Source organism: Diplotaxodon limnothrissa, linkage group LG23, assembly GCF_057381915.1.
Source record: "Diplotaxodon limnothrissa isolate DT_005_m linkage group LG23, D_limnothrissa_male_GT1.1, whole genome shotgun sequence".
In the NCBI taxonomy this organism is placed as follows: Eukaryota; Metazoa; Chordata; class Actinopteri; order Cichliformes; family Cichlidae; genus Diplotaxodon; species Diplotaxodon limnothrissa.
Genome location: NC_140617.1, coordinates 20978523 through 21122701, shown reverse-complemented (window position 1 = coordinate 21122701; position 144179 = coordinate 20978523). Strand labels below are relative to the sequence as shown.

General features: G+C 41.2%; 6 protein-coding genes across 8 annotated transcripts in view; 2 read left to right on the top strand and 4 right to left on the bottom strand.

Annotated features, from left to right (window-relative positions):
* LOC146607979 (protein NLRC3-like) overlaps positions 1-14876 on the bottom strand; it is a 16966-nt gene extending 2090 nt beyond the window's left edge. Inside the window, exons 1-7 of the mRNA XM_085348491.1 lie at positions 14740-14876; positions 14557-14655; positions 14312-14416; positions 12394-12472; positions 2443-2671; positions 537-2304; positions 270-443 (exon numbers count right to left, since the gene is read on the bottom strand). Coding sequence (XP_085204617.1) covers positions 270-443; positions 537-2304; positions 2443-2671; positions 12394-12472; positions 14312-14416; positions 14557-14655; positions 14740-14828 — 2543 coding nt within the window. The 5' untranslated portion in view covers positions 14829-14876. The remainder of the gene's footprint in view (positions 1-269; positions 444-536; positions 2305-2442; positions 2672-12393; positions 12473-14311; positions 14417-14556; positions 14656-14739) is intronic.
* Positions 14877-28983: 14107 nt separating this feature from the next.
* Positions 28984-42242, bottom strand: LOC146607978 (NLR family CARD domain-containing protein 3-like). Its single transcript, XM_085348477.1, has 11 exons — positions 42154-42242; positions 41971-42069; positions 41196-41297; positions 35896-35974; positions 35539-35752; positions 33592-35401; positions 33336-33509; positions 32812-32985; positions 32139-32294; positions 29692-29741; positions 28984-29516 (listed from the first exon to the last, which is right to left on the bottom strand). Exons 1-11 carry the CDS (start codon positions 42240-42242, stop codon positions 28984-28986), a joined length of 3480 nt encoding a protein of 1159 aa, XP_085204603.1.
* Positions 42243-47445: 5203 nt separating this feature from the next.
* On the top strand, positions 47446-52107 carry LOC146607977 (pro-opiomelanocortin-like). Its single transcript, XM_085348523.1, has 3 exons — positions 47446-47459; positions 51376-51496; positions 51598-52107. Exons 1-3 carry the CDS (start codon positions 47446-47448, stop codon positions 52105-52107), a joined length of 645 nt encoding a protein of 214 aa, XP_085204649.1.
* Positions 52108-53673: 1566 nt separating this feature from the next.
* Positions 53674-68517, bottom strand: LOC146607976 (protein EFR3 homolog B-like). Its single transcript, XM_085348499.1, has 22 exons — positions 68232-68517; positions 64530-64606; positions 64235-64362; positions 63774-63924; positions 63140-63261; positions 62629-62778; positions 62192-62287; positions 61692-61770; positions 60818-60953; positions 60588-60740; positions 60363-60474; positions 60191-60242; positions 58410-58582; positions 57785-57860; positions 57432-57593; positions 57146-57277; positions 56956-57023; positions 56102-56235; positions 54498-54589; positions 54375-54423; positions 54000-54106; positions 53674-53808 (listed from the first exon to the last, which is right to left on the bottom strand). The coding sequence occupies exons 1-22, from the start codon at positions 68515-68517 to the stop codon at positions 53674-53676; spliced, it is 2670 nt and encodes an 889-aa protein (XP_085204625.1).
* Positions 68518-72717: 4200 nt separating this feature from the next.
* Positions 72718-82395, bottom strand: iqcb1 (IQ motif containing B1). Its single transcript, XM_085348505.1, has 15 exons — positions 82268-82395; positions 79953-80089; positions 79691-79859; positions 79489-79606; positions 79330-79405; positions 79139-79238; positions 76884-77056; positions 75765-75874; positions 74963-75081; positions 74578-74644; positions 74360-74435; positions 73581-73732; positions 73361-73498; positions 73105-73261; positions 72718-72992 (listed from the first exon to the last, which is right to left on the bottom strand). Exons 2-15 carry the CDS (start codon positions 80074-80076, stop codon positions 72718-72720), a joined length of 1854 nt encoding a protein of 617 aa, XP_085204631.1. The 5' UTR covers positions 80077-80089; positions 82268-82395.
* Positions 82396-85035: 2640 nt separating this feature from the next.
* Positions 85036-138281, top strand: LOC146607974 (kalirin-like). 3 transcript variants are annotated; one of them, XM_085348449.1, is made up of 57 exons: positions 85036-85090; positions 94806-94880; positions 94992-95106; positions 96563-96755; positions 97607-97830; positions 98068-98392; positions 99050-99172; positions 99262-99453; positions 99565-99696; positions 99781-99915; positions 100009-100101; positions 100373-100495; positions 100573-100689; positions 100779-100853; positions 100942-101064; positions 101188-101240; positions 103141-103288; positions 103373-103569; positions 103663-103760; positions 105790-105953; positions 106045-106164; positions 106755-106834; positions 109558-109696; positions 109942-110076; positions 110648-110810; positions 110963-111078; positions 111508-111630; positions 112278-112460; positions 112829-112953; positions 113044-113110; positions 113216-113325; positions 113525-113594; positions 113683-113772; positions 115502-115594; positions 116763-116874; positions 117878-118068; positions 118178-118279; positions 118370-118524; positions 119253-119355; positions 121472-121633; positions 122683-122875; positions 128777-128833; positions 128929-129035; positions 130129-130260; positions 130348-130461; positions 131691-131761; positions 131845-131911; positions 132021-132124; positions 132206-132275; positions 133472-133558; positions 133927-134019; positions 135269-135319; positions 135849-135926; positions 136461-136646; positions 136728-136899; positions 137483-137628; positions 137717-138281. In XM_085348449.1, the coding sequence occupies exons 1-57, from the start codon at positions 85036-85038 to the stop codon at positions 137900-137902; spliced, it is 7113 nt and encodes a 2370-aa protein (XP_085204575.1). In that variant the 3' UTR covers positions 137903-138281. The 3 variants fall into 3 exon arrangements, with proteins under 3 accessions (XP_085204575.1, XP_085204576.1, XP_085204574.1); XM_085348450.1 differs by having other exon boundaries at positions 112817-112953; XM_085348448.1 differs by having other exon boundaries at positions 99565-99915.
* Positions 138282-144179: the final 5898 nt, after the last annotated feature.

Genomic DNA, 144179 nt, shown 5'->3' with positions numbered 1-144179 from the left:
AATATTTTAAGCCAAAGCAAAGTAGTGAAAATAAAATAATAAAACAAATGAAAATAAATTGTTATTATTATTATTATTATTATTATTATTATTATTATTAATAATAATAATAATAATAATAATAATAATAAAAACACTGAAGGTTCTACTTTACAGAAGTAATAATAATAAATACTTTGATAAATTCCAGTAGACACATTCCCTCATAGCCTGACTCAATGCAAACCAGATTTTAAATCACCATAATTAAAACATTTTAGAACCCTGACCGGAGTGTTTCCAGTTCACAATGTGGAGATTCCAGTCCTCGGCACAGCACTTCCACTCCTGAATCCTTCAAGTCATTGTTACTCAGGTCCAGATCTCTCAGACTAGAGGACTGGGAGCTGAGTATTGAGCAAAGAGCTTCACAGCTTCTCTCTGAGAGGTTGCAGCCACTAAGTCTGGTGAGACATCAAAAGAATCTTGAGATATTGTTTTTTCTTTGCTAGTGAATATATAGCAGTGTATTTAAAGCAAAAGAGTTTAAAACTTACAGAGCTTTTTCAGAAGCTTTGACAACGGGCAGCAGCCTCAGAAGAGCCTGCTCTGAAGCAGAGTATTTCTTCAGGTCAAATACATCCAGGTCATCAGATGACAGTAGGATAAAAACCAGAGCTGACCCTTGAGCAGGAGACAATTCATTCGTAGAGAGACTTCCTGAATTCAGGGACCTTTGGATCTCCTCCACTAGAGAACGATCATTCAGTTCATGTAAACAGTGGAACAGGTTAATCTTTTGCTCTGCAGACAGACTCTCACTGAGCTTCTTCTTGATGTAATTAATTGTTTCCTGATTTGTCTGGGGACTAATTCTTGTCTGTTTCAGTAGACCTTGTAGGAGATTCTGATTTGTCTGCACTGAAAGACCCAGGAGGAAACGCAGAAATAAATCCAGGTGTCCTGAAGTGCTTTGCAAGGCCTTGTTCACAGCGCACTGATAGAAGTGATTCTCTGTCTGGGTGTTTTTTTGTTGTTCTTCCAGCAGATTGACTCCAGAGTTGATGAAGGTCAGATGGACATGAAGAGCAGCCAGAAACTCCTGAACACTCAGATGGACAAAGCAGAACACCTTGTCCTGGTACAGTCCTCTCTCCTCTTTAAAGATCTGTGTGAACACTCCTGAGTACACTGAGGCTGTTCTGATATCGATGCCACACTCAGTCAGGTCTGATTCATAGAAGATCAGGTTGTCTTTCTGCAGCTGATCAATAGCTAGTTTTCCCAGAGACTCAATCATCTTCCTGCTCTCTGGACTCCAGTGTGGATCTGTCTCAACTCCTTCGTCATACTTGACCTTCTTCACTTTGGCCTGAACCACCAGGAAGTGGATGTACATCTCAGTCAGGGTCTTGGGCAGCTCTCCTCCCTCTATGGTTTTTAGAACATCCTCCAGAACTGTAGCAGTGATCCAGCAGAAGACTGGGATGTGGCACATGATGTGGAGGCTTCGTGATGTCTCGATGTGGGAGATTATTTTGCTAGCTAGTTTCTTATCACTGAATCTCTTCCTGAAGTACTCCTCCTTCTGTGGGTCAGTGAACCCTCTGACCTCTGTCACCATGTCAATACACTCAGCAGGGATCTGACTGGCTGCTGCAGGTCGTGTGGTTATCCAGAGGCGAGAAGAAGGAAGCAGTTTCCCCTTGATGAGGTTAATCAACAGCACATCCACTGAGGTGGACTTTTTAGGATCAGTTAGGATTCTAGTTTTGCGGAAGTCCAGAGGAAGTCGACACTCATCCAGACCATCAAAGATGAACACAACCTGGAAGTCTTCAAAGCTGGAGATTCCTGCTTGTTTGGTTTCAATAAAGAAGTGATGAACAAGTTCCACCAAGCTGAACTTTTTCTCTTTCAGCACATTCAGCTCTCTGAAAGTGAATGGAAATATGAACTGGATGTCCTGGTTGGCTTTGCCTTCAGCCCAGTCCAGAGTGAACTTCTGTGTTAAGACTGTTTTCCCAATGCCAGCCACTCCCTTTGTCAGCACTGTTCTTATTGGTTCATCTCTTCCAGGTGAGGCATTAAAGATGTCTTCTTGTGTGATTGATGTTTCTGGTCTGTCTGGTTTCCTGAATGCTGTTTCAATCTGTCTGACCTCATGTTCATTGACTTCTGCAGTCTCCCCCTCTGTGATGTAGAGCTCTGTGTAGATCTGATTCAGAAGGGTTGGGTTTCCTGCTTTAGCGATCCCCTCAAACACACACTGGACCTTCTTCTTTAAAGCACATTTAAGTTTATTCCGGCATATGCTGGGAATTTCTTAAAGAACACAGACAGGATATAGCCTTAAAATAAAAACATCAACAAGTTCTGCTTTCAGAAGTAGATATATAATATGAGATCGCAAAAGTAATGTTATTCTACTACCATTTTAAATATTTAGAGTAACCCTCTTACTGCTCTCCAGATGATCAGCCAGCTGCGCTTGCTTCATCATCCTCAAGAAGTGCAGAGTGAGCTTCACAAATGCTTCTCTGCTGCTGTTCATCTGCTTTTCATTCTCAGCCTTCAACAACTCTTCATCCTCCCCATGACTTTCTAAGCATTCTGGGTAATCTGGACCCAGAATGTTCAGAATCTTCTTCAGCTCATTCTTTACAAAATTAACAATGTTTTCCTCCAGCAGCTGGAATAGAATAGAATATGAATGATTCAATCAGTGTGAAATCATGAAGTGAAACATCAGATCAATGTTGGATACACTGGACTTCAGCCAGAATGTTTCCAATACAAATATCATATTTTGGTGTCTCTCAAACTTAAATTAATGCCTAAATAATGGGGTGTTGGTTTCATCATATACTACTCCATTCTAAGACAACAGGTTGCTAACTAAAACTATAATATAATTTGAACTATACAACATATAAAATGCAATCAGAATTTCCCTTCATGATCACTACTCTTTCTCGTAATTTGATTTTACATCCTAGTAGTAGGAAATCTCTTAAGTAATATTTTTAAAAATCAACAAATTAAAATACCCTCAAATGTTTCCATTTCCTTTCCTTTGCTGTTGAAAAATGCTGTGACTTTCAGAAGTCACACCAGTGAAATACTAATTGTCATGGTCCTGGGTCAGGGACCCAGCGTTTTGTGATTATGATTATGATTATTATTATTTTCTCATGTTCTAGTTTCATTCTGATTTTGTATTCTGTTAAACTGCCTGGGAACTTCCTGTTTTATTTTGTAGATCCATATGTGACATCACTGTGTTCAGCTTGCGTTTCCCTGTCATCATGTGAATTAGGATCAGCTATGCTTCCCTCCTGTGTGTCATTTCCTAATTACCTTGTGTGTGTATATATAGTGGGTGTCGGTCTGTGCTCAGTGTGTGTCATGTATTTTTGGTTTGTCATTAGTTTCCCCCAGTCTAGGTTTTTGCTCATCATTTTCTGTTTATGTCACTCTGTAAATAAACAGTCACTTGCATCACAGCCTTAGACTGCATTTTGGATCCTTTTCCACAAACACCACCCGGCAGCCGTGACAATACAAACCAACCTGAGTCTGGACCCAGCAGACTCAGGCTCTTTCACAGAGGAGAAAATTGCTCACACAGCTATGGGATTACTGCCGGGCAGTCATCCACGCCTCGGACACTCCAAAGAAACCCATTCAAGTCGTCTTCTTGGATGCCTTCCTGTCTTCCACTGTTTTTCCTCAGAACTTCCTGGATGTCAGGGAGCTGGTTTGTATTATTAAGGATTTAAGAGCGACCTTCAAGTTTGAACTGTTTGGCATGGATGGCCCAGGCAAAGAGGATTCTGTGGCCTTCCTAAAGACTCTTGCCACTTGGTATTCCCAGCACCAACGGGCAGTTTCCCCGTCGCTGGTCACTGCTACACCACCCGACACTTCATCCCGGAAAAGATGGTGCCCCCACCGTCATCATCACACAACTCCTCAACTCACTCCTGTGGCTTCAGTTGGGACTGCTGACCACAGACGGGCAGTGAAAAACATCACAGTGAGCAAATTGGACTCTGTGGTGCGTGTACAGGACACTGGTTGTGTTGTGTCAGCCGTGACAGTAATAACTTTTCCATAAGCTTTATTGGTGCCTGTGGCGGTTTCTGGTTTGTGGCTAGCTGCAGGGTGGGTGGGTTCAGGGTATAGTGTCATTGGAGGCTGTCTCACACACCTAACCCCATCATATAATCATGTCTCCCCTGTTTAAGATGTTGTCGGGACCTGAGAAGGGGGTTGTGTGTGCTACAGAAGCAGAGCAGCTGGAAAGCTGCACTCTGGAAAACTAGACAATGAAAGATGTTTAAAGCTGCGATGCTGCTGTCGTCAGGTCCTTCACTGCCACAGTGTCCTACAATCTTAAGTATGGTTGTGGACAAATCCATAACCAGACGTGAAGTCAAGCAATTAAAGCAACACAACTACATCTCAGAATATTCTGAGTAACTGCTGAATTTCACATTTCTCTAGCTCAGACATGTTGGGCTCTAAATAAATTCATTAAATTTCTTTTGTGAACTGAGGTGGAATAACTTTCCTGCACTAATGCCAGTGCTGTACAGTGTCGGGGAGTAACAGAATACATGTACCAGTGTCACATACAGTGGCTTGCAAAAGTATTCGGCCCCCTTGAACTTTTCCACATTTTGTCACATTACAGCCACAAACATGAATCAATTTTATTGGAATTCCACGTGAAAGACCAATACAAAGTGGTGTACACGTGAGAAGTGGAACGAAAATCAATACAATAAATAACTGCAAAGTGGGGTGTGCGTAATTATTCAGCCCCCTGAGTCAATACTTTGTAGAACCACCTTTTGCTGCAATTACAGCTGCCAGTCTTTTAGGGTATGTCTCTACCAGCTTTGCACATCTAGAGACTGAAATCCTTGCCCATTCTTCTTTGCAAAACAGCTCCAGCTCAGTCAGATTAGATGGACAGTGTTTGTGAACAGCAGTTTTCAGATCTTGCCACAGATTCTCGATTGGATTTAGATCTGGACTTTGATTGGGCCATTCTAACACATGGATGTGTTTTGTTTTAAACCTTTCCATTGTTGCCCTGGCTTTATGTTTAGGGTCGTTGTCCTGCTGGAAGGTGAACCTCCGCCCCAGTCTCAAGTCTTTTGCAGACTCCAAGAGGTTTTATTCCAAGATTGTCCTGTATTTGGCTCCATCCACCTTCCCATCAACTCTGACCAGCTTCCCTGTCCCTGCTGAAGAGAAGCACCCCCAGAGCATGATGCTGCCACCACCATATTTGACAGTGGGGATGGTGTGTTCAGAGTGATGTGCAGTGTTAGTTTTCCACCACACATAGCGTTTTGCATTTTGGCCAAAAAGTTCCATTTTGGTCTCATCTGACCTTCTTCCACATGTTTGCTGTGTCCCCCCCACATGGCTTGTGGCAAACTGCAAACAGGACTTCTTATGGTTTTCTGTTAACAATGGCTTTCTTCTTGCCACTCTTCCATAAAGGCAACTTTGTGCAGTGCACGACTAATAGTTGTCCTATGGACAGATTCCCCCACCTGAGCTGTAGATCTCTGCAGTTCGTCCAGAGTCACCATGGGCCTCTTGGCTGCATTTCTGATCAGCGCTCTCCTTTGACAGCCTTGTCTTGGTAGGTTTACAGTTGTGCCATACTCCTTCCATTTTTGAATGATCACTTGAACAGTGCTCCGTGGAATGTTCAAGGATTGGGAAATCTTTTTGTAGCCTAAGCCTGCTTTAAATTTCTCAATATCTTTATCCCTGACCTGTCTGGTGTGTTCTTTGGACTTCATGGTGTTGTTGCTCCCAATATTCTCTTAGACAATCTCTGAGGCCGTCACAGAGCAGCTGTATTTGTACTGACATTAGATTACACACGGGTGAACTCTATTTAGTCATTAGCACTCATCAGGCAATGTCTATGGGCAACTGACTGCACTCAGACAAAAGGGGGCTGAATAATTACACACACCCCACTTTGCAGTTATTTATTTGTAAAAAATGTTTGGAATCATGTATGATTTTCGTTCCACTTCTCACGTGTGCACCACTTTGTATTGGTCTTTCACGTGGAATTCCAATAAAATTGATTCATATTTGTGGCTGTAATGTGACAAAATATGGAAAAGTTCAAGGGGGCCGAATACTTTTGCAAGCCACTGTATTTAAAATGCAAAATATGAGTAACTGTATTCCGTTACAGTTACCATTTAAAAAGGTGGTATTCAGAATACAGTTACTTTGTCGAAATAAATGGATTACACAACGGTCTTTTCCTGTTTCATATCGTTAGCTTCATAGCATAAGTGCCTAAGTCATTGACTTAGTCAAATGACTTAGGCAATTATGCTATGAAGCTAACGATATGTTAGGCTATACATTCTTTATTTTGTGAGTGTTACAGGCATAGCCCTAAAGAATGGAGCCTCATGGGCAGTGTAGTCCGTGCTATAGGGAGAATGGACTGCCATACCGCTTACGTGTCTGTGAGCGCGAGGGAGGGAGAAAAAGGAGAGTCAAAAAGTACGAGTTGTCACCAACCAGAAACAGGAGATGGAAGCATATAAATACAATAATAACGACTGCAGTCAAAAAGATGGCCTAACGAGCCCAGTTGTAAGTAAGCTATTATATAGTCTAGTTGGAATTGATATGGCAAATAACCTTCAGTAAAAGTAATAAATCACACAGCAATAGTACATTCATGTAGTTGTGAAAAGCATGATACTATATGAAGTAATCCAAAGTATTCAGAATACGTTACTCTCATTGAGTAATGTAACGGAATACGTTACAAAATACATTTTGAGACATGTATTCTGTAATCTGTAGTGGAATACATTTTAAAAGTAACCTTCCCAACACTGGTGCTGGATTTTGCTAAAGTGAACAGAGACACCTTGCGTGTATAAGAACAAGGCATATAAAGTGTGCTGTGTTTTTAAAACCAGTGCCAAAAGTCTTCACTGGATTTTATCATAGTGCCCTCCAATCTGGCCACCAAAGACAAAAAGTGTCTGTACTCCTTTAAGTTGCTTGAAGACATTTCACCTCTCATCCAAGAAGCTCCTTCAGTTCTAGGGTCAAATGGTGAAGAGTCCCAGATTTAAGCCCTGTGGGAGAATCCCCTCAAGAGGGACAATGGACTCCCTAATTATCCTCTACCTAATCACATGAGTCAAGGTGTGAAAATGGGTGTAGTCACAATCAGCCAAAGTTTTGGGTGAGCTCATTGTGAAACCAGCCCCACCCTACCAAATGATTCCTGAGGTCAGATGGCCCAGGATGTGAGTGGGCGTTAAGGTGTATGGGAAGAGATCTCAAAACTGAATTATAGATGGCAGACAGTTGGTGTCGTATGCAACCGCCACTGTTCAAAGATGGTTTTTCACAGTGGACAAAGATGACTTCTTCCACTCCGCTTTCAAATCATCTGTCTACTCTGTCCAAAATGTGAACACTGGAAAGAGTTCACTCTTTCGAGGGCTTCAATCTGGGACTCTCCACCATTTGTGTCACGGTCCTGGGTCTCCTGACCCAGCGTTTTTAGTTCTTTGTGATTTTCGTATTATTGTACTTGTGTGTGACTTATTCTATGGCTTCTAGTTTTGATCCCTTGCCCTTCATGTCTCCCTGTGTGCCCCTCTGTGTATCTGTGAGCCCTCGTCTCTCCTTATGTTTTATTCCATGCTTCCCCTGCCCATTATGTCTAAGTTCTCCCCGTGCTCTCTTCCCCCTGTGTGCCCTCTATGTATTTATGAGCCCTCGTCCCCTTTCGTGTTTATTCCATGTCTCCCCTGCCTGTTACGTTGGTGTTCTACTCGTGCTCTCTCTCCTCCTGTACTTCCTGTTTCACCTCTCCCGTCAGTGTTCAGTTCACCCCGCCCTGTCTCGTTATGATTATCAGTGTCACCTGTGTTCCCCGTGTGTTCCCACTTCCCTCGTTAACCCTCTGTGTATTTCTGTCTGCGTCTCCCTCTGTTCAGTGTGACGTCGTCCCTCATGTTGTGTGGATCTCCCTGTGTCTCTGCGTATGTTAGTTTACTTTTCCCAGTTTAGTTTTGTATTTCCTATGTTCTGCCACTCCAGCATTAAAGCTGTGATTTTGAGTTCATCTCCGTGTCTGTGAGTTTTGCGTTTGGGTCCTCCTCCTGCCTGCCACACAGCCGCGCCTTGACAGTACGACGTCACCAGTTATGGACCCAGCAACTCACAACCCCTCCGCTGAGCTCCGGGAGGATTTGATCTATACGGTGGAGTACCACTGTCAGGAGTGGGAGGCGCTGCCAGGAGACGAACACCGGGAGGTCGTAGCCGCCCGTCTACAGCGGATGGTGTCCGGACTCCCGTGGCTGTTCGGCGCGCTGCACCCCCACATCCGGGACTTCCTTGTTTCCACCGTAGGCGTCCGCCCGGAGCTGCCTCTCCAGTGTGAGGGGTCGGAGGACGTTCAGCCCGGTCCGCTGGAGGATTCGCGGCCCGGCTCATCTCCTCCCCCCTCTCGGCGAAAACGGCGCTCACGCCGCCGCCGCCCTAACGTTTCTGAGCAAACTCCGGTGGTGAGTGACACTAACTGTTTCTTCCATGCCACTTCCAAGTCGGACCAACTCGGACAATATTCTGCTCTCCAACCTATATATTTAGAAACCGTTTGTGTGGATGCTCCTTCGGACCCAGGAGTTAAGACTGTTTCATCTGGAACTGTTTATTCTGGAGCTATGTTTATTCAGTCAGCTGCCCGTCCGCTTTCAGCTCAGTCCCCTGCTCAGCAGCCGTCTGTAGCTCAGTCTCCAGTGTCACCTGCTCAGCAGCCACCTGTAGCTCAGTGTCCTGTGTTTCCTGCTCAGAAGCCGCCTGTAGCCCAGACACCAACTCCACCACCACCATTTTCGCCCCAAGCTCTGTTAGCCGCCCGGCCCGAAGCTCTGTTAGCCGCCCGGCCCGAAGCTCTGTTAGCCGCCCGGCCCGAAGCTCTGTTAGCCGCCCGGCCCGAAGCTCTGTTAGCCGCCCGGCCCGAAGCTCTGTTAGCCGCCCGGCCCGAAGCTCAGTCGCCACCTCCACCACATTCAGCCTCGCTTCCCATAGCACAGTCACATCCACAGCCTGACTTACTACAAACCTTATTTCAATCCTTAGCCCAGTCAATAGCTCAGTTGGTAGAGGAATCATCAGCCTTATCGACAGCTCAGTTAGCTCCCTCGCAGCCCTTCACAGCTCAGTTAGCTCCCTCGCAGCCACCCTCAGTGCAGTCCCCAGTGCAGTCCCCAGTGCAGTCCCCAGTGCAGTCCCCAGTGCAGTCCCCAGTGCAGTCCCCAGTGCAGTCCCCTTTAGCACAGTCACCCACTCAACCACCAGCACCACAACCATCACTACCTCTAGTTCATTCCCCTGTGAAGTCATTAACTCCACCACCTACTCCACTCTCACCACCACCGTTACTACAGACATCAGTTCAGTCCCCTGTGCAGTCATTTACTTCTCCACCGTTAGCAGCTCAGGTCCCCGTGTGTCCAGCAGCTCAGGTCCCCGTGTGTCCAGCAGCTCAGGTCCCCGTGTGTCCAGCAGCTCAGGTCCCCGTGTGTCCAGCAGCTCAGGTCCCCGTGTGTCCAGCAGCTCAGGTCCCCGTGTGTCCAGCAGCTCAGGTCCCCGTGTGTCCAGCAGCTCAGCTCGCACCTGAACCTTTGGCCCAGTTCCCCGTAGCAGTGCGGTTTTTTAGCCAGCTTAACATTGAGCCCGGGGTCCCAAACCTCTCTGGCTCTACATCAACTCCTGCTGGAAGCTCGGATGAGCTCATCCAGGACTCCGTGGCTCCCACGCCGCCATCTACCTCATCCGCTGGGGGTTCCAGTGAGCCCGGCCAGCACCTCCTCGTCTCCGCTGGAGGGTCCGAGGGGCCCGTTCAGCCTCCCGTCTCCGCTGGAGGGTCCGAGGGGCCCGTTCAGCCTCCCGTCTCCGCTGGAGGGTCCGAGGGGCCCGTTCAGCCTCCTGTCTCCGCTGGAGGGTCCGAGGGGCCCGTTCAGCCTCCTGTCTCCGCTGGAGGGTCCGAGGGGCCCGTTCAGCCTCCTGTCTCCGCTGGAGGGTCCGAGGGGCCCGTTCAGCCTCCTGTCTCCGCTGGAGGGTCCGAGGGGCCCGTTCAGCCTCCTGTCTCCGCTGGAGGGTCCGAGGGGCCCGTTCAGCCTCCTGTCTCCGCTGGAGGGTCCGAGGGGCCCGTTCAGCCTCCTGTCTCCGCTGGAGGGTCCGAGGGGCCCGTTCAGCCTCCTGTCTCCGCTGGAGGGTCCGAGGGGCCCGTTCAGCCTCCTGTCTCCGCTGGAGGGTCCGAGGGGCCCGTTCAGCCTCCTGTCTCCGCTGGAGGGTCCGAGGGGCCCGTTCAGCCTCACGCCGCATCAGCTGGAGGGCCCGAGGGGCCCGTTCAGCCTCACGCCGCATCAGCTGGAGGGCCCGAGGAGCCTGTCCAGCCGCCATCTGCGACCGCCTCGTCATCACCTGGCCCGGCTACATCCGCCTGTGCTTCTGCTACGCCTGGCCCGGCCTCAGCCTCTGCAACCTCGCCTGGCCCGGCTTCAGCCTCTGCAACCTCGCCTGGCCCGGCTTCAGCCTCTGCAATCTCGCCTGGCCCGGCTTCAGCCTCTGCAATCTCGCCTGGCCCGGCTTCAGCCTCTGCAATCTCGCCTGGCCCGGCCTCAGCCTCTGCAACCTCGCCTGGCCCGGCCTCCGAGCCTTCGTCTGCCGCAGCCTCTTCAGAGCCTTCGTCTGCCGCAGCCTCTTCAGAGCCTTCGTCTGCCGCAGCCTCTTCAGAGCCTTCGTCTGCCGCAGCCTCTTCAGAGCCTTCGTCTGCCGCAGCCTCCTCTTCAGAGCCTTCGTCTGCCGCAGCCTCCTCTTCAGAGCCTTCGTCTGCCGCAGCCTCCTCTTCAGAGCCTTCGTCTGCCCCAGCATCCTCTTCAGCTGCTTCGTCTGGCCTTGCGCCCACCGGGCCATGGCCGGCACGCCTGGGACTGGAGGGCCGCCGCTGCCTTCCGCGCGGTCGGCCTCCTGAACTGCTCCGTCGTCTCCTTCGCCGCCGCCGCTGCCTTCCGCGCGGTCGGCCTCCTGAACTGCTCCGTCGTCTCCTTCGCCGCCGCCGTTGCCTTGCGCACGGCCGGCCTCCTGAACTGTTTCCGCGTCGCCGCCGTTGCCTTGCGCACGGCCGGCCTCCTGAACTGTTTCCGCGTCGCCGCCGTTGCCTTGCGCACGGCCGGCCTCCTGAACTGTTTCCGCGTCGCCGCCGTTGCCTTGCGCACGGTCGGCCTCCTGAACTGTTTCCGCGTCTCCGCCGTTGCCTTCCGCACGGTCGGCCCCCTGAACTGCTCTGTGTTTTGGGTTGTTTTCTTGGGCTCCGGTGTTTTCTGTGCTCTTTGTTTTCTGTTCCGAGCCCTCCGTCCTGGGCCCCCGCCGCCCGCCCTGGGTTGTTTTCTGTTTGGTTTTGTTTTTCTGTGTTTGGGCTGTCTGGAGCCAGCCCTTGAGGGGGGGGTACTGTCACGGTCCTGGGTCTCCTGACCCAGCGTTTTTAGTTCTTTGTGATTTTCGTATTATTGTACTTGTGTGTGACTTATTCTATGGCTTCTAGTTTTGATCCCTTGCCCTTCATGTCTCCCTGTGTGCCCCTCTGTGTATCTGTGAGCCCTCGTCTCTCCTTATGTTTTATTCCATGCTTCCCCTGCCCATTATGTCTAAGTTCTCCCCGTGCTCTCTTCCCCCTGTGTGCCCTCTATGTATTTATGAGCCCTCGTCCCCTTTCGTGTTTATTCCATGTCTCCCCTGCCTGTTACGTTGGTGTTCTACTCGTGCTCTCTCTCCTCCTGTACTTCCTGTTTCACCTCTCCCGTCAGTGTTCAGTTCACCCCGCCCTGTCTCGTTATGATTATCAGTGTCACCTGTGTTCCCCGTGTGTTCCCACTTCCCTCGTTAACCCTCTGTGTATTTCTGTCTGCGTCTCCCTCTGTTCAGTGTGACGTCGTCCCTCATGTTGTGTGGATCTCCCTGTGTCTCTGCGTATGTTAGTTTACTTTTCCCAGTTTAGTTTTGTATTTCCTATGTTCTGCCACTCCAGCATTAAAGCTGTGATTTTGAGTTCATCTCCGTGTCTGTGAGTTTTGCGTTTGGGTCCTCCTCCTGCCTGCCACACAGCCGCGCCTTGACAATTTGACCCTAGAACTGAAAAAGCTTCTCGGATGAGAAGTGAAACATCTTCAAGCAACTTAAAGAAATCCAGACACTTTTCTTTCCAAGCTCCTCAGACTACTATGACCTGGATGACTGAGAACCTTCACAGGCACATCCCCACATCCCATTCACCCACCAATCTGAGCCATGGTCTGAGTAACCCTCACACCCTGTACAGACCCTAAATATGGAGTCCAGATGTGCATGATTCTGCCAGTCAGACTGATCTCTGGCAACCTCTGAGCTTTCCTGGTCCACTCTGTGGAGGAATCATGAAGAATTAGTTTACATCAGGTCTGTTCATACAGAGTCAACCACAAGCTAAACGCTCATGAAGTGAGGTCTGAATGTGAGCAGTGAATCAGATGATTCCCTTTAGTCGTAAATTTTTACTAGTCCTGATAATGCCATTGATAATCAGCAGCTCAGCCTGCAGCTGTTTGAAAATGTTAGCTAAGCTTAGTTTTGTCCTGACAGCTTTCCATTAGTTTCAGCTAAAATAAAAGCCCTTCTCTATCTGTATGTATAACTGGTTTCACAGCTCACCTTCCAGTTCTCAGAAAATGTCTATGTTTGTAGTCAATTATTGTACCATTTCTTCTAAATATGTTCTAAACATGTTATAAATGTCTTGAAGAGGCATATTTCTGTCTAATGTATGTTTTCAACATACAACTTTGTCTCCTCGTGATCTAATTCCCTTTTACATTTGTTTTAGCTATTACTGTCAAACATTTTCCAATCACCCAAGATAAATCTGAATTTATCTTGGTGAGTTTGTGGTATTTTTAAGTTTTGTACATTTTTGAAATGTTTCCTTGTTGTTGTTGTTGTTGTTGTTATTGGTTTTATTTCCTCAGGCGATCTTTAAAGTGGTTAAAGTTATCTGGGTTCAATTTATTATCCTAGCTTATTTGTATTGTTTGTTTTAGTTTACTTTTCATTCCCTGTGTAAAGTCTGCATTTCTGTGTTCTGTATACTGTTACTTCCTGTTTTATTTTGGCAATCTGTCTTCTTTCAGATTTAGTTGTATGTTTCTTCCCAAGTGTCTCCAATATGGCCTCATCTTCTCTTATGTATTTAAACCTTTAAACCCTCGTTTGTTGTGCCCCCCCCCCCCCCCCCCCCAATCATGCTGTGTGTTCCTTTGGTTTCTGGTTTCCCTGTGACTCAGATTTTTTGCATTCCTGTTGCCAGCACTGTGTTGCTTTTGTATTTTGTTTGAAAGACGTCAGCATTAAAACTGTTTTTGAAGCTGGGTAACTTACTTGTGTGATCTGAGCAGAACCATCTGCAACTCAATGCAAAGACTAAATACTGGGGTGTGGACATGAGGAGGAACAGAAGAACCAATGAGAACTATTTCTATTGGGTCTGTGTGCAGTCATTGGAAGATGGCAAGTGCCATGTTCAGACTGACAATAAACTGGACTTCATTAAAAAAAAAAAAAAAAACACAGAAACACTCTTCATTCTATTTTCTGAGATTACTGAGGTCCTTTGACATTTGCTAGGTGATGCTCAGGATTTCTTATGAGTCTGTTGTGGTCAGTGCCAGTCTCTATTCTGCTGTGTGCTGGGGCTGTAGACGGGGGTTAGTGGATAGCAAAAGACAATAAACTAATCCATAAGGTCACTAATGTGGGTGTGGAGCTTGACTCTCTGGCAGGCATTTCACAAAGGATGACACAAATGGGAGTGATTGACAATCTTTCACATCCTTTCCATTTCATGTTGGAAAGCACATTCAGGAAAAAGCTCATTCCACCAGTGAATGCTACAGGAAATCATTCCTGTATGTGTCCATCAGACTTTATAACTCCTCATTATGACTTGTTTATATTGTACATAGTATTGTTGAACTTTGAAATATTAAATTGAATATTGTAGTTTGAACACCACCATCTTCTGCTACAGCATTGGTTCCTTACACTTTAACTGCTGTGTTTTTAAAACAAACTCCATCGCACACCACTTTAAACATGAATATAGAAATGTGTGTGAAACAGATCTGACCTGACATTAAACATGTCAGAGACTATTCAGTCAAACTGTTTAAATAAATAAAGTCAGTTCCAACATTTAGATACATATTACCTTTCTGCAGCCGAATGGTGTCCTTCCTTAAAACCTACAGGGATATACATTGACGAGTCACTTTTTAAGGACACACAGCTGGGTTCAGCTCCAGAAAAATCTGGTCTGCAATGGAGCCCGACAGAAAAAGAGAAAAAAAAAGTTAACAGTTTCTTCAATTGATTAATTATAGTTTAATTTAACTGAATTACAATTTGTCCCCTGGGATGTTTTTCAGTCCAATCTAAACAATGAGAAGCACTTACTCTGCATTATTTGATGCTGCTTTTTGAAAATCTAAAATATTCGCTTTTGACCAGTCACTCTTTAAGGACACACAGCTGGGTTCAGCTCCAGGTTGGTTCCTGTGAATAATGATGGAGCAGTGATGTGAGTGCTGAGCTGTGACATGGAGAAGAGTCATGGACAGTTAGAGATGGTCATCTCACCTCTGAGCTGTGGTCTGGCTCTCATGTTCCCCACACAGAGTGGTTTTAGAGGGAGGGACTCCCTCCTCTCTGTCCTCACACTGATCCATGCTGCTGAATTCACATCCACATCAGCTCACACACACTTTCTACCTTCACCTTCCGAGGAAACACAAATCATGCATGTGCACATCAACTGAAATCCTCCTTTCCATCATGTGTGCTGTCCAAATATCAGCTGCTTCTTTTCTGCTTCCTCTCAGTGTCAGCTGAATGCAGTCAGACAGCAGTGTGAGGCAGAGGAAGCTGCCATCAGCGGCTCTACTTCTACTATCAGTCCACTAGATGGAGCCATGAAGCACACACGATGCATTCACTGTCACACTGATTCACTCTGACTGGAAGCTTCAGCTCATTAATATTCAGTCAGGTCAACACATCTGAACATTTTCAAACATTTCAGCTGATCCATAATTCATAGAGGATCAGCAGAGTTAAAAGTGGGGAAGAACTTGGCATTTAAGAACATTTAAGCATTCAAACATAAATATTGAACACATTAACTGAGTTTGTAAGTAGGTGAAGTAACTGTGAAATGAGGAAGTACTGAAAAACATACTTCAAGACAGCACTAGAAACATACAGGAGAAAGTTACAGAATATAACATTTTAGTAACTGTTTCAAAATAAATTACTTAATACCTCTAATATCTTGACCATAGTATGAGTTCATATTCTGACTTTCTGTTCACACTCACACACAAGATGTCAGATGGATTGTTGGTCAGCTTCCTTTGTTCACACCTTCCCAATTCCAGATTTTTCTCTGTTAGTTTGAACTATGAAGCAAATTTTTTGCTGTTTCTGCAGGTAAAAAATGAAAGATTCCTTACTGTGTTACAGAGCTTCAGACTGAGGCAGTAATGTGATCCCAAGTTCAAGAAAATGAAGTGAAACTGTAAAAAGGAAAGAAAGACCCAGAAAGGAGCTGACACAGGACTTGTCCAAAAACTGAACTGATCTGTTTTTGATTATCTGGAAATGTCTGATCAGAGTTTTATTGTTTAAAATAAATAGATAAAACTAAAAAAACACAACTTTCCTGTTAATCAACTTAACCTCCAAAATGATCTGTTTATATTGTAATCTGACACTTTGAATTTACACTGGTGTCACTGCATATTAAAGAAAACACTGTAGTTTAATTTGAGCTGTTTCCTTAATCAAATTTTAAGAAGGAAATGTGTGCAGATACATTCGCTGACAATGTGTCATTTTGAGTGTAAGATTCAATTCATTGTTTTCAGCCAATTCAACACATCTGGACAACATTTTCAAACATGTCAGCAGACGCATGAGTCAAAGACGATTGTGGAACATGAGGCTGCTGTGGTTGGTGTTCAGTCCCTGGATCCTCCTCTAGTCTGCACGTTAAAGTATCACTGAACAAGAGTTACAGTTTTAAATAAAGTTTTGAATCCACTGTGTCCACAGATCAATGTCTTTACACTGATGATAGATGGAAGATGATAGCACTCATTTTAAAGAGTCTGCAGGGAGCAAGCTAATCTCTAAGTGGGATTTCAATGTTTTTAATCAACTGTAGATTAACCCTTTAAGACCTACCATAGAACCAAGTCCGCCAGAGCTTATAGTATATTTTTACGTGCTGTGGAGCCATTTTTTGGAGCATTTCAAGTTGCTATACATCAATACAACCATTATAGCCCAAACTTTAATAATATGTCTGCATTAGGTGCATAGTAATTACATAAATTGCAAAAAAGTGCAATAAACTACAAAAAAATAGAAAATCGTTTTTGATTTTTTAACATAAATTTCTAGTTAGAGAAATTTAAGAGGCTTATCCCTCAAAACTGTAAATACAAAAAAGTTGCACAAACTAGTTTCCCACCAAAGGAAATTTATTTTAAGTGTCTTCATAGTTTTATTTTTGAGATACACCAATTTTCATATACTGCAGGAAAAATGAAAAAATATATTATAGTGCAAATTTGCAAAATAACAGCATATGCATCAAAATAAACTATTTCCAGCAGTGCAATATGAGTCCTCAGCATCCCAGAAACGACACAGAAAGTCATAAAGTCAAACATAACTTTTAAAAACACAAATATAGGCTCATAAGGCCATGATGGTAAAAAACTACATTTCCGCAAAATGACGTCACTTCCGGTTCCGGGCAGGTCATGCCGGACATGCGATAGTTCGCGCTGATGGACGTAGGAAGTGTTACAAACAGCTGATCGGATCGGCAAAGCGTGTTTCTGGAATATTATGTTTTTGTTGCTGCAAGTGCTTTTTATGCAGTTTTTGCAAAGCTATATGTGGAAGGAAACTGTGACCTAGGACAAGCTGATGGCATAAGATGCAAGTACAACTTAAAACACCTGAGTTTCCTAATGTGTTCTCAGCTTGTTATAATTCTAGACAAAGGGGAGTAGCAATTTTAATACATAAAAATATTAATTTCACAGTACTCGATACAGTTATAGATCCAGAGGGCAGATTCTTAATCATTAAACTATCTATACGTGATAAAAAGCTATGTATTGCAAGTGTATATGGTCCAAATGTTGATGATCCCTCATTCTTTCACGGTTTTTTCAGTGCACTCTCTGAACACTTAGATGGCACACTTGTTCTTGGAGGTGACCTCAACCTTGGACTAAATGAAGACATGGATAGGCTCAATACAGCGGGAACTCAGCGTAATTGGCAGTCCACAAATATAATCAAACAGTATATGAGCGACTTTGGTCTTTGCGATGCATGGCGCTCCCTTCACCCCACCAGTAAGGAATATACTTTTTTCTCACATGTCCATCACTCCTACTCTCGTCTGGATTATTTTTTGGTCAGCAGCTCACTGCTGAACGACATTTCAGACACTGAGATTCACCCTATAGCTGTCAGCGATCATGGTCCTGTATCTTTAACACTAATGCACAAGAATAATACTACGCCAAGAAAAAACTGGAGATTTAATATATCACTACTTAAAGATGAAGACTTTATTAAATATTTTAAAAAAGAGTGGACTTCATATTTGAACTATAATGACACTCCCGAAACATCAGCTTCTGTTCTATGGGAAGCAGGGAAAGCTGTGATGAGAGGTAAAATAATTTCTTTCTCATCACATAAAAAGAAAAAAGAAAACAAAAATATTCAGGAATTAGAAAAAAACATCAAATCACTAGAAGAAGCCTACGCGTCCCACCAAGATCAGGAAACATTGAACAAAATACGCAAAACAAAACTAGAATTAAATGAGATAATTGATAAAAAAACAAAATTCTTAGTACAAAGACTACGCCTACAAAATTATGAACATGGTAATAAATCCGGTCAATTTCTAGCAAACCAGCTAAAAATAAATAAAGAAAAAACAACTATATGTGCTGTTCAAGATTCATCTGGGAACACAATATATGATCCGATACAAATAAACAACATTTTCAGGGATTTCTATAAAACGTTGTATTCACCACAAATAAACCCATCTAAAAAAGAAATTGATCAGTTTTTGGACAACATAACTCTTCAAAAATTATTGGACACTCAAGCAATGGCACTGGATTCACCACTGACACCAGGTGAACTCCAGGAAGCCCTGATAAGTATGCACAATAATAAGGCTCCAGGTCCAGATGGCTTTCCTGCAGAATTCTACAAAGAATTCTGGTCGATTCTAGCACCAGTTTTCTACAGAACGTTGTTGGAAATTAAAGAAAAGGGCAGACTTCCATCAAATATGAATTCTGCAAACATTAATCTCCTGCTAAAACCAGGCAAAGACCCTATATATCCCTCAAGCTATCGTCCAATATCCCTTATAAATGTAGACCTTAAAATAATCTGTAAAGCTCTCTCAAAGAGACTGGAGAAAATAACCCCCCTCTTAATTCATCCTGACCAAACTGGTTTCATAAAAGGTAAGCACTCATCAACAAATACACGTAGATTACTTAATTTGATAGACTACTCATACAGTAAAAACCTAGAAACTACAATATTCTCTTTAGACGCAGAAAAAGCATTCGACAGAGTTAACTGGAAATTTCTATTTGCAACTTTACACAAATTTGGTTTTGGATCCTCTTTCATAAACTGGTTAAAAATATTATATAATTCCCCAACAGCTTGTGTTAGAACAAATGACCAGACATCCTCCAGCTTCTGTCTCTTGAGGGGCACCAGGCAGGGATGCCCACTCTCCCCTTCACTATTTGCAATTTTTATTGAACCACTAGCAGCAGCAATTAGACAGAATTCAGTAATTAAGGGCATAAAATGCAAGAACGTGGAACATAAAATCAGCCTTTATGCGGATGATGTGTTACTCTTTCTCCAAAATTCACAAACCAATATCTCTGGGGTGATTGAATTGATAAACTCTTTTGCAAGAATATCAGATTACTCAATTAACTGGTCAAAATCTACAGTCCTAACGATTAATTGCTCCTTCCATAATTCCTCTTCTACACCACTGCAATCGGGAAATATAAAATATTTAGGTATTAATGTTTCTCCCAAGCTTGCAGATCTAACTAAATTAAACCATATCCCACTTTTAAAGAAGGTAGAAGATGATCTGGCTAGATGGAAATGTCTACCCATATCACTCATGGGAAGGGTTGCCGCTATAAAAATGATGGTCTTACCAAAAATAAATTATTTATTCTCAATGATCCCAACTAAACCGCCACAAGATTGGTTCAGATCTCTAGATTCATGTATGTCCAAATTCCTTTGGAAAAATAAACCCCCACGTATAAGCTTAAAAACACTACAAAAGACCAAGGATAAAGGAGGACTAGAACTGCCTAACTTTCAGCACTACTTCTTAGCCAACAGGCTTCAGTTTATCTCAGGATGGCTAAAACACACCCTCTTAGATGAACCTTGGCTAGATGTAGAACAAGCACTCTGCACTAATCTAGAGATCTCAGACCTACCATTTATCAGCTCAAACATCCAACGACATGAATGCTTTAAAAGCATCAACATCAGCTCTTCTCTGACAGCATGGTGGGAGTTTCTAAAATTGACGGCGTCTTCATTAATCCCATGCAAACGTACACCTATCTGGAACAACCCTGACATATTACAAAACAATAATATGATAAACTTTTCAGATTGGAGTGATAAAGGAATCAAATATTTAGAACATATACTAGAAGGAACAGAATTTATTTCATTTGACGGACTAGTTACACAATATGGGATCAACAAGAAAAGATTTTTAGAATATCAACAAATTAAATCCATAGTAAAAAAGAAATTTAAACCGGGTCAAGTTGAACTACAAACACCACCAAGTGTGGTTCAATTTCTTACTCTTAAACCCCCCAAATTACTATCCAAAATATACAGAATGCTTTCTAAAACAGATGAATCAATATCACTTCCTATTGCAAAATGGGAAGCGGATTTATCAGTTAACTTAGACCTAAACTTCTGGTCTCAGATTTGCTTAAAAACCTTTCATCTAATTAGAAATCCCAGTCTTCAATTAATTCAATACAAAATATTACATAGAGTGCACTATACAGGTCATCGGATGTTCAAGATGGGCTTTACGTCTACCAACAACTGCTCACAATGCCAAACCAATTCACCGGACAATTATATCCACGCTCTTTGGTTCTGTCCACCAGTTCAGAAGTTTTGGCGCGAGATATGTGAAGACTTATCGAAGTGTCTGAAATGTAACATTCCAACTTCCCCCTTAGTGTGTTTGTTGGGCAGCTTAGATAATGTCACTTCAGAAAAGAATATCGCCCATATGGTTTTCACTGCCCTATGCATAGCCAAGAAAACAGTCCTCATGAACTGGAAAAATAAAAATAATCTTAATTCTAACCAATATAGAAATTATCTATTAGATTACATTAGTCTTGATACAGCCTCTGCCACCACATCAGATCAATTGCTCTGGGCTCCTTTGATCAGCTCCATCACCTAGTGGGGGTGGGGGGTCATAGTTTGGTCCCGCCTTCACTGTTGTGATTGGTGTGGGGGTAGGGACAGGCTTAGGGCGTCGGGGGGTTCCCCGGAGGCATCTTCCTTGGGGGGCTCAACCCGGGGTAGCGGTCATGTCCGGTTAGGGGCTCTGTTGGCTCTCCGGTGACTGTTTCCTCGCGGCTGCGTGCAGCGGGGCTAGGGGAGGGTCTGTGCTGACGGACGTGGGTTACTGACCTGGTAGCCTGGCTGCCCCTGGGTGGGTCCGGGATGGGCGTGAGGTTCTGGGGGCGCTCCGTCTCTGGGCTGGGACTCGGACCGGGCCTCGGGGGCTTGGGTCCTGGTTGGTGTGTTGCCGGGGTTGTGGGCGGGTGGGTGCATGGGGGCCCAGCCCTGGAGCAGGGTGCCGCCGGTGTGTCGAGCCACCTGGGGGGCTCTTCAACTGGTGGGGGAGATTGTCACATCTTGCAGGAGCTTTCCTCTCCTCAGGAGCTCCCTCTGCAGGAGGGGGAGATACAGGAGAGGTGGAGGAAGATCTCAGCCTGGGTGTTTATTGTCTTATGTAGTCTGGAAGATGAGTGGATGGTGGGGTGGGTGCAGTTTTCTCTGTGGTGGGGTTGGGTGGACTGTCCCGGGCTCTGTGGGGCCGGGCGGCGCTGCTGCACTGGGCCCGGTCTGGATGGGCCTGGGCCCCCTTTCCCTGGCGGGTCGCGGAGTATGGGGGTGCCTACTGGGGTCAGCGGGGGAGCTGGCCCCAGGGAGGGGTCACTTGCCCCTCCCTTCCTTCCCTCCCCATCTCCAGCTGCCTCCCTCTTCCCGCTCCACCACAACCACCCACACGTGCAGGGCCTTGGAGTAGGGGTATGTCACCAGGGTGCAGAGGAGGCTACCCCCCCCCCCCCCCCCCCTGTCCCCTTCTGGCTGCCTCTGCCTCAATTTTATCCCACAACTTAGACATACACATTACTCACACTCTCATTACACATACATATAGGATCTTGGGGGTGGGCACGATACACGGAGTCCAAAGTACCATCAGGGTGTACACCCCACCCCTGGCATCGTTGCCCACCTCTCAATTTTAAATACACGTAGACATTGAGGGCTAGCAGGAGGGACCATGCGCTTACCTGCTGCTCTCTGGCAGGTAGCTCCAAGCCCTCCTGGGTTTTAAATGCACCTTAGAACACACATGCATCAACATTACAATGAGCGGGTGGAGGGAGGTTCGGAGTCTTCTCTCACCCCCGTTCTCTGCGACCTGCTGGAGCAGGGGGGCTAGGACTAGGAAGAGGAGTTGGCCGTCCGACTGCGGTCTGGAGTGTGGAGCCTTCCTGCTGCTGCGGTCTGCCTCCCCCCACCGCAGGGAAAAGGGAAACACCACCTGGGTCTGGGTGCAGTTCCCCCCTCCAGGGGCGGGGGCACCTAGACCCGGTTTGTAGAGTACGCTTGGGGAGTGTGATCGTGTGTACAACGTCTCTTTATGTCTGTCTCCACGTTGGTTGAGTGTGGAGTAAGTGCATATGAGAGCATGAGGGTGGGAATGGATGTTTGTATCTGTGTGTGCCTGTATGTCTGTGTCTATATGTCAGGTTGGGTGTCAGGCGCCACCTCTCTGGGGACATCTCAGGCCCTCCAAGGTTTGGAGGCCTATCTCCCCCTACCACCACTTCCCCTGCCAGTGGCGGACCCCCTCAGACATCGGTGCGTTGGTGGTTCTTTGTGTCCGGGGATGGGCGTCCAGGTACACACCGGCTCACTCCTTGGCGGCCGCTTATCGGGGCCTGGAGCCTGGGGCTCGCTCGGGCCACTTCGGAGGTGGGGTGCCCCCGGCCTCTCGGCCTGGGGCTCGGTCACTCAGGCGCAGCTGGCTGCCGGCGGAGCTCACGGGCGCGTCACTGCAACTCCCCCTGGCTTCTGCTCCGCGGCTGCTGAGTGAGCCCTCATCTGGGACTCTCCTCAGCTCTTTCCGGGACAGTGGCGCAGCTGCCCCTCTGTTGGTCTTCCTTGGTCTCTTGTGTTCTGGGGGCCTCTGGATGTCTGGAGTTTTGATCTCCTCCACACCTGCTTCACGCCCTGGAGGACGGGGCTGTGCCCCCCCCCCCCCCCCCACACCCTCTAGCAGATTATTACATGAAGGAACCTTTTAAAAAAACAAAAAACAAGCGCGTCCATGCTCACAGGTGTACACACGGGTGATCACACCCACAAACTACACCCTTTTTGGCTCCTACCTCAAAGCACACTGTGTTCTGTTGATCTTATGTGCTGCACAATAATGTTTAACATTTAGTATTTACTGTCATATTCCCATATATCATTGTGATGTTGTTTATTCTATTACTCTTGTTCTCTTCTGCTTGCTTTCTTTTTTCTTTCTCAGCAGGTGATCCAGGTGATTGATATATGCATTTTTTTTTTCTCTGCCCGTTCTGTTGGTTTTTGTCTTTTGCCCTTCTCCCCCGTCCCTCTTCTCAGCTGTTTCTCTTTCCCTCTTTCTTTCTCCCCTTCTTTCCCCCAGTCAAAAAAAAAAAAAAAAAAAAAAAGATGCAAGTACAACTCCTCCGGTTTCATATGCAAAAAAAATTATTGCGCTAGCTTACGTGGTTGCAGTGCTACCGGGATTTAAAAATAGTTACGCAAAATGGAGCGTGTCCGCTCCGACCGGCTTTAAAGGGTTAATGTGTTCTGATATGAGGTTTGACAACAGCTATATGAATGAGGAAATGAGTAACAGACAGCTGCTTCAGGCTCACATGACAGAGGAGTCAGAGAACAAAATGAGAGTGAGGCAAAGAAAACCTTCAGCAGGTCAGATATGGTATCAATAACAGATCCATGCTTTCTCTTTGTTTAATAGAACACTGGAAGCTTTTTCCCTAAACCTCAGATGTAATTGCCATGGTCTGCGGTGGGTGGGTGGAATTTCCATAAGGCCCCTGAACTTACCTGGGATCTGCCCCTGGGCAGGGCCAACTCCTCCAGCTCCTGCACACCTGGAGCCTATTGCAGGCAATCAAGCCAGAGGGATTTAAGCCACACCTTGATGTTCATTCACTGCCAGTTTGTCATGTTGGTAACAGGCCTTATGCGTCAAGTTCTTGCTGTGATTTAGCTTACTAACGAGACTTTCTTGTGCTGCAGTTGCTGAATTCACTTTGGCTCACACTCTACCTCTGGACTCAGGATACCAAGCAACCATTTTGAAAATCACTCTGTGCCTCACCTGCCTGCCCTCCTGCCATCACACTGCATCTGAAGACCCCGGATCTCAGGTCAGCCTTGTCACGCCACTCAGCTCCCCTGGATTGTCATCACCCCCCTCTCAACACTCTATGTCCCCAACTGCAAGTAAGAATTGCTACTCTTACAACTTACCACTTCAGAGCTGCCTCCACTACCTCCCTAACTCCACTGTCTTCTCTCTTCAGTGTGACTGTTCCCTGCTCAGCTCCACTTTGCATCTCAGGCCCCTTTCCCTCGCCCTAGCCACGTTTCCCAGGCCACGCCATGTCAAACTCCATGTCTTACTGGGGTTTTTTTTGTCCTTACTACGTTTCTTGCACTTAAGCCTAATAAATTATTGTTACATCATCTGCTGTCTCTGCTCTGGGGTTCTGCATCTGAGTCCTGTTCAGTACAGACCACTCGGTCCCGTGACAGTAATGCTTTGTGGTTTCACAGTCACACTGATGTATGTTTGTAGACTTACTGAAATAGCCCAGAGTGTCAGTCTGTTTGTGTCACACTTCCCTGTGCTCAAGTGACTGTCAGTGTCATGCAGTTTGATTAAGCACTGAACAGTCTTCCAGTCTAGAAGGGAAGGTCTCAGGAGTAAAATTTCACAGTTAGGTTACATTTAGGTATTTGCTTTGATTTGTTCCCAAATAATGAAAACTACATTGTGGGCGGTGCTATATGACTGTTTTACTGTACACCCAATGTATAATAAATATTAATGACATTCAGCCTCACATGTTCCTTTAATTTTTTTTTTTTTTTTTAAAATAGCTTGTTTTTAAAATTGATATAATAAAAGAAACATGAAGTTCCATATTAATCAGATCAGTATGTACAGCACTAACGTCACCAATGTCTCTTTTATCTCTGGCGAGATGTTGAGTTATGTCCCTCTGCCGGTGAGAAGATGAACTGCATGGAGTCAGTTTAATGAACGTAGATGACATGAAGTGTTTTTAAATCAACCTTTGATAATTGTACAGATGACTGCTGATAACCATACTCACACCATGACACAAACAGCGATATCAATTAAAGTCATATGTCAAAGTCATAATATGATCCTGGGTGTACACCCAAACACATTACCACAGGGTAACACAGAGAAATAATCATTCATACCTGTTTTTCACTTAAAAGAGCACTTTCTCAGCAGTTTTACTTTGTGATACTGTATTTATTTTGACCTAGGTTGAATTCAATGTTTATGAAGGTAGATAGATCTATATATATCAATCATAATAATCTGACAATACTATAATATTGGCCATATTATATTTTCATTACCACAGTGAGAGGACTTTAGTCTCATGAACAACATTAACTAATTGTTATTTACTAACTAATCTTGGAATGACTGTTCAGCACAGAAATGAAGCCCAGCAATCATGTTTTACAGTCCCGTGGTCTCAGCCTCAGATACTCAACTAATCAAAGTGATGTCATGACAAAAATGAATGACCAACAAAACATTTTTCTCTTTCATTTCTGTCAAACAATGCTGTATGTAACGTGTCTCACGGAGTTAAAATGGCTGTGTCCCTGAATTGGGACAATGCCATTGGCTGTATCCCAATTCAGGGTCTGCAGCCTTAAAGGCCGCATTTTAATTACGTCACAGCGACGCGACGAAGGCTGTCCCATTTCAAAGGCTGCTCGAAATGCGGCCCTCAAATGCGTCCTTCATTTCACTGAATTTTAAGGATGTGGCGGTGTAGACTTGGTGGCCCAACATATCCCAGAATGCATAGCGCGGCTGTGGGTGTGGATAATTTTGCCGGGGAAAAAAAACGGCAGAAGAGGGGTGGCCGAAGAGCAAACTTTTAAAAGTAAGAACTGAATATTATGTTACTTATGTGCGAATGCTTAATAACGAAGAACATTAAAACATTACTGTTGGCCACATGTCGGGAAAGTTATGTGACATTAGCGATGTTTGTATTAACTTGGTTTTAAAGCCTTTACTTTAATATATACGCCGTTCAATAATTGACGTTAATCTTACAGAGAATGTGATGATTTTATGGATATTTAAAGTCAGCACTGAGACAAATTTAGTAATGCCAACATATTAATATGTCATTTTGGCAACCGTGGCTCAGGGGGTTGGGAAGCGTATCTGTAACCGGAAGGTCGCTGGTTCGATCCCCGGGTTCTCTGTCCTGGTCGTTGTGTCCTTGGGCAAGACACTTCACCCTACCGCCTACTGGTTGATTGATTGATTGAATGCTTTATTGGTCATATGCAGGTTGCCCCGCAGAGGAATAGGACCCCCCCCCCCGGACTTACACACACACAACAAAGACATCACATGGGAATACAGTCGGAGATCGGTGCAGAGAAAACACTGAAAAGTTACACAACAATGGGAAAAAGTACAAGAGGAAAAAAAGAGACCTCTTCTCAGGCTGGGCACCTATGGGAGGACAGCATGAGAACAGGAAACAAAAAAAACCTCCTCTGCACAGAGAGCACATTAATGTCCACATCACAACATTAGAGCACGTGACTAGCCACAGGAGTGGATAGGGGGGTGGGGGGTAATCCGAAGGAAGACAGCAGTCGTCCTATACAGCGCTACCATTTCAGCGCGGCACGCAGACCCGCCGTCTTCCCCCGCAGGAAACAAGCATCGAAGGCGTTTGGAAAGGGAGGGGGATGAGTGCGTGCTTATCAGTGTAAGTGTATGTGTGTGCATGTCCAGAGTTCAGCTGAGACAGTGTCCTTCGCCCTATCAGGCTAAGTAAACAGTATCCAGCCAACCCAGGTGGCCTTGCATGGGAAGAATAGTCATCACACAGTCGTTATCAGGGAGTTGTTTTGGTGGGCTCCAGCCTTGGGCCTGAGCAGCTGGCGCCGTGATGTCCATATGTTGAATATTGTTGATTTCTCCTTTATGCGAGCAGCGAATTTAGCACTCTGACACTGGTCTCTCGATCTCCCGTTGGAGAGCCGCGAGCCTCCCCATGATGGTGTTGGCCAGAGGGGCTGATGGCACGATATGGCAGCCTCACTTCTGTCAGTCTGCCCCAGGGCAGCTGTGGCTACAACTGTAGCTGCCTCCACCAGTGTGTGAATGCGAGAGTGAATGAATAGTGGCATTGTAAAGCGCTTTGGGTGCCTTGAAAAGCGCTATATAAATTCAATCCATTACTATTATTGTTATTATTAAAAGAAAAATATTTGTCTCTCATATATATAACACAGTTATATATACAGTGTCAAAGAAACCTGTCTTTGAGTGAAGATTTAAGGTGACAGGAAATATAAATAATATAAATAAATGCAGCTTGAATCTTTACTGAAGCTCAGTATTTGAAACAGACTTCATTCAATGCTGTAATAACTAATAATGATTGAAATTATAACTTTAATATTGCCCATATTATATTTACATTACCAAAGTGATATGACTTTAGTCTCATGAACAACATCAGCTAATTGTTATTTACTAGCTAATCTTAAATGACTGTTCAGTACAGAAGTGAAGCCCAATAATCATGATTTCACAGTCCTGTGGTCTCAGCCTCAGATACTTATCAAATCAAAGCTCATGTAGAAAGAAACAAATAAATGAACAAAACATTTTCTCCTTCATTTCTGTCAAACAAAGCTGTACGAAGTGTTTCCAGCTGTCGGTGTCACGGTTGCTAGGCAACCTGGGCAGCATGACGGAGGTTAGACCGTCCCATTTCACAAGCCTCTCACTTCCGACCTTAGCGGCCCTTGTGGACCGTTAAGGCTGTGTACTTTAAGGCTGCAGAGCCTGAATTGGGATATAGTGGTTGAGAAGGTAATTTATCCATTTAAATCAGCTGTGATGGATCAAGGACACATCTAAAACCTGCAGGGACACCGGCCCTCATGGACTGGGATTGGGGACCCCTGCTTTACAGTCACAGGACGCTGTAGGAGGGACAGCAGTCCCAACAACAGAGTGAGGAAGAGATGGAGGAAGGTGAAATTATCGCAGTAAGAAAATTGATGGGGGGACATAATAAGCAAGGGAGAGATTCAAGGGTTCAGGTAAAATGATTGACTACTTTGACCATGAGCCACTGCTACTGTGTGTTGCTTATAATTGCCACATGCAGTGCAACTATCCTAACCCAGTAATTGTACCGACCTGATCAGACCTGTTTCAATATCAATAATTAAACAAAATGACATATACACATGTGTATGTATGTAATGTACACACATCAGGTCCTCAGGGTGGGCAAGTTTCAATAAAATTTGACCAATACTTTAGCAGGAGTAGAGAGTCTTGTGAATAGTGGCAAGATGGACTGACAGAGGATCCTTTACAATGGCATGAGCTCACCAGTGCTGATGATCAGTTCTACTCTCTTGCCAGTGGAGGGCGCTGCTCACTTAATGCATTATTATTGCACCTTTACTTACATTCACTTCTGTTAAACATCAACACTTTGGTTGCTTTTTCTTTTGGTAATGTGTCTCCTTGCATGCTTCACTTGAACCTCATCCTCTCATTTGAGCCTCTCCCAGTTATGATGACAGAGAAATTTGAGGGCCAGGGAGCCAAAAGAAGAGCACAACTTAGATATAATATTCTGTAAAGCTGGACCATGTGACCAGATACATGGTATGGATAAATAGAGCACATCTTCTTATATTATAACACAAGAGGTCATCTGGACAGGTAACTGAATGATTTACAGTCACAGTTACAGTCTTTTTGTCACTGTTTTATTTGAGTCTATACCACAACAGAGTAAAACAATGTTCAGTATTGGTAACTGACTATCTGTATATCTAGGTTCTAAAGGACCATTTAATTCTCCAAATTTGACCACAGACACGTTAAAATCTAGTTATGATTTCATCACACTAACAAAAGTAAAAATAAATATCAAGATGAACCCTGACTGCTCAACAAACTTACAAAGCCAGGAAAGAAGTTTACAAAAATCATTTAGAACAGTTTAAAACATCAGCTGAATCCATAAATCTGAAAACATGTTTCAAAATGAAAGAGACCAACATGTACGGACTAAACTATCTGTTAGGACACTATTATGCTAAACTACACAGAGTCACTGAGGAACCAGAGGACCAGATTCCAAACCCAGGATAAAGAGGTTCAGTGAATGTGGTGTTGAAGGTGTGGAGGTGGATCAAAGTGTCAGAGGAGACTTTGTAGAAGGACAGAGTGCCAGCAGGACAGTCCACATACACTGCTACTCTGTTAGAGACAGAGGAGGAGGAGGAGGAGATGGATGTTGATTTCTTATTGTGCCAGGCAGAGTAGCGGCCATCATCACAGCAGCTCAGACTCCAGGACTGATCACTCCATCCAAACAAACAGTCATCGTCTCGTCTCCTTGTGATTCCTCTGTAACTCACTGATATCTCAACTTTTCCATTCCACTCGACCTCCCAATAACAACAGCCAGTCAGACCATCTTTACACAGCAGCTGAGGCCGTTCAAATCTGTCTGGATGATCAGGATATGATTGAACTTCCTTTGCTTTTCTCACCTTCATGTTGTCAGAAAGTTTGAGTTTTCTGTGTACTGTGTTTGTGTCGATTGTGAGTTGACAGGAATCTGATGGAGAGAACAAACACAATACAGCTGCAATTATTGATCCATCATCTGTTCATTGATTGACACTTTGATGATGACTCCTGACATCAGAGATGTGAATGAGTGATGTGACAGTTTGAAGATGGTTGAATGTGTGCTGCTTTGTTTTCATGAATCACATTAAAAACACACTTACACTTCCTCAGACTTCCTAGTTTCAGCCATCGGACTCCAGCAGGCTCCACTCTGAAAGGAGGAGGGGGGTCAGACCACCACAGTCTCTTTCAGCATGCACACATGGACATTACATCGCTCTCACACACATGCTGTTAGACAATGATAAAGGAACAGTCAAACATTTTCACAAATACACTTGAAGAAAATGCTTCTGAAGTCTTGTCCAGTGGTTGTCATGATCTAGTTAGTCTGTTTTATTATAGCAGAATTCATAATTTAAATTATGTGGATCACCATTGTAATCTCTATTTGTCAAAATGATCATTCATTAACTTAAACATCACTCAGTTATGTAGTTTAAAAAAAATTCTTTTCACAGGAGACTTCCTAATTAAAAAGACAATGAAGCTAAGGTTAAAAGGGGTTCACCGGTGCACTTGTATGCCTCCACAGGTGCGCAGAGAACCAAACCTTACAGCTACATATAAAAAAAAAACCCCAAAAAAACAGTGTAGTCCAACAAAAAGATTGAAAGCATGCAGACAGGAGCAGCCGGGGATCAAATCACCTACTCTTCTTATCAGTAGTTGGCCTGTGCTACCTCTTGAGCTACAGTCACTTTAAGTCACAGCATACTAAAAGCTATTTCATCAATACTCCCAAATGAGTGAGAATGAAGCATGCATGTTTTTACACAATTTCAATGGAGTTTAATTTTACTAATTACTAAGCAATTAAACTAATTACTTTAGTTATTTTGTTCAGTTTTTTGGTTCTTTTTTCTTTTTCAGTGAGAGAAGTCTAGTTTGTTTGTCCATTAAAGTCAGGTCCAATATCTGAGGTGGAAATGTGAAGGACAGCAGACAGGTGATCATCACTGACAGAGAATCTGTACTTGGATTTGTTAAATATCATTCCTGTGTTTGTTTGTTGACATATAAATGTAGATCCATAGAGAACCAACATCTTCTGAGCAGGTCTACCCAGCAGTGATACTAGTTGAATCAGACTGACAGTATTGAATCAGACTGCATATCAATTAGTTCAATCTGAACATCATTGGAGCCTTTCCCTATAATGCAAGTTAAGGGAAATGAAATCATGTGCATTTCATTCTAAACTGTTTTGGAATTGCTCTCATCATCTCTCTCTGAATGTGGAGAAGACGAAGGAGATTGTTGTGGACTTCAGGAGAATGCACACCCAACATGCTCCTCTGACCATTGACGGAGCGTCTGTGGAGAGAGTGAGCAGCACCAAGTTCTTGGGTGTGCACATCACAGAGGATCTCTCCTGGACGTACAACACCACAGCACTGGCCAAGAAATCACAGCAGCGTCTCTTCTTTCTCCGCAAACTAAGAAGAGCAGGAGCACCAGCCCCCATCATGTACACTTTCTACAGAGGCACCATCGAGAGCATCCTGTCGAGCTGCATCACTGTGTGGTTTGGAGCCTGCAATGCGTCCTGTCATAGAACCCTCCAACGCATAGTGAGAGCTGCAGAGAGGATCATTGGTGTCTCTCTCCCCTCCCTCCAGGACATTTACAGCACCCGTCTCACTAAAAAAGCCCTTTGCATAGCGGCTGATCTTCAAGCTGCTGCCGTCACGGAGGAGACTGCGGAGTCTCCAGGCCAGGACCAGCAGACTGAAGGACAGCTTCATCCATCAGGCTGTCAGGAAGCTTAACTCCCTCCCGATTCTGCCCCCTCTCCCCTCTTCTCCTCCATGGTCTCACTGAACTCTGTCACATACACACACACACACACACACACTCTCTGACTCACTCACTGGCCTGCACCAGTTACCAGTCACTTTGTGGAGCATTGGACTGCCATTACCTCATAAGACTTTGTTGTTATACTATCTCTTACCGTACATTACTAAATCTCCATTTGCACTATTTGCCTATTTGCACTACTCTGCCTGGTTTACACTCAATGTCATTTACCCTTACCTGAATATTGTATATTGTATATTGCGTAGCTTTCTTGTTAATTTGTATTGTATTTATTTATTTAAATTTTTACTTTTTAATTATTTTATTTGCATTTTTTAATCACTCTCTTATATTTAAATGTTCATTTGCTATTTCATCTAGGGTTTGAGAGTAACGAAATTTCTATTCTCTGTATGTCCTGTACATGTGGCAGAATTGACAAATAAAGTTGACTTTGACTTTGATCATGCGGGGCTCAGAACACATACCAGCTCAGGGCATATTATCATGGCAGAACCTACTGAACACTGTGTTAAATTCCCCATCAGAGAATGGCTTACTGTGTTTTTGTGATTATGTTGAAAATCAAAAATCTTGTCTTAACACAGCAATCTGCTCTCCACAAACTAAACACATAACTTTACTTTTTGATTACAATACATAAAAGCTCCTGCATCACATACTCTTTCTTCTGATAAGTCGTCTGTGTTCAAATGTGTGTGATGCTATGAGACGTTCTCTGTACCTGAGATTGTCAAGTCTCAGCTGCTTCAACAGATTCATGCCTGTCTCTCCTGGATGATTGTAGCTCAGGTCCAGCTCTCTGAGACAGGAGGGATTAGACCTCAGATCTGAGGCCAGAAGAGTACAACCTTCTTCTGTTATCAGACAGCCCGACAGCCTGCACATAATAATCATTACAGATACTATTAGAGAACAGCAGATAATTAGCACAAAAAAGTACAGGACAAACTACAATAATAATTCATTCTGGTTATAATACGAACCAATTTAATTTCTAGTCTGTGTTGAAATCCAAGGTTGATTCTGTTCATCGTTACATCCAGATCAACAGAATCAACCTTTTGGGATTTAGTTAGCTTGATGACTGAGCCTGAATCACGATATCTGTGTTGAAATATTTCAGTGGAAAGTGACCATTACATTCCATAAACTGTACGTTTGTATGTTATTCACTTTTTGATCATAAACATTTAGTCCAGATTTAAAACTCAAAGTTCAAAAATCAAACGAAGGAGAAATCTTAATTTTATCAGTGGGCAAGAATTAAAGAAGAAAAAAATGGAAATGTTAAAGAAAACCCCTCAAACTTGCATAAGTAACTAACCCCGGCTTGGGTTACTTATGCAATCCAGATTTCAAAATGTTCATCAACTAAACAATTGATTATTTCTGACCTGAGTGTTTCCAATTTACAGTGTGGACTTCTTAGTCCATCCGACAAAGCTTTTACTCCAGTATCCCTCAGGTTGTTGTTGCTCAGGTCCATCTCTCTCAGACTAGAGAACTGGAGACTGAGAACTGACGACATAGTTCCACAGCTTTTCTCTGAAAGGTTACAAGTGCTCAGTCTGAAGAGACAGTAATTTAGAAGAAAAAAAACATTTTTAAAATGTCTAATTTAAACTTTTAATCACACGTGATATATATAACATATAATCCCTACACCTGCTAAAGCCTAAAAAAGATTCTTGATACTTATTGAAGATAAACAAATTGTTAAATAAAAACAAAAAAAATTGCTAATTTAGACAATTCCAAAGTTTTCCACAAAGTACTAAATAAATGTGTAAATCTCAATATGAAACTGGAAAACTTTAAATGCTTAAGGAAATTCAGGAGTGCATGTTATTGTTTACATTCAATGAAGGTTCGAATTAGCAAACAGCTCTCACATTAAACCACAAACAATGTATCTGACCTGAGTTTCTCTAATTTACAGTGCATACTCTCCATTCCAGCTATCAAGAGATTTACGCCTGAATCCTGCAGATTGTTATTGCTCAGGTCCAGCGTTCTCAGCTCACAGCCTTCTACTTTGAGAGACAGAGAAAGAGCTTCACAGCTTCTCTCTGTCAAGTTACAGTTATTCAGCCTAAGAGAAAATACACAGAAAGCAGCAAATTCAGTCTTTATTTTCCTTGTGAATAGATCTTAAAAACTTTATGGTAACATACAGAGCTTTCTTAGATGCTTTGAGCACAGGCAGCAGCCTCAGAAGAGCATCCTCTGAAGCAGAATATTTCTTCAGATCAAGAACATCCAGATCTTTTTCTGATGTCAATAAGATGAAGACCAGAGCTGACCACTGAGCAGGAGACAGTTTCTCTGTGGAAAGACTTCCCATACTCAGGGACTGTTGGAGCTCCCCAACTAGAGCACGATCATGTAGTTCATTCAGACAGTGGAACAGGTTGATGCTTTGCTCTACAGACAGATTCTCACTGATCTTTTTCTTGATGTACTGGACTGTCTGTTGATTGGTCTCTGAGCTCATTCCTGTCTGTGTCAGTAGACCTCGTAGAAGGGCTTGATTGGACTGCAGTGAAAGACCCAGGAGGAAACGAAGGAACAAATCCAGGTGTCCATTTGGACTCTCTAAGGCCTTGTCCACAGCACTCTTGTGAAGAAATTGTCCACCACAGTTTTGGAGTTTGAGTTTATTAAATGCTTTAGACCATGCAGAGGTTTCTCCTTCTAGCAGATTGACACAGAAGTTGAAGAACGTCAGATGGACATGAAGAGCAGCCAGAAACTCCTGAATGCTCAGATGGACAAAGCAGAACACCTTGTCCTGGTACAGTCCTCTCTCCTCTTTAAAGATCTGTGTGAACACTCCTGAGTACACTGATGCTGCTCTGACATCGATGCCACACTCTGTCAGGTCTGTTTCATAGAAGATCAGGTTTCCTTTCTGCAGCTGTTCAAAAGCTAGTTTTCCTAGACACTCAACCATCTTCCTGCTCTCTGGACTCCAGTGTGGATCTGTCTCAGATCCTCCATCATACTTGACCTTCTTCACTTTGGCCTGAACCACCAGGAAGTGGATGTACAACTCAGTCAAGGTTTTGGGCATGTCTCTCTGTTCTTTTGTTTTCAGCACATCCTCCAGAACCGTAGCATTGATCCAGCAGAAGACTGGGATGTGGCACATGATGTGGAGGCTTTGTGATGTTTTGATGTGAGAGATGATCCTAGAAGCCTGCTTCTTGTCTCTGAATCTCTTCCTGAAGTACTCCTCCTTCTGTGGGTCAGTGAACCCTCTGACCTCTGTCACCATGTCAACACACTCAGGAGGGATCTGATTGGCAGCTGCAGGTCGCGTGGTTATCCAGATGTGAGCAGAGGAAAGCAGGTTCCCCCTGATGAGGTTTGTCAGCAGCACATCCACTGAGGTGGATTTTCTGGAGTCAGTTAGTATTTTAGTTTTGTGGAAGTCCAGAGGAAGTCGACATTCATCCAGACCATCAAAGATGAACAAAACCTGGAAGTCTTCAAAGCTGCAGATTCCTGCTTCTTTGGTTTCAGTAAAGAAGTGATGAACAAGTTCCACCAAGCTGAACTTTTCCTCTTTCAGCACATTCAACTCCTTGAAAGTAAATGGAAATATGAACTGGATGTCCTGGTTGGATTTTTCTTCAGCCCAGTCAAGAGTGAACTTCTGTGTTAAGACTGTTTTCCCAATGCCAGCCACTCCCTTTGTCAGCACTGTTCTGATTGGTTCATGTATTCCAGGTAAAGTTTTAAAGATGTCTTCTAGTCTGATTGTTGTGTTTGGTTTGTCTGCTTTCCTGGATGTTGTTTCAATCTGTCTGACCTCATGTTCATCATTGACCTCTGCAGTCCCTCCCTCTGTCATGTAGAGCTCTGTGTAGATCTGATTCAGAAGTGTTGAGTTTCCTGCTTTAGTGATCCCCTCAAACACACACTGGAACTTTTTGTTCAAAGTAGATTTAAGTTTACATTGACAAAGTGGAGCAAACATTTCTGAAAACACAAAAATAAATACATTACATTAATTTGGTTTTCAGAAAATATCCCAAAATTTCAATTCAGTAAGTATTGAGACATTTTTCAATTTTAAATTCATGCTGCAGCTTAAATGTTTTGAGAAATCCCCTTACTGCTCTGCAGACGGTCAGCCAGCTCTTCCTGCTTTATTCTCTTCAAAAAGTGTAACACAATTGTCACAAATGCCTCTCTGCTTTTACTCCTCTGCTTTTTATTGTCATCCTTCGACATATTATCTTCTTCCATCTCTAAATAATCTGGACTCAAAATCTCGTGCATCTTCTTCAGTTCATTCTTTACAAACGTGATGATGTTGTCCTCTAACAGCTGGAACAAAATATTATAAGAACATTATGTCAATGACAAAATAGTGCTGACATCATGTCCTTCCACTGGTCTACAAAGAGCAACATGAAGATGAATGAACATAATAGATGTAAGAGTGGTTGTTATATACTGTATGTACGCACCATGAATATGGAGTCCAGCTGTTTTTGATCCTGCTGGACAAAATGACCACTAGAAACCTCTGAATTTTCCTGGTCCAGTCTGTGGAGGACTCATGAATATTAGTTCATGCACAGGGGAAAGACAATGTAAGTGACATCTGAAGAAAAAAAAACTAAGGTGTTTAGATTATATATGACTCCATGTAGTTGTAAAAGTTTGCCACTCTTGACGATCTCATTGATACTCAGCTACTCAGCTTAGCATTTTTTCAACATTGTACATCTGATAAACAGTTATGTGTTAATTCCATGAAAGATCATTGTGTAAATTCAACCTGACACTTTCTATTATGTTTGTCAAATAACTTTAGCATATGTGTGCAAATTTAATGCAGGCACTTTTTTGTTGTGAGGTTTTTTTTTATTCAGAATGTTTTCTTTCTAAACCCAACCAGCATCTGTATCAATGGATTTTCCATACACTTAATAGACTGCATCGATTTATTGTCTATCAGGGACAATAAGTAAAGTAAAGTAAAAGTAAAGTGTGCAAGTTAGTCCGCATAGGGAAATAGTTCCTCTGCATTTAACCCATTCACCCAGTGAAGCAGTGGGCAGCCCGGGGAGCAGTGTGTAGGGACGGTACCTTGCTCAGGGGTACCTCAGGGTAGCCGTTCAGTGGAGTCGAACCCCCGACCTTCCGATCATGGGGCCACCACTCTACCTGCTGAGCTATCCCTGCTATCCATGCCAACAGTATTATATTTTCACAGCAGATCCTCCTTTCATTTGATATTTCTTATTTCTTATATTCTAATAATTTCAAAAATATTCACACATTCAGAGGATTCAGTAACTGTTTGAGATTCTTTCAAAATCTCCTTTGATAGTGTTAAGATCCTTCTCTTCTACTATTGTCCTGTTTTCACTGTCAGATTGTGAACACTGGTGATGATGTAATCTTGGTATTTCCAGGTAAAATGAGTGCTTGAGTTCATTGTGTCTGAATGGATACGTACATTCTTCAACATAAAGAGCTGTTGCACAATTATCTGCCATTGTTTTCTGTAAATCTAGATTTGAAAGAATGTGAATCAACTTTAGTTTAAGGTGCAATCAGTGAGGTAAATATGATTTGGATTTAAATGGTAATTAGGTATTTCGTGGTCCTCATGATGTGACCCTCAGCCATTTACACTATGCAGGACTATGGATGGTCCTACAATAAGCTGCAGACGTTTAAATATACATCTGTGTATATATTATATAATAAAGGAATTCCTTAATACCTTAGTATTTCAGTTAATTTAAGTCAAACACCAAACTGATGGCTAAAATAGCGTCAGTGTTAGTAACAGCTCACCTTTCTGTAGGAGATAATTTTTGTCCTTTAAAATACAGGGAGTGCAGAATTATTAGGCAAGTTGTATTTTTGAGGAATAATTTTATTATTGAACAACAACCATGTTCTCAATGAACCCAAAAAACTCATTAATATCAAAGCTGAATGTTTTTGGAAGTAGTTTTTAGTTTTAGCTATTTTAGGGGGGTATCTGTGTGTGCAGGTCACTATTACTGTGCATAATTATTAGGCAACTTAACAAAAAACAAATATATACCCATTTCAATTATTTATTTTTACCAGTGAAACCAATATAATATCTCCACATTCACAAATATACATTTCTGACATTCAAAAACAATACAAAAACAAATCAGCGACCAATATAGCCACCTTTCTTTGCAAGGACACTCAAAAGCCTGCCATCCATGGATTCTGTCAGTGTTTTGATCTGTTCACCATCAACATTGCGTGCAGCAGCAACCACAGCCTCCCAGACACTGTTCAGAGAGGTGTACTGTTTTCCCTCCTTGTAAATCTCACATTTGATGATGGACCACAGGTTCTCAATGGGGTTCAGATCAGGTGAACAAGGTGGCCATGTCATTAGTTTTTCTTCTTTTATACCCTTTCTTGCCAGCCACGCTGTGGAGTACTTGGACGCGTGTGATGGAGCATTGTCCTGCATGAAAATCATGTTTTTCTTGAAGGATGCAGACTTCTTCCTGTACCACTGCTTGAAGAAGGTGTCTTCCAGAAACTGGCAGTAGGACTGGGAGTTGAGCTTGACTCCATCCTCAACCCGAAAAGGCCCCACAAGCTCATCTTTGATGATACCAGCCCAAACCAGTACTCCACCTCCACCTTGCTGGCATCTGATTCGGACTGGAGCTCTCTGCCCTTTACCAATCCAGCCACGGGCCCATCCATCTGGCCCATCAAGACTTACTCTCATTTCATCAGTCCATAAAACCTTAGAGAAATCAGTCTTGAGATATTTCTTGGCCCAGTCTTGACGTTTCAGCTTGTGTGTCTTGTTCAGTGGTGGTCGTCTTTCAGCCTTTCTTACCTTGGCCATGTCTCTGAGTATTGCACACCTTGTGCTTTTGGGCACCCCAGTGATGTTGCAGCTCTGAAATATGGCCAAACTGGTGGCAAGTGGCATCTTGGCAGCTGCACCCTTCTAAATTTTCACATATAACACCGTTGCTTATGCAGTTACATTGGCTTCCTGTCGAATTTAGAGTCCATTTTAAGATTTTGGTTTTAACTTTTAAGGCTCTTCAACAACAAGCACCACCATATATTATTGAACTTTTACAGCCCTATGCCCCTAGTAGGTCTCTGAGGTCGAGTAGTCAGGGCCTACTTGTCACTCAGTATACGAGACTGAAAACTAGGGGTGATAGAGCTTTTGATATTGTGGCCACCAGACTGTGGAGTTCCCTTCCTCAGGACTTACGATCCGCTGTTTCATTGATTACTTTTAAAAAACAGCTAAAAACACATCTTTTTAAAATTGCTTTTTGCTAACTTTGTTTGTATCTTGTTTTTTTTTTATATAATCTGTTATATCTTGTAAAGCACTTTGTGATTTCTATCTAGAAATGTGCTATATAAATAAAATTTTACTTACTTACTTACTTACTTACACGCTTGACTTTTCTCAGTTCATGGGCAGTTATTTTGCGCCTTGGTTTTTCCACACGCTTCTTGCGACCCTGTTGACTATTTTGAATGAAACGCTTGATTGTTCGATGATCACGCTTCAGAAGCTTTGCAATTTTGAGACTGCTGCATCCCTCTGCAAGATATCTCACTATTTTTGACTTTTCTGAGCCTGTCAAGTCCTTCTTTTGACCCATTTTGCCAAAGGGAAGGACGTTGCCTAATAATTATGCACACCTGATATAGGGTGTTGATGTCATTAGACCACACCCCTTCTCATTACAGAGATGCACATCACCTCATATGCTTAATTGGTAGTAGGCTTTCGAGCCTATACAGCTTGGAGTAAGACAACATGCATGAAGAGGATGATGTGGACAAAATACTCATTTGCCTAATAATTCTGCACTCCCTGTAAATAAAGCAATCTTTAGACTCATCACTTTTTAAAGATACCCTGCTTGTGTCAGATCTAAGTTCTCCAGGTTTCCCATAGATCCTGTTAGACAGAAGAAAATTGTTTTTTCATTTCCAGCAAAAGAATTTGATGAAGACTTAGAATACTTTTGTCATCCATAAGAGAACCTGGTTTGCAGGCCATGCCTGAGCAGAAGGAAACTAGTGTTTGTGATTTACCACCCAAAGTAAAACAGTCATTTACACTATGCAGGACTATTGATGGTCCCACAATAAGCTGAAGAAGGTTAAATGTACAGGGTGGGCCATTTATATGGATACACCATAATAAAATGGTAATGTCACAAGAAAAACAATGGTGTGCTTGGTTTCAACGTAACTTTATTCTTTCATGAGTTATTTACAAGTTTCTCTCTGTTCACAGCCATTGACATGTCGAAGAGGTTAACACGTGAGGAGCGGATCGAAATTGTGTTGATAACTGGTGAACGCAGTAACCGAGTCATTGCAGCAGATTTCAATGCAAGACACCCTACGAGACCACCCATCTCCCATGCTACAGTTAGCAAACTGCTTGCTAAGTTTCGTGAAACTGGTTCAGTGTTGGATTTGCCAAAATGTGGACGTAACAAAACTGTCACTAATGAAGAAACATCAGTGGCTGTCCTAGCTTCATTCAGCAAGAGCCCACAGCGTAGCACTCGCCGCATGTCACTGGAGAGTGGCATTAGTCGAACATGCCTTCGGCGGATATTAGCTACTCACAAATGGCACCCTTACAAACTCCAGCTACTGCAGCATCTCAATGAGGATGACCCAGATCGCCGCACAGAATTTGCAGAATGGGCAAAACAAAAATTGGAACAGGACCCTCAGTTCACGCAGAAGATTTTGTTCAGTGATGAGGCAAACTTTTATGTGAATGGTGAAGTTAACAAACAAAACCACCGCTATTGGTCTGACACTAACCCACATTGGATGGATCCCTCCAAGACTGTTGGAACAACAAAAGTGATGGTTTGGTGTGGTATATGGGCTACAACGGTAGTGGGTCCATTCTTCATCAATGGAAACCTCAAGGCCACTGGATATTTGAAATTGCTACATAATGATGTGTTTCCCTCTTTATGCACTGAAGCTGGCAAGTTCCCTGAGTTTTTCCAGCAAGATGGTGCACCACCACATTATGGGTGCCAGGTCCGAGCATTCCTAGATGAACAGTTTCCTGGAAAATGGATTCGTCGTCGTGGGCCACTTGAATGGCCCCCAAGGTCTCCCAATCTGACCCCCTTAGACTTTTATCTTTGGGGTCATCTGAAGGCAATTGTCTATGGTGTGAAGATACGAGATGTGCAGCACCTGAAACTACGGATACTGGATGCCTGTGCTGGCATTTCTCCTGCGGTGTTGCTATCAGTGTGTGAAGAGTGGGAGAAGAGGGTTGCATTGACAATCCAACACAATGGGCAGCACATTGAACATATTTTATAAGTGGTCAGAAACTTGTAAATAACTCATGAAAGAATAAATTTATGTTGAAACCAAGCACACCATTGTTTTTCTTGTGACATTACCAATAAGTTTGATGTGTCACATGGCCCTCTTCCTATTGAAAAAACAAAAGTTGTATCCAAGATGGCCGACTTCTAAATGGCCACCATGGTCACCACCCATCTTGAGGAGTTTGCCCCCTCACATATACTAATGTGCCACAAACAGGACTTTAATATCACCAACCATTCCCATGTTATTACGGTGTATCCATATAAATGGCCCACCCTGTGGAATAAAGGTATTCCTTGCTCAGTTCCTTATTTTTTTTAAATGCTGTTTAGGGCCATGAAACAACAAAAAGCAGTTCATTTAAAACACATCATTGTTACTAACAGCTCACCTCTCTGCAGGAGATGATTTTTGTCCTTTGAAATAAATGAGGCGATTTTTTGACCCGTCACTCTTTAAAGATACACTGCTTGGTTCAGGTCTCCCATAGGTCCTGTTAGACAGAGAAGAATTTTTTTTCATTTCCAGCAACAAAAACAGATGAAGACCTCACCATCATCCCAAATACAACCCTACAAACTCCAAACAGTCACTGTAAGAACAGAGCACCACCCAGACAAACGTTCTCATCCCAAAGCATAATATGTTTAATGTGACAAATCATCGGTATGTTATGCTTTTGGCCACCCAACACATCTCTATGTTACCTGTTCAGAAAGGGATGAAGCACGAGAACTGTTTGGACTGAATCTACACATGTACATTTATTTTACTTTCTCATTATGAATCGCTTTGGAAAACACTATCTAATATGATTAAGGTTGTGGTTAATAGTAGGGATAAGGTTATGGTTAGGATTAGGATTAAGTTTAGGGTTAGGGCTGGAATACACGTCTGGAACGTGTGTTACCACCGGGAGAGTCATTCTATTGGATCCTATCCACAACCCGGCACACATCATAGGGGCGCGGAAGGTTACATTTCTGGTTCCTATGTGACACCTCAGAACATGACAAATCATCGGTATGTTACGTATCGGGAAGGGGAACGGTCTCACCCCGACGTAAACACTTTAATTTGGCCTTTACAGGACTAGCCATGTTCCTACTTTCAACAGGCACCAAAATGATAACTATCAAAAAGTTCATATTACTAACACCGCTCACCTCTCTGCAGATGATTTTTGTCCTTTAAAATAAATGAGGCGATTTTTTGACCCATCACTCTTTAAGGACAAACAGCTGGGTTCAGGTCCAGGTTGGTTCCTGTGAATAATGATGGAGCAGTGATGTGAGAGCTGAGCTGTGACATGGAGAAGAGTCGTGGACAGTTAGAGATGGTCATCTCACCTCTGAGCTTTGGTCTGGCTCTCATGTTCCCCACACAGAGTGGTTTTAGAGGGAGGGACTCCCTCCTGTCTGTCCTCACACTGATCCATGCTGCTGAATTCACATCCACATCAGCTCACACACACTTTCTACCTTCACCTGCAGAGGAAACACAAAACATTCATGTGGCAGTCAGACGGCAGTGTGACGCAGAAGAAGCTGCCATCAGCTGATGTATTTCAGGATGGCTGCCAAACTGCTAGACTTACTTTTAGAAGAACTAATAAGCTTACACCTGCCACTGGCTTATTGCTGAACAGAACACATCAGTGACAAGTTTGTGTTGGCATCCTTACTACTATTAAAACACACTGATGGTGGTTAGTTAGAGGATAAGTGCTTAACTCTATTTTAGGTTATTTTGGTACTCACAATCTCTCTGTGCTTCTCCACTTGTCACACATGACATTTGAAATATTATTAGCATTAACTGAAAAAATCTATTGTGTCGACTCTGTCTTGGTGCAGATTTAGATACAAATATTGAACTTAAGCAGTGTGACTCTGTGTTTTGAAGGAAAAGTCATGCTGCGATTTCAGTGTTTACTGCTTCTATTTTATTACATCTGGAAATAGAAGGTTAAATATAATTGATAAAGGAAGAAATGTATTTGAATTTCTGAAGCGATAACACTGAACTCAAAATTTAAACATTAACTGTGGTTACACAGGTGTGAGGGATTAACTACAATTGAATTGCTGTGAATTCCACAGATCCTCCATAAATCCATCCCAACAATTGCACTTACAGGAACCCAGCAGGAAGAACTCACCCATTCCAGTAATGCACTTTGTTCCTTCATAAAACAACAATAAAACAGCCTCAGAGTCAAACTAGAGCTTAGCAACAGCACTTCAGTTTTATAGTTTGATTATGAAACCGTTCAGGGTGCACTTCAAGAACACCTGAGTCTTAGTAAATATAACACAGTCAGGCTTTCTGTGTTTAAAATGATCTGATGAACAAATCTCTACCTGCTCATTCTGTTTGAAAGGCTCTGAGCCGAATGTTGGAGACTTCGTTGTTGGGGGTTTGGAGTCTTTAGCCAATTCAAGACCTCAGAGATTAGAGTCTTCAAATGTTCACCACATAAGCTAACAAACAAAGATAAAAGCAGCTGCTTTGTGATGGAGAGAAAAACCTGGGAGGCTCAAATAAATCAAAGTTCTACTCACTCTGCGTTTCTCCCACTAGCTTCTTCGCTATTCAGCTCTCTGGTGTCTTCACGACGTCTGTGTCAAGAAAAAAAGAAAATCCCCCAAATCATCTCTGTTATCACTCAGGCTCATTAAACTCTTCAAACAAGTCTTAAGCTGTAGCTCATAGGTTGAAAATCAGCTGATACATTGTAATATGGCTTCAATAATTAACTTGCAACAACGCTCTGACTGGAACACCCTAAACAAAGCTGAGAACAAATAAACCTCCGCTTTCCTGACAACTATTAACATTTACACATCAAATGTTGAGCAATCTGTACCTCAGTCTACTGCAAACAAAGAACGGTACAGCAGCTGGAAACGTTCCTCCTTCACCTCTACAGGAAACATTGAGGGCAAAGTTGAAACCCTCAGGCCAATCACTGATCTCGATATTGTTGTTTCTAGTATTTTGAATTCAACGTTAAATGAAAGTTTGTTTATATCTACAATTTACAAAGCATCACAGGAAGTTACGAAAGTTCAGGGAAATGTTGCTCCGGCGGACGAGGAAATGAGCTGACTGGGAGTAATGGGAAAAAAAACTGAACAAACTGGATTTTAGTGACCGAGGAGTTTTTGAAAAGATGGCTTCAAATGATAAACAGATGAAAGGCACTTATGTGTTCGTGTTCACTCTCATGATTTTTCACAGTATTTTATTCTTAAGTTTCCGTCCACGTTATTTCAGGTCACTTTGGGCTTTTTAGGTTTAATGTATTTTCAGATTTCTATTTTCTTCTCCTGTTTCCAATTCCCAGTCAGCCCTCAGTCTGTGCATATACTGCTCCTTCTTTGTCTTAGCATTTGCTTTGCTGACATAGTGTCCTCTGGGTTTTCTAAATTACCTCTAAGATGTAGTTTTCACCCACTGACTTGGATTTGGCCTTTTACCACTTGACCTGAATAAAGATTTTATTTTTTGCTTTGAGTCCTGACCTGATATGATGAGTGCTTTGTTAATATATATATTTTCTGTATTATTACTGGATGTTTAATCAAACAATAGTTTAACATTTAAAATTACAAATTAGTTCGAAGAATGAGAGTTTGTTTCAAACACAATTTAATACAGTAGATAGTGAAAAAACAGGAAATGTCTGTCATTTAAACTTTTTATCTGTTACTTAATTTTTACTTAATTTCTGTTGTAAAATGAATAATGGGGGTTCTTTATTAATAGGAAAGGCTTAAAATATGTGAAAATACAGTGAAAAATTCAAAATCTATGCATTTTCAGGGCGTTCTAGTGGGCCTGACTGGAGTCTTTGTCGCGGGGACGCGGGGTACTCCTTGGACAGGTCTCCAGTCTGTTGCATGGCTAACACAGGGAGATAGACAACCATTCACATTTACATTCACACCCATAGGCAATTTAGAATCCCCAATTAACCTACACCCACTAACTGCGAGTCTTTGGGCTGTGGGAAGATAAAATACAAATTAAGTATTAAAATAAAAGCCTCTAGACTGGCAACAGCAAAATGTGCTGTAAAAACTAAAAGAAAAACTGTGAAGTTGTGATAGTCATGAATGCATTTCTTTTTAAAGTAACTGAATACCAAGGGGCATAGATTTAAAAAAATGAAGACTGAAAGACACTATATAAAAAAATAAAACAAAGTAATAACAAAATCTTACCTTCCAAATATAACTCTGTATTTGCACGTGGGGATGAAAGGGAATCATAATTTAATTTCAGGAACTGTTTTTGAATTCCATGTGCTGACTTTGAAACTGTCCCATTAATATGATTTAATTAATATTTCTTTTTTTCCTGCCTTGCAGTTTGACAGTTTTTGTCAAAGATCACTGAGCTACATTCTCACATCTACCTGCTGAACAGGAGAATGGCTGCAGTTTGCGTCTCGATGCCTGAGATTGTCCAGTTGGCAATGTGCATCTACCAGTTTTGCAGACAGGTGCTTCACTTGTGCCTCTCCAAAATGATTGTAGGTTAAGTGTAGCTTTCTCAGATGGTAGGAGTTGGAGCTTAGAGCTGAGAACAAACAGCTATTAGAGAACAGTGCTACTATAGTAAGTTTAAGTGTTAAATTCAAACCTTTATTCATTATTGTCTTTATATTTCATATTGAAATAAAATATAGTCATTTGACTGTAAGGTTGACTCTGGGGAATTGTCTCCCCCTGGTGGCCAAAAGAAGAAGCGTTTGGCATCAGTTTGCTGACCACAGTGTTTGTTTTAATTCTCTTAGTCCCAAAAATATGATGCTTGGGTTCAACGTGCAGGTTATATTAAAAGGGAAATTGCACAGATTTTATTCAGTAAAGGTCAGTTTATTATTAGTGGTAGTATAAGTAGTGTAATGTTGTGTAATGTTTGGGTACAACCACAGAGTCTAAATAGTCTTCAGATGTACACTCAGTTGTATCACTGTAGCTTTTCTACCTGCCGCTGACATTATTTTCCTTTACTCTCCCAAAGGTTTTATTTTGAAATGATTTCCATACTTATTAATATAATTCATTGGACTGTGGCTAATTCACATGCCAATCCTCACTGGGGTACTATAAACATTTGCTCTTTTTGTGAACTCTGCTTCCAATTTTCTTAATTTCTTTTTATTTATAGCTCTTTACCTTTCACATTTTAAATAAAGGCTTTGATATTATTATTATTATATTAATGAAAAGTCAGGACATAGAAAATGATAAATGCTTTGAGAAAATATTTATTAGACGCATGGACAGAAATGTCATGACTGTAGCAGGTGAGCAGAGAGCTTCCTCTTCCAATGATGTGTCATTAAAAGGGTATTTTCTTTCAGTTCAGCTCATCTGACTTTTGCCATTACCTCTTTCTTCCTGAATATACCTGTGTGTTTGTGTTTGTGTGTAATGGCTTGAATGGATGTTCAAGGCTGTGGCAGCCGTCTAATGGGTTTATATTTACCTGCCTGCCTCCAAACGTAGCTCAATCAGTCCATTAGAAAAACAAAATGAATAGCTCCTTGCACAAGTGACCATCTGAATCACCTGAAGTAGAATTCCCTATAGCTCCGGAAGAAGTTCTAACAAAAAATAGGATAAAATAAAATATATGAGCTACAAATGTAAAGTCCTCATTTTCACATGTGAAATTTACAAAAAAATATCAGAAATACAAAATTATCACCAGCAGAATTTGGCCTATTTTCTATTTTCTATGCTTTATAAATGTGAAAGAAGTAAAAAGTAAAAATTGTACCAAAACTATTTTAATAATAAATATAAGCATTGCAATGATGTGTGAGTTTCCAAATGACTGACAAAATATGACTATGTAGCTCTAAAGTGAGGCTCACTGGACTGGGCTAAAAACACCACAGCACTTTACAGGAAGGGCCAGAGTCGTCTCTATTTTTTGAGGCGACTGAGGTCCTTCAACATCTGCCAGAAAATGCTGAGGATTTTCTATGAGTCTGTGGTGGCCAGTGCGATCCTCTATGCTGTTGCATGCTGGGGGAGCAGGCTGAGGGTCGCAGATGCCAACAGACTTAATAAACTGATCCGTAAGGCCAGCAATGTTGTGGGGATGGAGCTGGACTCCCTCAAGGTGGTGTCGGAGAGGCGGATGCTGTCCAAGATAAAGACAATGTTGGATAACACCTCCCACCCACTCCATGACATGTTGGTCAGTCACAGGAGCTCGTTCAGTGAGAGACTGAGATTACCGAAAAGCACCACTGAACGACACAGGAAATCATTCCTGCCTGTGGCCATCTCCCTGTACAACGCATCCACTTAACACACTGTTTGCTGCTACAACTACACATGTTTCTTTTCCAAATATTTATTTATAAGTGACTTATGTATGTATGTATGTATATATATGTATATATTGTACTATTCTTAGTTAGTGTATTGTCTGTCTTGTCTTAATGTTGGTTTAAAATGGAGCACTGTAACAAAAAATAATTTCCCCCAGGGATCAATAAAGTATTCTGATTCTGATTCTGACTTAATTAGGTGTATCTGTTCAACTTCTCATTAATGCAAATATCTAATCAGCCAATCACATTTCAGCAACTGAATTTGTTTAGGCACGTAGACATGGTCAAGAAAACGTGCTGAAGCTCAAATCAGAATGTAGAATAAAGGTGATTTAAGCGATTTTGAATGTGGCATGGTTGTTGATCTGAATATTTTAGAAACTTGGATTTTCCCACACAACCATCTCTCAGGTTTACAGAGAACAATAAAGAGAAAATATCCAGTTCTGTGGGTGAAAATGGCTTGTTGATGTCAGAGGTCAGAGGAGAATGGCCAGACTGCTCCCAATTTATAGCAAGACAACAGTAACTCAAATAACCACTCGTTACTTGTAATTGTGCAGAAGAGCATCTCTGAATGCATGTCAAACTTTGAAGCAGGTAGACTACACCAGGTGTCAGCTGAGGTCCCAGTAGGCACAAGATCATAACAGCTGGACAACAAAAAATTGGAAAAATGTTGTCTGGTCTGATGAGTGTCGAGTTGTGCTGTGACATTCAGATGGTAGAGTCAGAATTTGGTGTGAACATGAAAGCATAGATCAATCCCGCCATCTATCAACAGTTCAGGCTGCTGGTGGTGTGATGCATGGGGGTATTTTCTTCCTTCGAATTATTTTGTTTTTATTTTCTTTAGTACCAACTGAGCATTGGTTATAAACCAAGTTTCAAAATTCAAAGCTTAGGTTTGTTTAGAAGATGCTTCCTTTGAAGTTACAGCTTTGTAGAAAAGTATTAAGTGGATATATATAACTTTACATCAGGGCTTTTATCTAACAGAAACCTCTTATAGAGGCTCCAAAAGGCCTCCAAAAAGTAAAACATCCCCAGTCTACACATAACCCTAAAAGGCCTTGAATAAAACTGTTCAGGGGAAAGATAGCATCAAAGAGCAGGTGCAAGTAGAAGAACAGCCCTTATAAGACATTGGATGAAGTTAAAATTAGCCTTTAGATGGGCAGAGCCTTAACCCCAAAAAGAGGCTTTTGCTGGTTCTTGAGGAAAACTAGACCATCAGTGCAGATCTCTTAATGACACGAAGAAAGGCGACTTCTACATGACATTTCTACTTTCTTCAAGGCTACTACATGTACATCTTTTCAGAAAACTTCTAAACAGATGCGGAGAAAACAAAAAAATGAAATAAAAAGGTGAAATCAACTTCCTCACAGACAGACCCCAATCAGTGAGGGTGGGAAAACAAGTCTCCCCCTCCATCTCACTCAGCACTGGAGTGCCTCAGGGCAGTGTTTTAAGCCCCCTGCTGTACTCACTGTACACTTATGACTGTGTAACCACATCCGACACCACCTCCATTGTCAAGTTTGCTGACGACACTGCTGTTGTGGGCCTGATCTCTGACAACATCGAGACGGCCTACCTGGAGGAGATTAGGAACCTGGAGACCTGGTGCCAGGAGAATAACCTCCTCCTAAACATCAGCAAGACTAAGGAGCTGATCGTGGACTTCACTACAAAGCAGGCGAGGAATTACAAACCCCTCATCATCAGTGGCACGCCAGTGGAGAGAGTGGACAGTTTCCGATACCTGGGTGTCCACATCACTCAGGACCTGTCATGGTCCTGTCACATCAACACCCTGGTTAAGAAAGCCCGTCAGCGTCTCTTCTTCCTCAGAAGACTTAGAGACTTCCATCTGCCACTGAAGGTGCTCAAGAACTTCTACTCCTGCACCATCGAGAGCGTCCTGACGGCAAACATCTGCACCTGGTTTGGGAACAGCACCAAGCAGGACAGACGAGATCTGCAAAGGGTGGTGCGCTCGGCAGAACGCATCATTCAATCAGAGCTCCCTGACCTGCTGTCCATCTACACCAAGTGGTGCAAGTCCAAAGCCAGGAAGATTATGATGGACCTCTCCCATCCCAACAATGGACTCTTCTCACTGTTGAGGTCTGGGAAGCGCTTCCGCTCCCTTAAGGCCAAAACAGAGAGAATGAGGAGGAGCTTCTTCCCCCAGGCTATTCGGGCCCTGAACCAGGTGTAGGACTGGACTCTCCCAAACACGTCACTATAAGACTGGACTCTCACACTCGTCACCACACGCACCACCACACATTTCCTATAATCCTATAATTCCTATAATTTATAATCCTTATCTTTATAATCTCTTCTGCTATTTGCACATTCTTTACTGTAAATTCCTAAGTTAATTTGTAAATTTTGTAGTAACCTGTAAATTGTAAATATTGTAAAACTTTTCTCCTGTCATTTAATGGTCGGGCATTGTACAGCTACAAGCATTTCACCCCCATGTCATACTGTGTATGGTTGTGTGTGTGTGACAAATAAAATTTGAATTTGAATTTGAAATAGAGTCTAAAAGGGAGGCCTGTCCAGGCTTCTTCTTTAAAAGAAGATCTTCAGAAGTTTGTTTTTGTTCTTTATATGTAGTCTTTATGTATAGTCTATGCTGAGCTTAAAAACCACTCCAAGTTCTAGACATTGAAATGAAACTTCCTGAGGCCTTAGGTAGAGGCTTTAATGCTCACGTCTGTTCCCCAGCTGTCGGTGAAAACCTTCTGTAGAATCATCATTAGTGCCGCTGAGGGCTCAGATAAAGGGGTGATGCTGCAGCAGCTGCCCGAGTTTGAAACTGTACACCCTGACCTGCAGGTTTGACTCCCGTCTTCCCTCCAATGATGACATGGCACCTCAATGTTAATCTGCCAAACCTGCCATCTGACATTTAGCACACGACAGTGGCAGTGAGGTGCTAAGCCAATATTTACGCGGTTGGTCTTCCTCTTCCCCCAAAGTCTTTATTAGATTTAATGTGTGATTTGTTTTGTTTTTGCAAAGTTTAAGCTCAATTTAAGGGTGAATTTGTCTATATTTTATCCAATTTTCTCAAGAAAAATTCAAGAATCTTGAATCTTAAGATATATAAAAAATAATAAACAACCAGAAATCATAAAACCCTGCCATTAAAAAATACAGGCTGTTGAAGTTTGTGAATATAAAACTGAACTTTGCTGGAAATCTTTTTATAAATGCTCACAAAAGGAAGATTTAAACCTGAAAAAGAATGAAGAGCTGAGGTTATGAAGTTAAAACAGTTTCTCCATATAAAATGTGAATATTTGAGGGGCAGGAGAGGTTGATGTGGAGGAAGGAGGAGGCGGGAAAACATGGAATTGTCCGTTTTCTAGAAACAGTCCATGTTTGCGAGCAGGAGCAAATGCTGGTGATGACGTTATCTGCATGCACGTGTCCTTGGCTGGCAGGATATAAAAATCAGTCGGCTGGTCAAAGCGACAGAAGAGGAGAGAGCAACAGCTAAAAACCTCCATCCAGCGGCCGAGTGACGGGAAAACACCAGCAATAAGAGGACGAAGAGGTGCAGAAAAGTGTGGTGAGAATCATCATTTTCTTTAATAACTTTTTATAATGATATTAAAATTAATAAGTGCTTAAAATGCTTGAAAATCACTTATTGTTACATTTTTTAACTTTTACTTTTTAGTTCTTCACAGATGATGAATTTCTAATGATTGACTCAATTCTATTAGACTTGGATCTAAAAAAAAATAAATTAAAACAAATACTGAGTAATATATTTTAAGATAAATTGTGAGAAAAAGACATTTGCTTCATCTCAGAACTGACAACAAGGATTTGGCATCAACAAAATATAAACTTAATGTAACTTTGCATAAGTTTATATAAAGTCAATGGTAATGTGTTGTTTAACCCAATATAATGTATTTTGCTAAAGAGATTACAGGTACTTTCATGCCCTTTATTATGATTTTTTTTTATGTACATGGGATGTATTTATTTATTTGATCAATTTCACAGTGATATCTGTTTTGTATACCTACTCTGTAAGTCACATTATGGTTATATATGTAGTGTTAATGTAACATAAATTAAATAAAAATATGTCAAATCAAAAATGAAACAAAAAAATGTATACATGAGGGTTTTTTTAACATTCTGTCTGTGCTTTTCTCTGATTGGTCAACAGGAGGATGTGTCCTATGTGGCTTTTGGTGGCATTAGTGGTAGTGGGCGGGGCCAGAGAAGTAGTCAGCCAGTGCTGGGAGCATCCGAGCTGCCAGGAGCTCAGCTCTGAGAGCAACATGATGGTAAACGCACAAACACACTGTTCACTCAGACCTGATTTAATGGGAGGTTCTTCTTTTTTTTTACCCAGAAGCTCACGTTTTCTTCTCTTTCTCTCCTGCAGGAGTGCATCCAGCTCTGTCACTCTGACCTCACCGCCGAGACCCCTGTCATCCCCGGCAACGCCCACCTCCAGCCCGCTGTCCCATCAGACGCCTCCTCACTTTCTTCTCAGGCCAAGCGCTCCTACTCAATGGAGCACTTCCGCTGGGGGAAGCCCGTTGGCCGAAAACGCCGCCCCGTCAAAGTGTACACCTCCAACGGCGTGGCGGAGGAGTCTGCTGAAGTTTTCCCCGAAGAGATGAGGAGACGAGAGCTTACCAATCAGCTGCTGGCAGAGGAAGGAGAGAAGGCTCAGGAGATGGTCGAGGAGGCGGAGGAGGAGCAGCAGCTCCTGAACGGGGTGCAGGAGAAGAAAGACGGCTCGTATAAGATGAAGCACTTCCGCTGGAGCGGCCCGCCAACCAGCAAACGCTACGGTGGCTTCATGAAGAGCTGGGACGAGCACAGCCAGAGGCCACTGCTGACGCTCTTCAAGAACGTCATCAACAAAGAAGGACAGCAGCAGAAGTGAGACCAGACGAGAAGAGGATGAGGCAGTGGAGAGAGGAGTGACAGGAGGAGGAAACGTTTTCCAAGGCAATTAGACACCAAAGAGTTCCCATTAACAGAGTGACCAATAAAAAAGCTCTGAAACTGCCATCTGTTACATGATCCTGATTGAGTGATGGAGAGGGGAAGAGTCTGAGAAAGATGTTTTGATATGTATTGATATATGTAAATAACTTTAATTATTAAATGAGTTATAAAAAGTTATTTGCAAGCAAAACAAGATACATCTTTTCTCTACACAAATGCACGAATCCAGAACACATGCACATCTACACCAGACACCTGCTACCTGTGATCCACATCCACAATAACAAACTTCACTTTGAGTTCCTCAAAGAAGGAGTAACAACAGCGATAAATCTTAATAGAAGTCAGTTGCTGAAATAGGTGAAAATGCTCTACGTGAAAAGTCTTTACATGTCAGTCTTGAAAAGGAGGAGTGTCCATCAAGCAGAATAAAGTGAGCTCATAAAATAAGCAGGAACTTACAATGGTGGCACTAACCCTTTATGATCAGTGGGATTTTTTTCCCCCAAAATAACAAAATCAATTAAACATTTTTAAGCAATATATTGTAAAAAATAAAAATGCCAGAGCAAATATGTAGCAGCTTTAGACCTGTGAGACACTGGCAACCTGTACAGGGTATACCCCAGCTCGCCCTATGGTAACTGCATTTTCTGTCAATTACTACATGGTTTAAGCTCTAAAGGGCTAATAAGAAGAAGAAGAAGAAGAAGAAGAAGAAGAAGGAGAAGAAGGAGAAGAAGAAGAAGGAGAAGAAGAAGAAGAAGACTAGGTAAGAAAGAAAGTGAAATCATAAAAAGACAAAAGGTTGCTAAGAAAAAATCCACATTAAACAAAACTCCTAAACTAATACGTAATGACCAATATAAAGTATTGGGCCAGAAAAAAGTAAAGAAAAGGTAAGTGCTAAAAAAAAGAGCATGTAGCGTCATGGAAGAAATACGAATCACTGAACTAATCTAAAAAAAAAAACAACAGCTATTGTCCTCAGAACAACCTGTACGTACATTTTTAGGTAAAGTATAACATTTATAACTACATAAACAAGTCTATGACTCAATACTGCTACAGTAGAAGCCTTGGTTCACAGAAAAAAACAAATCAATTGTGTGTGAACCTTCAAAATAAGGCAGGGCTGCACAAATGAAAATGAAAACAAACTGTTGCTTGTCACAGCGAGAGGTCTGCTGTGTGTGAATAAGATGAGACGATAAAATTAACATGTACTATTTATTTAGTGCAGCATCATTTAACCATTAACAATACTTGTGTACAGATGCACCTCATGACTGGAGGATCAAACAGAAGGGCAGACTGGGAAATATGAAGTCAAACACTGAGTCAGTCCATTTCTAATACAAAAAGATCAAATCTGACAGCTATAAAGGAAACAGCCACACTAAATCACTAAAATGTAAAACTCTTTCCCTCACAGCCACTGATTCGTTTCTTTACCAAACAAAGTGCTTCAACATCATCACGAGGTTGCTGCTGAATGTCTTTAATAGACACAGAGGTCAGGAAACTTCATCTCATAGACCGGAGTCGATCGAGGTGCCGAATGTCCAGAGGGAGAAGGAGGAGGACGTATGATGAGTTCAAAGACCTGATTGAGTTTGGACTGAAGCAACGATGTCTGGAGAGACAAATAAAGGCATTATTTTAAAAAACAGTTTTTAATCACATCAAGACAGATCATTTCATCTAGATGAAAATTTTTTTAACAACTTTACTAAACTAAAGTGAGCTCTTATTGGCTGAGAATCACATCGATGGCGTGGGTGTGGTGCTTTCAGCTGCTTTGTTAGAGTACAATAAGCTGCTCACCCTGGCTCCACACTGGGCAGCAATTTCCTCAAAGGGAGCTGTCTGAAACCTCTCCACCACCTCCATCCGCTTCCTCCTCTCCTCTTCCTCGACCACGCCTCTGTCCTCTGACAGAAAGAAAAACCAGATCAAAGACAGATCTTCTTTGTTGACGCTAACCCAGTGCTTCACTTTGAATTTCACTGTTAACAGTTTCACTTACGTGGCTTAAATTAAATGGGGGTTTTTTTATTGTTAAAATTCTAATTTTAATGAAAATAAAATTATACAAATAAGTCATTGTCACTATACGCTGAAGGGGACAATTTGAAGAATATTTCCTAGATGTTCACAAGTAAATCATGTGAAACTATTGATTTGAAATCGATGGCCTACCGATGGCGTTCTTCAGCGTCTCAAAGGTGATGTGCTCAGTCTGAGGTTTCTGCACACAGAGATATGATCAGACACAAAAAAAAGCGATGGACAAAAGGACAGGTACATTCAGCAGATGGGTACCTGTGGTGTATCAGGACAGAACGGAAGGTCCATGTCCACCTGCAGAGAGATGGCGTCTCCAATGCTCTTCCTCTTAGACAGACGATCCTCTTCTACAATAAAACAGTAATTCAGTCTGAATGCTATGAGACTGGTGCCTCTATCAGTGCACTCATACTGCTGCTAAAGTGGACCCTCAAACCCACTGCTATTAAATATTTACCTGCAGTTTTTGAGAAACATTACCATCAGCTTCTCAACAAAGCTTTCGATCGTTTGTTCTTATTTACAGTCCATACTGGGATCTTGAACAATCATTGTTAAGTACTGCGTAACTACTATTTTTCAAGACAGTTCTACTTAAACTTTACCTACTTGCTTTTACTTTCTACTTACTTTTATATATTATTACACTGAGTATGGTATATACTAGTTACTACCAAACACAAAGTCTAAATTACATAAAATGACATAAATAAAAACCCCGTGTGAAGCTTTGGGTCTTTGATAAATTGATTTAATATTAAGGGTGTGTTTGAGTTAGGGTGACCATATTTTGATTTCCAAAAAAGAGGACACTTGGCCCAGTCATGAAGAATTTTAATAATACTGTTTGTTTAAAGTATTTTTTAACATATTTAAAAGATGCCTTCTCTGTTAATAAATGTTGAAATCAAAAATGTTTTATAGGCTTTTACAAGTCAACAAGCGCAAAAGAAAATAACTTAAAAACCTCTGGAATTAAATAATGTTACAGAAATAATGCCTCATCTGTATAAGAAAAATTACCAGTGAGGTACCAGTAAGGTATTGTGCAGTGGTTTCTGCTGTCTCATTTGACGTTTCTAACTTCAATTAATTTTGTTTGCACGCCACCATTCTTCCAGTCGAAGTATGATTGGGAATATTTTCTCTGTTCCTTGGTTACTTAAGTCTGAGAAAGAGCTTCAAGAGTGACTTCCACTGAATCCAGCACTATCACACCATTGACAATAGCTGGCGGGCACTGCTGAACTTTTTAGCTGTGTTAAAGTCTGGAAATGCTTTTTTTTTTTTTTTAAGCAACACACTAGTGCAATCCATGGATCTGTAACTATTGTGATGCTTCATAGTATGAAATGCCAGTGCACCTTCTGCTGCAGATACAACAGCATCCTCATTTTTCCCAGGTGTAACAAAGAACTCCATCAACTTACTAGATGAATTTTCGCCTCGCACAGCCTTTTTATGTTTTTCTGTGTCCATGTAAGCAACAAGATCTCCGTCACCTTTGTTAGACACACAAACGTAAGTGCCAGCTCTGCACACAGTGCACTACGCCTCCCATTTATGATACGAGGGAAATTTCTTTTGCAGTTTGTCTGAAAAGATGCACTTGCACTTTGGCATCTTTTGGCATCTTTTCAACACGCCGCTCTGCACTCTGTCCCGTCTGTGAGCACGGAACAACCACTTACAACACAGCAGTTCAAGGATGACGTTGCACATATGGGTCCTCTATAGGCCTATAGGAAAACCCAGACATTTTCATCCATCTTGAAAATCCCCCCGGATGCCCCGAACAGAACGTGAAAAGTTCACATGTCTGGGGAAAAGAGGATGGTTGGTCACCCTAGTTTGAGTACCTGTTAACTGAGGTGTGTACGGTGTGTTGAAGCGTTCACAGTGTGCGCTGTAGCTGCTTCCTGCCAGGGCCTCGCAGATCTTTGATTGGATGAACAGCAAAGCTTCATCCACCTTCAGCTCACCTTCTGGGAGTCTGATACACACACACAAAGTTATAACACCAAGACTTTAAAAATCCTGGTGCTAGACAAACAAAGCTGAGGTACAACCAAGCTAAACAATTGAATCTGTATAAATGTACATTGGACAGAAGAACTGGGCCACCTGCACACTACACCTACAGGAGCCGCTTGACAACAGAAACCTGTGCTATGAAGCCCTTGGTGTACACTTTTGTGGTGATGCTAATGCTAGGAGCCCTGCAGTTACTGAGTGAGCAGAGTGACGTTTACATACTGTTTGCCTCAGCACTTGGCAACCCCACGGCTTGCAGCGGATCAGAGAATATGTAGGAGGAACAGTTGCCACAGTCGTGAGCTGACTAGTTGCATGATTGATTGGATTGATTTTGTCTATACTGCGAGTTACCAGAATCAACCATAACAAGTATATTATTAAGAATATTGAGAACAATATAAGGTCAGCATGGTACTGTTTAATAGTTGATGTTTTTATGCTTTTTCTACTAGAGTTTCAACACTTTAGTAAAGTGTAATTACATAACTCAATAACATAAAATACTATATTTTATTTGTTTTTTAACTTTAAAATGGGGCTAACCTGGCAATATTTATTCTGCTTTTCGATTATGTAAATATGTGGGTGTCTGGTTGAATTTCTACTCTTATTTCTAACTAAAGTTTTAAATTTTATAATGTTTTAATACAATCAATTAGTGCGCCTCTCGCTCTACCTGGGTTTGTCACAAAACATGACTTCGGGCAGCAGGTGAGGAGCATCCTTCTGTCGACTTTCTATCACCTGAAGATCCAAAACAAACACACAGTCTGTGATGTTGTGCTAACAAACACCTTTGTTTCTCATGTTCTCTCTCACACACACACACACACACACACACACACACACACTTACACCGACTTCACCTGAGTGATGTGCTGGTGGAGTGTTGGAGGCGGGCCAAGTTGTGACAGCAGGTTGAGGAAGGCGGCGCAGAGGGCGTGGATCCCACAGCGATTAAACACTGACAAACACTCCTGATTGGAAAGAGTCATCTCCTGTGCAGCCAATCACAGGAAAGTTAAAGGGAGAGGAAGAAGCAATGTGCTATTTTATTTATTGTTTATTGTAAACACCACACACTGCAACATTAATAAACTAAGCTTTGCCCCTACACGGGCCTTTAAATCATATCACAGAGGTTCTGCCTACCTGCAGAGCCAGGATCAGTCGAATTAGATCCACCACAACCTCCTCATTGGCCAGTTCCACACTTAGAACAGCCAATAGGGTGAAGAGGGCTTGGTAGTGGCTGCGTCCACTGTTCTCCTCCCTAGAGGCCAGGTAGACGTGTCTGTAGAGACGCTGAGCATGCTGCATGAACACAAACACATCATGCTGAAATGTGCAAATATCATGATGTACACTTAAGACCACCCGTTTTATCCCTGCCTTTAAAAGCCATCTGATCAAATCTTGGTGTAAATCTCTGAAATAAATTCTTCCAACCTCGAACCTCCGAACTAGTGACATCATTCGTGGTGTCTCTGATGATGTGAGCTTACCTTCCTCATGAACAGGTTGTCCTGTCGAGAGCATCTGTCCTCTTTCATTTCCAAGGATGAGACATCAAATGCCACACTGTAGACACATAACCAATAACTTATCGATCCTCAACAGGTCAGTTAACGCCTTTAGACAAATGCTATTTTTCAGTTTTCTGCTATAATAAATCCACAATGGTAGGATCAAAATGAACAGCCATGCGGGCTCTATGGATGAGGGAACCATAGGAGCACTTTAAATAAAATGCATCTGGCCATGACTTTAATTTTGAATTTAAGGTAGAGACTGAACAACAGTCTTATAAGGCAGATTCACAGATTCTTTCAAGCCTGTTGTAAAAATGTGTGTAAAGCAGTATCTTTGTTTAAATAATCTGAAACGCCTCCAACCTTTTTAGAATGACCAACAATGCTATGTGATCCTCCTTTAAAATGATTAATGCAGATCATCTTTTAATGAGAGAAAAGTGGAAGTATTTACATTATGTTCATCACAAGCTAAAGACAATCAGCAGGTCTGCAGTGACATCCCCCTGCCACAGGGTGGAGCTCTTTACAACTCATTATTCTCCACATGGGTCATTAGTCTCTGGTAGTAGTGGTGTTGTCTCTGTGGAAGTGTGACCTGGCTGTGGTGAGCCGGGAGGCGTTGTGGCGTCTGTCAATGAGCGAGGTGAGGATGGACAGAACAAGCAGGCGGATCTCCGGATCCTCCATCAGCGTGAAGGACAGCAGAGGCTCCAGGAAAGACGAGGGCAGCGCCGTCAGCAGGTTGCTACTTTCGTAATGCTCTGACACCTGAGGCACAGAGGAGGGACAGCGAGCATGTCAGACTGACAGGAAAATGTTATTTAAGCTTGCATGAATACAGCTTCAAAGATTACAAAGATGAGCCTCAAGTGCTGTAAATTCTGATTTATTTGAACCATACGTTATTCATCTTGATGCATGCTCAATCATCCAGGTAAGTAAATCTCCAAAAGTTGATTCTGTTCATCTGGACGTAGCGTTTTGTGGGAGGACCACTCTCAGCATCGACCAAGTGTGTTTGCTTTTGGAACTGTGTCTTCATTCCACCTACTTCACATACAAGGGTCAGTTCCACAGGCAGAAACATGGGTGTGCCATGGGCTCCCCAGTTTCACCTATCATGGCCAATTTGTACATGGAAGAAGTGGAAAAGAGGGCTTTGCGATCCTACCCTGGAACACCACCAAGCCATTGGTTCAGATATGTGGATGACACCTGGGTGAAAATCAAATCTCACCATCCCCACAGACACAGTGTCCAGGGAGGCAGAAGAACAGCACATCAAGAAGGCCCTGAGTAAATGTGGTTATCCCATCTGGACTTTTGTCAAAGCTGGGAAGGCGCCAAAAGAAAGCTCCAGCCGATCTAGGAGAGAAGGACAACCGCTGCCTAAGCGAAAACATGTAGTGATCCCATAAGTGTCAGGAGTATCAGAACAGCTGAGACGCATTTTTTCTAAACACCGGGTGTCTGTGGCTTTTAAACCCCAAAACACGCTGTGCTAAAAATTGGTCCATCCCAAGGATCGAGTCCCTGACACAAACAGAGTAACATAGTGCACGCTGTTAAGTGCCAGGAGGATTGCCAGGATTTATACATCAGGGAAACCAAACAACCTCTGGCGAAGCGGATGGCACAACACAGAAGAGCTACCTTGTCAGGCCAGGACTCTGCAGTCTGTTCACACCTACAGGCCAGTGGACACTCTTTCAATGATGAGGATGTACACATCCTGGACAGGGAGGAACGCTGGTTTGAGTGCGGAGTCAAGGAGGCCATTTACGTGAAAAGGGAAAGACCATCTCTGAATCGAGGAGGGGGCCTAAGGGTACATCTGTCACCATCTTACAATGCTGTGATTGTAGCCATTCCCCAACTCTCTGTGAATGGTACTCATGGCCATTGATCAGTGGGTTTTGGTCAGTGGTCAATTGATCAATGGTCATGAGAATTTGCATAGTTAAGATTAAGGAACTGACCTTCCAGCCCATTGTTCCTTCAGTGGGCTGGTTTCAGTCATTATGCAAATGTACTGTTTATAAGATTAGAGAAACCTGCAGTCAGCTGAGACTGAAGAAGTCACTTGGATGAGTGACGAAACGTTTCTCCCACAAAACACTACGTCCAGATGAACAGAATCAACTGTTGGAGACATACGTTATTCAGCTTTATTCAGTCATACGACTTTAATCAGCGAGTGTAGAATCAACTGCTGTTTATCTGATAAACCAATAAACAAAACACCATTTCATTTTGATTATCTCAAAATCCACTGTAAATTTGCACTTCACCGACTCTCCAGGTTTTCCTTTATCATTTTAACTGTGTGCTTTCAAAAGGTAAGAGCAGAGCTGGAGGGTTTTAAAGAGACCTCACCTGTAGGAGAGACTTCAGCAGCATCACCTGTATCATCCTGCTGCCTTCAAACCTGAGTCAAGAATATTATTTCACAAAATTAAGGTGTTTTACAAGTATTTTGTCAAATACTAGGTGAGTACAGTGTTAACTACAAGCAATAGAGAGCACAGAAAGTTAATGTGAATGGTACCCGGAGTTGGGTGAACCCAAGGCTGGGTAGATACCAGGAACAGGAATCTTCCCCATGATGAACAGCATGACCTCTGACCTCTGGTAAATAGGCAGTGTGTTGGCAAAGGATCCTGAAATGTCATGAGGTAACATCAGCTCAAATGAAGTAAATAAAATGAAAAGTACAAAGAAAAGTTTGTCACCTTTAATGCAAAAAAGTGCTAAAATACCACCATGAACACACCAATAGTTTTAATGACGGCGTCCTGCAGTTTTTTCTCTTCAATCGAGCTGGTTTTATGTTTACCACCATTGTCATAGTAACCAGTCAGCTGGTAGTCCACGCTCTGCCTGAGCTGTCGCAGTAACGTGTTGAACACCTCCAACACTGTGGGACCTGCAGAGTACAGTATAAGTAACATTAAGCATTTCTGTGTATATATAAACAGATGTGTGTGTGAGCTGGAGGCTCACCGACAGATCCAGTCGCTTCTATAACGGCTGCTTCAGACAGGACCTCCACAATCCCAGCTCTGACTGAAGCTGGACTCCTGCTGTTGGCATCCAGGTGACCCAACAGCTGCTGGATGACCAGATGGGAGTGCTGGGACTGACCAAGAGTTCAATTCAGTTACAGAATAACAGGTGGAGTGACACGTAATATAGCCAGTACAGCTGGGGACAGTTAAGTGCTTTAGAGGTAAATGTAGGATGAGTAAAAGGAATGTACCATTAGCAGTGTTTATTATTATTTATTTCCCACATTTTGTACTTAAAATAATAATTATTAGTTCAACTATGTTGAAAATACATTTAAATTAACTTTCAGTTACTCTACAGTAAGATTAAGATTAAGTAAGTGTGCTTAAATGCTTAAACAAATGCATTTTGTTAAGTTAATCTTAGGTTAAACTTGTTATTCTTATTTTTCAATACTTAAACTATAATATTAAATACTACAATACTTTCTAATAATTAAGAAAGAAATTAACATAATTAAGTTGACATTATTGTTACATAAATATAACAGCAGTTAAATTTTATTTAAAATTATGTTATCATACATTTACAAAACTAAACTGAATAAAGTAATTATGTTTAAGCTAAAGCACGTCCTAAAGTACTCAAATTAAGTACACACAGTTAAAATAAGTAAGTTCATTCTTTCTACAGATACATATTTAAATTTACAGTCAAAGAGTATTTCCTTTAAGTTCCTTTGAAGGGCATTTAAATATATGTTACTTTCAAGCTGAGGTAATTTAAATGTATTAATTTAACTTGCTGTATGAAATGACAACTATTACTATAGTGCAGTATATACAGGATTATCAGTGTAATAACAAACCTGAATAGAGTACATGATGATCTGAAAACACTGAACAGCAAACCCTCGTCCCTGCCAAAGACTGTGACTGTCCAGGTGCCTGAAAGACAGTCCAGCAATCTGTATGTAATGATTTATTATTATAGCATATCATATATACTAGAAACTAAATAAATACTGCTGCTACTACTGATTTTGACCTCTATTAGTACAGCTACTCAGAATAAACAATAAACAGAGGTTGAGCATGAAGGTATGTGCAAGATAAATAAGCATCATTTTGAACTTCAAAGAGTCCAACAGTATTATATATGAATATGTGTAAATATCAGCAGATAGAGTCGAAGGAAGTTAGATACTTTCTTTCTATCTATTTTGATTGAGTGTTTGATGTTTTGACTCCATACTTCAAAGAAATTATTAAATCTTTGTTAATCTGTTTCTGTGTACTTAATATAAAGCACTCTGCTTTCGTAAGGAGTAATACTACTATTGTGCTATAAATATAGTGTATATCTTACATGAGTACTGGTTTGATAGCGTTGTTAATGTGTCCATAAGCAGCTCGGCACAGCAGCTCCCTGAAACAAACCTCTGTCTGCTCTGCTGGAGATCCGCTGAACAAAGAGGGAAATGCTGAAAACAAGCCACTAACCAAATCTCATACAATATTCTGAGTAATTTAACTGTTTAAATGTACTTTCAGTGACTTTTGGCTTTGTTTTATTTGACCACATGATTTAACAGCACCATAAACAGCATAGCAAACGTATTAAATTTCTTATCAATTTTACAAAATCTCAAAATTAGCTGATGTTTAGAACAGAATGTCACCAGCTGAATGTGGGAACCAACGGCAGTGCTTTTAAATATAATCCTAAACACAGATGTCACTTTATTTATCTAGCAGTAAAACGTGTAGGTGTACGAGAGTGTTAACATTAATACATGTCTATACCTGTCGTTTTGTGAGTGTTGCTGCAGATTGACCAGCAGGGCAGGGACAATCTGCTCCATGTGACGCGGCTCCCAGATGTTCACCTGCAACTCATCATCTACCGTCTTCCTCACCACGCCCTGCAGCCCGCGGATCCCCGACACACGGATCCTAAACACACACAAACTTCATAAGTTTACCCACAAACACACTAAGTACACGTTCATCTCCAGACTCTGGAGCTGAGTTTTGTTTTGATGTTTGTTTTATGTTCATAATTTTGGATTATTCCACAATATTCCTCTTATACAGAGAGAAACGTGCATGAATCATCAATACTATTCAATAATTTGCTGATATAAAAAAAAATTTAACATATGAAAAGGCATAACCTGAGGATGCTTACATATCTAATCAAATGGTTGATTACTAAAATTGTTGATTATTTGTGTTCTGGCACTCACAATTGTATACCCTTCTTAAATAGTGTCTGTGAGTTCGTATCAAGTCAAAGTTAAACCTCAGAACTGACTTGTTTCTGGTGTCAAGGTCTTCGTGATCAGAGTGACACATCTCACTGAAGCGAGACACGAAGAAATCGTAGCTCCGGTGATATGACGGTGTGTCCTCCTCGATGTTTGCAAACTTTACAAACTACGCAACACACAAAATGAGCCTCTTAATCCATCAAAACACACTGAAAAGCAACTACACATGACAAATTTAGAAGCAGAAGTAAAACTGCTCAATTTTGAGTATTAAAAGAAATTTCAAATGTAAATTTTACTTATAGTTTGCCCTTTAATTTGAACTTAGATCTACTTAAAAAACAAATAAATTAATTAAACTTATGGATAATTAATTAACCTTTTAATTGACAGTTCCGAGAAACATTCCTACTGTGATACAACTTCTACTTTGTAAAATTCATTAAGAGATTTTACATTCCTTCATTAGATGAAATGCTTGCAGTTCCTCATAATACATGAAACTTAATGAATGTTAAAAGACTGGTGAATGGTCAAATGAACAAATAACCATTAACAAATTAACATCACTACTGCAGCTTGTGATTAGTAAATGTTTCCTTTACTGCAAACCCATGAACACTTTACCAAGATCTCAAAGCTTTTAAATGCTGTCCACTGTTGCAGGGTGTTACATACAGAGTTGGTGGCGAGTATGTGGAGGTGTGGTTTGTCAGCCTCCAGCAGTAGACGCAGTGTGCTGAGAAAACTCTCCACCAGCAGGTTGATGCTCTGACAGTGACATGCAAGCAACAGCTGCTCCATCGCCTCCATCGCTATGCACACATACCTGAGAGGGGCGGGAAAAAAAATCCCATTGCTGTTAAACATGTGTGTCATATTTTAAACCCCTGAGATCAGTCACTCCTCTAGAGATGGTGGGCTGATTTCAGAGAAGTGTGAAGCTTGTAATACTTAAAAGATCTTAAATACTTAAAAGACCTGAACTGCTGATTGCTTTACAGGGATACTCTAGATCCTGACTTCTGAATGTCTTTTTTCAATGATTTTTAAGTAGAATTTTATTCATTTAAGCTGCCAGTTAGCATAATGATTTTAAGGCCATCTGTGTGGGCTTTAGTGTGTTTGTGTGTACTGACCCGTAGCGGTGGCGGTTCAGCTCTCTGGTCAGACGCTCTGACAGGTACGCAGCAATGCGGTCGAGCTTCTCCGGAGCAGACAGAGCGAAGAAGGTCAACTTCTCCATGTTGGCTTTCACCAGCCCTTCCTGATCGCACACACACAAATACACACAGAGATGTTGTTACTGTGTAGCTTATTGAAACTTCATGAATATGTGAAATAAAGATGACATTTTTGGATTTTGATTACATTTGATACTGAAGCACTAAAATAAATGTAAAGACTGTGCGGTGTAGATGTACAGGTGTTTACCTCAGGGTCTTCTGGGAAAATGTTGTCGACCAGCCGCTTGTAGCGTGGCCGAAGGGCCCAGCAGCAACCACACAGCCCTGAACACAGAGACACGTTTCAATTTCCCCCTTCAGTTACAATGTATTTGAAACAAAGTCTGAAACACAGCAGGCTTCAGAGAAACATTTCCATATTTAAAATGTCCTCTAATAATTTTAATAAATTAAAATGTTGATCTCTGATTTAAAATAGTCACAATTTTTAGGAGTTATTAAGGAATGGACTTTTTTTAGGAATTCTGAAATTGAGAATTTTTTCTTTTCCATTGTTTTTGATAGTTAATAATAATAACATTCAGCCTCTGTTGGAGCTAGAAAACTGTGGAGTAATTTTTGTAATTTCATTAGTTTGTAAATATATAATATACTAAATACAGAAAGACACAAAAACTCTTTAAAATGTTATAAAGCAGGTTGAATTATAATAAAAACCTGTTTTCAGTAGTGAGTTTTTAAAAAATGTTTGTAACAGCCTAAAGTGGGCAGTCGAGTTTATGGATTGTACTGGACGTTTATAGATTTTCTTTGATTTTCATCTCTCTCCATGTTCGGCGTCACGGCTTTTGGGGGATTAAAGGAGACAAGAGATCTGCCACTGGTCAGCTGCCAGCACAACACACAAACGCTCGTCTTCCTGACTTTACGAGGCCCCTGAATGACACACTGAACATAAACCTGATTCAAACCTGAATCTGTAAACCACACTGTCCTAAAGTGAAGACTCTGCAAAAAGATGTGGTTCTCACAACAACAGGCCTACGAGTGCACGCACACACCACACACACACACACAATGCAGCAGTGAGAACACATCTTAATCCTGCAGTGGTTTGTTATGTAATGTGTTTATATTGTTTGTGTTTTTTAGTTAGCAGAGCTTAAAGAATCCGCACTGTCACTGCGAGCATGCTGTTCTGTCTCAAAAACCAGGATAGGTGGCATGCTTGGACCTTCAGACCCTGCAGAACCAGCAGATCATACTTTTCTGAGAGCTTTTTCATGAGTTGGTTTTAAATTGTATTTTTTTTACTGTTTATTTTGTTGTTCAGATGAATTATTAGTTACAATATATGATATGATAAATCCCATGAGAGTGGTATGTTTGGTTTTTATTTGTTTTGTTAATAAGAATAATAAGAATAATGGTCATTGTCAGATCATTGAGAGATGATTACGGATCCTCACATAATTAAGTAAAGTAACAAAGACTCTTTTCTTGAACTATTTGATATTATAAACACAAATATATTTTAGGCTTCAGTAAATTAAACACTACAGCCAGCAAAACCTGACTGATAAATTGACAAACAGTTGACGTATTAGGGATAATTAAATAAAAGAAACACACACACAATTAAAATGAACCAAATTTTAATGACTCAAATCAGTAGTTCATTCATTCAACTTAAAATAAGAAAAAACTCTATCTGCATTGAAGAAAAGGAGTCTACTGGCTTAACATGCTCAGAATTTTGCACTTTGTGATTTGTGAAAATGTCTCTATTTTATTATACAACACAGGGGCCCTGCTGCCGTGTTTCAGGTACATGTATGAAATTTGGTCATACTTCCAACATGTTAAAGACACTCTTCTGAGAGCCATCACCATGGCAATCAAGAAACCTTTAAAAGAAGTGGTAGCTAGTGTATGTTAACACTTTTTCTAAACAGAACTGTTTTAATGACATCGAATACTATTTTAAAAAGTAATTTTTCAAAAATTTGCTCAAATTGGGGTCTCAGTTTGTGAGGGGCGTGTCCAAAAACATCAATCAATACATTAAAGGCTGTGACTCTATCAGGTACTGCTGTGACACTATGTTAACATTATTCACAGCAACACAATGAACAACTAGCGGGCTTTCCTTTAATGTCACACAGTTTTTGTAATAAACATTACGTTTCTGCAACAGCCAATCAGAAATCCGCATGCCTACAGGAAACACTTTAATCCCAGCGTGCCTTGATACGCCCAATTATCACTGCTTGCAGCTGTAATTAATTTTATTATTATTAATGTTATTATTATTGCCTTCATAACATTTGTTTGAAACTGTTAAACTAGAAAAAAACACATCCAGTAAGTTGTCCCTTTAAAATACATTGACATCATGACTAACAGGTAGATTTGAGGAGAGAAGCTGATGCAGAGGTGAACTGTCGCACATCTTTTCAGGACTAAGTGAAGCTTCATTTATGCCTCTGTTTGATCTTTAAATCTATTTCTATTTATTTTGAGATAAGGCTTAATAAATAAAAAGAATTGTTCTTACCGTACATAAGGATGACTCGTTCAGCTCACATCTACACTGTCACATACACCACACACACACACACACACACACTTGTGGTTAATCCTCCACACACATACACACTGATGTGGCCCCGCCTCCTTTCATTCACCGTCAGTTATAAAGCTCGTATCTCGATGGTCAGATTAAGTGTCAGAGGACAATGTTGAAAACGCTTTTGCATGTTAGCTGTTTAACTCCAGATTAAAGATTTAAAATAAAACAAAAAGATGCTGTTTGTTAACGAGTTTGTTAAAATGAAATAAGACAGATTTAACAGTGTAGTATTTATACTCCCACAGGCTCTTAACCCTGAAAGACTTTTCTGTGTGTGTGTGTGTGTGTGTGTGTGTGTGTGTGTGTGTGTGTGTGTGTGTGTGTGTGTGTGTGTGAGTGAGAGAGAGAGATCCGGGCCATGTGCAGCAGCTCAGCGCTCTGTAATCTGCTCTGGATTTATTCATCATTCCAACCGAAAATGAAAAAAATAAATATCAGAAACCTGCAGAACTGAAAACATTCATCTGCTCTGTTTTCACTGCAGAAAGGGAACAAAACTGAAACTGACATTCATTTGTCTTCTTCTCTTATATTATCGCTCACTTTCTGGCTGTTTAATATAATGTTGCTTACATGTTTTAGACTTAATAAGTGAGCCCATGTGGGGGAAAAAGACAGTATTAGAACAGAAAGTATTTGATGTTTTTCTCTTTTGAAAAAGACAATCGGTCTGATGGTAGTTTTATTGGGTTGTGTTGAGATCTAGTGTGATAAAAAAAAATCCACATATATTCAGTAAAAATATGAAAAGATAATTAAGTGTTAGATGCTCATTCAAAATGTCGAAGTCGAGTCGGAGCAGGAGTTGGGCTGATCTTGTATATTATATGATCTAATTTCCAGAACTTTGGACCATGAAAGTAATGCTATCAACAGACTGTTGGTCCACAGTGGGATGTAATTTAAAAGCTCTGTTTATCAACAATAACTTGCACTAAACCTAATATTATATGTTATTCTTGTTAGGCTTGGCTGCATCTATTTATCCCAGTTAAGTCTCCTGCATAAGTCTTAAGTTTTTAGCCAGTTATTCCTCTTTCCTGATTCTATTGAGATCAAAGTTTACACAGTGGACTTCATTTTTTTTATTTAGTTAGACCCAAAACTAAGGACTGAGTGTATAAACACATCAGGAAAGTGTTTACCAAGGTCATGGGGAATATTAATAAGAAAATTAAAGGTACTTCTGCTTTGGCTTCTGTTTTAAGAATTTAAAAGTACACACATCCTTTATCTGTTTGATTCAAAGACGTCTTCCTCACAAACATTGTTGGAGTCGTAATGTGAAGCAGCCAGTGTATTCGCTGTATCCGTTACCTCCGGGTGTCTGGTGGTCCAGCACAGAGCAGCAGTCCTGCAGCAGCCGCCTTGGAGCCTCAGTTACGGCCGGCATGGCAGCCCTCGGCAGCGACATCCCCCTGGGCAAGCTGGGTATGGTCACGCCACGGGGCATACTGGGTAAACTGGGCAGAGTGGGCATACTGGGCATGGTGATTCCTCTGGGTAAAGTGGGAGGGTTGATGCCTCGGGGCAAAGAGTTCAGCAGTGCTGGCATGGTGACCCCCCGTGGCAAGCTGGGGAACCTGGGAAGAGTCCCTGGCATCTCTGGAGAAAAAAGAAGAGGTCCTGAGGAAGAGGAGAGGAGACCTGTGGATGGGGAGAGGTGGAGAAGGGAAATAAGAACACGGATTGAAATGAAAAGCCTGCCTCTTAAAATTCTTCTGAATTTAACCCCTTCAGATCTGCAGCTCTGATACACCAACTTCCTCAGCAGAGCCCAACATGAGGGAACCAATCAAAGTTTGCGTCCCTGAAAATCTTGACCCCAATTATTTTCCATTTATTCCCCACAAACGTTTGGTTTGGTAATTAAGTAAAAAACACAAAGAAAAGAAATTAAAGATGTACTAACTAGTATTTACAGCATTACCTATATATGTATTATATTATAACACATGGGTCAAAAAGTCCTGTTTTTAAACTTATTATTAATAAAAGTCCTGCTTTGATTGAGGATTTCATGATAAATGCTGATTTATTAACTGTACTTTAGCTTCACATTACTGTAGATGAGTGTACAAGAAGTGTTTTCACATGTGAGTTTTACTGAAGATGATGATGAAGACAGCAGTGTAAAATAAAAAGCGATGTCCTACCTGCTCGTCTGCAGCGTCGCTCTCTTGCAGCTGTTTCCCTCCAACACGCTCAACAACTGTTTATGTAACATCTGTTGAGCCCCTGCTCCCCGTCAGGCTCGGTCAATAATCAATGAGAGCGATCGATACCCGGCTCTGCATGCTGGAGCGCCTCTGACATCACAGCGCATCAGGAAGAGGAGGAGGAGAAAGATAAGGAGGAGGAGTTTCCTGAAACCTCCAGCTGTTTGAGGAACTTTAATGACTTCAATCATTTTAAACTTTAAAAAGTGAAACAAACGCCGTTCTTCGATTGCTGTGCAGGGAAGAAAAAACAAGCGCCTCTCACCCTCCTCTTCTTCATCCTTCTTTCAGCCAGGAGAGAAATCCTCTTCCCAGCATGCTGCTGGGCTGTAGGAGTGGCTCCCTCTGGTGTCTGATTAAGATTAATGCAATAAAAGCAGCAATAAAAAAAATCTGAGTGGATGTTTTCCACCAACCTGTCAGGGTGCATTCTGGGTTGTGTAGGAAAATGGTTTACAAGGACTTTTAAACAGAGAGTTTATTATCTGCGTCTTTGATGTCTAAAGCTAATTTCCTCCTTCAGAACAGCTGTACACGAGGTGAGTTTATTTATAACCCCTGTTTAAATTGTATTAAGGCTAATAAATTAGCATTTTATTGTTGGGGTTTTCTCTGTTTTCCTTGTATTACTACTACTATTAATAATAATACATTTTATTTATAGGCGCCTTTCACACTCTCAAGGTCACCTTACAGTAACACGTAAACAATACCATAAAAACATAAGAAAAATGTATATATAGCAAACATGGTAAGATAAAAGACATAAAGAGTCATAAAAGTATAAAAACAAATATAAAAACAAATATAAAAACTGAGCAAGGTAAAAATGGCCTAAGACAGATCAGGTGTATGCAATTCTAAATAGATGAGTTTTGAGACGTGATTTAAAAGTGGTGAGACGGTCCGGAGAGCAAGTGGAAGTCCATTCCAAAGTCTCGGGGCAGAACAACTAAAGGCTCTGAGTCTAATGGTAGTCAGGCGAGCAGGTGGAACAGACAGAAGGGAAGCTGAAGAAGAGCGGAGTGTAGGAAGGGGCGAGTATGTATGAAGAAGATCGGATAGATATGGAGGAACAAGGTTATGAAGCGCTTTGAAAGTGAGAAGCAGGATCTTGAAATTGACACGGAGGTGAATTGGGAGCCAATGGAGCTGTTTAAGAACAGGTGTTATATGTTCAGTGGATCTAGTTCTGGAAATAATACGAGCAGCTGTATTTTGAACTAACTGCCATTTATGGAGGGATTTATGAGGTAGACCATAGAGAAGAGAATTACAGTAATCCAGACAAGATGTGACAAGAGCATTGACAAGTATGGCGGTACTGTGTGGTGTGAGTGAGGGACGAAGACGGTTAATATTACGAAGATGAAAGTAGGAAGACCAAGTGGTATTATTTATATGTGCTGTGAAGGACAGAGTGCTATCGAGGATGACACCAAGACTTTTAACCTGAGGGGAGGGTGTGACAACAGAGTTATCAATGGATAACAAAAGACTGGTTGGAACTGTAGTCAGTTTTGATCTGGTGCCTATTAAAATGAATTCTGTTTTATTGCCATTAAGTTTAAGAAAGTTGTGAGTAAACCAGACCTTGATTTCACAGTCAGAAATGGATGTGGGTGGGAGAGTAGCTGTGGGTTTGGAGGATAGGTAGAGCTGGGTGTCATCTTGGTAGCAGTGAAACTGGATGTTATGCTTCCTAAAAATATTACCTAGGGGTAGGAGATAGATGATTACTGTCTCACTGGCCGCTCACAGTCTGTACCATCGATGCCAATAGATGCTAATCTGTGAAGGAGGATGCGGTGGGAGATAGTATCGAAAGCTGCTGTAAGGTCAAGGAGAATGAGGATGGATATAAGTCCAGAATCAGCTGCAAGCAGAAGATCATTGGTGATTTTTACTAGGGCTGTTTCTGTACTGTGACATGAACGGAAGCCGGACTGAAACTGTTTGTGCAAGTTATTTCCAGTGAGATGATGATGAACCTGTGCAGCCACTATTTTTTCAACAATTTTTGCTAGGAAAGGGAGATTCAAAATTGGCCTATAATTTTTTTGATTGGAGGGATCTGAACCATTCTTCTTCAGTATTGGGGTTATTATTGCAGTTTTAAGAGAAGAAGGAACAGAACCAGATATAAGAGAGGAGTGTACGATATTAGCAATCAGTGGGGCAAGAGACGGGAATGAGAGTTTAACAAGATTTGTCGGGAGTGGATCAAGTATACACGATGATGACTTTAAGTTAGTAATTATGGAAGATAGCTGAGTTATTGTGGGAAGTTCAAAATTGGATAGAGAGAATGACAGCTGAGAAGGACAAAAAATGCAGAACAATTGACCATTTCACAGGACGAGGGCAATTGTTGGTAAAGATTCTCAATCTTGGTGAAAAAAAAAATCCATAAATTTGTTGCAAACTGCAGCAGAGTGTGTATGTATGGCAAAGGTATCTGGGGGTTTAACAATATTATGCAATGTAGAAAACAAAGTGCAAGTGTTTCCTTCAGTGGATTCAATAACAGAGGTGTAGTAAGCAGATTTAGCATGATGAATAGCTTCTTTATAATGTTATATATGACTGAGATACATGTCCTTGTGAATAGCAAGTCCTGTTTTCCTGGAGAGATGTTCCAGGCGGCGTCCAGTAGCTTTAAGTTGGCAAATTTCAGATGAGTAGGCTACCATGGCGCATAGCGAGAGAAAGAAACAGAGTTGGTAGGTAAATTATTAATGCCATGGGAAAGAGCTGATAGATCAATGCCCCTAATATTTCTAAAAGTAATTGAGCGGTTTTGTTAATTTTTGTATAGTGGGTGACTAGCATTGAATAAAACTAATTTATGGTCTGAAAAAGGCATGTCCAATACAGCACAATTCTTAGGGGTGACACCAATACAGCAAACAAGATCCAAAATGTGTCCTTTGGAGTGTGTGGGAACGTCCATATATTGGTGTAAGCCAAAATTGTCCAGACAGGATATAAAATCTCTTGTGACTGAATTTGATGTGTTGTCCATGTGGATGTTAAAATCGCCCAGCAGTAGTATATTTGGAGATAAGAGTAGGATTACTGTCTTTACCTTACAATATAAAGCTCCTTGTGGCAGCTGTTGCTGTGATTTGGCGCAATATAAATAAAACAGAATTTAATTGAATTAGGGGTGTGGGCTGTTTGACTGATAGGCAGCTTCTAGCTGTTTGCTAGGTTTCACCTTAGCTAACTGGAAACCCTGTACCGGACCTTCAAACATATTTGTGCTGTCGGAGCCGTTTTGAAGCATTTCTGATAGACTAACATGGCTGCTTAGTGGTTAACAACAATACCAAATATTCCAGTTTTGGAGAGTGGAATTCTAGGATTTCATTTGGATGTTACTGACCACTAATTAGCAGGCATCAGGTCTGTGTGATGCTCCTATACAGTGTAGGCTGAGTTAATAGCTTAGCATTCCATTCTCTCATCCAAACACAGACACTTACAATGGGTAATGTCCAACCTTTATTTACAGTCTATGTTTATAAGAACATTTCCTCGTCAGCAGATGCGCGAGTCCATATTTCACCTGAGAGATCACGTTACAGTTTGACTTCGTCCACCTGAGTCTGTTTCTTGTCCGCCACTGTCCCTCCTATGTACAGTCCTCCCAGCTCTTCCTCCAGCTCAGGCAGGTGGGTGGAGCCCAATGGATCCACAGGACCTGCGTCCGTGTCTCCCAGCATCCTCCACCAGGGTAGCCGGCTCGCCTGGAGCATGGCGTTGTGGGCGTCACGGGCACGAGCAGCGACGGGACCCGACGGGCTCAGGAAGGTGTCAGCATCTGTCTCTGTGACAACAGAGAGGGGCGGAGCATCTGTAGAGCCAACATGTTTACTGGTTACTAATTGATCAACTGTTATTAACTGATCCGACTGATCTCAGTTTAACTCCAGATGTGTGAAGCTGTGTGTGAGTGTGTGAGGGACCTCGGAGCAGCTCCAGCTGTGTGTGCACGTGAGCCAGCAGTGCCTCTACCCGCTGCTCCTCCATCCTCTGCTGAGCTCCTGTCTGCAGCACTGACAGCAGCAGCAGCTGCACCTCCTCATGGAGGCAGGAACACTCCTCAGGAGAGACACGGAACGACTGAGGGCGCACGCACAGACACAAACACACACACACAAATCAGTAGCGTGCAAAACATCATGGGTAACAGTTGAGGACTTTTTGAAATCAATCTCGTACCTGATGTGTAGTGATGTACTCATCCACCTGCTGCTTTAGCTCCGCCCTCCGGCTGTCTGTCAAACCTTTCTGACCAATCCAGAAAGGAGGGAGGGGCGGGACTTTTGCTGCTCGTCGTTTGTGTAGAAAGCGACGCACCTGAAAGAAACGTAAGATAAGACGGAGTAAAGAGTAACCAGCTCCAGAGAATACAACTTAACAGATGTGTGTGTGTGTGTACCCCTCTCTGCAGCATCCTGACAGCTCGCTCTCGTCTGAGCATGTGCCGCTGCGTGCTGCTGTAGTGTCGTCTCTCTCTGAAGCCTCGCCAGAAGCTCTGGATCACCACAGCGGCTCGATTCTCGCACTCCTGCAGGTATGACTGCACCTGGTCTGAACAAACAAACACAGAGTCAGGTGTTTGAAACCAACCACGATCCCACCAGTTAAAAGCAGAACCCTAAATCAAACTTCTGTTCAGCCTTCACTGAACAAAATTAGAAAAAAAAAATTTCATTATTTTGAAACAAATCTTCCACATGAGAACACAAAAATGTCCCCAGACTCTCTTTCATTATGATTTCCATCCATCCATCCGCTTATCTTTTTCAGGTTTGCGCTGGGGGGGGGCACTGGAGCCTATCCCAGCTGCCTTAATGCAAAAGGCAGGGTACATCCTGGACTGGTCCCCAGTCTGTCGCAGGGCATTGATGATTCATTTCATTTAGATGAATCATCGTAGCGGTTTAGCTGAAAAACGAACACTAAACTTCATGACAGAAATATTGGGCTGTGCAGGAAAATTGGAGATTATAAACCCTGTGAGGTACAGGCGTCTCCTTTATAAGATTTTAAAATCTGCTCTCAGGAATTCTTTCTTTCTAAAACGCAGACTTCATGAGTTTAACAGAAACTAAAGACAAACCCAGAGAGATGGCGCTCTGAGTCTGAACAGGAGGGATTTTAAGGTTTAGTGATTTCTACATTGCCTCGTGGTTTCAGGTGCTTTGTGTCTCTCACCTGCTGGAAGCAGCTGCAGCAGCTGTCTCTGTTTCTGGTGGAACCTCCTCCTTGCCTGCTGACGTCTCACACACACCTGAAAACAGCACGGCGAACAAGCTTTAGTAAATATAACACACACAGCCTTCAAATTAAAAATGTAACTCTGGGAATAGCTAAGGGGGATTTAGAAGAATAGAAGAATTAACAGTTTTGTCATATGAATCAGAAAGGTTCACCTGATACTTGAGCTCCTCCTCCCACAGCTGCGCCTCCTTCTGCTGCTGCTGCTCCCTTCTCCGAGCCCTGACACACAAACACACACAGGTTGAACTATAGGCATCTGTGAGGTTGCTTTGATCCAAGCTCCTGCTTGTTTCCAGCTCTTTTGTTTTTTAATCCTCTGACTCTTTTAATGTAGCTTTGCATGATTAACAGTTTAAAATAATCCCTATTTATTATATATTCATCTTATACTGGGCCCCATCAGTTCTGTCTGATAAATTAAATTCTAGATTAGTTTGCCATGAAGTCTTACAGTTTGAAACCTCCAGTTTGATAATTGGTTTAAGGTAGGCGGGGCTTCTGTGCTCTCATGTTGGCTAAACAACAGGAAGTAGTCACCTGTACTTCCTCTGCAGGACACTGACGGCTCTGTTGAGACTCTTCACTCTGCGTCTGGTCTTATACGACCTCCAGGCTGCTTGGATCACACATGCCGCCCGCACATGCTCACTACTCCCCTGCACATAGACAGCAGGGGTCAGAGGTCAAGCCAAGTATTCTCTCTCATGCTATTTTAAATTTATTTATATGGCAGGAAATAATCTGTCCTACATCCAGGAGACAAATAAAAGAATAAGTAAATAAAATAATTATTTCAATAAAATAGGTAAACAATGTAATCCATATTCAGCTTTACAGTGTCAAATGTTTTAAAATAATGAGAGAGAAAAATTTAAGCTACCAAAGTATATTTTGTTAATGAAATTAAAAATAATTATTTTAATATCCCAAATAAGGCACTTAAATATAAAAATATAGTTTTAATTAAATAACTAATAATAAAATTAATATATTTTATTTAATTGAAAACTTGTTTAAATTTGTATTTGAAAAACAATTAAATACTACATTTTTTTGTTAACATAAAAACATTTAAAATGAAAGAATACTAAAAATATATATTTTTAAAAATCGGTTTTATTTTTCACAATATTTTTACATATAATGTTAGAAAAAATGTAAATAATAAAAAAACATTTAAAAATATATTTTTGTTTAAGAAATAAATAAAAATATTAAATAAACCAATAAAATATTTTGAATACACTTAAAATTTAGCAGAGAATTATTTTTTTCCTTTAAAAACAATGTCAGAACAAAAATATTTTTATGACTTTAATAATTAACAAAGCGAACCCACCTGTGTTTGACTAACGACATCCTTCTCTGATTGGATAAGAGCGATCAGCTGATCAATGCCCCGGTCGAAGCCCCGCCCCCTCCAGTCTTTGTGCAGCAGGCTGTCCAGACCTGCAGACGCACAAACACACAGTGACCTCTGACCTTTCGGCTGCTGTGACACACTTACACATGTGCTATGTCCCAATTCAGCTGCATCCTTCGGAGGCTGCATTGGGAGGCCGATTACATCACAGCCAGGCGACGAATGCTGTCCCAGTTCGAAGGCTGCTCCAAATGCAGCCAACAAATGCATCCTTCATTTCCCCGAATTTGAAGGATGGGTCGGGTGTATCCTTCGTGGCCCAGAATTCATAGCGCAGCTCAACCAATTCCAGTTTCCAACAATGGTGGGAGCTACTTAGTTGTAATATTGCTCTTATTAACCTTTATTAATTAAATTATTATTTATAATATTTTTATAATAATATAGAAATACTTTTCAAACACCGCAATGGCAGAGGAGCGAGGCTAAAGAGTTTGAAATATTACTCTTTCTGGGTCACAAAATAAACTTTTAACATTTTTTCAGGCAAAAATGTAGCTGTGTAAAGTTCAAATATCTGCTTGGTTTATCGAGACATCACATATTTGCAAAATTGCTGTGACATTTTTGGAGACCTCTGTTACCCACCAGCTTGATAGCTGACCAGGTGGTCAAGGCTCACTAGAGCCGGCCAGAATACTGGACTCCCATCACATCGTTTTCTGACCCTGCGCAGTCTTTCGCTACTCAGGTTAAACATGATATAGAAGTAATATGTTATTGTTTAATAAATCGGTTTGGCTGAGATTAAAGTTATAGTTTTCACACAGCTGAATAAACGTTAAACAGAAAACTGATTAAACAGAAGTGTGAGATGGTCTAGAATTTACTCCAATGTCCTGTTATATTTTAGATAGCCAAAAGCAGACAGCTGAGTTTATTAAACTCCGCTGAGACAGCGGTGACGCAACAGCCTTGCACTTCCGGCCTTCTCGGTCTTTGGACCTGGCCTTCGTGGTCTACGTGGGCTGGGTCCTCCGATGCATTCAGGATGCTGCCCCTGGATTGGCACACAGCCCTCAAGAGACTACTGACCTCTGAAGCTGAGGAGGAGGGGCCGGAGGCAGCGGCCCAGCTGACTGGCCATAAGAAGGATCAATCTGAGGGAGGCCCCTCCCACCGTAGAGTCAGAACTGAGAGCTAATTGGCCAATGGCCTCGTTGAGCAGCAGAAGTATGGAATCGTCACTCAACCCAGACAGGAAGTCGCTGCAGGGAGAAGAACAAGCTCAGTAGTGGTCAAAGGAGCTTGCAAAGAAAAGCGTCTGGACTTGTTTAAGTTACTTGAAGACGTTTCACCTCTCATCCGAGAAGCTTCTTCAGTTCTAAGGTCAAAGGACAACTGTTTGCCTTTCCTGGAACACAGGAGAGGCACATTGTGCACATTGAAGAGAATGGCAACCTCAACATCGAAGTTTACCGGAAGCCCACACACATGGACCAGTACCTCCTCTTTGACTCCCATCACCCTCTGGAACACAAACTTGGAGTAATTAGGACCCTACACCACCGGGCAGAACATGTTCCCTCCAAGCCTGAAGGAAAAAAGAAGGAACACACACTGTCATGGTCCGTGGTCCTGTGTCTGTGGAATGCGTGATGCTCGGGTAGCCACACCCCCGGGCTGGGCCATCACCAGCACACCTGCTCTCCATCACGGTGATTACACGGAGATCCACTTAATCCGGCGCTGACGGATGCTCCACGCCAGTCCGTTAGTCATCCCCACAGTGGTAACCAGACTTCCACGAAAAGTGTGCATTCTCTTCTGCTTGGAACTTTGTTTAACCTGCCTACTTCTGTCCAGGTTTCTACTCGGCATCTGCTACCTGCCTGTCCTCCGGCTCAACTGGATCTCGCGGTGCTCACCTGGCCCACTCGCCATTCCCACGGACTTCCTGCCCCCACGGACTGCCACACTTCCCTCCCGAGCTCCCACGGTCCCGTTCTATCGTAAGCCCCTACTCTAACTCAGTCCTGATATGTTTTCCCCGCTTCCTGGCTCCCTAGTAATCATCTCCCCTTTCTATTGCAGCCCCCCGCCGTCCCGATCCCGGCTTCCTCGTGTCATTGTTTCCCCGGGTTTTTAGTTTCTGTTTTGCTCTCTAATTTCCCCGGGTCGCCTTTCGTTGTTTCAATAAAGTGTCTTTCTGTTAGCTCGGAGTCTGCGCCTGGATCCTTTCGTGCCCGCGCACCACGGCCCATGACACACACATAAAGGAAGCACTCAAAACGTGCGGCTATCCTAAATGGGCGTTCTTAAAGTCAGCAAAAAGGCACAGAAAAGAAGATCAGACACCAGCGAGGGAGGATAAGAAAGACAGACGCAAAAACATTGTCATCCCCTATGTAGCCGGTGTATCAGAAAAACTCAGGAGAGTTTTCTCCAAGCACAACATCCCGGTGTATTTCAGACCCAGCAACACGCTCAGACAAAAACTGGTTCACCCGAAAGACAAAACGCCAAAACACAGACTTAACAATGTGGCGTATGCTGTACAGTGCAGCGAGAAATGCCCAGACCTCTACATTAGAGAGACCAAACAGCCACTTCACAAGCGCATGGCACAACACAGAAGAGCCACCTCCACAGGACAAGACTCAGCAGTCCATCTGCATCTTAAGGATAAAGGACACTCTTTCGAGGATGCCAATGTTCACATTTTGGACAGAGAGGACAGATGGTTTGAAAGAGGAGTGAAAGAAGCCATCTATGTCCACTGTGAGCGACCATCTTTGAACAGAGGCGGTGGTTTACGACACCAACTCTCTGCCATCTATTATCCAGTTTTGAGATCCCTTCCCAGACGCCTTAACGCCCACTCACATCCTGGGCCATCTGACCTCAGGAATTCGCATGATAAGGTGGGGCCAGGTTTCACAATGAACTCACCCGAAACTCTGGCTGATTCGGACCCACACCCAGTTTCACACCTTGGCTCAGGCGATTAGAGGATCATCAGGGGGTCCTTTTGTCCCTCTGTGGGGGGATACTCCCACTAGGTTTAAATCTGGGACTCCCCACCATTTGACCTTAGAACTGAAGAAGCTTCTCAAATGAGAGGTGAAACGTCTTCAAGTAACTTAAAGAAGTCCAGATGCTTTTCTTTGCAAGCTCCTTTGACTACGATGACCTGGATGACTGAGAACCTTCACAGACAAGCTCAGTAGTGACAACATTTTAATCTAAAGTTTTCAGATGCTTCTTTCTTACAGGTCAGTGATGTGACAGACGGGGTCCGTCTGAATAAACTTTATCGACACAGTCACAGACAGGAGGTGGTGTGTTACCTGTTGGCCGTGCAGGTTTGAATCCACATCTGGACACAGAGCAGAGACACAGTGACATCATCACACACCTGGATCTGCTCATAGTGGATGGAGCTGAGGACTAGACACACACACACAAACACAGTAAGGTTAAACACAGTTCCCGTGGGTCTTTTTAGTACTGAAAGCTGCAGGTTTAGTAGTCAACTGACCTTTCTCTGTGAGGTGAGTGTGAGCGGCGAGCAGCCAGCCGACAGAGTCCATCACCTTCCTGAGGAGAGACACATTCTGACACACACACACACAGAAAGATTTACATCCTCAATCTGACTGCAGCTCAGCTCAAACATCCACCAAATCAAGCTTCTCACCTCCGTTCGGTTCACCAGCTGAGCAGCCAATGACAGCAGAGCATCCACGACTGACGGCAGGAAGAGCCGATGAAAGGTCTCAGAGTGTGGGCCAGGCTCCACCCCCACACAGCAGGAGCTGCAGACAGACAGACAGGTGTGGGATCGCCATCCTCCTTCAAATAAATCCTCAGTTTAAAGTGAAGCTGTGATCTCAGGTTACCTGGTGAGGTGGGCCAGTGTAGCAGCGGCACTCAGGTCGCCCCACAGGCTGCTGGGATGCAGAGACAGAACACGGACGCAGTGGATCAGCACGCCGCTCAGATACAGCTGAGACTTCAGCCGAGTCAGCTCGCCACTGTTCACGTGGACAGCTGCCGAGTTCAGAGCATCTAACACAGGAAATGTAAGATAAAAAGAGTTGTACATGCTCTTATTCTGAAATTTTGTTTGACAGAGGAACTGACAGGAAGTGAGCCTCTCACTGTTTAAGCTATCATTCAGCAGTCTGAGTTTTTCCACCGGGGTCAGGTGTTCATTCTCCAGCTGCCCCTTCAGCTCCAACACCAGCTCATTCTCCTCTTCCTCGGGCTTCTTCTTCACCTCCATCACCTCCAACTTCCTGTAAACACAAAACAATAATTTCCAAAATATCTGATACAAAACATAAATACCATAATTTTGTTTTTAAAAAGAATGATAAATAATAAAAACATTAAAATAGCAATTTGATAGCATTTCAATTATATTTTAAAAAATACAGTAATTTTATTTGAAACATTAAGTCTGTATTAAATTTTTCAAAACATTAGATGTTAAATTAAGCTAAAAATAAAAGGGAGTTCTTTACCTTTTATTGCAGATAGAAATGGTAAAATAAACTATAACCGTTTAAAAGATTACAATCATTTCTGTTCATTTAAATTTGTTAGCATTTTTATTAACTTATATTTCATTTATATATACAGCACATTGAATTTGTCACTTTTTTGGGGGGAGGGGGCGCTCTAGCAGCTAAATTGATTAAAGTGATTACAGTTTTTTCTGAATGCTTAAACCCTAACTGTGATTCCTGTAGCACAATCTCTAAAACTATCCAGACTTATAGCAAAACCACTCACTGAGTTTGCAAAACTAAAAGCACAAAAACTGCTTTGCACTCAGTTTGCAATTTTGTAACACACACTTTGCAAAACTGTAGGCACAATTCACTGCACAACACTCAATTACCAAATTTCCAACACACTCCTAGCAAAAGTATACACATGTATGGCTATCATTAACACTAATTTGCCAACTGTCTGGCACACTTTCACATGTGAAAACTTTTTTAGATAATTAGTTCACTTTGCAATCAGCCTAAGCACTATAATACAGGTAAGCTGTGTGTGCGGAGTACAATGGAGGGAGCAGAAAGAGTGAGAAGTAGAGGAGGCCGAGGAAGAGGATGTGGAGGTGAAGAAGTAGGATGAAGAGGACGACAAGGACAAGGAGGAGCAAGAGGAAGACGAGGAGGGGGGAGAGGAAGATGAGAAGGGGGGAGAGGAAGGGTAGGAAGAGTAAGAAATAGAATTGCTGATGACATCAGAGCTACAATAGTGGACCATGTAATCAACCGTGGAATGACCCTGAGGGTAGCTGGCCAACGGGTCCAGCCTAACTCGAGCCGCTACACTGTAGCAAGTACCATAAGGACATCTTGAAATGAGAATCGGTTAGTACAGTCACAAAGATTTGTAGCACTGCCATATGCCAATGAGAAACACACCGATACCATTGATGTAAAAATACTGAAATTGTTACTTTACAGAATTGCTAGATGACCAGATGCTGGGGGCAGAAGAAGCATGTTCACTGCAGACCAAGTAACCCATATAGTCATTATGGCGATTGCAAATAATCCTAGACTTGGAAATAAACACTTGTGTTTGTTTTGATGTGTTTGAATAAACACCAGAACTTGAAGTTTGGATCCCTCTATGCTTATGGATCTATGACAGAAGTATGAGCTCAAACTGACATAGCCTACCTTGTGCACAGAGAAAGCAAAAGCCAGATGTGTTTTGTATTCATACCATCAGTGTGCAGTTGGCGCATTGTGTGCTTAGTAGATGATGGCTTGTGTGTACTGTTTGATACGGAAACACCATTTTTACGAAGGTGTGAAGAGTTAATCTAGCTGTGTTTGCTTTTGCAAGAGAACTACAATGTTTTGATTATTGGGTGACAGGTTTTCTTATTTGTGTGAAGAGTTTTGCAAAATTAGCCAATAGTTACAAAAAATGTGCTTAAGCAATCAGAAAAAACTGTAAAATAGAATTAAAACTTCTAATTACAAGAATTAACATACCTAAATCTTAGACACCAAAAATAGTTTTTTAATATATTAGTTCAACTATTCCTAATGTGTTTAAATATTTCCAAACCGTTAAACCTTTTAAAAGTTCCACAAATTACAAAATAATATTAAAAATGTTGACAGAAGCACTTGGGTTAAACTTTTAAGAGTTAAAAAAGTCCCAAAGTGTGAAAAAAATCTATTTAGGAGTTCATATAAAGGGTATAAATATTATAGTCTTAGAACGTCTCGAAATGACCCTCTTCGGTCTCTGTAGAGAGAAAATTCATAATGCAGGAAATCAGTGCACTATAAAAAAGTGCTCTCATTTCCATCTGAAATTCTGTGTGATGGTGCAACACGCTCTCAGGTAAAGTGGCTTTAAAGTACAGGTACACAAAGTAAAGCCCCGCTAAAGCTAATACAGACAGAAGTGTTTCCGGTGTGTCTGCAGAGCCTCACCTGACTCGTGTTTGTCGTCTCAGCTAACAGTTTGATACCACTGAGTGACTCAAGCGGTTACATTAGCCGTCTACATAGCACTTATGGTCACTCGCTGAGTTACAAACCTTCACTTAAAAACTCAAGAAACGGCGACTATTATCTAACGAGCTAGTTCTGTTAGCTGTTAGCACAGAGTAAGCAAACGACTCCTCTGTTACTACGGTAACATGACGTCATGACGCAGCGACGGCACACACCCCTCTGCAGTAAAGTTTCATTCAGGAAAAAAACAACTTTAATGAAAATCTTTATTTAAACGTTTAAACATGTTAAAATAACAAAAATATAAATAGAAAATTAAAGTGAAAATATTTTTTTTTCATGTCTTAAAAATAATTTTAAATATTGCAAGTGGCATTTGGTGAAATTAGTGAAATATTTTAACACAATTTATGTGTTGTAAAAATCAAGTAATCATCAAAAACTTCTGCTATACTTTCAAGATATATAATTATTAGTATTTTAATATATGTGAAAAATTAAAAAAAAAATTATATTATAATATAAGATATATAATTATAATATTGTGGAAAAAATAAAGCACAGTTAAAAATACAAAAAATTCCATATTAAAAGATATCAACAAATTGAAAGAAAAAAATTAACTGTATAAGAATTAATGAGTCTAGTAATAAGGTTTAAAACAACTTTATTTTTAGAAAGTCTATTGTTATTTAATTCATTATAACTTATGTATATTTAATGCTGTTTAAATTTTTTTTTATTAAAATTATTAAATGAGTAGAAAAATATTAGAAGTGCATGAAATATATTCTAAAAATTTCACAAAGATGGTCAGATATTAAAATAAGAAAGTACTTGTGCAGCTTAATGAATAGAATAACAATTTATTTTCCGAGTAAAAGGAGATTAAAAATGTGAAACTAAACTGATTTAAAGGTGAAACCCTGTTGCTGTTAATCACAGCTCTTTTATCCTGTTTGGTTTTAATCCCGCAGTTTGAGGTCAGTCTGCTGTTTGCTTCTCTCTCCTGCAGGTGGCGCTGCAGCTTTATTCATTCAGCTGTGTAGGTTCCTCTGCTGCTCAGCTTCACTTCAAACATATTATTGTACATTTCTTCGCACTTTATTTTCTCTTCATTTCTGAGGAGGTTTGCTATCTTTTCCCTTCAGACGTTTGCAGCTGTGTGTGACTTCTTTGCGTTTTCTGAGTCATGTGAAATAAATCTTTAACTTTCTGATTTGTTGGAGAACATCTCACAAGTGTGTTATTATCATTATTATAATTGCTTATGTTAATTCATTTATGATTTAACGATGTATTATTTGCACATTAATAAAGGGATTTCATTGCTAACAGCATTCAGTATGACAAGAATATAATCTAAAGAATGAAAACAGCAGAGCAGTACAGTGTTTAGCATTGTTGGCCCACATCAAGAAAGTTTTGGGTTTGAGTCCAGGACCGACTGTGTTTTGTCTGTGTGGAGTGTTGTCCCACTGTGGGTTCTCTCCAGGGTATATACCAGTTCTATGGCTGCTGGGAACGGCTTCAGTCTCCCCTGGACCCTGAATTTATAAATAAGAATATGGATGGATAAAAAATATATGTTAATATAATATAAAATAATATATAAGAAAGTATATGATGGAAAACGTCTATAATATGAGAATAATACATAATCTAGAAAAATCTAGAAAATATTAAATATGCCTACAATAATAAATTGATATTAGCATATAATATATGTTTTAAAATTAAATTCTAATATAATTAAAAAATGCGATAAAAGTTATACGATTAATTTAATGTAAACATAACGTAATTTAAAAAGTAATACACACAAAACAATATATATTTTTTAATTATGATATAAAAATTTTAACCTAAATCTAAAATAATCTGCAATAATAAAAAGTATCTAGAAAATATAAACAAGAAAAAACAATTAATCTAATACGACATATTATAAAGTGAAAATAAAAAAATTAATATAATTAAAAAATAAAAATGTGTGCTAAAATTATTATATATTTAAAATAATGTTAAAAATGATATGAAATACTCTAAATATAATAGAGTTTAAAATAAATATGTTAAATAAGAGGATAATATAATAAATATATTATAATTAATATAATTTAATATAATATAATAAAGTGGAGGCTGAGTAAGCCGATGGCGTCAGCCTCCGTCACGTTAACGGGAGCCGCGCTCGTAGTACCGACGGCAGCCTTAACGTTATAGTAACGGGGGGTGAGCAGGGGGTGGGGAGCGGTGCAGCAGATGCTGCAGCCCTCGTGCATAGCGCCCCCCTCCATCTCTCCGGTGCGCCTGCGTGCTGAGACACACACCGACACAGAACGTCCGTCCGCCTGGACCGACAGGAGGAGAGAGAGAGAGAGACTGAGGGGGGGATACCGGGGGCAGTAACGGTAACGGAGGCAGTAACGGTGACGTGATGTGATGCGATGCCGCGCGGGATCACGGTAACGTAAGAACAGCAGCAGCAGCAAGAGGAGGAGGAAGAGGAGGAGGAGGACAGTCGAGGCTGAGCCGGGGAGGATGCAGTAGTGATCGGTACCGGGAGGAGGGGAACACATCCGACCGAGCCTGCACCGACCCGATCTGATGTAAAGCAGCAGGGATGGACGGGTAGGCAGGGAGGAGGCGCGAGGAGCGGAGCGAGCGACGGTACATAACGGAGGAGAGAGCGCGAGGAGGAGGAGGAGGGCGGCGGAGCAGCGCGAGGAGGAGGAGGGAGGATGAATCCGGTGGATGGAGGAGGAGAAGCGGGCCCGGACGGCCTGGCGACGGCAGGTAGGGTGTGTGTGTGTGTGTGTGAGTGAGTGTGTGTGAGAGAGAGAGCTGCTGTCGCCATGATGCCTCCACATCCGCCCATTGACTCAGTGTGTGTGTGCCCTATATGCTACATACCATGAATGTGTGTGTGTGTCAGCATCTCTCTGTCCTGTCGCTCAGATGTGTGTGTGTAGGGGGTCCCACCAAGGAGGATTATGGGAAGGCCTCCTTGCTTATTGAACATGTGTGTGATGTAATGTAGTGTGTGTGTATTTTATATTCTAACACTGAAACACTGTATCTAGAGGTGGAGGCAGCAGGAGCTGTGCAGGAGCCCCCGAAACCTCCAGCCCCCCCAACCGACCCCACGAACACACTGAGGTCTATATGTTGGAGGCAAGCTGCTCCTCCAGCTCGTTTTGATCTCTCTCTGTCTCCTTTTTTCTTTCTTTCTTTCTTTCTTTTTTTTTTTTTACAAAGTTTGCTCAAACAATCGTCAAACAATCGTCTTTCCAGGCAAATGCAGATAGAGCACCAAAAACTGCAGTTCCCCAAATGTCCACTGGAGGCAGGCTCCAGCAGTGAGTCAGTCCTCATAGACTCCCATGTTAAAATATCTACCTGTACAACAGAAATACACATGGTTGCAGCTGCTGTAGAGGCTTAAAGTTTGCATTGTGAGGGGTGTGGCCTCTTTGACTGACAGGTAGATGGCGACCCAGGCAGCCCAGCTCAGCAAAGCAGCTAAATGGAGTCCCCGAACAGGACATCTGGACCATGTTTGTGCTTTTGGCTGCTGTGCAATCAGGCTGTAAATTTTTATATAAACCTGCAGACAGAAAACATCGAAGGACATATTTGAGAGGCTCCAACCAGTGGTAACTACTACCAGCCCATCTGGGAATCTGGGAATAATCAACTATTTTAGTGTATATATCTGGACATACAGTAAAACAGAGGCTGTTATCACCCAGCAGTCATAACAGTTATTATGACTGTTGGGTCACCTTTCACCCCTCCAACTTCCATCTCCTTAAGCTGGATAAGCTGTTAAAAACAAAAAAAACCAAATTTGACATAATATCACAGAAATTGGAGAATGTTCAACATCCACATTTAAGAAGCTGCTGCCTGAAAATGTGTAATTAAAAATGACACAAAAAATGATCCATCACTTAGCAAATGTAATGGATTTTCTGACTTTCCTGAAGCTTTTCTGAGATGAACGTGTGATTGTTTCTTATTTATTTTAATGATCAGGACTGCAGCTAATTATTTTCCCCGCTGATCAATCCGCTGATGATTTCCTCTTCGGCTGTGTGAAGTGGCTGAGAAAAAGCAAAAAGGGAAAAAGGAGAAGCAGCGAATCCTCGTACTACAGAGGATGAAAATGTGCTTGATCTAAATAAAGCTGCAGTAGAGGGACGAGTTAACATGAAAAGGAAATACTTGAAGTACAAGTACCACAAATCTGCACTACAGCACGGTGTCCATCTGAACTATGTATAGTAGGTGGATGGGTTTAATACAGCACATATTAGTCTTAATTTTTCTTAATATAATGAAAAAGTGATATTAAGGCAAATGAAGCCCGGAAGACTTATTGTCATTTTGAAAGATTTACTGCTTTTCTCTGCAACTGGTTTGGTTTCTTGTTGCTTTATGGGCTAAATAATGAAATAAAACCAGAGTTAACAGATTCATTTATAGTGAAACCAGACATTAAGTTCTCTAGTGTCATCTTTTAGGGTTTTGGGGGGTATAATTGGTGAATTGGTTGTGCTTCCTAAAAATGGTCCACCAGTTAAAGCTGGTTACGATAGTGTAATGTCTTGCTGTGATATGACCCTTTGATTGTCTGTGATTGACTGGTGCTTTTGATATCCCAAATCCATCTGATAACTTCTGTCAGGATTGGTCTGAAGATCATCTGTGCCAAATTTAGTGCCAGCTGGAAAAAAAAATTGTGGCCTCAGGAAAAGTTTGAACTTTTTCTTTGAACTCACCTTGATCTAAGGAATTCAGCATACCCCATGACGAAAATGGATAGATGATTCAGAAGTTACTTGTCTAAACACACCTCCAGCTTTAATCCTAGAGATCGGCTAAAGACCCAATAAACACTGGTCATTAGAGAACTAGTTGGTGGTTGCTGGCAATTGGTTGGTTGCAAAGCGGTATATGGTGGTGCATCAAAAACCTTTTTGTGATTGTTTTAGGTGCTCTAAGATTACTGCAGTTGCCCATTGTTTGTCATTGAACACCATCTTGTTTGCAAACACTTGCCAACTACTTGCCAAGAAGCACTGAAGCTGTGAAATGTTTGACTGTGATTGAGAATGTTCACCTTTTTGAAACATGTTGGTTGCGACAGTAAGACTTTTACTTTGAAGATACGATTTGTACTTCACTTTGTACAGTTTTAAAAGCACTCAGAGAGTAAATGGTGAGTTTTTGCAGACAAGTCAGTGTTTTCCATGCAAATTGTAGGCCACCATCTCAATCTATTAGCGACCAAATCAATCACAATCAGTGTTTTTAGTGTAGCACCGTATACCTTTTGAGAGGTACCGTAAACCAACAACCACTTGCCCACCAGTGATGGAATAAACTCTGTGTTTATCAACTGGTCTCTATTTTTCTGAGTAGGTACTAGTGGATAAAGGCTACACATGGCTGTCTGACTGAGGCTTATACGCCAAAATTTAGCACGCTTTACGTCTCCACAAACATTTCTGTGAGCTGGCGCCGTAGATTTTGTTTAATTCTTCAGAGGACTTAACCTTGGCGGAGGTAATTTCAGAATGTGTACTGAATAATGAAAGTAATCAGAAGCTTTTTTTGATGATCAGTTAATCAGCTTCTCATATTTGAACATACAACTATTTTCATGACCTTGGCAGAGGTAATTAGGAGCTGCATAATGACACTTAAAAAAAAAATTAATAAAAGCTTCTCGGATATACTTGCAGCTTTCCTTTATTGAATCTCAGACTGTTGGTCTGAGAAAACAGGACATCACAGTGAACTTGAAAAAAATATTTTCTAAACGTTTACTTACCGAAAGATTGAAGAGATAGTTGAAAAACCAATCCGAAGATTATTTAATATAGTGAAATGCGACCTTAGTCTACAGTTCACAAACTGTGGTATGATATGACTATGAATAAGCATAATAAAGCCTAAGGCTAGTGGACCAAACAGCCTTATTAGCTTCACAAATTTCACTGCTGCCCTTCAGTAGTGGTTGGGATTCATTTTGGTGAATCAAACATAGCATAGTAAGAGCCAAATATTGTTCAGCTACAAGAGTGAAACTTGTTTCTTCACGAAATCTCGTCAAAAGAGCAAAATTAGGCCAGCAAGGAATCTAGGAAGAAGTAGAATTCCTGAAATCAGTGCCTCAAAGGAATAAAACATATAATAATTTCTAATGGCAGCTAATGATAATAAACACAACCAATAAAACTAGAAACCAGAAGAAAATAAAACAGAACTGCAAAAAGTGGCTGTTGCACAGAGGCATGCATTAACCAAGCAGACCATCCATGAGACAAACCAGACTGTGTTTTTAGAACCACACAAATGTCAAAAGGCATTAAAGGCTTTGTTGTTCCAATTAAATATGCTGGGATGTACAGAATATAAGGAACACCGAGGAGGCTTTACAAGGATATAGCTCGACAACCTTGCTAATGTTTTGCTGATAGTAGCAAGAAAATCTATGTGAAGATGTAAAGAGCAGCACCAGTCAGATATGGTTCAGGACATGTGCTCAGCAGGCAAACTGACCTGAATTTTGAGGGTTATGGGAAACATTTCTGACAGAAAGCAGAATTAGAAATTTCTTCTGATTTCTTCCGTTGCATATTAAAAACCTAAAAATAAAGTGTTGGATAAATAAAAAAAATAAAATAACCCAGCCATGGGTTAAAATGACTACAAACCTAACATATGGATATAGGAAAAGCTGGATTACCAGCAGGGAAAAGTGGGACACAACCCCACGGGTCCCCAAAGGGACCCGTGGTGTCTGTTTGGCAAGCTCCCTGTGGTAATTTAAATATTTGCCACAGCTGTAGCTCAGTGGTTTAGAGCAGGTTGGCCATCATTCACAGGGTTGGTTGCTCAGTCCCAGCAGCCTCTTCATGTTTTGGACAAAAGCGCTGCTAAATGGATGTGATGTACTTATCTTTTCTGCTAGACTGTTATCAGGCAATTGACCATGAAGGAAAACTGCATCTCATCAGCGTCATTATGAATTACAGCATCTCTGCTTTCAGTTACATACAAACAATCCAGATGATCTTTAATGATCTCAGGGCTCTCTATCAGTTGATTTTATGCTTTTACGCTGTGTTCAGTCACACATTATCACATTTTAACTGGCAAGCAACCAACGTGGGGCTGTGTCGTGTTCCAGGAAGGTTATAGCTGTAAGACAAAGTAGGAATAATAATAACTTGCAGAAGTCAAATAGCTTACAGTAACAAGAAATCAGCTAAATGGTGTTTGAGTAGAACAAGTGTAGGTTTAAATGTACAGTAATCAGCTGCTGTGAACATTATGGAAGAAGATATTTTAGCAAAACCACTGACAGCACTGTCAGTAACAGCAAGTTACACAATGCAACTAATGGAAAGTAGAAACACTGAGGCTAAAAGAATTTCATTATTTCACATAGGAGCATGAAGCAGTATACAGACTTTTAATGTGAAGTATTGATGGCATTTCATTGGGAAGCAGCTGACAGACTTTTATTGTGAAGTATTTGACACATTTTTATTGTAAAGCATCTTACAGACTTTTATTGTGAAGCAGCTGACAGACCTTTATTGTAAAGTCTTTGACAGATTTGGATTGTGAAACAGCTGGGAGACTTTTATTGTGAAGTATTTGACAGATTTTTATTGTGAAGCAGCGGAAAGACTTACTTTAAAGTACTTGATTAATTTTGATTGTGAAACAGCTGACAGATTTTTTTGTAAAGCATCTTACAGACTTTTATTGTGAAGAAGCTGACAGACTTTTATTGTGAAGTATTTGGCAGACTTTTATTGTGGAGCAGCTGATGGTTAAACTGTAAAGCAGTTTGTGTGATTTTTCTGTGAATGAAGCTGCATTCACGATGGAACGGCTGTAACACTGTTTGTAGCTCTTTCTCAGATCAGGCTATATGTCAGTGTAGTTCATTTTGGGCAACATAAAAACTGGATGTCTCGAGGCTGTTTTTACAAGCAGAGAAATGGCACCAAGGTCACTCAGAAAAAGAAAGTAATGTTGTATTTTTGGCCTCGGACTGCGATGTCTTCAAATCCACGAGGCTGACATTTTAGAGATTCAGAGGACACTGCGGGGAAATATATTCATTAGTTTTTGTTGTGTAATCAGTGTGATGAGTCCTGACAGACTGACAGCAAGTTCCTCTGAAGGCTTTTCATGTGCTCTGCACAGCCGCTATTTTCAGCTTGTGACTGACTCAGAGAGTGAGTGTTTTATTGGTGTCAGACAGCTTTATCAGAGTGGAAATCCCTCCTCCAAATCTCGATGGTGTCACCTTGATTGACAACCGATCGAGGATCAATCAGATGTGGCGGAACGTGCCAGGTTCAGTTGTATTTACACTCGAACAGACCTCAAACACCCACCAGCGACTCATTAGCGTCTGCAGGCTGTTAGCTTCTGCTCTCAGAGCTGCCATATATTAACAACAGGTCCACCCACTCCAACACATTCATCATCTTTTTTTTCAAATTCGGCTAATTCACGACAAACAGCAGCAAGTGAAGAGCAGGAGTGTGGAGTTTAACTCGGTAGCGATAAAGAACTGCCTGCTCTCAGTGTTCTTATTGATGATTTATCACAGAAAAAAACCCATCAGTTGCAGCACATTGGGAAGCTCATCTCAGGCTAAAGAAATCAGAGCAGGAACTGGAGTTTAGGTTTTTTAATGGGATGCAACTAAATTCAAATTGAATGATTTTGCATTTTAATTTAAACATTGGACACTGATTCCCAAATGTATTTGATCCACAGCTTGAAGCCCACCACTGCAACTAACCATGATTTTCAGCGCAGATTAATTTACTAATCGACTGATTGATTAACCATACAGAGATTCTCACAGAGCTCAAAATCACATCAACAAATATCTGCTTTCTGAGTTTAACACTCAAAAGTAATTTGCTATCATGTCAGCTGAGGAACAGTGGCCAGTTCTCCTGTATGGGAAGCACAAACTATGAAATCTTTGAAAAACTACTTATCAGAATGTTAAACTAGATGCTGATTGATTTTCTGTCCATTAGCTGGTTCCAGTAATCATTAACCAAACGTAATTGCTGCAGATCTATTGAAGGCTGAAGTCTTTTGTGCCCAACATCAGCTGAGACAGTCTCAAGCCCACCACTGCCCTCTGTAGGATACAGTGGATATAGTCAATTAATGTTTAAATGGACTTTTATATCTTATTTTATTATTCAATAGGTGGGGTTTCCTTAAAATATTAATACTATTGATTGATTCAGTGAAGATGGCTCACCACCGCTTGCTTTTACTGAGCTGCAACTATACCCCTGATCTCAATCTCAAGTTTCTTTCTTGAGCAAATGACCTTTAGCTACTTTGACCAAAGAACAGTGGAAAGTTGTCTTCATAGCGCATTATAGCCTTTGATGTCCGGTCCAATCCATTCAAACTCTCAGATGAGAGCAAACACCTACTTGAAAGACTGATTGTTAGCCTGGACACCAGGCAGCTTTGTTTTAGCATGTTGCTTGTTTAGGTTCTTCGTTTTTGCCGGATCATGAAGTGCAGACCATTTTCTTGTAGAGATGTAAGTAAAGATGATGGTTTGTGTTAACTATTCTAGTTTGCTTTGGTAACCTTGCACGTTGAACAGTTACACTGCAGAGGTACAATGTGGCACCAAGGGCTCCTGACTGAAGGTGAGAAGCTAGCCCTTATTATACTCTGTCGAGAACACGGACAGCTGGAGATGCCACAGTTGAGTAGTCACTCCTGTTATATTTCTTTTGAAGTCCACTTGAAGTCTGCTGCCTGGGGCACAAGCATAGTCGGTGCATAGTAATTCAAAGTCTCTGCAGATGAGTTTGTACAGTCACAAAAACTGGCAGGCATGTGGGCGTCCACATGGACCCTCCCACTCAGCATCTAATTATAAAATTTACAGTTACTCAGACCCAAGCAGAACCTAGCATTCTTTCAAATATGGAGAAAACAATCAAGTTCTTTTGACTTTCTATTATAAGACTCGACTTATGGAACAGAAGAAGTCTGGGTATTTTGCCACATGGGAAAAGGATTAAAACAGTGTAGCTCAGCAGTCATCTGAAAGCAGCAAGGCTGAGTTTAATCACCAAGAGAAACAGTTATTCTAAACCCAATTGTCATTAAACATGCATCTTCCCATTTCCAAAAGACAGTTAGTAAAGTCTTCAGTAATTCACTGCAAGTCTACAAATTACTCCTGCAGGGTCTAAGCACTGGGAAATTTTATATTTTCCAAGATGTTTTTCTTCATGGTTATTCACATATAAAAAGAGTCTTAAAGGGATTGTTTAATGATAAAGCAAGACTTTAAGTACTTGAACTGAAGGAAACTGTAACTTGTTTTTAGATTCATCAAAATATTTCATTTCTCATCCAAGTGTTTTGTTTTTGTTTTTTTCAGCTCTAACAGCTGGTGAGGAATCCCAGGTATAATTAACTGATAAGCAGTTAATTAACATCACAAAAATTAAATCAGCGCTGGACCCAGTAAAGCAGCCCTATGCCTCACCACACATTCAAGTACAAAGTAATAAAAAAAAAAAAGAATTGAAAAGAAAAAAAAACCAGTAGAACAGTAGTGGAGTTGTGACCCTGGAGGTGGTCCTAATAACCGTTCACCCACCCTGTCTTTAGCTTAGTTGTTTAATAAATATATGAGCAAAGTTGTGAAGCAAAGTATATAGGTAATTAGGGACTTTTCTAATCCCACTAGAGCTTAAATACCTAGGACTCGCCGTGAGCCTTTCGAACTGAAGAAGCCCTCTGAATGAGAATCAAGAATCAAAAAATATGTCTAGTTGCTGTCAACTCAAGAGCATAAGACTTCCATGACCTGGATGACCAAAAACCTACACAGGCCATGTAGGGCTCATGGATGCAAACATGGAAATCAGCAGATATACTACAGGTACCCCGCACCGTTAGGTGAAGATTAGGGAGTTCTAACCATAAAGGAAGAGAAAGGAGGTACAGTGCTGTTGATGTTTGTCCTTCCTTTGGTAAAAAATAGCTGTTGGTGAAAGCTAAAATGAAGAGGCCTGCTTACAGATTCATTGACCAAATCAGGGTATTTTTCCACATGGGGACCGGATGCAAAACAGTGCAGCTCATTAGTCATCTGAAGGTAGAACACAGTTTGACTTCTGTTATTGTTGTTGGTTGATTTTTTTGCAGAAAATATTGAAAAATGAACTCCATAATTTGGATGGTTTATTTTTGTAACAGCCTATGGTTTAAATCACATTTAGTCTTCAGTCATTCCCATAGTCTTTTGGGGCTTTTCTACTTTCTGTTTGAAGTAAATATTCTTATCACAGTGAATTTATGTGTAGGTTATTTGGGTTATTATCACACATGGGTGTGGCCTGACTAAAACCCTTGATGGATTATCAGGGGTCTGAAGCTGATTAGTTAATAAGTCAGTCTGGGTCAGTCTGACAGACACGGATGGAGAAGGAGAAATAGGGTGCTGCAAGCAGGGAGCTTAAGTTGCAGAAGTGTTTCTCTTCTCCTTCCTGTTTTTAGGTTTTCTCTCTGAGGGTTATTGCTGCTCGTTGAGCTGCTAATGTGAGACGTTTAATGCCTTCATTGTGTGTGTGTGTGTGTGTGTGTGTGTGTGTGTGTGTGTGTGTGTGTGTGTGTTGGATTAGCTTTCTCCCCGCTGTGGAGGATGATCTGATGCACATGGGAGGCCGTCTGCAACACACACTTATGTTTGTACTCCTAGCTTTGTGGGGACCGCCAATGACAAAATGTGTTTTCAGGCTCCTACACCATGACAAACCTAAACCTGATCAAATGTTAAAAGCACATCTCAACCCCTGAAAACAGACCTTTGTGGGGGGGTTTTAGAGATAATGTCCTCACAGGGTCTTAAATTCAGCACAGTCCTCACAAATATAGGCATACAAGTACACAAAGACATGCTCCCTGAGCTGCAGGAGCTTTTTAATTGAAATGTCTGTCAGCTCCTCGTGCTGAAGCCTGATTTTGGTAGATGAGAGGAAGTAGTTTGATGTTTCCTTGTCCTTTATTTCCTAACTTTCAGCCTGTAGGTGTTTTTCACCACACTGGTCCCACTCAAATATCTTGAGCTGGAACGATAAGTCAGTGTGGAGTTTTTGACCACTCTTAGTAATATTTTTACATGACGGCATCCCAGTGTGGTCGGTAGTGTGGGTGACACAGTATTCATGCCAGTTTCACAATGCCCCACTGATAGAAAGTTGGTGGTGAAGTGAAGAAAGCTGCTGAAAATAATGTGATTAGAAATATTTCAACAATAGACATGTTGGCCAATCAGAAAAAAAGTAGGCCGTTGATAAAGGGGGCTTGAAGAGTGTTTGTGTTTCACCTTTGATTTGGGGTTCCTATGGTGGTAGATCTCTAGCTGGACTAGACAAAAGCCAGCAGCTCAAGATTTCCTCTATCTGTCTTTCAGGTTCTGGTAAAGCCGAGTGTGTCCGGGCAGTCGATGTCCTGACGGTGCTCAGAGAGAAAGTGGCCTTCGTATCGGGTAAAAACAAACAAGCAAAGAAAATAGAAAAACACTAATACTGCTGCAGGTTTTATCCCAGCTTGGTCTTCATGTAACTCAGTTTGAGTAACTGCTCTATGTGTTTTCCAGGTGGACGGGACAAACGAGGTGGACCAATCCTGACCTTCCCTGCGAGGACCAATCATGATCGAATAAAACAGGAGGACCTCAGTCGGCTGGTCACTTACCTGTCCACGATACCCAGGTAGAGCTGTTTTGCAGAGCTTACCTAGATATTAGTTAGCCTGGGGTACGTAGTATATATACTTTGTCAAAATGTTATGAATAGACACAGTTTTGTGAATTGGGATTGTTAATTTTACCATTATAGATCATAAAAACATTGATTTCTGTAATGACTCACTGCCTTCACTGTTTTGAAGGCCAAAAGGCTCTTAGGGGCTTAAGCAAGTGTTGGCTGCTTTCAGTCTTATAGAAAAACCCTTTTATGTCAACATAGTCAACTAAAGGTCATCTACAGGTTACAATTACTGTGGAGTAACACAAGGTTCCATTTTAGGTGCTATTTTATTTTGTATTTATAAGCTTCTATTCAGCTAAATTTCATTGCTATGTAGACAACACACAGGTGAACTGTGCAAAAGCCTAGCTGTAGTTTAAAACTGTTGGATGATACAAAGTTTTCTTTAGCTGAATAATTGAAAATCAGATAGTTCAGTCTTATTGTTTAATCCTACAAACTGTAGTGCTCAAATGAAAGTTTCTTTGAAACCATGTTTACAAATACCAGAAATTTACGAGCTCGGTTTGACCCGACCCACGGTTGTCGAATTAAGACCTGTTTTCAAAATTAAACTAAGGCTTTTAAATCCACACCTGGAAAAACACATCCAAGCCTTTATAGTGTTACAGGCTTGACCGTGGCAGTTCTGTCCTCTCTAGTTTGAAATGCAGCAGCTTGGCATGTATTAGCAGATGGCATCACGTCTCCCGGATCCTGGCTTCTCTCTTTTGTCTTCCCACATGTTATAGATTTGATTTCAAGATTTTCCTCATCAGTTTTAAAGCATGTCTAGCCCCGAGCCTTATAGCAGAAACGCTGAGACTAAATGAGCCAGCTTGTGGCCTGATAGCCTCGGGTGGGTCCTTTTAAAATTGTGCTTTTGCAGGACCCCTCCACCTAGAATGGCCTCACAGAAACAGTCAACGACTTTAATTTGCTTAAAACTTTTATAGAGTTGGTTTTTGTCATTGAAAATGATATTGTCTTTTATGTCCCTTGTCTGGTTGTCATCTTTCAGATGTGCTGTTTATTACATATGTTCCCTCAGTCGTCACTGGCGTTTGTTTATTCTCCTTTTCTTTTTGTTTGAGTATTTTGTTTTTTGATTGTTTGTTGAAGCACTGTGTAAAACCTTTTGTATTTTGTATTTTTTTAAATTTTAATGCACTATCAGGAAAAAATCCAGTAAAATGCCAAAAAATAACAGTGTAAATTCCTGTTCAGGAAATTCCAGTTATCAAGTCATATCCTCAAATAGTATTTAGCATCTTTGACTTAAGCTATCTTTAAAGAAATGTCTTAACCAGCCAAGACTTGGAGGAGCTACTACTACTAACTAACATGGGTCAAATCTTTGTAGAAAAAATAGTACCTGGATCGTATTACCAGCTTTTGCATCTGTGTGTCTTTCTGTCAGTGAGGATGTGCGTGCTCGTGGCTTCACCGTGGTGGTGGACATGCGCGGCAGTAAGTGGGACAGTGTGAAGCCAGTACTGCGAACGCTGCAGGAGTCATTTTCCTCCAACATCCACACAGCGCTGCTCATCAAACCTGACACCTTCTGGCAGAAACACAAAACCAACCTGGGCAGTGCCAAGCTCAGCTTCGAGGTGCGTTACTGCACAGTGAAGATCAGCTGTCATTACCTTAAGTGCCAGTTCTCCTGCTGATGCCACCTGAAGCGCTTCTACAGGCAGTACTGTTAAACTGAGTGTACTGACTTTTAAATGAAGTATTACTACAGCTAAGAAGAGTACTGCTCCACTGACTACTGTGCCCAAGTGAAAAACCACTAATGTTAGATGTTCTTCTAAAATTACCCCTTTATCACATACTAACACTACACCTAAATGAAGTGCTCATGTTACAGAAGTTACTGCTACTACTTACAACCTGTGTGTACTATAAGATAAGATAAGATAAGATTACCTTTATCAGTCCCACATGTGGGAAATTTTTTTTGTCACAGCAGGAAGTGGACAGTGCAAAAGTTATATAGCAAAAATTTGAAAATAATAAGAATAAAATACTGTACACAACTGTACAGAATAGAATAAAATAAAATACTATATACCGTTGAATAAATAGAATAAAATATACAATAGCATAAAAATAGAATACAAATGCTTTATACAACTGAGTAAAAATACAACTTTGTCAGAAAAAGAGTATTGCACTTAGTGTCATTGCACACGTGTGGATGTGTGTGTTTGATCAGTTGGAGTCTTTGTTGTGGAGTCTAACAGCAGTGGGGAGGAAAGACCTGCGAAATCTCTCCGTCCCACACCGTGGGTGCCGCAGCCACTGAAGGAGCTGCTCAGTGCTGTCAGAGTCTCCTGCATGGGGTGGGAGATGTTGTCCATCAGGGATGACAGCTTAGCCACCGTTCTCCTGTCTATAGTACAACTACTCAGTTCTTGACATTCCCCTGCAGTATGCAGTAACCTGTTTCTGTCTCCAGACAAGCCTGGTGTCCGTGGAGGGTCTGTCCCGGCTTGTCGACCCCTCCCAGTTGACCTCTGACCTCGGCGGCTCATTGGAGTATGACCATGTAGAGTGGACTGAGCTACGCCTGGGCCTGGAGGAGTTCTCAGGGGCCGCCACACAGCTGCTGGCCCAGCTGGAACAGCTAGAGGCCGGACTGAACCGCATACCAGAGCCGCAGGATGTTGATGAGGCCCGCAAGTGAGTGTTTTTTTTTCTCTCGTGTTTACCATATAATCTTAACCGCTTACCTACAAAATTACACACAATTCCAGTGAGATTTCATGAATCTTCCGAGTTGGCGCACAGGCAAAGAAAGCACCCGTTAGATTTTGGTGTGGATCTGGAACACTTCCTTTAAAACTGCAAACCTTCTTGGCAAATTAGCTCTTTCAAAGGTCATTAAAGCCAAGTCTCCCTCCATGTTTCTCTCTCTAGACTTCTTGAGGAACATGGTCGTCTCCGTAATACTATTGCCACAGCACCAGTTGATGCACTTGACCGAGAAGGCCGGTGTTTACTCCAACGTATGCGCCTTGGCCCTTCACACGGTGACACCTCTAATGAAGGTGGTGGGGGTGGCGGCAGCCATGGCAGCTGGCTCTCAGGTGGGGCGGACTTCCAGAGCGTGGCTCCAAAGGTTTCGTCCCTGCTGGACCGACTGCAGGCGGCTCGCACCCACCTCCTGCAGAGCTGGAGTGACAAGAAGCTGCACCTGGACCAGGCGCTGCAGCTACACCTCTTTGAGCAGGACGCCACCAAGGTGAGGTTTATGTTGTGATAAGCAAGTATGAAACCTAACGGGTTGGAAGCAGAATGAAAAAAAAAATTTGTTTGCTCTGTTAATGTACGTGCTGTCACATTTCTCGAAAGACTGACTTAAGTTCTGGGGGGTTCTCCCATGTGTCGACAAACATCATGTTTGTTTTCATGAGAACAAAGCTGCAAATCACAGTTGACAGGTTGCAAATTAGGTGACATGTGTTTCAGGCAGGAGAAGATGTCAGCCCTTAGAGTAAAGTACAAAAATGAATAAAGATTTTATAACGATCCTTCTCGCAGAGTTAATGTCTGTTGAGCCTCTGGATGGTAACACTGGAAATGGTTTTTTGAGCTACTTTTGCATTGCCTAACCTCGCTTTTTCACACATTGTTTGGCATCCTTTACATTAAGTTTGTAATGAGTTTCATGGTGCTTAAATTAAATGCAATAACTTTTGCACCAAGTTTGCCATCTTTTATGATGCTCTGCATTTCATTGTATTATGTATTGTGTCCATCAAATTTAAGTTTTCAATCTCTCACTTTCAGTTTGATGTCCCTTACATTAACGCTTCTTAATCTTTTGTTTTATTCACATCAACCTTAGCATCCTGGACAGATAGCTTGATGCTAACCTTTCTGTCTCCCTCTGTCTTAGATGTCCGAGTGGATCGGTCACAGTAAAGAGCTGTTCATGCAGAGCCTGGTGGAGGTCGGTCAGAACCACCAGCACGCTGTAGACCTCCAGACACAACACCAGCACTTCACCGCCAACTGCATGGTCAGTCAGCGAGTGCACATGTATTTGTGTGTGTGTTTATGTACAGAGTGATTTTAATGAGCTGAATCAACATGTTTGTGTTTGTGCAGAATGGCAGCGTGAACGTGGACAGTGTTGTCACTGTGGCGGCGAGGCTCGCAGAGGCTGGTCATTATGGTGCAGAACGGATCGCCATGGTTTCATCAAAATTACAGGAAGACTGGAAGTCCCTGACCACGGCACTGGAAGAGCGCAGCAACACGCTCGCCATGGCAACCGGCTTCCACCAGGGGGCAGAACAGGTGACCCATATTGATTTATATTACCATACTTGTCTCCTCTTATATGACACTGCAACAGTCAGGTGATGTTCTCATGTCAAAAAACCTACTTGTCTGTCTCTCCCTGTTTAGTTCCTGCATCGGGTGGAGGGCTGGGTTCAAGTGTGCTCTGAAGGGTCACTGCCATCGGCGACAGCAGAGCTGGAAGCTGCTGTAAAAAAACACCAGGAGCTCAATGAAGAGATCTCTGCAAACTACACACAGGTACATGCCTGTCTGTGCTCTCAAATCCTGTGTGTGCTAGACAGCTGTCTGTCTCATTGTTTATCAACACCTGTCCTTCTTCAGGTCAGCGAGAGCGGTAAAGCATTACTGGATGTCCTCCAGCGCTGCCCAGCATCAGATTCTGACGAATCAGTGCCCAAACCTGACTTCACTGCCGCCACACACAGCATCATGGGAGTTCTCCACCAAGTGATGCAGGTATGTCCCTCCGTGACCTGTCTCACATCCTCCACATCCAATGTGCAGACAGCAAGATACGTGGAGTGATACAGACTGTCTTCTGTTTTGCAGGGTCACCATGAAGTGGAGAGGGCATGGCAACACCGCAAGCTCCGCCTCCATCAGCGCCTGCAGCTGTGTGTGTTTCAGCAGGATGTTAAACAGGTATGACCAAAAAATGTAGATGCTGATCCAGTTTGGAATATGGATGTATATTCAGAGCCAGATTCTGAAGAATCCACTTCAATGTCCAAACTAAAATTCTTATAGCCACACATTATATTAAATGTTAGGGTTTCTTTGTTTTATAAATTATCTAAAATCTTAGATATTTTTGTGCATTTGTATAATCAAAGTTGTGTACCATTCAAAAATTCTGAGCTCAGGAGAAAAAAGATCTGAGATTCAGGTTAACCTCCACATGTCTGTCTCCCAGGTGTTGGACTGGGTGGAGCAGCATGGTGAGGTTTTCCTGAACAAACACACTGGCGTGGGGAAATCTCTGCACCGAGCACGAGCGTTGCAGAAACGCCACGACGACTTCCAGCAGGTCGCACAGGTACCATAGGCTCAAGACCCACATATAGTTGATCTTTAAGTGCAGCTGCAGCATCCTAATTTCTTCCTCTTTCTTAGAACACATACACCAACGCGGAGAAGCTTCTGGAGGCAGCAGACCAGCTGGCTCAGTCTGGAGAGTGTGAAGAGGAGGAGATTTACCAGGCGGCCCGAGACCTGGAGCTCCGCATGCAGGTGTGTCTGTTGAAGGGAGGGGAGAAGGCGGGGCTGTGTTGTAGTTTATATGCTGTGAATGTGTGGTTTACACTTTTTACATATCACAGGCCTTTATCCAGCGTGTTGAACAGAGGAAGCTGCTGCTGGATCTCGCTGTGTCTTTCTACACGCATACAAAGGAGGTAATACACATTGACACACACTTTGTAACCACTCGTCAGAGGTAATATTATTAACAGTAGCTGGTCTTCCTCTCTTCTTCTCCTCCAGCTCTCAGCGTGGATGGATGGACTCCAGAAACAGCTCTCCTCAGATGTCCTCGTCTGCCCAGACACTGTGGAGGCTCTTCAGACTCTCATAAGCCAGCAGCAGCAGCAACAGGCCAACACACAGGTAACAGCCCAGCTGTGACCTCTGACCTTAAGTCTAACCCTGTCATAACAACCTAACACCCGCACCTGACCCCTGATCACCTCTAACCCTCACACTAACCCGAGCTCTAACCCTGACCTACAGGAAGCTGCGATGAGTGTCATCCGAGAGGGAGAAGACCTCATCCTGCAACTGAGGTACACACACACATACACAGTGGGTGTGTTTGTTTTAAGCCACAGTGCTGCACTGCTTACTAGTGCATGTCATTATTGAAGATCTAGATGTGTTCTGCAAACAGCTCTCTGAGCCTGTCTGGTCTGGTCTGTGTGGCTTTGTTTGTTTTACTTGATTATTTAGAAAGTCCATATGCACCAACTTTGTGAACCAAATGTTGTGTTTTTCGGGTCACGTAGAACGTGTGTGGGTTTTCTCTGGATTATGGGGAATGTGTGTGTGTTTGTTTTTCGAGTTTTGTGAAATGTATGGGTTTGTTTGTTTTCTCTTCTATGTGGATTACGCAGGTGCTTTTATTTTCTGGATTATAAAGAATGTTAATGTGCACCTTAGGAATTTGTATCAAACAAAGTGATTACCGTATCTGTACAAGAAGTGATGCATGAAAATGAAGACTGTATTAGTATATCAAAGGCCCCAATTGATAGTGAGAAGAACTATTTTCTGATGAGGTAAAACACAATATTGTGCTTAAAATCACAAGAACAGCCTTCACCCGAAGTGGATTATTTGCTGGGAGGTGTTAACAAATGCCGACATGGTGCTGAGTGAGCCTAAGAAGCAACTGGAAACCAAACATTCTTCAAAGAGAAACTTTACCCACTTCTAAAGTTCGCTGTATCAAAACCTGAGGCAGTAAGACTGCTTGTTTGTTGCTTTATCTGAAACTGTGTGATAAGGATGTGTATGCACGCTTGTAGAGTTCACTACAAAATATGTATCATGCCCAAGACTGTTTTGATTAAATAGTGAAGTCAGAAGAATTGATCATATGGATCAGTTGTTTATGGGTATAAGTACATCTTAGCTTTGAAATTTCGCTTGCCCCTTGGTGTGCATTGAAAACAAAAAGTCTGAAAACCACGGAGGTAGATTATGTTAAGTTTGTGTAGAATTGATTGCAAGACAAATTCTGTGTTTGGGAGAAATTAAGAAATTCATGAATTGAAAATGAACTGGTCTCTGTGGTAAAAACACAGTTGACCATAAAGGTAAAGCTGTTGATTTACTGTTTGATCTGCATTCCTACGCTCACCTGTGACCACCAGCTGTGGGCAGTGATCGAAATAATGAGATGAGAATGAGTGTGTCTGGGCTCTCCCTTTGAAATAGGGTGAGGTAATTAGAGAGGAGCTCAGAAGAGACTCACTACTCCTTTTTATTAAAAGAACCAGTTGAAATGGTTCTGGTACTTCACTAGGACACCTCCTGGATGCCTTTAAGGTGCATGTCCAATTAGGAGCAGACCCTGGGGCAGAATCTAGGTGCTGGAGGAGGTAGCTGGGTTTTTGAGTCTCTGCTTAAATTGATGTCCTAACTAGCCAGTCCTGCGTGACTGGGTAAAAAACGTATGGATGAAAATGTTTATTACTACACACAGAACTAATAAACAATAATAAAGTGTTAAGTTCTTATTTCCTGGGGGAAAAGAGTCCAAATGTTCCATGAGTACAGTATATAATGATCTATATATGACCCTTACACTGTTGTGTTTGTTTGTGGATTTAATTGTTGTGTTGGCATTTGTTTTCACTAGACAGGGCAGTTAAGAGGCCTGTGTCATGCTGATTTCTATTATAATTATAGTTGTGTTTGTTTTCAGGTTTACATAGACTTTGTGTTTGTTCTTTATGGCGTTTTGCAGCCTGTGTATTTGTTTCAGTGTTCATGCAAACTCAGAGGCCTGCACTGGGTGTTGGTGGGTGCCTTTGTGTAAGATTTGACTAATGTGTGTAGGTGCATTTGTTTTTCGATTTGTATATCCTGCAAGAATGTATTTATTTTCAGGTCAGGGCATTTTTATTTGTAGCTTTTTGAATGTTTACATATTCCTATAACGAGTGGGTGGGTTTGTTTCAGGCCCCAGGGCAGCTCGGTGGCCCATGTGGAGTCAGTGCTGCAACAGCTGGAGGAGTCTCACGTTCAGTTGGAGGAACTTTTCCATCAGAGGAAGATCCGACTTGATGTTTACTTACAGCTGCGCATATTGCAGCAGTGCACGCTGGAGGTTCATTTACATTCTACTTTTCCATACAAATTTTCCCTCCTTGCGTGAGGTTGGAAAGGTGAACTTCATGATTGTGTTTTCCAGGTTACTGGGGAAATGGACGCCTGGAAACAAGACCTGCAGAAACAGTCCCAGGACTTCTCCACCGAGAAAATAGCATCAACAAGGCTAGCAGATGCAAACCAGGACAAGCTGGCCCAGGATAAGTTAGCACTGGGTCAGTCACGTCTAGTGGAGACGACCCCCGAGGCACTAACATTAGCACAGCAGCGCATTCACAGGTAAGCGGGCCAAGATGATGTCATCGCCCTCACTCGACACAATGATAACTCTTGACGCAGGCTTTGATTCATAGATTGGTGATTGAATTGCAGGCACATGGAACGAAGGCTGGCTATGAACAACATGATTTATGAGGTCATCCAGCAAGGCCATGACCTTCAACAGTACATCACAGAGGTTGTGGCATCAGGTAAGAAATTCACTCTCATGTAGTTTACTTTTGCTGGCTGAGGCAGTCAATTAAACTGAAACATATCGACAGAAACATACATCATGTTCTTCAGTGACGTAATGTCGGCTTTGAAAAGGGGACCCAAGATTGAGTCCTGTGGTAAGGCACAAGAAATGAAAGGTGACATGAATTTTGAATTTAAGAGGTTATTAATGGGCTGCAGTAAATACTTTAGTTTAGGGGCTCTTCAGTCATTAGTGGGGTTTTATTGTTAGCAGCTGAGAGGTTTTCTCTATAGTTTCCAGAGATAGGGTTTGGGGACATAAAGGTATTTAATAAAATCCGGGTAATGTGGTTTACAATACCTAAGAGATTCTAAGATCTGTGTATGGACACCATGAATAATGCCACGGTAGACCAAAGCCCTCATGAGCTCCCCATAGTTATAAGTAAGTGGTACTGATTTCTGATAGTGTATCACTGATGTGCTCCAGGTGTCTTAAAGTGTTTTCTAGTGATCCTTGAGTGTGTTTAGAAGTTACTTAGGGGATTGTGGAAACCCCTTAATTGGATTTTGCTTATTTATTTAATTATTCTTTAAGGGATTTCTAAAGAAGATTGCTAGTGGCTGGGGATATTCCCTCAAAGAAAGGACCTTGAGACATTTCTGTTAATCATGCCCTCAGTGTTTTAGTTAGTGTCGCCCTGTGGGGCTCAGTAGTTTCTGAAGTAATTGTGGGTTGTGATTTTTAACATTTCCATAGGGGGCTCCAGATATCTTGGGCGTCTGGTGATCATTTGAAGGTACTCGAGGTTCCAGAGATCCCTGACAGTTATGTACCCGAATAGGTTTCCAAGTACAAGTATTAATTTTTGAAATGTGCCAGTTCAGAGGTTGCTTTATGATTTATTATGATAATTCTAATATTTGACCTGGATTATAATTTCTTTAACCAGCAAGGTGGATATTATATTTGTTTACACGAGCTTTATATATTAACTTAACCAGCTCAGTACTGACCTGTCTAGGGTCAGGGTTGGGGTTGGTTTTAGCCAAATAGATGTTACATTTCAATTGTTTTATAACATTTCAGACATTTCAAATGTTTTATAGTTTGTGTGGACGTTCACCAAACCCAAACAATAAGCCTAACTCTATATGGGTCGCTGTTCACTGCGAGAATATTAAGTGGTTAAAAAAAACTTTAGCATGTTCTGTAATGTCTGCAATAAAGTACTGCTGCTGCTGAGTATGAAATGCAGTGTGACTGAATTAAATTTAGGTATTTCATTTTTCATTTAGTCAAGGACCGAAGAAGTTGTTTCCAGTCACACTTTGAGAATCTTGTCTTTAAAAGGTTCTGTTGGACTGGTTGGTTTGCAGAGACAACTGAAGGGGTAGTGATGATACTGAAACAGGCTATGTGGTCCTTGAAGTGCTTCCAGGTTTTCTGGTTTCAATCCAGGGCTTGTAGCTGTACTTGAGGGGGTTTTGGCTTTCCTTGAGGGGCTAATGAGGGCTTTGATGGCGTCAAACAGCAAAGCTGGCAAAAGGCCGAACGGGCACGAAGCAGAATAGTGCAGGACAGTTGCAATACAATGGCATGTTGATTATGTTTAACCTCCACAGAATAGAAGAGAATTGAATGCAGCAGAATAAAATAGAAATCAGTCAGCACATTTCATGCTCCTGCGTAGCCTCCGTCTGACCACTTCAGTAACACAGTGATGATATTAGGAGGGAGAAGGGGGGGGGGGGGGGGGGGGGGCACCGAGGATAATGGGGGAGGGGGGAAAGGGGGATGGGGTTGCCATGGAAACTGTTCTCTGAAGCACACAGCTGGTCCCCATAGAAACCAGCGTATTGAATTTGCCATGGAGACACACAGACAAAACCTTGCATCGGTTCATGCATCCATACACATATGAACAGAGATATACACAAACAGCTGTCTTAATGTACTTGTGGGGATGTTAGCAGCCAAAACGCCGTCTAGGTCTAAAATGTGTATCTCTATGTATGTGTGTGTGTGTGTGTGTGTGTCAGGTATCGAGCTGTCCGAGGCAGAAGGAGGAATCTCCTCTCAGGTGGAGGAGCTGCAGCACCTCCTGCAGGACAAACAGAAGGAGCTGCAGCAGATTGCAGATCTCATACACACACATCTGGAACAGAATCTGCAGCTGAGACACCTGCAGAGCCAGGTTAAACAGGTAACACACACAGATGAACATGTGCCAGCTGCCAAGTGGGGACTAAAGGTGATGATGCTGACCTGTATCCGTCCCTGTGTATCTGTCTCAGGTGCTGGGTTGGATCTCTGAGGGGGAGGTCATGTTATCTTCCTGCATGTTGAATTCCAGCTGTTTGTCTGAAGCTGAGCAACTGCAAAGGGAGCATGAGCGCCTCCAACAGGCCATAGAGGTTATTGCACACACAATGCAAACTGTACACTCCAATTAGAAGAAGTAATAAAAAGGAGAATTATTAAATGGCTTCTACATCAAAACTATGCTAAGATATCAGGTTTCTAAACAGCATATAAATATGGATTTTCTCCACTCTACAGAAAAAAATATAGAAACATCTCTTAACAGTTTTTCTAAAAAAAAAACACAAGACAGTAACAAACACTAAAAAAATATCTGTTCAGTATTTTAAGAAGAAAGTATTTATAGCCTTACCATAACATTGCCCTTTCTGAGTAATTTACATATAGATGTATAGATGTAAATATGTGTGACTGTTCTTCAGACTTCAGGTTATCACAACATGAAATGCATCAAAATCTGAGCAGCTTACCAGCTCAGCTAAATGGATTCCTGTGGGAAACCCTGCATGACAGCGAATAAATGACCCTGCCCTCATGCAGAGGATGAGTCTGATGTGTTTGCAGTCCATCACAGCAGTCAGCTTTAGAGGTTACCACAACAACAGGGACTCTCACACACAAAGTCCTCCCGACGGATTAACGGAAATGAAGTGAATGTGCTGTGCCTTGTCTTTTTCTCCAGTCTCTCCTTCATGCTGACTCCCTGCAGAGGACCCACCAGGTGGCCCTGGCTCTGCAGCAGAGAGCAGAGCTCTTGGTCAGGTTAGTTAATCTATTATTATTAATGCTAATTAGCTGCAAATATCAAATTATTAACCACTGGTCTCATTAATTTCCAGTAAAATCTGGCTTAAAAACATTTTTATAAAGTCTTAAATACAGACATAGCAATGCTTTATCAAGTACATAGTAACCCTTTGTACAAATAATAATAATAATAATAATAATACATTTTATTTGAGGGCGCCTTTCAGAAACCCAAGGTCACCTTACAAAAAACACAATTAATAAAAGGAACAATAGTCATAAAATACATAAAATAAGTTAAAATTACAAAACAGAGCGTGACAACAGATAAAATCAGCATTAAAGCGAGTAAGCCAGTTTAAACAGATGTGTTTTGAGCTGTGTCTTAAATACGGAGAGGGAGTCAATATTTCTTAGTGCAGGAGGAAGAGAGTTCCAGAGCCGAGGAGCAGAGCGACTGAAAGCTCTTTTCCCCATAGTGATAAGGTGTGAGGACGGAGCAGTAAGATGAATAGCAGATGATGATCTGAGAGTGCGGGAAACAGTGGTGATATGGAGCAGGTCACACAAATATGAAGGAGCAGATTTATGGATACACTTGTATGCAAGAAGTAAGATTTTAAAATTTATCCTGGCTTCTATGGGCAACCAGTGAAGCTGCTGAAGAACTGGGGTAATATGAGCACTTAACGGAGTGCAAGTTATGACCCGAGCTGCAGAATTTTGAAGAAGTTGGAGTTTATGAAGGGACCTTTTAGGGAGACCAAATAGGAGGGAATTACAGTAATCAATACGGGATGTAATAAGACTATGGACAAGGATGGCAGCAGCATGGGGAGTAAGGAAGGGACGGAGTCGGTGAATATTACGTAAATGGAAGTAAGCAGACCGTGTTATGTAATTAATGTGAGACTGGAATGAAAGAGTATTATCAAGTATGACACCCAAACTCTTAACCTGAGGGGAGGGAAGGGTGGGAGAATTTTCAACGTTAATGGAAAAGCTGTGGGATTTGGTTAAGACAGATGGTGTACCAACAAGTAAAACTTCAGTTTTATTACTGTTAAGTTTGAGGAAATTGGAGGAGAACCAGGATCTAATCTCAATAAGACAGTCTGAGAGGGAGGTAGGTGGGAGGGATGAATTGGGTTTAGAAGAAAGGTAGAGCTGGGTGTCATCGGCATAACAGTGAAAATTTATATTATATTTTCGGAATATATAACCAAGAGGAAGCATATAAATAATGAATAAAAGAGGCCCCAATACTGAACCCTGGGGCACACCAGCAGAAACAGGATAGAGAGCTGAAGAATGGGATTTAGGTTGGATAAACTGAGTGCGGTCTGAGAGATAGGAGGTAAACCAGGTAAGTGGGGTATGACTAATACCAATGGAAGCTAACCGGTTCAGGAGAATATTGTGAGAAATGGTATCAAACGCCGCACTAAGATCAAGAAGGATGAGAATGGATAGGAGACCAGAATCAGCTGCCATCAGAAGGTCATTGGTAATCCTTAACAGAGCAGTTTCTGTGCTATGATTGGGGCGGAAACCAGATTGAAATTGTTCATAGAGATTATGGTCATTGAGATGTGAATGAAGCTGGGCGGCGACAACTTTTTCAAGAATTTTTGAAATAAAGGGGAGATTTGATATAGGGCGAAGATTATCAAAGTTATTGGGGTCTGCACCAGGCTTTTTGAGAGTTGGAATAACAGAAGCCTTTTTCAGTGCTTCAGGAACAATCCCAGTGTTCAGGGAGGAATGAATAATATTGGTTATGAGAGGTGCTAAAGAGGGAAGACAGGCTTTAACTAACACAGTAGGGAGAGGGTCAAGTTGACAGGTGGATGGCTTAGATTTTTTAATGAGATTAGATACATCAGTTATGGAGGGAAGAGTAAAGCTTGAAAATAGCTGACAGGAAGACAGTGGGGTAACCAGGAAGTCTACTTCAGAGTCAGGAGCTCCTAAAGAGTTAAGTTGACGGTGAATGTCTGAGATTTTACAAGTGAAAAAAGAGATAAGAGAATTGCAAAAATCAACAGAATACATCTGGGAGGGGAATGTGTCTGGAGGTTTTGTAATTTTACTGAACAATGAATAGAGGGACCTGGAGTTACCTTCATTAGAACTAATTAAACCAGAGTAGTAAGCAGATTTGGCTGAGGCAATGCAGTCCTTATAGAACAAAACATGATCATTGTGCATTTCTTTATGTACAGTAAGTCCGGTTTTCTTGAATAGACGTTCGAGTTGGCGTCCTTTAGCTTTAAGGTGACGCAGGTCGGAGGTAAACCATGGAGCTGAACGGGAAAATGAGACAGTTCGATGTTTAAGGGGAGCAAATATGTTAAGAAGGTTATGAAGGTTGACATTATAATGACAAACGAGTTCATGAGGGGTTGAGGAGCAGTGGATAGATGGAAGGTCATGGACGGCAGATGAAAAAGTTACATAACCCCATGTATGTACTGCTAACTGTTATTGTAATTCATAAAATTATATTATACTTCACAATATTTCCGGAAATGAATCAATCAAAGCAAAAGCTTTGATCATCTGTCACCTTCTGGTGTTCTGTGTTAGAGAGAGCTCACATTTCCCAAACTGTAAAAGAATCATTTTTATAATATTCATTTTCATTATTTAACGTTAAATGATGAAAATGTTACATTTCTTCAGGAAGGCCAGCCATTAGTCTGTTTAACAACTGACATCTGCGCTTTCCTCCTTAGGTCAGGTCATTATGACCCAGATGCAGTGAGGTCTTGTGCCCAGACGGTGGCGCTACACTGGCAGACTCTGATGCTGAGGATTGAAGACAGACTTAAATTAGTTAACGCATCTGCTGCCTTCTACAGGACGTCACAGCAGGTAACGAGAGACTGTAACTGCGTCTGATAAATAAACGGTGCCAAGCACTTAACTGAGTGGTTAGCAAACTCGTAATATATTATAATTATCTTAAATGAAAAATAATTGTAATACTTTAACTATAGAACACATTGTTTTTACAAACTTACTTTTTAGGTTGTGCAAATATTTAAAATTTAAACTACAGTCAGCCGGAAATTCGTAGTATACTGTGTTTTTTCAAGTGTGTACCTGCCTGTTTCCAGGTGTGTGGTGTCCTGGAGAGTCTGGAGCAGGAGTACCGCAGGGAGGAGGACTGGTGTGCAGGAGGAGAAAGACAGCCAGAGCAACTGGTGCCACTCATCAGCAAACACATGGAACAGAAGGAGGCGTTTCTGAAGGTGAGGAGCTCTGGAAAACCACCACAAACTCCAAAATAGAAGCTGAGCATTGCTAATATTTTACGCTGAAAACGAGTCCAATCAGCTGCTGTAATCGGTCATGGTCAGGCTTTAGTGACATATCCTATTAATAGGATACTTGAATAAAGTTGAATACATTTATTTATTTTGAACAGTTTTCTTGTTCAATGGTCATGGAAAGTTCTCATTGTATTAAATTTAGCAGTCCCAAAACATCCAGCATGAGTTTGTTTATTTTGACCAGAGCATTTATGAAAGTTGTACGATCTGGGCCAATCGTACAAGTGTTATCAAAGTACTTCCCTAATCAAGTCTTTCTACTTGGCATGCATCTTGGTAACTATTTGAGCAATTATTTGTAAGTGCTTGTGGAGAAAATGGCAAGTTAAACTTTACTAAACCTGGTAATAAAGTTTGATTTTGGATGGAGTGAGCCAAGCCTCCCACAATGCTGAAACTGTCGGCAGTAATGATCGATCATAGATATATTCGGGCTTATTCGAGTGCCATGTCTTTTTCTCATAATGTCTGTGGTGTTGGTCATCGACAGGCCTGCACTCTGGCCAGACGGAACGCCGAAGTTTTCCTCAAGTACATTCACCGTAACAGTGTCACCATGGCGACCATCTCTGGCCACAGTGTCACCGTCTCCGGGGTAACAGGGGTTGCAGAGGTCACTGGGCACTCCAGGGTGCCCGAGCAACAGGTCAAAGGTGAACAAAAATATATACATGAGAAATATTCAAGCATTTGTTGGTGTAAATACAGAATTACAGTGGAGCTGGGATCACTTCTTGAGGAACACCACACTTAATGGCAAACTATAGTGGTAATTTGACTTACCCAGATGTGTCTGTGCACTCAGGTATCCTCAGTGAGCTCCTCCAGAGAGAAAACAGAGTTCTTCATTTCTGGACTTTAAAGAAACGTAGACTGGATCAATGCCAGCAGTATCTGATGTTCCAGAGTCACGCTCAGCAGGTAGATGCGGTCTGCTAAATTATTAGCACTGTTATTCATGCTCATTAACAACAAAATCAGCAAATCATATACACTGATCGGGTGTAACATAACATTATGACCACTGACAGCTGGCTCATGTGGTCTGTTCCAACAGACAAGCTACTGTATCAAACAACTTGGATTCTCAAGCATACAAAGTTGCTTCCTTTTTCAATCTTACATGATAGTAAATTAAATATTTTGTCATTTGAAACATTGTGCTGTTGTTTTGTCCAGCATGATACATTTTTCAGTTTTCTGTTGAGTAGGTCAAAATACTAATCAGTTAACACAGTAATTGTGTTGCATGAAAAGTCTCGCATACTCTCTGGGTGTTCGCATCATATTTTGGAAATGCTGACTTTGAGTTATTAACGGACATCTGTCTAATGTGTCCTTTTGTTGTAGGCTCTGGATTGGCTACAACAGTCAGGGGACCACTACCTGGCCACACACACATCACCTGGGGCGACAGTGGCTGAGACGCAAGAACTGCAGATCCAACACAGGGAGTTCTGCATTTCTGCCAAGGTGTGTTTTTTTCCATAGTTTATTGAAATGTATATCATATTTTATCACTTTCTATGAACAGTACTTCCTAGTAAGATAATTAATTAGTTAATGTAGTCTGAGCTCATGTTTGGATTGCTCAGCAGCCTTATGATGCACACGCTGAGGGGCCAATGACCCTCTAGCCAAAGCATCTGTTTGAAAAGACTGTTAATATTTTGTTTGATACTCACAAAAGCAGAGCAGCAAACAGCTATGAACTAAGGCCATCTGTGTACCAGTCCACCTGTCAGTCAAAGAAACCATATGCTCTCATAATGCAGACTAAGTCTTAATAGGTGAGCACTTTACTCTTCAGTGTTGATTGTTTGTGCACAGAGAAAGATGCCAGAAAATCCCTTAAAGAGAAACAAAAGGCCATTATGAGATGCAAAACAAACGCTAAGAGACGTATTGTGATCAAGGAGATACTGAACATCTACAAAGAGACCACGAGAGATGTAGAACAACCCAACAAAATTCAGAAAATCAAACCATTTTTATGGATATTAAAGTATTTCCCAGCTCCATTTTGTGTCCTGAATATGATTAAAATCAGGAAAAGTGCTAGCAAGCCACATGTTGTTGTGAGGTTGAATTTAACTAAACTATGACCTTGTTTCTGTCAGCATACGCAGGAAAAGGTTCACCTGCTAATACAGCTGGCCGAGAGCATGCTGGCTAAAGGCCACGCCCACCGCACTGAGCTCCGTCGTTGTGTTTCTACGGTTGACAAACGCTACCGGGACTTCACCGTCAGGATGGGGCAGTACCGGCACCTGCTGGAGACGGCACTGGGAGGCTGCTCGCAGGTAAACGACACAAGTACTGACTGTGGAGCAGGAACTCTCCACATTTGAAAGCGAAAACATGTGAGTGAGTGAGATGTGATTCTTAGTGTTTTTGCAATAAACACATCAACATTTACTTATGTGTGAACCTTTGCATTTAAAGTTTATTTCCATGTAAAACAGGTTATGATTGAATAATTTGAAGGACTATATGATACAAATGCAGCTTTTTGAATTATTAGCAACATACAAGCTGCAAATGTGTGAAATTAGAAGGCAGATCTGTTGCTGTACTTCTATGATTATTCAGATTTAGAAAATGTATATTAAAAATAAATATAAATGTATGTGTGTTTTAGTGAGTTTACTTTGTATAGTTTTCCTCTCAGGATAATAAGGACTTGGAGCTCGAGCTGATCCCCAACAGTCTGTCAGACTCCGACCCCGAAGTCAACCTGTCCGATCCGAGCCACCAAGTCAGTGATGAGAAGAGACGTTCCGCCCGCAAGAAAGAGTGAGTACTCTGATATTACTGATATTAGTATAGATATTACTGGTAGCAGTACTACTGCAGTACTCTGATAACACCTGTGTGTGTCCTCAGGTACATCATGGCTGAGCTCCTTCAGACAGAAAGAGTCTATGTCAGAGATCTGCAGGAGTGTATTGAGGTATATTTTCAGAATTCGTGGGTTCTGATTACTGGATGTGACGCAACACAGTACTACATAATACTAAATTGTACTTTCTGCTGTTAATACGATTACCTGCTGCAGACATACCTGTGGGAGATGACGAGCGGCTCAGAGGACGTCCCGCCTGGCCTTGTAAACAAGGATGATATTGTGTTTGGAAACATCCAGGATATCTACGAGTTCCACAACAGGTACCACTAAATATCCTGCTAAATGTGCGATAACACTGCAATATTCTAATGGATGTATTACATTAGGAAACATCCAGGACATCTATGAGTTTTAAACATCTCCAAACTACATGTTTAGATATCATAGGTCCATAACTGTGATTAAAAGAATATTAAAATGCATTTAGAGAAAATTAATATTTTCTCTGTGTTTTTGCAGTATTTTCCTGAAGGAGCTGGAAAACTATGAACAGCTTCCTGAGGATGTTGGACACTGCTTTGTCACCTGGGTATAATTCTTTTTTTTTAGATGTCAGGTTGATTATTTATTTTAAACCTACAGAGCTAATGATTAATCTGTGTTTATTTCCCTATCAGGCTGATAAGTTCCACATGTACGTGACGTACTGCAGGAACAAACCAGACTCCAGTTTACTCATCCAACAACATGGCGTGGCGTTCTTTGAGGTCTTTTTCAAACACCACAAACATCAACTTAACAACTTAATATTAGCCAGTAGTTTAGTTGGGTAGCACTTTATTTATCTTCATTCCAAATATTATTTTTTAAATATATAAGAGTTTCATCAATGAAAGTTTGGATTTCACTAAAACACAGCTATGTTTACGGCTTTCCTGTGTTTTCTGGACTCATGTCAAGCAAAACCTGGCAGCTTCATCTTCTTCAGCAGACTTTGAAACTTTGAGGTTGGAAATTTGTGAATGTGACACCTAATGCCACAGAAATGTAAACTAAGCTGGCGAAACCAAGGTCCCTCAATTCACTGTGGAAAAAAATAAGATCTACCTGGGATCAGTTGTCTCATTTAGAGCCCAACATTCAGATATCTGTGATTCTAGCAGTTTTGTCATTACCGTTCCCCAAGAGACAAAACAAAGTATCAACCAACCCAGAGATTAGTTCCACCACACCAGAAGTACACTCCATCAGTCAGTCACCATGTTTGACTATGAGGTTTAGACACTGAGCCAACAGAAAGAAGAAAAGCTAAATGGTCTAGATTTCCCTAGATACAGTTTCCCGTGAAAAGTCGGATCACAGAAAAAGATCTTGGAAAAATGTTGGTAAAAGCATTTGTTAACCTCCTAATATTATCCAGGCGGTGTCTTTAGAGTTAGTTTCACATCTACCCTTCTTTATGAAGAATTCCTTCTTGCTGAATGGAAATCTTACAATAGAAGAACTCCAAGGCCAAAATGCCTGTAAGAGACTTGATTTGACATTTAACACCTTCGAGCATGTTTCTAAAACACAACCCAGCACTACTGCTAAAATGTTCACCAGCAAGCTGGTGGAAGTTAATAGATTAACACAGATGGAAGGACACGCAAATTATCCAAGATTTTCACCATCCAGAGAACCATCTCGACAGCCTGACATGAATTCAGTTTATGGACATCCAGTCTCCAGTGACTAATTAGAGGCTTAAATTAAGTAACGAATAAACAAGGAACTGGAAATTTGGTTTAGCATATCTGGGTTTCCACCACAAAAGTCATCAACCTCAGCATCTTTGAGTGATCTAGCCTACTGTAAACTGTAAGAGTTGAACAAATAAAACAGCATTACAACTTTTGTCTGGTTCTTTATTCTGATATTGATGGATGAACATAGGCCACATCTGTAACACACTGTTAGAAACCATGTTTAAATCACAGATAGCATACACATTGGGCTATTTGTGGCTAAATTACAGCACTGCTAAATGTTTTTTAGCCATCTATCGTCCAAATGCCACAACACATGTGACTTCTGGCCCAAATAACATGGACCTGTGGTTGAACTGAGACAACCAGACTCACCTTGAACTGGTCACCAGTCAAGGCTAACTGTGGTCCAAAGAAAACTGCAAAAATAGGCCAAGTTTGTGCTATTTCATGATGTGTTTGGAATTTAACAAATCCACTTTTCAAGCTCCCAAAACATCAGTTCTTGAGTTTACAGTACAGTTTACTATTTACTTGGTTCAGTTTCCCCTGTAATACTAATATAAGAGAAATAAATAAAAATAAGTGCAACCATAGGAAACATAACCAAGAAGATAAAAAAGAGCTTATGGGACCATAAAACAAAGTGTGAGTCACCAACAAATGTGGTTTGAATTTTATTGGACTGCTTTAAAGCTTGATTAATGATCTTTTATATGATCTCTAACATTTTATTTTGTGTGTACAGGAGGTCCAGAGAAGACACGGTCTAGCAAACTCCATCTCTTCGGCTCTCATCAAGCCTGTTCAGAGGATCACCAAATACCAGCTGCTGCTCAAGGTACGCCCTGAATTTCTTTTACGTTTCCCCCACATTCAAAACACACGAGAACGAAGTGTTTCCCACAGAGCTCCAAACTGTTTTTGTTTAGAAGGCTGTTAAATTTAGAGGAAGCCTCGGAAATGTTTCATCCCTCTGGCTGTTTGGAAAACATGGCGCCTCAGAGGATTTTTTCTGAGCACAGCTTTCAATCCCGAATACTTTATATGGAGCCCAGAGGACACAGCGTGTGTGCCTGGAATAATGAATGAAAAGCGCTTCGTGTCAGTTTGAAAACTTTGTTGTAACTCAGCAGCAGCAGGAGGCTGAAGGTGCCGAACACGTAACCCCCTTTAGACTGAGCTTCATTTCTTTATGTTGCCACTTTGTCTGTTCAGGGTGATGTTTTAACTGTTTTTCAAACTCTTTAATACTTCAAACCAGAGCAGTGAAGAAATATACAAAGTGAAGCTTCTGCAGGGTTGCCCTATTTTTTGCTGATGGCCATGAGGGAGGTGACTTCTGTTGTAAAACTAAGGCTGATTCTATGGAAGTCTATGAGGAAATGACTCCTCACTTGACCTCTAATTGTCTCAGTGTGTGTGTGTGTGTGTTTGGGGGGGATTATGGGGACATTGTGTTTTTCTTTTTGAACAGGTTTATTGAGATATTTGGCTTGTTTGTTTGGTGGGTTTATGGCAACATCTTGCTTGTTTTTTGGTGAGCTTTGGAGAACATCTTGCTGGCGGGTTTCTGGGGATATTTGGCCTGTTTTTGGTGCCTTTATTGGGACATATGACTGTTTCTGGCAGGCATATGAGGACATCTTGGTTGTTTGTTTGTTTTTTGGCAGTTATAAGGAGATATTTTGTTTATTTCTAAGCGTATTTATGGCGACATGCTCTTTGTTTTTTGGCAGGTTTGTGGGAATATCTGGCTTTTTTGGGGGGCAGGTTTGGGCTTAATTCTCTAAAATATCTGCAATCATATATTTTAAACATGGAGAAATGCGCTACTCTTTTATACAACTTCCTTTGCAGCTTTTTAAAAAATATTAAAATCACCCACAAACCATTATAATATAAAACTCAAACATCTTTTTATCACTGTGAAGATTTCTCACAGAGTTCAGCACTTCATTTTCCAGGGAAAACACTGATGAACCTGTATATGTGTTAATGTGATGCAGGAGCTGCTAGCGTGCTGTGAGGAGGGAAAAGGCGAGATAAAGGAAGGCCTGGATGTGATGCTGAGCGTCCCAAAGAGAGCAAACGATGCTATGCACGTTAGCATGCTGGAAGGTGACACAGAATATTTTTCACATGAAGTCAGGACATATTATGAATTGTTCCGGTCGTTATCTAATGAAGAACTTCATACAGTACTGTCAAGGAGCCACCCCTCATTTCTTTATATTCTGCTTCCAGGAAGTGAAGCTTTCTTGTGTTATTTTTAAGTGGTCTTAATCAATAGTTTTCCAGGCTTTCTGAAGGTCTCACCTGGCTTTTCAGAAGAATTTCTTCTTTGCTAAGACACTTAACAGTGACCTTTGAATCATTCAAGCATAAAATGCACCAAACTCATGTGACAACTTAGCAGAGAGCCAATTTTAAATTATGTCTTTAAACACTTTGTTAAAAAACCACATCTGCTCTCATTTCTTTAGCTGAATCTGTGAAAAACACCAAAAGATAACACGGTTTGGCAGCAGAGAGGTAAAACAGTTTACAGTCATCTGTAAAACACGGTAGAGGCTCTGTCATGGTTTGGAGCCAGTGGTGTTGGAGATAGTGCTAAAATTGATAAATTATCAACACAGAAAATACCATCAGATTCTGACCCAGATAGGAAATTAATTAATAATTAATTAATAGATTGGCCTCCCCAGAGCCTGGACTTCAACATTATTGAAGTAGTGTGGGATCATGTTGACAGAGAACAGAACGAAAGGCTGAAACATCCAAAGAAGAGCTTTGAATGTCCTTCAAGAAGCCTATTCCTGAAGACGACTTAAAGAAATGACAAGAAAGCTGCCTAAGAGAGTTCAGTCTGTGCTGGAGAATAAAGGTGGTCACACCAAATATTGACTTTCAAGCTCGTTAAAATAGTAAAAGCTGTATTTGCATGTGTGTTTCGACATGTTCAAATAAATCACTGCACCTATTTCACATTTTAGTAAGTAAAAAGCAACGGGGAGTCGCTCAAGACTTTTGTAAAGTAATGTATAAACTTTAAAAGGTTAAAACTAAAAGCAAAACTTGACAGAAATGTCTTGGAGGCTCCTCACTGTCTTGTATCTTGCAGGTGTGGAGGATGGTCTGGATGTTCAGGGCGAGCTCCTGCTGCAGGACTCCTTCCTGGTTTGGGAGCCGAAGTCTTTGATCAGAAAGGGGCGGGACCGACACCTCTTCCTGTTCGAGTTGTCACTCATCTTCAGCAAGGAGATCAAAGACTCATCTGGACGGACCAAATACATCTACAAGAGCAGGCTGAGGGTAAGGACAACGTCCAGCTTTGCTCCGTTCAAATCAAAAAAGTACAAATGGAACTAATTTGGCTGAAGATATTGTACAAAGTTTCTCTTACTTCTTGTCTCTGTCTCAGACCTCTGAGCTCGGTGTAACAGAGCACATAGAGGGCGACCCCTGTAAGTTTGCACTGTGGGTTGGACGAACGCCAACCTCAGACAACAAGACAGTCCTAAAGGTGTGTGCTCCTGTCAATGAATGAGTGAGTAAACATTCATACAGTGATGGTTCGATCTAAGGAATAATCCTTCTTTTTGTTTACTTTTAGGCATCATCTTTGGAGCTGAAGCAGGAGTGGGTTCGTAGCATTCGGCAGGTGATCCAGGAGAGGCGGGGTCACTTGCGGGGGGCACTTAGGGAGCCCATCCCCCTCCCCAAGACCCCCAACCCCACGCTGGGGCGACAGCGCAGCATCAACCGCAGGTCAGCTCACACAGATGGCCTTTAAACAGTAATACTGACTCCTGACCTGTTATATCGACAGCCCTAATTCTCAGTGCTGCTAATATTTGAACTCCAAACTCCAGTGAGAAAGCACTTATTTTATTTCTGCTATTAAGATTTATGTGCTTAATATATAAAAACTGTTTGTGTCAGACTTAAGTTTACTTCCACTTGGAGTACACCTGGTCTCTGAAACCATTACAGGTTTCCAATCAATCGAATGTGGCATCCACGAAGTCCCAGCTCATGAAGGATATTCATAAGTTTCTCATGTTGGATCGGGTCAAAGGTTTTTTCCAATTGTGTTTATGAATGTCCTTATTACTTTAAAATTACAGGAGCCCATACATAAAAGTGACCGAACGTTTTAAACATAGCCAGTTAAATCTGAAACCTTTATTACTCCTGGGTTTGAGCTGTTGGTTGGATAAATCAGGAAAGTTATGGACAACCTCTTAAGCTTTTAGAAATGTTAACAGACCTTTTATATCATTTCCTGACTTTTCCTACCCAAGAGGAAGAAAATAGTTGATGTCTTAGTCAATAAAGGAAAAAGTGCTTCAGACTTATAGTAGAAGAAATAAGAAGCGCAGACTGACGAGGAAAACAAACTAGATTAAAAGATCGCACGTAGCGTCCACATACTTTTGACCTGTGAGAGTATTTTGAACCCTAGAACACAACCCGAATGTTTTTGTTTGTTTCAGGGAGACGAGCGAGGACGCAGACAGTCTGGGTGATGCCAGCAGTCAACCCGACACCGTCTCCATCGCCTCCCGAACGTCACAAAACACCGCAGACAGCGACAAGGTAACACACACACACACACAGTCGCACGCACACTCACAGACACGCTGTGAGAGGGTGTGTCGAGCAGTCGTATGACCTCACTGCTGCTGCAGCTGGCTGGGTGTATGTTTTTGGTGTGCTTGAGGGAATTTCCACTATTCATGGTCGGACTCCTTCAAGAAACTTTCACTGCTCTGCTCTCCTGATGAGGTACGTTTCATTTATTTTACCCGCTTCTCATTAGTGGGGCCAGTGGCAGTGACCTCTGACCTTGAAAACTCTGACCCTGCTGGCTTGTGCTCTGATTTGTGAGACAGTTAAGAGAGGAAGGTGGACGACTTTATTTTTTACTGCGTTGGTGACTATAACACGGTGAAAAAGAAAAAATACACTTTTTTTGTCACTGTGAGGAGTTAAAGGGACAGCATGTAAGTGGCGACAATAATAACGAGTCTAAATTGATCCATCAGAGCAAGAAAACATTTAAATAAGGAACATTTCTGCATTTTCATGAATTTATCCTTACAATGTTCAGCACGATATGATATATCGTGCTGAATATGAGTATTCAGAAGATTACTAGAAAAAAATTAAATGTTTATGAAAAATAAAATCCACCAAAAAGGTAAATCTTAATAAGATGTCAGAAAAAAATGCAAAATAAACATTTTAGATATATTAAAACAATTATATACAACTATTTCAATAAAGATAAAAAATGTAAATTATAATCAAAATATTATGTTATACACAAAGTTAACATTGAAAACACTACTTTTAAATTAGTATTTTAAATAAACCTTTTATTTTAAAATAAATCTTTGGATAAAAAATACAATTTTACAGTTTTAGAAAAGATAAAATTAAAAATTAAATTTTTACAAAATAAAAATTAAATATAAAAATTAATTATCTGAAAAGTTTTTTTTCATGTTTAAAGATAAAATAACATAAAAGTATTTAGAAAATTTCTGAAAAATCCCTGTTTTATAGCTAATTAAATGAATGTAAATTAATTAATTAATTAATAAATACCAGTATACGTGTGAATAAAATAATATGAGTACTGCAACCTAGTTCCTTATTGGAAATATATCCGTCTGTCCTGTCCAACTTTTTGGGCTCTCTGTCAGTCTTTGAGATCACTGTGACAGTTGACACAGCGACCTCTGACCTTTCTGACAGACCTTTGCTTCCTCCCTGAACGCACACATCTATTCACATCTGTGTTGGATTTTTTGGGGAACACCCGTCTCATTCCCTGCGGACGCTACAAGTGTTTTCTCTTCCAGCTGCAGCCCACGTGTTGGAGCTCACAGTCAGCGGTAACCACGGTGACCAGATCACATGATGTTTTATGCTGCTCTCTGGGCCAATCAGAGAAAGGCTGTTTTTGGATGATATGAGAGGCTTTCATGGTTTGTGGTTTGGTCATGTTTCTGCTGAATTGAAGTGACTTTCACTCATCAGCTCTCAGTTCGAGTCATTTAAACCCAACAGACGGCTTTTTGGTTGGCTGAGAAGCCAGAAAAGCTTGATCCATGTTTCTATATGTTTGCATATTGACCATAGATTACGTAGATATAGAAGCAGCTTATTAGCTCTCAGGAGAAAAGAAAGTTGACCCTTTTTCAGATGAACAGAATCAGCATTCTGGGATTTCCTCACCTGGATGTTTGAGCATGCATCAAGACAAACATCTCCACACTGTTGAACTTTATAGGCATAGCTCATAGTCTTGAAGTTATCTGAGACTTTGTTCTTTATTAATAGTTTATATTGTATTTAGTGTCTTTGTAATCTGGAACTCATTCCTGCCTTGCAGCTTGAAACACGTTAAGTCTTATTTTTAGCCGTCTGCAGGGAATAAAGTCATATCTCAGACTGCTCCCTCACTTTATTCTGAATTTTCCTGGTTTTATCATTTGGAGAAATAGAGGTTGTACGCTCCCAGTGAGCTGCATGGGAGTGAGGTCATGGACTCCAGGAGACACCTCTCTGCATACTGAGTGCGAATGAATGTCTGCTTCTCTCAGAGCTTGGAGCACTGATGCTAATGATGCTGTTATTATCGTTTAACAACACGGCGGTGACACCTTCCGCCTGTAAATAATCTGTCCTACCTGTCTGCGTGCAGCTGTCAGGAGGCTGCGAGTTAGTCGTGGTGTTGTTGGATTTCTCTGCCGGAGGACCGGGAGAGATCAGTGTTCGCTGCGGTCAGACGGTGGAGCTGGTGGAGCGCTCAGCAGATCGGCCCGGGTGGTGTCTGGTCAGAACCACAGATCAAACACCTCAACAGGTAATTAGCATCCAGAAGACAAAACAAAACATCCCAGCAAATAATAAACAAACTAAATGTCCCCACATGTAGCAAAACTTCCTGTCTTGCCCCATCAACCCCCACCAGTTGTGACAGATGGCCACCCCTCCCTGAGCCTCGTTCTGCTGGAGGTTTCTTCCTGTTAAAACAGAGTTTTTCCTTCCCACTGTTGCCAAGTGCGTACTCATAGGGAGTTGTCTGATTATTGGGATTTTCCCTGTATTATTGTCTTTGCCTTGCAATATTAAGCACCTTGAGGCAACTGTTGCTGTGATTTGGTGCTATATAAATAAAACAGAATTAAAATATTTATCTCTGCAGAATTATATTCATACTTTTTTCTTACACATTGTTTCACAGCGTTTGGCAAACTTGACTTCCTGATAGAAGATATCTGTTTCTATGATGCCAATTTATCTTTAAACATATTAACTTTGACTGTCCTTGTGGTCTGAAACATTTTTCTTTTCTTTTTTTAAAAAAATTCTTTCTACTTCAAGTTATACATTAAGAAGTTCTGATCTTTTTAATGTCCCTTTTGGATTAAAGGAAGTTGGTAAGAAAGCTTTAAAGTTTCCGGATTAAGTTCCCTGCTGTGGTCCAGAGCAGCTGAGGGAATGAGAAAAGCACTAAAGGGTCTACTAATAGATCCAAAGTATCGTGTGCCAGTAAAAGTCAGATTTTTACTGAGGGACTTTAGATGAAAGAAACAAACCGGTTGAGCTTAGAAAATTAGCAGATTATTTTATATGATGGGTTGGACAACTGATGTAATGAATGACCTCAGACACAAGAACCTCAGATTTCTATCTAACCATTAAAACCAGTGACACACTCACTGAGTCAAAGGGGGCTGTTAAGCAGATTAGCAACAAATATCCCCATAAGTGACAAATACAATGAAGGTCCCCACGTGTAACAAAGGCAAGAACTTATAGCCATAAGTACCGTTAAAGTGTGTGAGAGGGTTTCCTTGTTTTTCTGATGCTCAACCATCCCTCTAACATCGCTGCTGTGTTTCCTCACAGGAGGGTCTACTGCCCATGAGCACCCTCTGCCTGTCGCACTCCCACAGTGCAGCCGATATGGAGGGACTGCTCCCAGCCTCCACCACATCCTCCAGCACCTCTTCTACAAGCACCACCACCTCCTCCTCCTGCAACTCATCCTCTACCACCATCACCTCCACCTCTAACTCCTCCACTGTGAGCGCCGGGAGGGGTGAGTACCCAGAGAACTTATTGCCTGTGTTCCCATCAGCCCCAAAGGGACCTGACTGTAATCACAGATATTAATGATGCTCTAACTGCTATTTGCAGGAAAAAAATCTAAAAAAGTGATTCCTGAGAAAACATACCTTCTAAAACAACAGCGTGGTCATTTTTAAACTGCTGCAGCACATCCCTTGTTTGCTCGATGTCACTTCCTGTTTAGCCAGAGGCAATTTTAAACATCCTCACGCTGTATGTGTCCCACATCCTCGCTCTCTCTCTGTGCCACCTAAATATTTAAATCCATGTTTGTAAAGTTGTAAACACACTTGAGTCCTTGAGTGCTTGTCCCATAGCTGAGCATGAAAAATTAAATGCGCTTTGTGTCTGTCAGACTCTGCCGCTTCACATTAACATCACAGCTTTATGAGCTTCAAGGAGATGGTCCACAGTAATGAGGAAACATCTCAAAATGCAGCTTTGGCTATAAGCTTCTGGGAAACTGAACTGTTAAGCATAACTCTGATCATCACACAAGTCTGCAATGAAATATTTCCATCTTTTTGATCTAAATAAGACAAATTTAGGATGTTTGATTAGCCCCTTTTTCTTTTAAATGTAAATATTTAAAGAACATTTTTACCTAAATTGCAAATATGAACATTAACCTGACTATGAAATATTTTGGGTGCAGTGTATTTTTTGCGTACAGGTATAACAGAATAACTTTAGTGTTTTGTTTTTTTTAACTTGAGTATGAACCTATACAAAAAGCTGAAAGATATTAAAAAAAACTGTTTTATTGATTAAAAAAATACACTGTATCGGATTCATATCGGAATCGGCAGATATCCAAATTTATGATATCGGTATCGGACATACAAAAGTGGTATCGTGCCATCTCTAGTTCATAGTAATTAAAAACAAATGAAACAAACAACAGTTTTCACATTACCTTTCTTATAAAGCGTGGTTGTTCTATCCTTGCTGGTGTTTTCTGCCGGTATCCAACTCCATGTGTTTGCAACAAACTTGCCTTTTTTTTGCAAAACTCCAAAACACTGCTCCTAGCGTCCTGGAGCACTTCCGTTGTGTTTTGGAGTTTGTACGTGTTTTGGAGTTTGTACGTGCTTTGGAGTTTATACGTGCTTTGGAGTTTGTACGTGTTTTGGAGTTTATACGTGCTTTGTCTCTAGGGGACACTGTACTGAACATTTTATTTTGAAAATTCACTGTATTCTCTAATAAGTGTGTTATAATTTCGTGAATTTTGTCATCAGACAACAAACACAGGCTGTGTAGATTTTTTACGATTAGCCAACACACAGACTTCATTGTAACAGGAGTGACTAGTCATCTATTGTAGCTTTATTGATGGAGTCTACAATGAATAAAAATAAAAGTACCACAGATGCATAGTGGGGCCTTTTACTGTTTTACAGATACCAAAAAAAAAAAAAAACCCCCAAAGAAAACAACAAAATAAAATTAGTTTAAGTTAAAAATTAATAAAAAGTAAAACTGTCATTGTGCCAGAGAGCAGTGCAAATTGCATTAATATGTAATTTGCACACTATAAATCTAATAAACAGCTGGAAGAAGGTGTAATACAGAAATATGTGTGTCTTCAACTCTCTCAACATAAGTAGTACTCCACAGAAGGAAAATAAATGAATCCAAGCAGCTAACATACTTCACACAAGTTTCGATACATAACAAAACAAGAAACAGACTTGTCATGTCGAGTAACACGTATTGCCTTTTTAATCGTTTTTACTATGAGTAACATGACACAGAACAAAAATGCCTATGTAGTTTCAGTGGAAACAGAAAAGTGACCACAGCACTGAGTGTGGCCTCGACCTGTGTGGCAACTTTTTCCCAACTTTAATCTGTAATCTGGTTTGGCAAGGTGTTTGAAATGCGCACACACACACACACACACACCCACACACACACACGGTTAAACATTGACCTGAAGGAGTTTCACACAGACAGGAATCTACAGTTTATCATCCTGACTGTGTATGTGTGTGTGTGTGTGTGTGTGTGTGTGTGTGTGTGTGTGTGTGTGTGTGTGTGTGTGTGTGTGGCGACCCGCTGGGTGTTCTTCCTCGTTACAAACAATAGAAGCTTTAGTTAAAAATAAACTCCTTTTTAGCAGTCGTGTTTATTTTTATTCATGCTTTGTTTTGTGTTTTATGGAGTTTTATTTTATATTTTGTTCCAAATAAACTTGTTTTATTTTTCATATCATTTTACCTATTGTAAAAAAACATTTTTTATAATTTTTTAATTTGGTTTTATTATTATTATATTTTATTCATTTTATGTAGTGTTTTTTCTCACTTTGTTTATACTTCACTTGATTTTATGTAGTACTTTTATTACTCTACCATTTTATTATTACTTCGCTTATTATTTTAAATTATTTTAAGGTTTTTTCTTTTCATTCATAGGTTATTTATTTTATTACATTTATCATTGTAATTGACTTGTGTTAGTTTATTATTACTATTACTCTATAAGCCACTCCCCCACAGCATCTAAACCCACCCTCTGTGGGTTTAGATGCTGTGGCTCCACCCCCCAGACCTCTGACTCTTGTTTAGTGTCATTCAGCTGAGAGCAGAGAAACACCTCTGTCAGTCAGTCTGCCTCTTTCTTAATATCTCTCTGAATGGACTGATGTGGAAGCATGCGGCGGGGCAGAGGTGCATGCTGGGATTGTTCGGGCATTTGGGAATGGATTGTGCACGAGCGAGAGGACGAGCGAGGTGGGTTCACACTGAGAGAGTGAGAGAGAGACAGAAAGAGAGAGAGAGTGACGGGTGTTGGAGAAAATATATGGGTGTGCAATGGTTAATAAGTAATAGGTGTGTGTGTGTGTGTGTGTGTGTGTGTGTGTGTGTGTGTGTGTGTGTGTGTGTGTGTGTGTGTGTGTGTGCGCGCCTTTACAGCAAACAGCGCTGCAAGAATGTGAACGATGTGTGAATATGCATGTGTGTGTGTGTGTTGTGAACAGGACACGCAGGTTTTCCTTTTTTGCATGAAAGACCTCACACACACACAAAGTAACACAGTGCAGACAGTAGGTGTGCGTGTGTGTGTGTCCTTCAGTGATTATTTTACAATAATCAGACTGACTAACTGGTGGATTTGTTTGAGTTTTAAGCAGCCATATTCATATCCACAATAATCAGCAGAGGTCTGTCCGTAATAAGAATCTCTTGCTGTTGTTTTCAGCTGGCAAACAACAAAAATGTCAGACAGTCACAGTTTGTAAAGCATGATTTTACACTGAGACTAAATCCACATGAATGTTAGGAAATCAGCAGAGTTTCATCAACATAAAACCAAATTTGAGAGAAAAAGCAAATGAATGCCTGTTTCCATCCACACCTGCCAGGTTAATATAATTTTGACTGAGCAAAGTTTCCTAATGTATGGTCAAAACTGTTGATCAGGATGTGCCAGAACAAGATGTTTCTGTTCCTATATCTTTGATGTCGCCCTTCCACACTTTCTTCTGATTGGTGGACTTCTGGAAGCTTGCCGAGGGGCAACATTCAACCATTTGTCAGATTCAAGTCTTTTATTTTGTGTGCATGGAGACGATTGTCACCTTTCAATAAGAAACCTAGTTTAATGTCAAAAGCGTGGATTTTGTCCAGAAAGAGCGGGTAAGCATCACCACGGCAACAAAGAAATAAAGCTTTAAAGATCTGGAAGTTGTATTTTAGCCCAAACAAGCGGGGTTTTTTTGTAAATCCAACACAGGAGTTTGTAATGCCTAAACCTGACTGAAAGTCATATTTTTAAGTAATAACACCTTTAAAAAAAATAATTCTGGGTAAAACACAACTGAAATACACAAAATCAGTCAAATATTTATTTATTCAAATGCTCACTCTTTAAGGAAAATGTGCTCAGTGTAACCTGAATGTATTTCATTTGACCAGATTCCATTAAAAAGTAACATTTTACATTTTGTTACATGTAACAAAATAACATTCTTGCAAAAATACAAATTATTTGTAAAAATCTGTTGTGTGTATGATTCGAACTCGGGTCTCTGAAAATCTGAAATGATTTGCCCCGACACCACCAACCTCCTGACGTGGGCTGCTGTTATTATCTGATACACGTGCATGAATCAGAACATGGAAACACTGACGGGAAGTCTTGAAAAATGTCATCAGAAGGTTGTCTGCTCTCAGTGACGGCCATAAAAAAGAAATAATTAACTATTGACTTTAGTTTGGGGTACAGTAAATGTAGTGAACATTGTCCCATTACGTAAGAATTAAATAAACTTTAGTCTTAGACACAATGCAAGATAACTACATGAAGCTGCTTCTTAGTTATGAAAGGAAAATTCCACCAGGGTCGTTTTGAATATTTAATTATTCTCATTCAAACATAAACTAAAGGAAAAACTTCAAACAACACCCTCAAAGAAGTCTTTGTGCCCAAACTCTTCTTTCTACAGTAAAATATTGATTCCAGTAGATCTCATGTGTCAGAACTACTTGCACTAAATACTGTTATTTAGTGGTTCACCGAAGCGGAGGCAGCAGGAGTTCAATTGTTCTGAGGTAAAACGCTGCCGTCAGTGGGCTCTGCTGGCTGCAAAGTGTTGTAACAACTTGTCTGAGGTCAAATAAGGCAGCGTATATCTAAATATACCACACACCTACTCTACGGCTGATTTTAAGTCATTAAAATAAATATCAGTTCTAATCTATCATAATCAGTGTGTCTGCATGTATTAATTGTTATTAATGGAGTTATCTTTAATCACTTTTATTCATTATTTCATGTGTGCTGAACATACTGGATTCTTTTAATCTCAGTTTGTATATTTATTTATTGTTTATTTTGCAGGTTTTTGTACTTTCACAAGTTAAGCATTAACTTTTAAGTCATAGATGCTCACATATATTTACATGTAATATTATTTTATTGATCTGTTTTCAAAATCATATTGTAATGCACTTGATTTTTTTTACAGCCTGTAGTTGTAATTTTTGAGATTTTTTTGTTTGTGTTTGTAGTTTTATGCTAATAGTTTATTCATTCATTCGTCAGGTTCTTTGTGAGTCCTGTCTCTGTGCCTTTTTGTTATTTTGCTCACTTTTCTGTGTGGTTTAGGGTTTTACTTGTGAATCACTTTAAACTTCAGGTTTAAACGAAAGATTCTATTAAAATTAAATTAAGCTAGGGTAACTAGCTATCAGTAAGTCCCTCATACCTCCTTACTTCAAAGAAACCAACTATCTTTCATGACTGGTGTGCATGCTTTTTTGCTGAGTTAAGGTTGTTAAATTTTCCTTGTTGAGGGCTTAAAAAGCATGAAATTAGATTTCCAGAAGTGTTCATATAACCTAATACAACAATTTTTAGTCTTCTGCTAAAGAAGAAGAAGAAACTGTGTTATTTGTGTCTTTCGGGCTTCACAGTAGTTTCTGTTTTTCTCATTTAACCTCACACCTTCTGGTATTTCCAGTCCAGTTTTTTCTTGTTAACAGTCTGATAATTAGGGCTGGGCTATAGCACACCGTTCACGGTAATACTGGTATAATGTTGGGCTACGATAAGAAAATGAAATATTGCGATAGAATATGGGTAAAACGCCTTTTGGTTAAACTGTCAGCAAGGAATTTGCATTTTCACTGATTGTTTTTTATATATAACTTTAATGCACATAAAAAACAGCTGCTTGGTTTAGTGAAAATACATTGATTTTTTTTTCCACTAATAAAGTTGTGGAGTTGTAAAGTATTTTGTCTAGTGTCAATTATATCGTCAGTTATATCATTATCACAAATTTTCAAATGTATATCGTGATAAATATTTTTGGTCATATCGCCCTGCTCGACTGATAATCTGTTTTTCTTTGTGTCTGCAGAGTCGAGTTTGTACAGCTCTGAAAGTTCAGGCCTCCAGACTCAGACTACTAGCCAAAGTGAGACCACAGTAATAACTCTGAGCACCCATTGCACTCAGAAAAGACAGCACTAAAACTCACCTCTGACCCCTCCCTGCCTTTTCTTCTCTCAGGTGCCACCTCTCCCACAGTGTTTGGAGTGGGAGGGGCTCCAGCAGGAGGCGCTGTGGGCTCACCGGGGGCGAAGCGGAGCGGCTCTGGAACCGGGAACACTCTAAAGGTAACAGCTCGCTGTGAACTGAAATGGGAGAATTTGGGTCAAATGTGTTAACATAAAGCGGCTTGAGGAGGGCTTTAGTTATCTTAATTGTGGGTTCTCTGGTATTCTCAAAGGGAAATGCAGATATGCACTTTGTGTGTTTGTTGTGATTTGTTAATGCTGTGGTTTATGGTCAAAAATACTAAAGAGGAGTTATTGTGTTTGTTTTTATTCTAGGACTCCACTCCAGTGGCTTTGCATTATTCACAGCTAAAAATAATCCTTCTTTGTCTTAGAAAAGCAGTTCATTTGTGTCTCAGACAGTCTGCTTTAGCTTCTGTCTCCCATCAGTCCACAAACTTTTTTACTTCTACTTGGGCGTCTTTCTGAAAACTTGCTGAGGGGGCAGCATCCAGAGCTGCCAAGGTGTCATTTTGGAAACACAGCATTCAGAGCAGTCATAAGAATTGAGCTCTGGGTTCATAATATTTACTTTTGCATATGTTCACATCATTACATGAAATCTGAAACTTTGGTTAAAATGAGCATTTGATACTGTAACTTTAAATAGCTCCCCTTTAAATGTAATGGATTATTAAAGTTGGAAGCATTAGCTCACAGGAAATGTTTCCTCAGTTTTTATCATTGTGTCTAAATTGTATGAGTGTTGATGTGTAATCATAGCTGAATCTTGTTTTGTGCATAAATGAGTGTTAAAAAATATATAAAAGAAAAGTAAAATTGTTGGTGAAGAGCCAAAATTTATTTTAATGTTGTGTATTAAATAGTTAAGAGAAGCTCTTTTAAAAAACAGATAGTGGAAAACCTTCTGTAGATCAAGAAAATCTCCACAAATTGCTCTTCATATTTTAAACTTGGACTGGATTCATGCAGTTCTCAGCACATCCTATCAGCACACTATGAACTAAAATGTAGTTTAAAACCAGATGACCACATTTGTAACGTGCTGGGTGACATTGATGAAGCTCGTATCACAGGTAACTCTGGACTCCTGAGTTTTTAGTCCCATTTGTACCAGCTGTATGAACCGTAGCCTTGGTGATACAATACTCAGTGGCATCAATAACGGTAACTACATTAACTGTTGCTGCAGCGCTGGTTGACTAGTCCGGTGCGGAGGCTGAGTCAGGGAAAAGCCGATGGACAGAAGAAACCGCCAATCAGGACGAGGAGGCGGGACAACAGGACAGAGATGACCACACCCCTCACAGGAAATGCGCAAATGGTGTGTAGACACCCATCCAAATGATGGGTTAAAGACACAAAATAGTAATAATGATAACATAAACTAATTGCTTCTTAAATTATGTAGAAGGCGAGGAAGGAGGAGGCAGGGCATAGTGGTGGGGAGGAGGAGCCAGAGGAAGAAAGCCACACCCCTCTACCACCCCCAATGCAGATCATCAAAGACCCTAACAATCCTGAGGTAAGAGTGGCTCTGTTTAAAGCTAGAAATGTTTAATGGCTGAAGATGAATGTGGCATAAATTTCTTAATATTGTATTTGCTGCTTTAGTCACGAGGTAAAAAACCTCTTCAGAAAACTTTTTGAATAACTACAAAAATAAACTAAATGTTTTTATACAGAAGAGTGGTTTATTTGAAGAGTTTTCAGTCCTGATTCAGAGTTGCATGCAGCACAGATAGAGCACTAGTGGAAGATACTAGTGATCCTCATATGTCTCCTGCCAGTGGACCTCATAGTTACATAAATACCCTGCACTGGTTTGAGTCATATCTATCTGGTACATTTCAGTTTCTTCGTGTTACTAAAGAGAGTTACTCATGGAGTTCTGTAGGTTCTTGTGTTGGGATCAGTACTTTTCATTGTATACATACAGGTAATATTATTAGGAAACAGCATACATTTTCGTTGTTGGAGTTGATACCCAGCTGTAGGTACCTATGAAACTAGTTGACACAAATCAATTAATTAAACTACAGGCATGTCTTCAAGGCCTGAAAGCCTCCATGGCATATAATTCCTTTATCCAAATTTGGAAAAATGGAGGTTACTGAACTTGGTCTTAAAAACCTTGGAAGCATGGTGTCTAAGCAGATACTGACTCTGGATGGCATTACCATGGCTTCCTGTTAGGAATCTTGACCCGATATGTCCGTAAAGGCACACTGTAAGAGATGTCGGACTGTTTTTTTTTTCTTGCTGTATTTCTACATTTCTAAACATCCTGTCTCAGAGTGATGCTGAACAACTAGTTCAATATGTGTTACCTCTATGATGGACTATTGCAATTATTATCAGGCTGTCCTAAAAGATCCCTGAAAAGACTTCATTTTATCCACAATGTTGCAGCAAGAAAACTGTGAGACCATATTTCTCCTGTAATGGCTTCTCTTCATTGGCTCTCTGTTGTATCCACAATTATATTTAAAAATCTTTCTCGTCACATATAAGGTCTTGACTGATCAGGCCCCATCTTATCTGAAAGATCTCATAGTAACGTATCGCCTCAATAGAACACTATCAGATTACTGGCTTGCTTGTGATTCCTAGTGTATTTAAAAGTACAAGGCGGTGCCTTCAGCTTTCAAACTGTGTACAGTATTCACGCTGTTTTCTTGTCATCAATAAAAGATTACAGTTTTCTGAGGTTACACAGAACTCTTTTAATTTCAGCCTTTTCTATTTCTTCAGGCTCTAGACTCAGATCAGGGATCAAATGAATCAGACACGGAGCAGAGAAACAAAGCACTAAGAGGACGCATGTAAGACAAACCCAAATTTATTACAAAGTCCAAGTTTTGAATGCATTTTTAAGGAGACTTGAATTTTGTGGTTCTGTGTGCAGGTTTGTCGTTAATGAGATGGTCCAATCAGAGAAGGACTATGTAAAAGATCTGGGAGTGATAGTTGAGGTGAGACACAAACATCACACTGAAAGAAAGGACCTACTGACGCTCCACCCAAAAGACTCTACAAATGTCAATCTAAACGTACGACATGTTCTCTGCTGACGTTTCTCAGGGCTTCATGTCCCGGCTGGAGGTCAGAGGGATTCCAGAGGAGATGAGAGGAAAAGACAAGATTGTTTTCGGCAATATCCAGCAGATCTACGACTGGCACCGCGAGTCCGTGCCACAAATGCACACGTGAACAAACACACTTCATTATATACACAAAGATGCTCACTGGGTGTTTTTCTGTTTCAGCTTCTTCCTGGTGGAGTTAGAGCGTTGTATTCAGAATCACGACCTGCTCGCAGACCTCTTCATCAGACATGTGAGTTCTACAAACAAAATGACTTGTTCAAAACAGAATATATAGCATGGCTCTGACCTGAGACCTCAGGGACTCAACTCAGAACTCATTTGTCTTGACTTTGGGCTTCATTTAGAACTAGATTCAGGGCTCAATTTATTTATTTTTGTCTCAAGATATAGGAATCAGGATTCAAATAGGACTTGGCTCATTACTTTTTATGGCTTAGCTTAGAACTTTGTTCAAAGTTTCACTCAATTGTCAACTTAAGACTCAGCTTGTCCCTGCATTAGGACTTGACTTGTTTGTCCTGGCTTAGACCCACAATTGATTATTTGAATATTCACATGATCTAAGATGTGAACAAAGATGTGGATCATTACCATGATCTGGGGTTACCACTGAAACCACTGTGAGACCTTGCCTCAAACCATCAGTGACCTACTGAAGTGAGCGGGGGGTTGACGTGCCTGGGAACATGTCTTCCTAGTCCAAAGTGGTTTCCTGGAAAGAGTGACCAATGTTTTATAAATGCAGGTGAGTCTTTTCCTGTTGAGATGACTCCTCCATGTTGTACCATACATTTATAGAGTGGCTGTTTGGTTTCTTCTATAAAAGGGTCCAGGCCCTCCTTGCTGCACTGCACTGCATACCATGATGTTCATCTTGCTTTTAGGAGTTTTGTCCTTGCAATGAGCCAGTTTTTGTCTGCTAGATTTACTACGTCTGAAGTGCACTGGGATGCCATGCTTGGAGAAAATTTCCAATAAACATGATACAGGAACAGAAAAAGTTGTTGTCATTCTGTTTCTCCCTAGTTGGTGTCTGGCATTCTTTCCTCTGCATTTTCACTGATTTGATGAAGGCCCAGTTAGGATAACCACATGTTCTAAGAGCTTTGTTTACGTCTGTGTGTTCCTGTTCCCTTCTGCCTTAGAGGGAACCTCCTCGCTGGTCCCAAACAAGTTTGTGTTCCAGTACCTGGTGAGAGTCAAGGTCTAGCATGAGCTGAATAACTCAGAAGCTACAACAACATGGGGCTCAATTCTAAATTCATGACTTGCTCCTGAGGTTGAACTTGGCTCGAGTTGTTGTCTGCACATAGGATTTGAGTTATCACAGAACTCAGGACTTCTTGTTATTTGCTTGGGACTTGACTCAGGATGTGTTGAAGACCTAATACAACTATTTCTTTTTTACTTTCTTGTTTTTTACAGGAGCGTCGTCTACACATGTATGTGGTTTACTGTCAGAATAAGCCGAGGTCAGAGTTCATCGTCATTGAGTACGAGACCTATTTCGAGGTAATGCGTCGCTTTTCTTTTTTTTTCTCATTTCTATACTTGGCTATTCTTTTCTGTTGTTTTTTTTTTAATGATTATCTTATAGAATAGAATCGAATAACTTTATTATCCACATCAATGGAAAGTTGTTTTCAGTTCACCAAGCCATAAACAAATAATCAAATCAACCCGTAATAGTTTCTTTTATTTTTCCTTTCCTGATTTTTTTAAACATTACTATCTTAAAAGTTAAAAAAGGGGGAAAAAAATCGAAAGAGCAGGCTTTCCTAAAATGCACGTTCTTGAATGGACCTTACAATAGTAAAAATCTGCCAAAAACTGAAACTGAACCAGACCTTCTATCTCTGTCTCTGCCTGTCTGTCTGTAGGAAATCCAGCATGAGATCAGCTGCAGGATGTCCATCAGTGATTATCTGATCAAACCAATCCAGAGAATCACCAAATACCAGCTGCTGCTCAAGGTCTGTGAAGAACCTGTCAACATGATTTGTGTTTACACTAACTGCTTAAATGAAACATTGATTTTAAAATATATTTAATGCATTTTTGGTGGAACCTGAATGTTACAATGGAATTGCTGGTATCTGTGGAGTAAGTTTGGGTATTTTATATCCTGCTTAAAAATGCATCTGCCCAGAGACCATAGAAGACAATTACCCAGTAGCTAAATGTGGTACAGAGGTTCTTTTATTATTAGGGTTATTAGGGTTTGTGTATTTTCCCTGACAAATATGGCATAAAACTAAAAACCAAGCTAAATTTGGAATTTGACCGGAGGTGCTGATCTTGATTATAGACTGGTTGGCTCTCAGGGCAAAATATATCGGATGAAGAAATTAAATTTCACTAGTGTGAATTTTTTCTTCTACCAGTGCAAGAATTACATGAAAAAGTATGAAGAGAGTTTACAGATGAGAAGCAAAAAAGAGCCGTCAGGTGCTCAAAATAAACCTTAGACTCAAACGTTAGAAAAGGCTTTTCCTCGCAACATGTCATGTAATACAACTTATACAACTTAAAATACAACTAAAAATAAATATAGTTTCATGCATCGGTCAAAACACTCCACTCCAGGTACAGGACGCCCAGCTGAAAACGCGTCGAGTGCCAGAGATTCACAGAATTTACAGAAAATGCACTATTTTGTGAATTATATCGTTATCGGGATGAGAAATGTCTTCTATCGGGATACGAGATTTTGATCATATCGCACAGACCTATTGGCTCTTGCTCCAGGCTTGGATTAGAACTTCGGTCAGGTGGAGTTTTTAACTTTTATTGAGGGACTTGATTCAGGACACAACTCGGGATGCAACTTGGGATTTGTTGTTTTTGAGTTGGAGCTGACCTCAAGACTTGAATTGACTCATTCTAATGTTGTCTTTGAAATTAGCCACGATTTGACATGGTTTAGTATTAGACTCAGAAATTATTTCGGACTCAACTCAGGCAAGAAATGTGTGGGTTGTTTTATTAACTCCCTTAACAGTTATTACCTGTGCGCTCTGATTGGTTTACAATGACAGCCTTCCTTGTAATGGCATAAATTTTGTACTTTTGGGTAGAGCTTTTTGTGAGAAATCAGAGATAAACTCATCAGTTCATCATACCAGCGTGTATTTTAAGATATTTTCTGATGTTACACTTTAAGGACACACTATGACTTTGGCTGAAATTCAAACACTTATATTTTTTCTGTTTGTTCATCAGGATTTCCTCAAGTATACGTCGAAGGCAGGGCTGGACTGTGAGGAGATTGAGGTAAGTTTTTTCTTTGCTTTCCTTTTCTGTAAATCATCTCATAAACTTTCAAAAACATCAAACAACTGAACCACAGCTTTGTTCGTGTTTTTTGTTATTGATCAGTTTTAGTTTGATAATATAAAAACAGTTGTGTTGTGCCACAAACTGTTCTGATAATACACAAAGGCACAGAGGATCTGCATTCTGGGAAACAGTTTATTTACTGAATTTATTATATTTTCATTCAAATTCTTGTGACCTTTAAACTTTGTTAAATTTTTTGTAAAAAATAGATATTTATTTTTTAAGCTTTGCTAAGAGTTGTAAAAAAAAAACTCTAAAAGACAACAAACACATGAGTTTTGTTCTTCAGCAGACAGCTGTTTCTGTCTCATAACCAACTAGCAGGAGACAGCAAAGAGCTGCTGCTGCTTCTGGCATAGTGAAGATCGTTATAAATGATTTACACGAGATGGTGAATCATCGCCCTGAGGACTAACACAAACTTTTGTAATATTTAGTAACTGTGTGTGTGGTCTGTGTACAGAAAGCGGTGGAGCTGATGTCATTGGTTCCAAAACGCTGCAATGACATGATGAACCTGGGACGCCTGCAGGGATACGAGGTACACCTGTCTGTCCACCTGTCCGGCTGATTTGTTTTGTTAGCAATTTGTTGTCACTAGGACAACATAGTAACATAATTGATTTCATGCTAATTAACACTGAAAGCTCTGAAAGAAATTTGATAATATTTCAAATTTTAAGTTTCCATTTTGGTCTACTAACACAAAATGGACAAAAAGCAGAACTGAGCCACGCAGAGATGAAGGACAATGAACAGAACCCAGAGGAACACCATATTACATTGATAACAGCACACACGGCATAATAATGTTGTTGTGGGTGCTGCTACCGAGCTCTACAACAACAGCTTCTCAAGTAGTTTGTGTGCAATTTACCTGTTTCAGGCACATATTAATTCAAAAAAATTAGAAATGTGTGTAGAAAGCACAATACAAACAATTAACAATGACATATATGAGGCATGTACACAATTTACTTTTGCTGATTTCCTGGAAATGTAAAGTTTGCTGCAGGGTACCTGGACTCTTATCCATCGGTCTTTCTTTCTTCACTCACCTCCTCGTGCTTTCCAGGGAAAGCTAACGTCTCAGGGGAAGCTGCTGCAGCAGGAGACTTTCTGTGTTTGGGAGCAGGACGGAGGCGTTCTGTCTCGCAGCAAAGAGCGCAGAGTTTTTCTGTTCGAGCAGATCATCATCTTTAGCGAACTGCTGCGCAAAGGCTCCAACAACCCAGGATACCAGTTCAAGAACAGCATAAAGGTCAGACTGGTCAGCACTGTTTAGACTCGACACCGTCTTGAGGTCTGAATTAGGAGTAATTGTGTTATTGTTTGTGTTCAGGTGAGTTATCTGGCAATGCAGGACAGCGTGGACGGTGATCCCTGTAAGTTTGTGTTGTGGTCTCGTGGGTCAGCGGAGCGCTTCACGCTCCAAGCATCTTCTGCCAGCATAAAGATGACCTGGGTAGAGACCATTGCTTCCCTGCTGGATGCCCAGAACAACTTCCTGTCAGGTAAAAACCTTGTCAAAAACATTCCTGAAATATCTGAAATATCCATTATGTTACCTGTCCTAAAATATCCTTAATTCTCCTTGGAAAATTCCCTTTCATTGTCATTGGATCACCACTGATTTTGAAATCTCTTATTCAACTGAAATGCTACTGAATCTCAATGGAACATCTTTTATTATCTTTCTCATATTCCTCAAATACTTTTTGTTTTACCCTAAATATCTTTAAACCATATTTAAATAGCCTTAATTTCCCCAAACCACCCTTAAACATCTCTGTTATGTTAGTAACGTTGGGCTTGTGTTAACGTAAACCCCCCTTAAGTCACCCTTGAAATCTTAGAATACCTTTCGAAGTCTCAAATCCTCTGCAAGCTGTTCAATCTTTGTTTAATGCCAAATGAATCCAATTTCCAAATTTCCCAAAAATGTCTTCCTTACAACCTCCTTGAAAACTCCTTGAATCAATCAAAAGTATCATTTTTGTGAACAACCCTCCAACATTCCTAGATCTCTATGAATCACCTTAAATCTCACTGAAACAGCTCATGCATATCCATGCTGCATCTAATCTGTGCCCACAGCTCTCCAGTCTCCTATTGAGTATCAGAGGAAGGAGGGCGTGATCTCTGTGACACGGCCACTGTCATCAGGAAGGCCGCCATCTGCACCGCCAACTCCCAACGGTCACGCAACTCAGCCTCCTCCTGACAGTGAACAGGAAGATCAGGTTTGAATCCCTCCTTTCACTTTCCTTGTGTACCATAAGTTCTTGAAAAACTTTCTTACATCAGACCATATGACCTTTGACCCTTCAGGAACTGGTTCTGGTGCTGCAGGACTTCGTGGCGGTGCGGGAGGATGAGATCTCTGTGTTTCGGGGGGAGAAGGTTCAGATTCTGGCGTCCAACCAGCAGGGTCAGAGTCTGGTCTATCGGCCGGCCAACAGCGATTCGCCAGCCGCCGAGGGCTGGGTGCCACGCAGCGTGCTCAACACACACTGACATTTACACATGAACAAACACACACTGGCAGCAGGGTCAGAATCTGGTTTACTATTAGTACATACACAAACACAATGACAGCACTCCAAATACTAAATGCAAAATGGGTCAAAAGCATGTTGGGAAATATTTGTGCAGCAAAAAGGTAAACATGACGATGGCAATGTCTGCGTGTCTGACACTTTGGACAAAAATATGTCTCCTCCACTTTCTCATTTTCTCACCTGATGAGATTTTTCAGAAACAATCATTAGGAATTATGTGAAAGTTTTAAGCATTGCAGAATATCCTTAATATTACATCTGGGTCCAAGGGGCAACCCTCCATAGCAACTTCATGGATCCTCAAAGTGTGTAACAGTGGAGCTGGAGCATACTTGCCTGACATCAACAAATTAAAGTGTAATTAGTGTTCTAGTTGGTTGTTTGGTTTTAACTCAAAATTTCTAACAATCTTTGTAAAAAGTTGATTGCAGCTTATTTGAAGTCCAGAATGGTGTGATTATGCCTAAAGATTGTTCTCAGTCAATAGCAGTAGACTAAGCAGAATAAACTAGACCTTAATATCCTCAGGCATCACCTCCAGAGAGGTAGCAAGGTTGAACTTGCTAAACACCTCACCTAGAAGGTGTTTAACAGGGATCCTAGTTGGATGTATGAACCACAAGTGGATCCTTTCATTGTGGAATAGATGCTCTACTTTGAGCCTGTCCCAAAAGACCAAGATCCTGATCCAGTCCAGACCCTTCGGGCTATTATAATTTCTTCTGCTTGAATCCTCGTATCCAATATTGGTCCTTGGTCTCTCTTTGGTCACTATTCACAGTTGGCTATGAATAGAAAAGGACAGATAGTGTTTGAGTTGTAGTTGATTGATGTAGAATCTCAGGATCTTGTTAACATGTGGGGGATATAAGTGGGTCTTTGTGGTGAACTCAATCCAAATGGAAAGCAAAGATTTGCCTCGTGTTTCTCATGCAAATACAGTGAGTGGATTGCGGTGTTTGAAACTATAAGGAAAACTGTTTCCTTCCAAAGCATAACCGACTCCATCACTTTCTTCAGTAATAAAGTTGAACCATATCGATTCAGCAAAACAGCACAAATAGCAGTAGTAACATTTCCCTCCATTTTGACTGTCAATGGTGTCAAGAGACTCCAGAGTCAATGGACTAATCTCGGCTGGTCCAGTTCTTATTGGGGGCCTCCTGAGGTTTTCCTACGACAGACAACAAATCTCTCCAGAGAGTTTGGTGTCCATCCTCAGTTAGGCTTAAAAAAAAACCCAAAGGTGAGGAGTTCAACAGGCATCCTGCTCAGATTTCAGGACCAGCTCAGAGTTTTCTCTTTCACAAAGTAATCTCTACCTTAACATTTTTTTCCATTGTTGTCTCTTTATGTAACAGTGCTATGACCCATCAGAGGGTTAGGAACTGGAGAGGTAGACACTGCCATCATTTATGCTCTGAAGGTTTCCTGACATGTTTCAGACCCTGATTACTGTTCAGCATTTTAGACTTTAAACACACACACACATACACTCTCCCAGCAGCAGGTACTGTTAGTATCCTCCCTCATTCCTGGTGCTTTAACATTCAGCCAGAACACAGCTCTTCACCTCGTTCTATCAGACGCTGCCGTCAGGGTCCAAGCAACCAATAACCCACTCTTATGACTTCACAAACTGTTCTCCGTGGGTCAGTGGAAGGGAGGTCATATGACCATCATTACAGTCATCATCACCACCATCCAGACGGGGACTCCAGGAAGAAAAGACAGTCAAAAAAATAAATAAATGAAAGCCTCCTGGACGAGAAGAGGCAAAAAGACCTATCAGCCAATCAGAACTGAGTTCTCTACGCGTCGTTCTGTTAATAGTGTGTATAAAGAGACTGAGGACACACACACACACACTTCATACACACACCAATGCTATGATGAAGATGCAGATGAAGATTACTATGAAGATAATTAAGAATAATAGAATCTGTTTTTCACCTTAATAGAGAGAAAAAAAATGAGAGAAAATGTTTGTCATATTAATAACTGCGTGCGTGTGCATGAGAGCGAGGGAGAGCGTGTGTGTGCGTGTGTTAGTAACGCCGTCCTATGTGTGTGTGTGTTTTTCCACCGACAGTTAGGTGGTGTCCCGGTGTAGCGTTGCCATGACGAATCGTTGTGTTTGCGGTGACACCATTTTTTGTTTGTTTATTCGTTTGGTTGGTTTTTATAGCAAACCAGAGCTGCTGCCGCCCTCCTCCTGCCCCGCCCCTTCTCTGTCTTTCTCCAGTCAACAAGGTGGCCTCAGCTTTGGTTAGTTTGATATTCTGATTATGCATTTCTCATTCCTGTATATAGACCAGACGTCCAACTGCTACTCTATGTACTGTGGACACTGAACCGGTCTGTCTCTCAGCAGCCCAACCTACTGTGACTGTCTGTTTCTACTAAAACCGAAGCTGTAACCTTCAGCACGCTCTCTACCTGTCTCTCTCTATCTGTCTCTCTCTCTCTCTACCTCTCTCTCTCTCTCTGTTTCTCTGGTGCCATTCTCAGACAACACCCCGGTCCTTAAGGAGCTGCGCAGCCTGTCAGGTGCACTAAAGAGCGGTTAGGGTGGAGGATAGTGAGCTATGAAGCAAACTATGAATGATTTAACTGGTGTTAAAGGAAAAGTTTGAGTTCTTTCAAGTCTATCTTAATATAACTTCTTTAAACTGATCTAAAAATGTACAACCTGTTGGCAACAGCTTTCTGGTTTCTGTTAGCAGAATTATAATAACACTAACAAAACTTTCAGTTCCTCTAATGTCCACTTGATGCTGCAAAAATGAGTCCCTATACTTAGTCCCCCATGTTAAAATGTCCAACTTCAGCCTGCTACAGAAAACAGTTTTGGTCTAGTTTCCCCCTTTGTAACAACTGTATGGGGCTGAATTTAGTTCATAACTCACATGTTTAAACTGCATTAAGGCTTAATGTTTGCGTTATTAGGGGTGGGGCCTTGTTGAGTGACAGGTGACTATAGTGTAGCTGTCTGCAAGGTTTCACCTTAGTTATTTTGAAGTCACTTAGCTGGACCTTTAGGGTGGGTTTGAAGTGATTTGTGTAATTTGGTAATAAAACAGAATCACATCATCAACATATGGTGATATACGCATATAGCTTAAGCTCAGTCTGTCCTTTCTGGATCATTTTTTAAGGATCAAGAAATCAAATACAGAATACAAATCTCAAAACTATTAACCATCTATGATTTAGCTGTTTAAACTGTATTTGCATTTGTAAACAATAAATGCCCAATGAAATAGGTAGCTTGTAGCATTTCCAGATTATTAAATTTGTTTGGGAACTTTTTTGGTTTTAAAAAAAAAAAAAAAAAAAAAAAAAAAAAAGCTACAACAGAAACCAAGAAACACCTGATTCCTGTGCAGGTTTCAAAGGAAAATATGTTACTAAAGCTTCTCTTAATGTGCATATGGAATGTGATTGGGACTAGTATATTAAGACAGACTTGAAGGAAACCTAATGTTTTCTTAAAGGGCAACACACACCGATGGCACTTGACTATGACATTCATTAGACATAAACCTGGCTTTCTACTAAATGTCAAACTATGTTTGGCAGCATAGCTTTGATTCAGTCTGTTTCAAATATTTTTCTAAGCTGAATGGTGGACATCAGATTGTCCATAACTTTCTGGTTCAAGATGGTACTTTGGGTTAAATATTACGCTGTTTGGCAACATTTACTTTACTGGGTAATTTTGTGTTAAATCTCTTAAATATTATATTAAAAATCTAACGTTTAGCTGCAAATTACACAACATTTTATCACATTTGTTGAACAGTTTGTAATTCGTGGCTGTAATTATGAGGGGAAGCGTTCCTGTCTGCTTGTTGTATACTGGCTGAAAAATAGTTAATAAACTGTTTATTAATAAATAGTTAATAAACTGTTCTCTAAAAAAAACAAACATCCTTGCTAGCGGTTATCCCTGCTGTATCTGAGCTTCCGTTCAGCAGTGTAAATTCTTTTCTTTAGTATTTTAGACTGATAATACACTATAGTGCTGATTTCTCACAAGAGAAACAGTAAAACAAAACAGTATAGTGTGACCAATCTACTGTTTCTCATCTTTTTAAGGAAACAGATGTCAGTATACAAACTATTTCTCATACTCCCTGATACTGAATTTTCTTTTACTATTATTATTATTAAAATGTTGAATATGATGATTAGTTACTCTTTTTCCTTTATAATTGGGGATAAACTGGTTTCTTCAAAATACTTGTTAATTTGCAGCTAAACAGCAGCAGGCCTTTTCAGGAAACTGGAAACAAATTACACAAATGTCCAAGTTTGTAGTGAAAAAGCAGAAAAAGACAGTGTTAATGTCTTGTAATAGTCATTATAAATACCAACATCCACTTCTTCACATAAACATGCAAATACAAATTATGACTGTCTAAAATATAAGTTAATATCGAGTCCTTAAAGACCTTCAAGCTACTTAACATCAACATGACATTCGTCAGGTGAATGACCCTTAAAAACAGATGCCACTTTGGTCCTTTTACAGAGCTGGCAAAGGATTTTGTGTCAGTGTGATAACTGTCAATGCAAAAAAAAAAAAAAAAAAAAATTATTATAGTGTTCAAAATGCTTAAAACATGAGCAAGGTCACAACTTTGGAACTCGGAGTGCACCAGAAGGGTTTCGATTTGATTGCCGAGCATTTCAAAAGGAACTCCAACAGGTGGAAAGCTGTGCATTATGAAGAGTTTGAAAGTTAAAAGTATTTCACAATGAAGGTGCTACAAAGTAAAGCTTAAAATAAAATGTGGACCATGATTAAAGGTTTAAGATGGATAACTGTGCACTATAGAGGTGTTATAAGTTTGGAAATAGCACACAGCTTAGAAATCAGTGCACTATGAATGGTTTGAGGTGAAAGGTAGTGTACTAAGGTTTAGGATGAAAAATAGTACACTACAAAGGCATAGGGTGCTGTTTGAGACCCAGCCTTGTTGCCGACTGGCAAACTCAACTAACCAATCAACCAGTGTTATTTGTACAGAACTAACAGCTGCTAACTGACTGCTAACAGCTCTCTGTGTTTGTAATAAACGTCATTTTTCATCCAAAACAGTCTGTATGTGGCTTCTTCATCTGGACTTCTTTTTTTTTTTTAAATACATGGATCAATTACTACATTTATACATTATAACCATTTATATTTTGCATATAAAAAATGGATGTAGCCCAGGGGTGTCCAAACTCCGGCCGCGGTCCATTTTTAATTAGCCCGCAAGCAAGGGCGTAGATTTGGCATAGACGGAAGGGACGTGTCCCCATCAATATCCAGCGATTATTGAATTGTCCCCACCAATAATTTGATCTCTGCGAGTAAAGAAAAACAACTGTCAACGTCTCATTCACCCAGCGGTGCAGAAAGAGTTAAATTACGTTCTCTACTGGAGTCCTACGTCATGTGACAAATCTGGCCAATGTGATTGGCTGTGCCTTTCAGGGAGCTCTGTTTAGTTTTAGCAGCGGCAAACCTGCGCTGCGAGGAGGAGAGGAGGATGGCAGCAAAAAGGAAGATCCTGGATATAAGAAAGTTTTTTTCAAAGAAACCTGTCAGTCGCTTAAAGTCAAGTTCACTCATAAAATGTGTCCGTCACAATAACGTTACAGGCTATGCTAGGCTTTGGCCCACATCAGTCTAAAACTGTATGCAACCATGAATAACGTGTTTTGGAAACTAACTGCACAACAGGCAGCACTATTAGTTATCTCAGTCTCCCAGAGTAGCATTTCTAATTTTGATTGAAACTATCAGAGAAAACGGCAGCCTCGAGCAAGCCAGGATATTAGTTTACAGAGGCTGTTAAAATTATATGTCTAACGTTAAAATGTTAGTGACACAATAATTTCATCCTAGTGGTACTGACCATTGACTGTTTTCTACAGTCAGCGAAAGACAGCGGTGGGTTTGAAAACGATTTGCCGGGAGTCCGGTGTTCTCACGGGCTCTAGTGAGCCTTGCCTCCGGCTCGCTATAGGGCTTTGGAGCGTGATGTCACGGGGGTGGGCGTGGAAAGGATTTTGGCCCGATCCGCCATTTTGGGGGTCTAGCGCAAGTGAAAAGGGAGCGAAGTCACACACAACAGCCATGGTTCGTATTTGCTGTGTGGTCGGCTGCAATGTTCGATCACACGACCGGCAAGAGAATAAGCTTGAAAATGGTTTATCTTTTCATTCTTTCCCAACCT

Excerpts from the sequence above, each read along its gene's own strand:
- LOC146607978 (XM_085348477.1), bottom strand. The coding sequence starts at position 42,242 with ATGGATCAGTGTGAGGACAGACAGGAGGGAGTCCCTCCCTCTAAAACC. Across the intron at positions 35,402-35,538 it reads GGCTGACCGTCTGCAGAGCA|AAATGTTTGCTCCACTTTGT; the intron begins GTAAGGGGATTT and ends TTGTGTTTTCAG. Across the intron at positions 29,517-29,691 it reads ACTAGGAAGTCTGAGGAAGT|ATTCCTGTCAACTCACAATC; the intron begins GTAAGTGTGTTT and ends TCTCTCCATCAG.
- LOC146607977 (XM_085348523.1), top strand. Across the intron at positions 51,497-51,597 it reads GCTCTGAGAGCAACATGATG|GAGTGCATCCAGCTCTGTCA; the intron begins GTAAACGCACAA and ends TCTCTCCTGCAG.
- LOC146607976 (XM_085348499.1), bottom strand. The coding sequence starts at position 68,517 with ATGCCAGGGACTCTTCCCAGGTTCCCCAGCTTGCCACGGGGGGTCACC. Across the intron at positions 56,236-56,955 it reads ATGTTTTGTGACAAACCCAG|ACTCCCAGAAGGTGAGCTGA; the intron begins GTAGAGCGAGAG and ends TGTGTGTATCAG. Across the intron at positions 53,809-53,999 it reads CTGCCCAGTGTGGAGCCAGG|ACATCGTTGCTTCAGTCCAA; the intron begins GTGAGCAGCTTA and ends TTGTCTCTCCAG.
- iqcb1 (XM_085348505.1), bottom strand. The coding sequence starts at position 80,076 with ATGGAGGTGAAGAAGAAGCCCGAGGAAGAGGAGAATGAGCTGGTGTTG. Across the intron at positions 75,082-75,764 it reads ATGTCGTTAGTCAAACACAG|GGGAGTAGTGAGCATGTGCG; the intron begins GTGGGTTCGCTT and ends GTCTATGTGCAG. Across the intron at positions 74,436-74,577 it reads AGGAGGAGCTCAAGTATCAG|GTGTGTGTGAGACGTCAGCA; the intron begins GTGAACCTTTCT and ends TGCTGTTTTCAG.
- LOC146607974 (XM_085348448.1), top strand. The coding sequence starts at position 85,036 with ATGAATCCGGTGGATGGAGGAGGAGAAGCGGGCCCGGACGGCCTGGCG. Across the intron at positions 101,241-103,140 it reads GACCTCATCCTGCAACTGAG|GCCCCAGGGCAGCTCGGTGG; the intron begins GTACACACACAC and ends GGTTTGTTTCAG. Across the intron at positions 109,697-109,941 it reads TCTACAGGACGTCACAGCAG|GTGTGTGGTGTCCTGGAGAG; the intron begins GTAACGAGAGAC and ends GCCTGTTTCCAG.